This window comes from Pelecanus crispus, chromosome 8 (genome assembly GCF_030463565.1).
Source record: "Pelecanus crispus isolate bPelCri1 chromosome 8, bPelCri1.pri, whole genome shotgun sequence".
In the NCBI taxonomy this organism is placed as follows: domain Eukaryota; kingdom Metazoa; phylum Chordata; class Aves; order Pelecaniformes; family Pelecanidae; genus Pelecanus; species Pelecanus crispus.
In genome coordinates, this window is record NC_134650.1 from 2,556,456 (window position 1) to 2,698,504 (window position 142,049).

Consider the following 142,049-nt stretch of genomic DNA (forward strand, 5'->3'; position numbering starts at 1 on the left):
AAGTCCCATGTGGAACAGGAACAGCCTCTCGGGGGCTCTCCTGATATAAAGCACAGTACAAAACAATGAGAAAACTGTAACATCAAGTCGCTTGAATACTCAGACTGTCAGTGGCTTCCTTCTGCTGAACAGGGTCCTAAATATTTATGTCTATTTTAATAGCTGCTGTTTGTCGCACCAGCGCGTACCAGCATGGAGCTGTGCCTGCTAGATCTTCTTTGCTAGGACAGTGAAAGCACACTTATTTTCTCTCTTAAACTGGAATCCACTGTAGACTTTTGAAGCTAAAAGTTTAAATTTTTAATCTAAATGATCTCTTATTTTCCCTCTGAAATTCCATTGCATGCTTCAGAATGAAATGAATTGAATTTAATGAGTTAGCGTTACGCAAAGACTGATTTATTGCAGGAATTTCAGAACAAAATGATACAAAGGAAACTGTATCAGCTAACATAATCACTCACATAAAGAACATGGCGATTTATCAAATGCGAAAGTATTTGTCTGAATCCCTTTTTGCGCCTGATTCCTCATCTGATTCCAGTGCAATGACTCATATCGGTCCAAAGCAAATAAGAAATACCGCTGCTGTGATCTGAGGGTACTGTACATTCATTTTTCACCAACGTACGCAGCAACAGCATCCCTGGGAAATTTGCGTCTGCCATGTCTACAGAGGATAGGAATTACTGTAGAAAACCTGCCTCTCTAGGTCAAGTCATAAAGGATTTTCATCTCTGTGGAGTCTAGTTCATCTCCTTTTTGTATCAGCCAAAAGACAGTCATTACATACGCGAGCTTCAAAGCAATGAAGAATTAGATTCAGTACAATTTCCTGTCTGTTTTAATGCGACACAGTTTTAAAGTTAAAAAAAAAAGTAACTAGTCATCTAAATAAGTACAGAAAAGCTATTTTCCACTGACCTTTTTCTACCACATGAATTTAATTTACTTTTCTCCTCAGATGATTTCAGTTTACCAGACTTTTCTAGAGAACTAAACTCTGACTTTGTATAAGTATAGAAGATCCCAATATGAGTTTATTTACGGCTTAGATGGCTGTTATTTTTACATATATAGTGCTGAATAATATATCTGTATTCTTCTTTTGGTATTTGATGCAAAATGTCAGATGCACGAGAGCCAAAGATATGAACGCCAAAAGAGTAAGAAAGAAAAAATACAGACTTGGCCGCACTAGGATGATGCAAAATTTGGGAGAAATTGTGTTGTCACACCAAAAGCATGAATACTTTCAGAACTTGTGAAAAGCTGTATAAATAAACTAAAAGCTCTCTTTAATACTTTCTTACGTAATCAGATTTTCCTCTGCAGGCCACTCTCTCTCACCGTAATCATAACAATGTTGTAAGAGATTTAAACTTGAAAAGAATACACGTGTAATGCGTGAGCTAGGCACAAACACGCTTCTCTTCAAATTCCAGGAATGTTTGTTTTGCACTGAGCTTTCTTAAACCGAAATACTTCTTGTTACCACCAAGAAAAAATCCCCAGGGCTGTCCAATAACGAGCTGGGTTTTTTTTCTTCCCCAAGATAATTAATGACAAAATTAATTTCTAATATTCATCTTATTGAAAGAGTTGAGACTCAAGTGCCATCGCGTAAGTGGCAGTGCAAGCTACCCTTCTCTGTCAAGAGCCCTGCTCTTGATGGCTTCAGGATGACTGGGTTTAACCAACCACTGTCATCTGGGGGATCACTCCGCAATCAATTCATGAGAAAACACAGCAAGCCCCCTGACGTGAGCGCAGCTCCGGTCTGCCATTGCAGGTGGGATCAGCGCCGGGCAGAGTCGGGCCCCTGCGACGGGGCCGTTCCTCGGCGTCGCAAAAGCACCGTTGCCTCCAGCAGCCAAGTGAGACAAGGCAGTTTTGCACCCTCTCCTCCGAAGGCTTACGCTACAGTCTGTGCTGCATTCCCGGACGTTTTAAATACGGGAGGTTCTTCCTGGGCCTGCTGCTGTGCCTGTGAAATCCCTGGAAGACTGTCTCCAGTGCTCATATATAAAAACCAGAGTAAAAGACATTTTCCCAGGCAGAGAATATCGCTTAGTTATATATTTCGGATGTTCTTTGCTCAATATATCGCACAGAGAAAATGCCGTTCTGCCATGGAAAATGTCAGAGAGACACACAAGTGTGAGCAGAAGCCCAACCAGACAGTCTTAACCCCACGTTGGCAGGAAATACACAGCATTATTCTGTCCCAAAAGGAACGTTTGCAGGTTAAAATGGTTGATACGCATCAGGTGAGAGAGATGGTGAGTTGTTTATTGAAGAAAGTACTACTTTGCAATCTGTCATCACTGTTAGTAAGCATATATCGGCATCAGTAAAGTCCGGTGTCATTTTTGCCATGAATATGAAATTCTTGCATATAACAGAAAATAATCTTACTTAATCTTCTGGAATGAAACAAATTAACTATAGATTTTATTATTATTATTATTATTATTTTCCATGTGTTAAAAGCACAAACTGGTGATCTATATGTAAATAAACTGCTACAAGATGAATGTAAACTGGGAAAGAATATACTATTTTTGCATGGTAACAGATTACTTAAAGACCTCTCGATGCCTTACAGAAAATTTGGAAAAGCATTTTATTTAGAGGCAATTCTATCTGTGTACTTTTTGTATCTTTAGCTCACTTCGGTTTTGTTTGTGGGGAAAAAAAAAAAAGATATCAGAATTAGATCTTTGTTTCTTCTTGGAATTAACAATTCTTCGGTACTTTGCACATTCAATGGTTTCTACACCACCTTTACTCCTGTTAAACGATGAAGCTGATGCTGTGCTTTTTGGAGGAGAAATCTGGATGCTCGTAGTCTCGAGGGAAAAAAGTTTTAGATCCCTGGAATTGTTCCAAAATAAAATGTTTTCTGAGGCATCTAGAGCCCCTTTAAGCCCTTCACTTCACTTCAGCTTTTTGTTATGTATTTTAGCAAAGTACAAGCAGTGAACAAATGAGGCATTTTTGTAAGTGTTGACTGTTCTATTTTCAACTGAAAGTGAAGGGGTTAAACGATAACATAAACATTTGTGTAAAAAAAAAATTCTTAACTGTAATTAAAGATTTTTCAGTTTCGGTATGTTAGCACGTACATCAAAAAGTCATCTATGGAAACTTTTGTAAAGAACTGTCACATCTCTCAAAACTGCTCATAAGATTTTCTCGTGGACTGACACACAATAAAAGCTCTTTTATAAACCCCGTTGTTACTCCAGCACTCTGTCCTCACAGCCAGTGTGACGTCATTCAGAATGCGTGCCTATACTAAACGTGTTGTAAAAAAAGAATTATACATAAAATAACGACCAAAGGAATATTGGAACCTGAGATTGATTTTAGCAATCTTCTACGAAAAAAATTGTTGCAAAGTTCTCCGAAGATGCAGCAGTCTTTCTGTAATGGTTTCATTTCTTATTTTAAATCAGTAATAATATAACCAAAAGTCTATGCTTGTTTAATAGGAATTGACAATCGGGAATGCGTAGTATTTTTTCAGACTGTGTGTCTAAAACAATAAAGTTTAAAAGCGTTCAGTCTCTATTCCAGTTTTTGCGTGTACTTGCATCTCTCCCTTCACTTGGAAATCCAGTAATGCCAAAGAATTATCCCAATTTTTCAATGTTAACGAAGCAATGAGACTCCTCTGCTCTATCAACTGGAACAGGGGGGCTGATCAGTAAAAGGAATGTAATTTACACAATTTCAGATGCGAGATGTAGCGGTGTAAAAACAAATCTATCGGCATTATTAGCCAAAACCAGTGAAAGGGAGCAGCAGCATCCACAACACCCCCGCACAGGCCAGCAGCAGGGGAACAGAGCAGGACCAGGTGGGATTATTCACAGGCAATGACACACTTTAATTTTGCATCAGAAACGGGTGGCTGGCGCTTGAATCATAGAATCGTTTAGGTTGGAAAAGACCTTTAAGATCATCGAGTCCAACTGTTAACTTAGCACTGCCAAGTCCACCACTAAACCATGTCCCTAAGCACCACGTCTACACGTCTTTTAAATATCCCCAGGGATGGGGACTCCACCACTTCCTTGGGCAGCCTGTTCCAATGCTTGATAACTCTTTCGGTGAAGAAATTTCTCCTAATACCCAATCTAAAGCTCCCCTGGCGCAACATGAGGCCATCTCCTCTCATCCTATCGCTTGTTCCTTGGGAGAAGCTTCAAGGACACCGGGGAGGCCTGAGTGCGACCTGGCAGTGCTGAGAGGGGCTGCAGGAAGGGGGGGGGCAAGCTTTTAGCAAGGCCTGTTGGGACAGGACAAGGAGTGATGGATTTAAACTAAAGGAGAATAGATTTAGACTGGCTATAAGGAAGAAATGTTTTACAGCGAGGGTGGTGAGGCGCTGGCACAGGTTGCCCAGAGAGGCGGTGGAGGCCCCATCCCCAGAACCATCCCAGGCCAGGCTGGACGGGGCTCTGAGCACCCTGGGCTGGTTAAAGCTGTCCCTGGCACTGCAGGGCTGGGCTGGGGGGGCTCTGAAGGGCCCTGCCCACCCAAACCATTCCAGGATTCCGTGATTCTAAGGGAAAGGCTGCCTGCCATCATCTTGCAGGTTTCTTTGCTCCGGGCCCCGCTCTCTCCTCACTCTCCATTTCTCTCGACCAGGTTCATAACCGCCCTCAATATTAATTTACACTCGTTCAGCATAAAACTCCTCAGCCCAGACGCCTGCTGACAACGCGCCCAGGAGGAAACATAAAACCCCCTCTCCCCCCGTTCCCCCGCCCCCGCCGCTGCGCTGCCTGCGGGGCACAGAGCCCTCCCTCCCCAGGGCCCGAGGGCGCCAGGCCGAACCGAACCCTGTGCAGAGGTGGCACTTGGGGCCACGGTTTAGCGGGCATGGGGGTGTTGGGTTGACGTTGGGCTGATGGTCTCAGAGGGCCTTTCCAAGCTTAGTGATTCCTGGTTTTATGGTCATTAAAAAATAATCCAGCCAGCGAGCCAGGAGACATGCAATTATGACTCTGCCCTTAGCTGGTGTGGCGGTGGAGTTGGCAGTGCCAGGCTAATGGTCGCACCGGGTGACCTTCAGGCTCTTTTCCCAGCCCCACGACCCGACGGTTCCCTGGCTCCCGCCGCCCGCCTCAGGGCCGGGCGCCGCGGGCCGGTAGCGCCCCCTGCCGGCGGTGCCGCGGCGCCGCAGGGCCCGGGCGGGCCGGGGCCGTGGGGGCGGGCGGAGGCAGCCGTGGGGGCGGGCCGGGGCCGTGGGGGCGGGCGGAGGCAGCCGTGGGGGCGGGCGGAGGCAGCCGTGGGGGCGGGCCGGGGCCGTGGGGGCGGGCGGAGGCAGCCGTGGGGGCGGGCGGAGGCAGCCGTGGGGGCGGGCCGGGGCCGTGGGGGCGGGCGGAGGCAGCCGTGGGGGCGGGCCGGGGCCGTGGGGGCGGGCGGAGGCAGCCGTGGGGGCGGGCCGGGGCCGTGGGGGCGGGCGGAGGCAGCCGTGGGGGCGGGCCGGGGCCGTGGGGGCGGGCCGGGGGCGGGCGGAGGCAGCCGTGGGGGCGGGCCGGGGGCGGGCGGCCTCGGCGCCGGTCCAACGGCGGGGGCGGGCGGTTGGGGCCGCCTGAGGGGCCGCGGTTGTCCCCGGCGGGCCCCCTGAGCTCGGTTCCCCCCCCCGCCCGCGCCTCCCCGGTGCTGCTGAGGGGACGCGGCCCGACATGGAGCGCTGCGGCTGGCGGAGCGCTGCCCGCGGCGGGAAGGCCCCGCGGAAGAAGCGCCGCTCCTCCCCGCTGCCGGGGGCGGCCGCTCCCCCGGGCAGGGCCGGCAGCCGGGCCGGTGCCTCCCAGCCGTGCCGCCGGCGCCTCTTCGGGAGCGCGGGGCCCCGCGGGCCGCAGCCCGGCCGTAAGCGCTGCTCCTCCCCTCGCCCAGCCCGGGGCGGGCAGGGCCGGGCCGGGCCGCCCCGGGAGGCCGCGTCGCGGCTGGGCCGGGGGTGCCGGGGGTGCAGGCGGGAGGGGGCCCCGTGCCGGGCCTTGCGCGGTGCCTGCGCCGTCGTGGCGAGCCGAGGGGCGGGTACGGGCGAGTGGCCCTCCGGGGCAGGTTCTTACGGAGCCGTCTGCTAAATGTTGTGGGGCTTGGGCGTACCGAAGGGCTCTCGCCCTGTGGGTCGAGGCGAGCGGGCTCTTTGGGAGGCTGGGGAGCGGTTTGTTGTTATCCATGTCCCTTACGGCGTGGGGAAGGCGGGCAGCTGAGCTGGGAACAGGGCCGTTTCCTCTGGTTTAGCTGTTAGTAATAAAAAGGGGGTTTTCCTTTTGTAAGGTACCCCCCCCCCCCAATAATCTCCTTTAGAAATTCTAAGACAAAACCCCTGTCCACCTTTGAGAAGATACTTGAAAAAATTGCTTAAAGTTGTCCCTCAGAAAACAGCCTTAGTGTTGAATACAGTTTAGCAGATCACAGAATCCTGGAATGGTTTGGGTGGGCAGGGCCCTTCAGAGCCCACCCAGCCCAGCCCTGCAGTGCCAGGGACAGCTTTAACCAGCCCAGGGTGCTCAGAGCCCCGTCCAGCCTGGCCTGGGATGGTTCTGGGGATGGGGCCTCCACCGCCTCTCTGGGCAACCTGTGCCAGTGCCTCACCACCCTCGCTGTAAAACATTTCTTCCCTATATCCAGTCTAAATCTATTCTTCTTTAGTTTAAATCCATCACTCCTTGTCCTGTCACAACAGGCCTTATTAAAAAGATTCTCCCCATCTTTCCTGTAGGCCCCCTTTAAATATTGGAAGGTCGCAATAAGGTCTCCTCGCAGCCTTCTCTTCTCCGGGCTGAACAACCCCAACTCTCTCAGCCTGGCCTCACAGGAGAGGTGCTCCAGCCCTCGGATCATTTTTGTGGCCCTCCTCTGGACCCGCTCCAGCAGGTCCATGTCCTTCTTGTGCTGAGGGCCCCAGAGCTGGACGCAGTACTCCAGGTGAGGTCTTACCAGAGCAGAGCAGAGGGGCAGAATCACCTGTTAAGAACTGGAGACCTTAAAAAAGTGGAGTCTGAGGGGAAGGTATGGGATTCAAGTAAAGGCTGACAGTAATAGTGTCACTTGGTGAAGTAAGTGGGGAAGACCAGTATGGGATGCCTTGGTCCCACACTGATCTTGATAACTGAAAGGTAAGGCTTTAAATGACTGCTATGGGGTATAAGGAACATTAGTTCCTGTCTTGATCCTGCTCTGCTGGCTCGTGCTCTCGTAGGCGTTCAGTACTCTTGCGTACCTGACTGGGTCCAACTAGCAGCCTTGAGGTCTGTTTGCTCTTCATCCTTGCAAATACAAATAAGAAAGATGGAAAGGGATGAGTCCTGGGTTGAGTCCTGCTCGTACATTGTCCTGTCCTGAACTTCCCAGGGAGTTTCAGCTAAAGGGCTCTGTGCCGTGCTGGGGGTGCAGTACTTCAGACCAGTTTCTTAGCGTGGGGATGGATGCTTTTTTGACTTGCTGTCGTAAAAGTGTAACTCTGGAAAGTTTGGCTGTTTCTAGCTCCTGGCTACTGAAAATAAAACACAAAGCTAAACAAGTTATGAAATTGGTTTTGGGAGAGGAAAATATGTCTCTGAAGTTTGCTGGTTCCTAAGTAACTGTGTCATCATGGCCTTTGGGATTATATACAGTTAGGACCAGTTTCTGTAGAAATTCTTACGATACTCCTAATAAACCCCATTTAAAACTGATTTAGACTCAAACTACTTTGAACCTAGGTAAAGGTCACTTCCAAAGTGGCTTTTTCTCTTTTAATCAAGAGGTTCCTAAACCACCTGAACTATTTCTTGAAGTCTGCTATTTTTTTCTGGTCTTGTTGCTAAGCTGATTAAAAAAGCTTGGGTAGAAATAATAAAGCATATTCAGACTTTACAGTGTTTGCGATAATAGCGTCAAAAATTGTTATGGGCATGGAAGAGGGGGAGCAGCTAAAGGTGCCCTATTGGAAATGATAATCTGAATTCTAATATTAAAACTAAAATCACTGAACTAAATATTTGTTCTTCCCTAGGCCTGATGGGCAAGTCCAGTGTGAAAACCCTACCAAAAATTAAAGAAAATCTTGAAGTCACCAGAGCGAGGCATTTATCCAACCAAAGGTCTGTTGGAACTCATTCAAATACACCGTTATTAACAATAGCTAATTGTTTATATTGTTTTGCCTGCATAAGGTGTCTCTTGGAGACACGCTGTTTGAATTCTTGGTAAACAGATGTTTGTCAGACTCTTTGCTGGCACCTCATAAAGACATTTTGTAGTTTTTGTCACCTTCCTCTAGAACAGTGTAGCTCTGTGCGTTGAGCTTAGCTCTGTTCTTCAACTGCAGGGATCAAGTGAATGTCAAAGAAGCAGCAGACGTGGAAAAAAATGAAGAGAAAATAGAAGAAAGCACCGTAGTGCTGAAGGTGAGAATGCTGTCTTGCTCTTTACCTACTAGTAATGTATGGAGGCCAAATCAAAGAAATGTGACACGTTAAATTCTTTCTCTAATCAAGTAGAATTTCCCATGAGTTATGTGTGTGTGTGCACGCACAGGCTTTTCAGGCTGAACTTGGTCCTGTATTTTGGTCACATTTTCCTGTGTCTTTGGCCAGTATAAAAGCTGTTGGAGCTATTGGTAGCATGGGAAGATGTCAATACTAATTGTCCTTAACGAGGAAAGGCTGTAGCGATTGTGTTGGGTGGCAGATACCTCATTAGAGTGTGGTTCCAGAGAACTGCTCGCTTCAAGTTCAGACCTAGACCTTTGGCAAGTCGCTGTTGCACTCTTCCTCATGTTAGTGCAACTGGAACATATTTGGAGACAACTGAGCAGAAGTTTACAGGACAGTTAATACTGCAGTGGCAAGAAAATACTTCATCAGGTGCGTTTGACCTGAAATCTGCTACAGCAAAGGGCTTGAGTGATATTGGTGTAGAACTATTTTTCTTTAAAATGTTAGCTCTTATTTAGAGTCCACCAATTATTTACATTTCCTGCAAATGCTTAGTTTCATAGAATAGACTACTTACACAACATAGTCGTTTGTGTTTATAGGAGCAATCTAGGTATCTGAAAGTGAGCAGCATGAATTGTACCTCTAAAGAAAGAAAGAAAAAAAAAAGATGACAGGGAAATTAATTACTCCACTGCTGTCTTATGCATACCTTCAGTTGATATCAGTATGCCTTCACTGGAAGTCTCATCCAGCAAAGACTGTATTTTTCTAAATTCATTATTTTATGATTCTAAATGAATTAATTATGAATTTTAGAACTATAAGTCAGATTGCAGACTTGTTAATGATGCATGAAAAACCCTGGTACAAATTACACTGAATAGCAAGTTTAAGTGGTGAAGTACCAGGCAGTAAGTTTCTAAGCATCTACTAAGGTAGGAATACTTTTAATTGCATTTCTTTGTCTACATGCAGTTTTCTCACGTTGTTTGTATTGGCCATTTAATTTTAGGAATCCCTGATAATCAGCTCTGAAAGTAAAGACAGTTTGAAAAGTGCTGAAGTGACTTCAAGTGAGTATAATGGCAATACGCTATATTTTCAAATGTATTTTTATATCTGTATAAAACTAAATGTAAAATTATAAAAATTATAAGTAATCCAGCCAGCAAGCCAGGAGACATGAAATTGCTACTCTGCCCTTAATTGGTTTAGTGGTGGACTTGGTAGTGTAGGTTAACAGTTGGACTGGATGATCTTAAAGGTCTTTTCCAACCTAAACGATTCGATGATTCTATGATTTTATAAAATTAATTATATAATTTTAATTATATTCCTATAAAAGTACCCGTGTGCTGTTCTTGTACTGGTTCTGACTGATAGTAGAAAGTAAAGGTTTTGAGACCACTGGCTGGACTTCTGCCTCTGGCTTGGTTCACGTGAATTGATTGCAGGCAGCACCAACAGGACGGGAGCCCCGCAAGACCTGCAACAGTCTTGAGCCCAGCCTGTTGAAAACCACAGGTTTCACCATTGACAGAACTAGTTGTTGACATGAGTTCTTCAGTTTACTCAAACCTGCGCTTTTGAAAGCTTGTGCCTAAATAGTTCGTCCTTCTGAAAACAAACCTGACTAAGAATTACCTTATCAGAGGCTAAATTCTTCAAGTATTTCTAGCGAGCCTTGGGCAAAGGTGTCTTCTGTTACTTTATGGTAAATTGCGCTTCAGGGTGCCCTTTGTTTATTTGTTTCTTTAACTGTATATTTGTTTCTTTAACTGTATATTTGTTTCTTTAACTGTATATTTGTTTCTTTATACTTAATCAGTATAAGGTACTGACTTGACAATATTTAGCTCATCACAGGAATGAAACTTAAATAAGGAAATCCTGATGGTATGTACAAGATGATACTTTTTTTTTTTCTTCCCTTTTTTGCCTCTTTCTCTAGGTACAGGAATGACTCTTCCCACAGGTGTTTCAACCTTTCTCCTAGAATGTTTAGATGTAAATTCAACTGCAGAGTATAACACAGGTGCTAGTGACAGCCTAAACAGCTGCCCATCTCCTGAAACATTCAGAGATAATGGTTCAGGTGAGACTTCTGGTTTTGAGCTTTATTTGATGTAGAAAATGTGGGGGGACTATCTACAATAGACAGACCAGTGGCCTCTTGGTGTGACTCACCAGGTCAGATCTTTGCTATAAGCTAACCTGTGCTTAATGTGGCATTTGTATATCTGGCTCTCCAGTCCAGAATGAATCGGGTCCTGGTGTAATTTGAATCATACTGTAAACTATTATTATAGTATTCACTATTGACACAAACTGTTTATTGGGGATGACCAACAAATCTGCTTTGCGTCAAATTCCTCCCAAACCTTTCTGCCACTGTTTGAGCCAAGACAATGCCTTTTCACTGTGCTTTAAAGTTCCTGTCTTGCAAATGGGATTGCTTTCAGTTTCATCACAAATTTAATAACTCAATGAATTTCAGCATAAGAAGCTTGCACTTACATCTTTTATGTCCAGAAAGAAGTAATTTTTACTCTGAGGACGCTGGCAAATACAAGAACTCTACTCTCCTGGACTCCAGCAAGGCAGTGACCATAGATAAGATACCACAGATCTCAAATCTTTCAGCAATATTAGGTAATTCTTTTCTGTGCTACTTAAGAATGTATACATAAACAAATTTCACTCTAGTGCGAGGACCCCGTATAAAATATGTAATGATCGTGTCTGCATAATTGGGAACAGCTCCCTGTTAGCAGTCTGTGTTTGCTTCCAATATTTTGCTTTATAATTTAGTGTGTGCTAAGACATTGTCTGCTTAGCTCTTTCTTTTCAAGTTTAGCTTTTATGTTTTTTAGAACCTGTACTGGAGGATTTTCAAGACCGATACCCTAGAAGGTAATCTGCAAAGCAGACTCTTTGACACACCTAAATGTTCAGGTTTTTCTCTTTTGAATGATATTTAAAAGAAAGGCTGATATGAATAAGCCTGTGATCCTGCAAACACCTCTGTTGGAGTTTCAGCTACCTGTGTCCTCACTAACTTTGAAACTGGTGCATTAAGTCAGGTAAGAGTTTGCCTTATAGACTTTTGTTTTGATCTTGCCAGCTGTAGGGAAATCGATGTAAGAAAACTCCATGAAGGATTTTATGGCAGGGGAAGGTGACGTTTATTTACAAAATCCCTAAATAAATTGCTGTTACCCAATTGCACTTTTTCTGTCCCATTTCATTCGGTCTCGGGCAGCAAGATGTGCATGCCTGGGTGGTCTGGCCAGGGCTGCCTGTGCGGTACAGGGCACGAGGGGCATACTGTTGTCAAGCCCTCACTAAGTCTCTGGCGTTCTGTGCTTGCCTGGGACAAACCTAGGTTTTGGGCAGATCTTTTATGTTCTTTAGAAATCATCAGCTTATATGGGGCACTCCTTTGCTTCAGAATCTTGCTGACTTCAGCCTTCATAAATCTTGGGCCAGGTTGCTGCCCGTTGTCAGTTTTTTCTTGTTTGGAATACATGTCTACCAGGAAGCGGAACGGTGTCTGTGGCATGCTGGAGCCCTCTTGCCACCCTCCTGTTGTTGGGAGGCCAGGTTTTCTGTCGACAACTCATCTGTGCTGTGGTTTTATCACAACGCAGGGTTTTCACTGCATCTTCTGTACTTGGCCTTGTTGCAGTGTCAGCCACCTTCAGGTCCTGACATAAAAATCTGAGTAATGCGAGTGTTTTTTGAGGAACAGTATCCTTTCTTTTGACCCTTGTGCTGCTGTTTCCAGGCTTACGTGCAGACATTTCCATTCGTAACTCATTTGTACCAATCTTACAGTGTTACAGATCTCTACACAATTCAATCTGAGTTTTCTTGTGAACCTAATTTTCCCCTCCATCCTCCTTAAATATGTTCTGCCCTAGTATGCTTCAGTGCTTCACATTTAGTGAATGTCTTCTGCGGGTCTTAAATTGCAAGTATCTTCAGAATAAGCTGTGTGACTTGATGATAAACTATCAAATAACTGTAAAGTGTGATGAAGTAACTCAATATTTTTAAAAATAAGCTTTATTCCTTTTCACTCAGTCTATATTTTCCTATGATTTCCTTATACATGGGGTTTTTTTGAACATTAACATTCATTCAGAATAGTTGTTCACTTTTTTTTCCTCCTTCTCTCCTAGAAAGAAGCCATCAAATTGCAGTTCTTCAGCATTAAGTGTTTCAACTACTCTGGCAGGTAAAATATGACCTGAAGTAGTTGTGCTAGCTGCGAGACAACAGAATATTCTACCCAAACTTAAATGATGGCAAAATAGCAGAACCAGGCTTCCACTGGGTCATTTGTCCCCCTGGCACAGGCTAAGCTCAATTGCATCTAGAAGCGAAAGTGTGACTTGAAAAATCTTCCCTGTAAATAAGACTTGGTTCTAATTAACGTGTTAGGAGAAGAACAAAAAAAACCCCAAGCCCCCAAACCCTGCATTTTTCCATTTAATCACCCGTGCAATGAAAATTAGCGTTTCTTATTTAACTTATCCAGGAACAGAACTGTTTGAGTCATGCTCCTTACTTGAACTTAGCTCATATCAGCTTCAGAAATACTGTTAGGCGTCCCCTGTGTAACTACAGTTCTGAACTGTGACTGACGCAATTCTGGCTGGGGCCCAGGTACCACATAATTTTTCCCCTGCTTAATTTGGACTGTAATAGCAGCAGAAGTTGCCACTGGCAAAGACTGCTGTGATTATGCAATTCCTCTGCTCCCACAGCATGTGCGTCTAGCAGTAAATAGCCGGGTGAACGTAAGAGTAATAAGCAACCTCGTTTCCTCAAGGGAAGGGAGAGGGGTAAAGCAGCCCTGTTGGTGGGAAGAGGGAGATGAGGGTGATATTGAAGGGAGGAAGTGTGTTTACATGGGTGGCTTTGGAATGATCCCTCTTTGAAAAGCATCCTGTAAGACATGGGTTGGAGAGTAGCTGTGGTTTTTTGTCTCAAAGTTAATCAATTTGTTGGAAATTTATCACAGGAAAAAAAGTCTGTAAAATTAGACCTGCAAGAGAGAGAACTCCAGACCTAAAAACTGGTATGCGCTGTCCTTCACCATTAGGACCGGAAAGAAAGGTGAAAGATCCTTAATAAATCAGCCAGGTTGTAACATGGATGACTCGCTCCTTCCTTGTATAGGTGGAAGACTCCGCCTAGCAGTGTAATAGTTCCCTTGAAAGGGGTGCCTGCGGGCAGTGGCACAGAGGGAAGATGTAGCTTGCCTCTGCCTCTGGATAGCAGTAATAGTCATGGGTGCCCCCTAAGCTCACCGGTTTTCAGACTGACTGTGTTAGCGGTACCGAATCGGTCGTGTAGAGCTCAAGTATGACAGTGGGACTCTTTGTTAGTGCTTACCACGCTATCCAGATTGACTGTATAACACAAGATGTAATTGTTTCACCCTCTAGCCTGACAATCAAACTGCTAAACCCAAAACGCTGAAGTGTAAGAAAAAAGAAAAAAATTGTAATACGTTAGAAGAAGGTACATCGTCATTTAGGCAGCGGGATGCCGCAGGAAACACTTCAGCCAAATCGGCGGGGTTGCCAGCAGAAGTACTGCCATCCAAATGGACAGATGCTGTGGTGGTAAGTATTCCCGCTGTGCCCTGCTGATCAGCAAAGGCATAAAATTGAGGTGAGAGTGTTGAATCATGACAAAAGTTACAATTAATTATGAGAAGTGCTAGGGAGTGCTTTATCCCCTAGTTGTGAAGGGGACCTGAAATGTGTGTGTTCTGTGCTGCAGTAAACTGATTTTTTGTCTTAATTTTGGAGAGCATATGACCAAAAAAAAGTGAATGACAGGAATTCAGTAATTAAACCCTAAGAACTATTAGTAATTCTATAATGGTGGTGTTATAAATAGTACTGTGTACTGGGGGAATACTGTAGGACTAATAATAAACAGCAAAGAATTGGAAACTGATACTGAGTTCTTTTCTGGTTTTGTTTAGCAAATTAGTTCTACCGTGCTGATCGTGGATGAAAGTAAAGGCCTAAAAAATCTTGGTTATGCTCAGCCTGCAGAGCTAAATGTGAGTGTCTATCCTCATACTTTTTTTTGATGAATAAAACCAAACAAATCGTTCTTCATGGCACAGTCCAATTCTGGCTAAGATACAAATTGCACAACAAACTACACGTTAAATTCAGTCAGCTGGAGAGTTAAAAAACTACAAGAAAAAAACTAGGTATCTGTTTTGTATTTGTCCTGGGTTTTTTGCACCATCTTCTAACATAAAACTAGCACCTAGTAGCCTTACTTGCATTACTCCTTTGATACAAAGTTGATATTTAAATGCCAGTTTGAATTCTCTGTCAGTAAAGGTAGCACTCTGCAGGAACAGAAGTGACGTCTCTGTTGCTTTCATGCCATAGCTCCCAACCAAATCAGCAAACTGTACGTTTTTTTTAGAAAAAGGGAAACAGTTACAATAGAAAGAGTGCTTAATTTTGCACCGGATTATTTGGCAGGAAAACATATTGGGCTTTCCTAGCGTTGTTGCAAGCATGCTTGAGTTTCTGGATACTTGATTAACAAAAGGAGAACATCAGGGTCTTGCTGGAGGCTAAAGACGGGAATCACTGGAGTCCTAAGTCGTCTTTTTGAAGCAACAGAACACCTTTTGCATGAGCCAACAAGTGTTGGCCAATTTCAATTGTTGTCTATTATTTAATTGGGTGGTTATTGCTGTATGTTTTGTATTTTGACGGAGCTGTAGCTTAGCTTGTCGCCAGTGTGCAAAGCCTCACCTGGGGAAGACCTATTCCTGAATACCACAGGTCCATATGTAAGTTCAGAAGAAATTGTTCCTGCATCTCTGAGCTCAGAAAAAGGAATTATTCCTCAAAGTCCAGAAGAAAAGAATATTTTTCAGGTTCTAATTTTATTGCACTCCTTAAATCCAGTTTTGGCATGCTAGTATGTAATGTACTGTGTATTAAAGCCTCACAGTATTACAAACAGCTGAAGAAAATGTTTAAGTTTTGAGGCTTTCTATCGCCCTTTCCAATAGCATGTTAAGCGTACACAAGTAGTCTTAAATGTTTTCTAATGGCATCCCTTGAAAGCTGCATGTCATCTCTAATTTCCCTAGAAGAAAGCTAGAAGGCTGTTTCTTCAATGGAAATAGTTGTGTGAATGAAATGTCATTAATCTTTTCAGCCTCTGTGTGGCAGACAAGAAATCTGCTCCATTGTCAGAACGTCACCCTGCCAGAGGCCTTCCAGGCTTCACCAAATTCCAGTTAACACAAAAGCGTTCTGCCTTCCCGAAGGAGTGCCTGAAGGTAATAGAATATAGAATTGGTTCACTGTGCAGATGGTAACTGGCTATTGGAGTGTTTAAAGGTGGTGGGTTCTTTTTTTTTTTAAAGTTTGAATATTTGGAAAAATCACAAGGCTAAAGAGTAAAAGACGCTGAAAGCTTCGAACTTCTGACTTAACGGCGTTCTCATGCAACAGTACTTCACTAACAAACTAGACTAACGTTTTGTCCTCCAAGGATCCTTAGTGTAGGAATTAATACACTCGAGGCGTTTCATGGGCGAGATCATTAAGGCCAGAAGGTGCTACTAAGTAACTCTGCGAATATCTGCACCTCTTCAAGTTACTCCTAAACACAACTTTGAGCTTCACTGCTGGTATGGAGACTCCCAAGAAAAGATACCAGCTTTTTTAGTAAATTATCCTGTGCCTTATTTCTCGGGTGACTATGTCTGACTTCAGCTTTCAGCCATTTATATCTTTCTCAGCTAAGCTGAGCTCTTTAACATCCACTGTTTTGTTTTGGGTTTTTTTTCCCCCCTGAAAGTAGTTCTTGTTTTCCTTTAAAAATTGTCAGCTTTTCTCTAAAGATTTCTATTCTTTTTTCCTGAGACCCTTAACATAGGGGAAGCTCCTTTCTTCACTTCCTAGATTTTTGTTAAACAAAAATGAGAAATCTCTCTCATCACTACCATGGAGGTAAAATCCCCTCCCTTTCCAATCTCTCTTGAAGTTTCTCAGTGCGCCACTGGATGGCATATGTCTTCCTAAGTTTAAAGTAGTTCTTTACAATGCCTGCAAGTTTTCTGCAAGTTGTATTTGTCACTTATGCCGTTTTAATTTAATACGGAGATACTCTGTAAGCATAATAGCTTTCAAAAATACTGAATATACACAAATTTCCAATGGAATTGCAGTTTCCTAGGTGCAAATACTCTCCTACTCTAATTACGGATTGAGTACAGACAGCACCTAGAATGCAGGGACGTGCTTTTAAGTGTGTGTTAATTAATGACAACCATGTGATGCTTCTGTACAGATCAAAGAACAAGGATGACAAGGATGTTAAGTCATGTGCCCAAGAGAACTGTGGTAATACAGAACACAGGTTGTACCTGGTAGGCAAGTGGATCTCGGAACTCAGGAAGTGGTGTTGTCAGAACAAAAGTTTGGTTCTGTTACCAGAACTGTTAATCAGGAATTAGACTGCCTAAAGGTGGCAGTGGGGTGTTTTTATGCTGGATGTTTTCATCTCTGCTCAAGGGAGACTTTCAGATGATGCTCTTTGTCATGAGGAATGTACGTACACTCAAAACTCTTGTTCTCTTCTCGCTTGCAATTGACCTACAAGATTCAGATTCCTCCAAACACATGATAGCATAGTTATCTATTGAGCATCTGAACAGCTTGTCAGATCAATGAGCTTTCTCTTACACTTGAGAATGTGCCACTTTACTGATAGTATTTAACTTATCGCTTCTTCCCCAGATACTATTACGAGTACCAAAAACTGGATCTACTGTAAACACAGATGAGATTTCTGGGTTTCAGCAGGAGTCAACAGAAGAAGTAACTGTCTTGCTACTGTGGCAGGGAGGTGAAACAGAACTACTAACCAGTAATTAATGGACCTTTTTTTGTTTTGGCATATAAATTGTTTGAAATTTAGTATAATGTTTTGCAGTAAGCTTGTAAATACTCAAGTGCTTAATATTAAATTATTTTGTAGAAGCAACTAGATCTTATTCTGGGTATTGTTCTGTAAGGACTTGATAATGATTTTGTATTCACTTTATAATTTCTTCAGTTAATTTGGGTTTTCAAAAACTGTGACTCAAGAACAGCAGACCAAATTGTGTTAATAGAATTATTTTTGGCTCTTGCTGGGCCAAGATTTCTAGATTTTTCTAGTAGCATTAGCATCTAAAGATGCGGTCGCTACTTGAGTTAAGAAGGGTTAACGCTGTTTATAAAGGTAACTGCATGTCCTGAAAATGGGTCTGTAAAGCATTCGCGTACTTTCAGAAGTCAACAGTATGTTACCGTTAAACTATGTGAATGCTTGGGTCTGCAGAACTTTGGAGGTACGGGACTCTGTGTGCCGCTGTAAATTGATTTCCAGGCATGAATGTAAGTGGCCTTCACCCTACCATCGCTGCAGTACAGCTAGTTTTTTACGATCAGCACCGTCACCATTCTAGGCACATCCACTGCCCAACCACTGTCATCTCAGAGACCTTCCCGTTTCATCTCGGTTATTTTATAATATCACCTATCTCAGTCATTGTTTCTTCTAGTGGCTTCAGACTTGTGCAGAGGAAGTAGGTGCCTTACATGAACTCAAGGGTGGAAAAAAACCCCTTTTCTAGCTGAACTGTCTCAAGAGCTGATACTGGCATTCGGGGTTTTCAGGTTACTGCTCATGCTACCTGGCATATAGGTTAGATTCCCATTGCTTCCAGTTCAGCTTGTGGATCGTTCATCCGTAAATGTTCTTCAGCAGTGTGCCGAATGCCTCAGAAAACACTGACAAGAGCACAGTATTTCTCCAGTTGCATTCACTGCAGGCTAAAGTAATTTGGATCCATACAGCATTCTCACTACAACACGCCTCACTCAGACTCTTTTGTAGATATAAAGGAAGTTTTTCAATGTTTTAAAATGGTAGCATGGCTTTCCAAACCTCTTGAGGTCTGAGTTTGTTTCTCAGTATTATCACCCAGAATATTCATGCCCTGGAAAATAGTTCCGTCTTTCCAAAAAGAGTGTGTCAAGGAGACATATAAAATCCACAACTTTAATTAGTTTGACTACGTTTGAAAATACTTGTGAAAGTTCAGACCCTGGGCCTCTTCCCATTGCTCTGGGGTAGAAGGAAGCACAAATAAATGCTGCTAGATTAGTCTATGAACAAGTATTGTATAAACATAACTATATGGCTCAAGGTTAAAAACGATGCCATTAAGTTATTTTTCCTTTAAGCGTTAGTAGAATGAGTTCTGCCAATAACTCCTTGGACTCCTTTCCGGTATGCTTCTAATTATCAATATCCTTGTTCTTGCACATACTAAGCCACTGCTAATTATGCAAGAATCTAGAGCCCCTAGGGGAGAGAGGTGAGCTCCTTGGTGTAGCTTTAAGCAAAATTGAAAGTTATATATGCAGGAAGTTGTGATTATGATGATGGTTCAAGTAAAGGATGGTCCAGAATGAGAGGGGTGTTGATCATCAGGGTATTCTAGGAGTCCTAGGAAAAAGCACACACTTTGCCCCAAACTATTTTTTAGTGTCTATACAAGAAACAGTCTAATACTGACAAACTAACTGGAGAGTATGAGAGAAGAAAATACGGCATGTAACTGGAGTTGGCTGTAGCAGCCTGAAAATTGCCGAGTTTTGTTTTTTCTTGACGTGATGAGGCTATATAGGAGGACAGAAATATCATGAACCGCAATCTCTCTTGTCCTTCCCTTTGGTTACGAAAGCGCTGCTTCTTATTTTCATCTTTTGTCTGACTCTTGGAGAAAGTGTAATTAATTACCAGGCTAGCTCTCTGCCCCAGGGAAGGAAATTTTACTCATTTTGAGGCTGCAACAATATCTACTCTTGTTCTGCTTTTCTCAAAGGGAAGGCATTTTCCCATGTTTTGATTTTAAACTGAAGAATGACCACATAAAATTTCATTCAAAGTGGAAACCGGCTCTTCCATATTAGTGGATAAAGGTTATGGGTCACCGTCAGTTAATGGCTAATACAGAAAAGCTTATTTGTGCAGTGATTCAGGGGAGAAATCCGCTCCGTGTCAATAGGGCTGCTCTGTCATGTCCTAGACATGATGAAGTCCTAATGGCTTGAATGGAATCGCTTACAGTTGAGTCAGTCCATGCAAGAACTCTGATAATACTTTCTCCCGAGGAATTGTGCATTGGAGATGCATCTTTGGTAGATGTATTATACATTTATGTAGAAGAGGTTTTTCATTAATGCTTTTCAGTCATTTTTGTTATCTGAAGTGTACTTCTAGGAGACTTTGGCTTAAAGTGCTCGGAGATGATGAAAGATGTTTGCTTCTTGCTCCGGAGCGCTACAGGGGTACGTCTGCTGGCTGTTGGAGGGTAAAGACCTTACATGCAGATGGTGCTGGTTTGGTTCATAGTCTCTAAACACAGAAAGGACAGGTTCAGGGCCCAGACAATGCACGCTGAATGGACGCAAAAGTTGAAATTCATGTTCTTTGTGTAGGTACGAAGATTTGCCTACAGGGAGGTTTTTCACGGAAAATGGATGTTTAATCTTGTATTTATCCCTTTTTCTCTTACTGTCCATCCTCCACTCCCTTGATTGAAGTATGTCAATCAAGCCTACCGGAATGAGTTGCTATTAATTTAGGAGTTTTGGAACAGGTTAATTTTTACTTCTAAAGGGACTCTGTCAGTTTGAATTGTAATGCACTTGAGATTAGCGAAATCTGCAGTGCTGTAATTTCTGAAACTACTGAAGGCTGGGTTGTATATCCTGGCCAAAAATTCTATTATTTTGTAGTGTCACCTGAGGACTTTTTATGTTTGAGATTCTATTTACATGCCCATCTTGAAGCGAGGAGGTTTTCACCCGATGAAAGGATGTAAAGATCGGTCGTGTGTAAATCTATGGCAGGCAGGTGTATGTATCTTCCATATGGAACAAGGAGGAAAAGAGGCATCTAAACATTAATTCCTATTTTCTGTTGGAATTGTCTTCAACTTCTAGTAGATGAAAAACAAAGTTCCTACAGATGGCTGACTGTGAGGAATCATTATACAGATATGTGACACATGCATTAAATTATGCCTTTTAAAAATAATCTGCTTAATTTAATCTTGCATCATACACTGTTTTAGTTTAATTCCATTTTCTAGGGAAAGCAGATGAGTCAGTTTTGTCAGTTCTTAATTAAACTTCTAGTAGCGTTGTATCTGAACAGTGAGACATTGAAGGAGACTGTTAACTGTAACCCATGCTTCCATTTCATTTAAACACTAATAAAAAGTTTTGCAAAATTCCGCAGATCCTTTTGATTTTATAAAAATCTATCACTTTTGCTTACGTATTTGTTCCGGATTCACCTGCTGGGTATTTACATCCTAAATACTGCTTTGTAGATGGATGTTTTATTTGTAAGGATGGCTTCCTCGGCGTGCAGGTACACGCAGTCCACCTTCCGCGTCGGTTTTGAATCGAGCGCATCGGAGCTGTGCTATTTCTGTTGCCGCCGTGGGACAACCGCTTCGTGTATGTGGAAGAAAAGGGGGCGGCAGCTGGATTTTTTTTTTTTTAGGTTTAGGGGTAAAAAGTCACCTGTCTCTGCTGCACCCCTGGCACGGGAAGCCCCTGAAGTGCTGGGTACGGCACCGAGGATTTGACGCCTAGGTTTTGACCTCTTTTTGCCTTTCTGGCGCTTCTAAAAGGAAGGAAAACAAGACAGCGGCGTGTCACCCCCACCGCCCAGCCCTCGGGGCAACACCCCGCTCCCGGACCGGCACCCGCGGCGGGCGGGCGGCCGCCTTCCCCCCCTCACCGCCGGCCTCAGCCGCTGCCCGGGCCGGCGGGGCTGCAGGGAGCCCCGGCCCGGCGCTCATGGCGGGGGGCCCGGCTGCCGCTCCCCGCCCCGGCCCGCCCCGGCCCGCCCCGGCGGCCCTCCCCTCCTGGCAGCGGCGGGTGACTAATGTCTGTCATATGACTGTGACACCGAATGGAGTCGGGCGGGCGGAACTAGCTGCGGCGGCGAGGGGACGGCGCTGCGCGGAGCCCAGCGCCTCGGCGGCGGGGGGCCAAGCGACGGCGCCCCAAAATGCCGCCCACCCTGTTCCAGAAGCTCTTCAACAAGAAGCACGGGCTCATCTCCCCGGCCAGGGACGCCAGGGACGACTGTGTCTTCAGGTAACAGGAACGGGGGGCCGCCCTCCTCCCCTGCCCCAAACTTCGGCGCCGAGTTCCCCGCCGCCTGCCCTGCCCCGGAGGAGGGCGGGCGGCAGCCCCCTTCCCTTCCCTTCCTTCCCTTCCTCCCTCCCTTCCTTCCCGGCCGCAGCCCCCTTCCCGCTCGGCAGCCGCCAGTGCTGCAGCGGGGCCGCCTGCCGCTCTCCTCCGCCCCGGCCGCACCGCCGGCCCCGGGGCCCGGCCCCCGCCCTGCCGCGGGAGCTCCGGGGGCGGCTGCGGTGCCCCGGCCCGGGCCCCTCAGGCGGGCGCTGGGCGGGAGCCCCCCGGGGCCGCCACGTCGGGGCCGCCGCGCTGCCTCCCCTCAGGGCTTGTCCCCCTCACGGCTGCCTCCCCTCAGGGCTTGTCCCCCTCACGGCTGCCTCCCCCCACTGGCCGCCCCTCCTCAGGGCTTGTCCCCCTCACGGCCGCCTCCCCCCCGCTGGCCGCCTCCCCTCAGGGCTTGTCCCCCTCAGGGTTGACTCCCCTCAGGGCTTGTCCCCCTCACGGCTGCCTCACCTCAGGGCTTGTTCCCCTCACGGCTGCCTCCCCCCCGCTGGCCGCCCCTCCTCAGGGCTTGTCCCCCTCACGGCCGCCTCCCCCCTGCTGGCCGCCTCCCCTCAGGGCTTGTCCCCCTCAGGGTTGACTCCCCTCAGGGCTTGTCCCCCTCACGGCTGCCTCCCCTCAGGGCTTGTCCCCCTCACGGCTGCCTCCCCTCACGGCTGCCTCCCCTCAGGGCTTGTTCCCCTCACGGCTGCCTCCCCCCCGCTGGCCGCCCCTCCTCAGGGCTGGGTCTCGCCTCCCGGCCCCGGGCTGCCTCCCCCTCAGCTCGGCCCCCTCACCAGCTCGGCCCCCCGGCCCCGGGCAGCCCCGCAGCGGAGCGGGGCTCAGCCCCATGTCGGCCCGTCGCCGCCTTCCTGTCGGTTTCGCCCGGTGGCGATCGGCGGTGGCTCCCTCCCGCCGCCCCCGGGGCGGGTGTGGGGCCCCGGCCCCCCGCGGCTCCCTCCGGGGATGCTGCAGGCCGGGGAGGGGGGGAAGACGCCATTCGGCGTGAGGCGGCTGGCGATCCCCAGGGAGCCACCTCAGAAACGTGGAGGAAAGGCGGGGAGGGGGGGGGAGAAGAAGAAAACGTGAAGTTTTGGTCGCTGCCAAGAAAGGCGTAGGGTTTCTCGTGAAATTTGTCATGCTCTAACCGCAACAAAACTGGATCCGCCGAGAGGTGCCAAGCACAACACGGGGAGGCAGGGAAGGCAGCCCTGCTCCAGGACACCTTTCCTTGCCCCCTCGGCTCCTGGGCCGCTGGAGCTGGCCGGCTTTGGGGTCACGAAACCCCTCGGCGGGGTCTCGGCGGCGGCTCCGCTTCGCCGTCCTGCGTGGGGACTTGGTGCGGGGAGAGGCTTCGCTCGGGCTTCGGCGTCGGGGCCTAGAAATGACCCGGGGCCTCCTCGGGGGTTCCTTACAGCTCGGAAACAGGTAGTTTTTGCGGCTGTGAAATAAGTTACCCACGAGTGCATAATGATCGCGCTCGAAAGCGATGCAGTCCTAGTCCTGGCTGGCGTAGCGAAGAGGTAACCTGCAAAATCGTTTTAAAGCGCGGAGTTTGCGACTTGGATGTAAATATGCTTCGTTAGTAAGAGCTACGCGCTTCTTGAAACGCTTCTCACAGTGTGGTAAAGCTCTCCTCCCACCCACTGCCTTTAAATTTATTACCTACAAATGATCAGCCCTTGGGTTGCTCTGTAAAGGGAGATCTCTGACTGATGGGCTTAGTGTTAGGTGGTGGGATATTCCTTTTAACTGCGGCAATACAATTTAGCAATTTAGGAATTGAGAGTGCATCTGCAGTAATTTAAGCGTCAGGGTTTTCACAGAATATTGACGGGTCTTTTTGTGTCCTTATAGAGTCAGGACACACTCCTGGACGCTACCTGAAGTCCAGCGCTTTCGCTGCTGGCACGCATCTTTTACAGACGCTGATCACAGCTGCTCGCACACCTCTCTGCTCTCTACTGCGAAGGTGGTTCCTTTTTTTTAAATGATCTTTTTTAAGAGACGAAACGTTTTAATGGTGTCTGTGTCGTCTTATTTTCTAAATCAGCTTAATACTGGGGTCAGACCCCCGGGTGGGGAAGAGGCGCGAGGACTGCTCTGTATAATTGCCTTGCCTTTTCCCCCCTTTTAAGACATTTGTTAGTGATGGATGTGTATAGAGACCGGTGGTTAATTCGCCAGCTGCTGTGCAGAAATGTGGGGATCACGCCCCTGCTGAAAGGAGCGTGAGCAAGTACTCGGGCAAGGTCTCTTCCCTCTTCACCTGCATCGATCTGTGCCAAACTGGACGTGAAATTTCAAAAAGATGTGTCGCTCGGTCTGCTCTTACCCTCCTCCGTTTATGTAGTGCTCTTTCACTTTGTGATGTGAACTGTCAAGCGGTAACTAGTGAATTTGCAGTTAGGGTTGGTTTTTTTTTTTTGGTGGACCCACAGGTATAAAATCCCGGGAGGAGGCTGACGGCTCTTCTGACTAAGGCTCTGGGCTCACAGGAGACCCATCTCTTACTTAGGAGAGCCAAGTAGTATTTTTTCTGAAGACTAATAGGGATACCCTCTAGGCATGTTGCCTCATAGCTGCTTTCATTTTGCAAATGGGGATAAGTCTTTAGTTAATCCTCACTAGGCATGGTCTTATCAGTTATTGGTGAAACTTTTGGATAATACACAAAATAAAGACCGCTGTTGATTACAGCTGGAACTTCAGAGACTGGAAAGAAGCAGTCTGGAGTTTTAGACTGTTGCTGGTTCCAGTAAACCTGAAGGCAACAGCCTCACCAATTTCATTGGGGCAAGGTTATGTTTATGCATTGATACATTGTATCTGTTTATATTCTAAATAACACCATATTTTCCAAATATGCTGAGCGCTGTTATTTCTGTCTTCACTTTGAAAGCTTGGTCCTTTTCCTGAGGAGATTGTGTAGAACAGCCATAAAAGCCACATAAATGCTATTAATATATTTTGTGAATAATATGTACTTAGAGAGAAAAGCCCAACTACTCTGGCAATGACATTGCTATGGCAGAATATTTAAGGATGATTTTGATGCTCATTCTTTTTTTGACTATGGATATATTTTGCGTTCTGTCAGGCTTATTGTTAAAATTTACCAGGACATAAATTCTACTTAATCTGAGCTTATACTGTTTCAAAAATAAAATAATACTTTTCAGGGGAAATGTATTTTGTTTAGTTGTTGGTTTGTTTGGGGGTTTTGTTGTTGTTGTTGTTTTGGGTTTGTTTTTTTTTTTTTTTACTTGCCCAGAATATCTTTCTTTGCTGTGGGTGTGTGAAATTTTATGAGTCTGGGTCTAGCCAAACTGTCTAAAATCCTTCAGAACTAGGTGCTGGAGAGGTTAACAGTTCTAGTGATGTGACCAGTAAGTTACCACCTGTAAAGTATTTGCTGATGTACCAGTTTGCCTCTTTTTTTATTTTTTAATCTATGTTATAAGCAGTTTATTTTACAGAAGAAAGCTCAGGAAATCACAGCAGATCCACTATATGTTAGTATTTTAGCGCTTCAGTTTAACTGAGGGCAACTGGCAGGCTTGGCCCTTAGACTGAAATCTCTCAGTACAGCTCGACATTCACATGGTCAGCAAGAATACTCAAAATTTTGGTGGTAAAATCTGTTTACAAGAAGCAGAGAAACACCTGCAAGTATTCTAGAGAAGAGACAACCCCTTAAGCTCCAAGGTGTAGAGCACCCGCTGCCTATTGCAAATAATACTCGCGTGAGTGGATTTTCCCCAAGGGTAACTTCTACTATAAATAGGAGCTCTTGGCCATATTGTAGCATCTGGCACTGGCGGCTGCTGGTGACAGGAGAGCTCAGCCCAGGCTTGGGCTGTTACGGTCATTAGGAATATGAGATTTCAGGTATGTTGTTCTCTCGAATTTTAGAATCAAAGTATTCCTGGTGTAAATATGCATAAAGCTGTTCACCTGAGTTGTGTGCTAAATGTATAGACACTTTTAAATAGCAATTAAATGAACCCTCTTCCAGAGTTTTCTGATCAGTTTCCCCGGTTAAATGGCAACAATCTTACAAAAACTTCCTTAAACTAAGCAGAAGCAGCCACACGTTTCTGCTAAATACTGTATGGGCACACAAAAGTATTCCACTGCACATTTACATTACTGACTGCCACAGATACCCATTTTGAGCTACTATTTCTTTTTCTGGCTTTCTAGGGGTCTGCTTCAGTGCCTTGGAGAAGAGGGTGCTGCTAAACTACCGATAACTCAACCAGCTTTTTGTTCTCCAAAATGGGCTCAGTAAATTACAGAGAGGTCTCAGGCTTTATATCTTTGTTGTTAAGATAAGTGGGCAGTATTTCCAATGGTAAATACAGCTGTAAAGGGCTGCAGTAGTTTTTGCAGGAGAGCGCATCTGTTGAGATAGTAATTGGGCTTGGAGCACTATTAACCTATTGCAGAGGGAGAGGGGTGGTCCTGTAATACCGAATTATGGAACTGGTACGTTTTGGGGTTGTATGTAGGAGGGAAACTTGGTGTTTCTTTCTTTCCATCTTATGTATAAAGTTCAAATACTTGTTCCCTTGTATCTCTAGACATCCTTCCCACCTAGCTGGGGGACAGAGGGATTATTAATTAGGAGTTCTTTTTACACTACAGCTCAATAAAAGTTTCAGTGTCTCTCCCCCCCCCCCCCCCCTTTTTTTTTTTTTTAATCTAAGGAGCTCTAAAGAACCATCTCACCCCGAGGGGCATTCCACCCATGTTTGCAAACTCTGTTTTGCTCTTGTTAAAGCACCTGTTGTAGAGGTACAGCTGTGTGGTAATTGTTCAAGCTTGAAAGAACCCCTTCCAGTTTCGAGTCTTACCAATGGTGTGGACTGTCTTCAGGCACATTCTTCCTTTAGGGGTTTGCTTTGGTTATTTGGGTATTTCTGAGGACGAGTGCAGTTTTCCCAGTGGGAAGGTACAGGAATAAATAACTTTAAATGTTCTTTTCTTTATCTATGGAGAAGGCCATTTCCGGTCATCCTGGAAACGTGCTTTCTTGGGGTCTTTCTGTAACGTGTGCTGCTCCTTTACTGAGAGAATAGTTTGCCAGGTTCCTGAGGCTGGCTGCAGAGTAGCATTTCCTGAAATCTGTCTAGGCAAGTATCCCCCATCAGCCCAGACTTTCTGTTCTCCGTGGCAGTGACTTTAAATGGTATCCTGAGATTTGTTTCCTTTCACATAATTTTTGGCAGCGGCATTCATCAAGGGAATTGCAATAAACCTAGAGTTGGAAATGGGTAGCATGATACAAAGATGCTTCAGAGCCAGTTCCTCTACAGAGCTATTGTTCTTGCACAGTAAAAATGCTATATGCTTTCTTGCAAAGGCATAATTGCCTCTTGAACCAGGAGCTAATTTCTTGAAATAAACTGCAAAGAGACTCGGAGACATCTGATGATGTCTGGTGGGGGACTTTTTAAAGTGGAGGCTGGAGTAAGGTGAAGGAGGAACATGAAAGTTGTCTTTACATTGATTTTTCCAGTCAAAGTTTTACTCACAAAACTTCTTAGTAAGTTTTTGTATTACTTCTGAAGGTGGCTAGCACTGGTGACGTAAATTATGTGGTACTGTTACAGGGACTGTTTTGTGTTTGTTCCTCCTGTGCTCAGAGCAGGAGTAACCACCACAGATCGCCATGCTGCTTTCCATTTTTAAGGTACGGCTTCATGAGATGCCAAAGGAGTTCAGAGCCAGCGGTGTCTGGACGCTGTAGTATCATCAAACAATTGAACAGATAAAACCACTGCCAAAATTCTTACTGAGTTTACCTTCCACAGCAAACAAGGTATCCCACTCCACCCAGTCAAAGGCTTTTCTGTCAACAGCAGGTAACTTTGCGTACAGCCTGCCTGAGCCCAGGGAAGTGAATCTCTTACCCAAGTGTGTCAGTCCTTGTGAGCAATGTAGCTAGTGAATTCGTTACCCTAACAGCACCGCACAAGGCTTCTTAAAGCTGTTCCTCAACAGTGCCGTCAATGCGTCAAGCCAGTCTGACCAAAACCTGCTATTAATGAAATACTGTGTTTTGATATTTGTTCACTTCTAGCATTCTGCAAGTCTTCCACCAATAGTTGTAAAATTCCTGGAATTTCACCACCTCAAAGTCTATCTTCAAAAAGAGCTTTAGCTGGACTTCATTTTGTAATAGCTCCAGCTTTCCCTTATTTCCAGTTATCTGATGAATTTAAAAGCTTTTGTCCCATAAGTTTCTAAGACTATTTGAATTCTTAAACATCCGAAATGTTCTTGTCCTTTTATTAAGCTCATTTCTGCCCTTTAATGTCCCTTAAGTTTTGTTTTCTATGAAAAAAAATCCATCTCTTCTGTAATATCTCTGCAAGAGTTTTTGGCTTTTTGGTTGGATTCATTAGCTTGAGTGTAGCAGGTTTTAATAAATATTTCACTTTGATTTATGCGCAGTTTTCTCTATTGCTACGAGGACCTTGGCCTGTATTTTGAAATATATTGCTGTTTTCTAAAGTACTTCTTTTTGCCAAATTCTGTTTTGCATTTCCTGTCATCTGAGCTTTTATGTACCTTCCAGTGCTTTACATCAACTTTCATCTTGGAAGCCGAGACGTACAAATTAATGGGTTCCAGTAAGCACCTCTGGAGCATGGAGAAAGTTTTGACAATTTCTGCTGAAGGGGCTGCTCTCCAAGCCCTCCTTGACACCACTCTGTAGGTCTCCAAGTGCTTCTCCAGGTAGGCGTGCGTGTTGCTGCTAAAAGATCCTGCATGTCCTCGAAAATTACATGCCAGCTCTGAATAAGGCAATGCTGCAAGCTGGGTCTGTACAGTGCCTGAAGGAGCTGCAAATCGCAGTGGTCGGTCCAGCCGGTGATTGCTATTTACTCGTATTATTGTCAGATCCAAGGGAATTAACTTGGGTCAGTACCCCCATCGTGCTAGGTGCATGCAAACACGGAGAATGACCAAATACTCTGAAAATTGTTGGGGTGCTTGTGCCTGCCTGACTTTGTGCCTTAGAAAACTTTCCTCTGCCCTGGTGGGAACACACCTTGCCTAGGATTACGGCTTCGCTTCAGCTTCTTCCTGTCGCCCGTGGAACAGGGAACACGAACAGTGGAGTGGAAAAACCCTCTGCTTACTTTTCCCTCTATTTTTTCAGAAGGAGGTAAAGATACAAAATGAGCTAATGCACAGGTTAAGGGTCACCCTTATTGCCTTTTGTACTGGTGTCTCCGGCGGTGGTTGGGATCTTGCGGTGACTTGAGAGCTTGGCATCAGGAGGTCACGCGGCCCTTAGTGGATGGACATCACGAGGTCGGTGCCATCAGCGGGCGCTTGGCTTCCTCTCAGCCTGCAACATCGCTTCTTCCCCCTGGGATGGCACGGGTTGTCTGAGGATGGCCTGTGGTCTCTTGCCTCGCTAAGCTGCCCTTGGAACAGTCATTTTCTTGGTTCCCCTTCCAGCTTTTCAACTCCTTCCTCTAAGTTAGAAATCTTTTTGAGGAGAGGTTGTAGTGAGTGATTCACATGGTGCCTTTTTACCACTGGGACAGGCCTTCAGCCCTGGTACTTGTTTGGATCTTGCCAGCTGATCAGCTGGATCCTTTGATTTTACTTCGAGTTTTTCTTGGCTTTGCAAGGCTACGTGCCAGACGAGTGAGTGTGGCAGTTTTCCCTCTGGAAGGCATGGATGTAGGCTGTCCTCCTCCCTGCGGGTTTGACCCAACAGGGCCAAGACAGACCCTGCTTCTGTGCTTGTTCTGTGGAGACAGGGTGAGCTGGCCCATCATCGCCACTGTGGGAGAAAGAGTGTGTTGACTTCTTGCCATGGTTTCTGTGTGTCTGAAAATGTAGGTATACTAGAGTAAAAGCGCTTCCTTATGCTTGGGTTACGCTGGCAAGTGTTGTAAGAAGGTGTCTGCAACCTTAGGGGTGCTGGTTTTGCCCTCCTTCTTCAGGTGAGGTCGTAGGGGTGTGAAGATGTGCCAAGAGCATGGGGTGTATGTACCTATTTGTCCACTGTCTTCTCCTTTTCTGAAATAATTCCATCCTTTGTTTTCTGGTGACTGAAGGGGTGTTTACCTGGCTCGGGTTGTAAACCGTGCTTTCTTGGGATGATCAGCTCCTGTGGTTGACCGATAGATTGTCTTTGTGTTTTCAAAGGGGTTCATCCTTTGTGGTGTGTATGCTGAGTTAGCGTATGCTCATGGTGACAGCTTGGATGAATTCAGGCTTCTGTTCTGGAATAAACTGGTCCAGTGTGACTTGGAGCCTGAAACTTGTGTTGTAATTTTGGCTGAATGCTGGAGGTGACCGCTTTAGAAGTGTATTTTACAAGTGGAAAGTAACGCGCACGGTGGTTTCATGCTCAGAGGCTGTGTTCCCTCCTATTGCTACATCTGGAGCAGAATGTCTGCAAGATCACATGTTTGTGAGTAATGTTAGGAAAAATGCAGAGCTCAGTTGCACCAGCAAATCCACAGCGTGGTTGTGCTGGGCTTCTAGAATTGGCTGAGAGCAAAATTCGTCTCCGAGGACTTGAGAAAAAATTGAGTTTGTGGTAGAGATAGAGAACGTTATTCTATAAAATATCTGCTGGAGGGAAAAAAAGTTATGCCCATTAAAAACAGGAAGTAAATTTAGTCATCTGTAAATAACTTGCTAATGCGCCAGCTACTCCACCTTACACTGAGTAGTAACAATTCATATGAGGGAAATATTCCTTTGAAAAAACTCATTTGCACAAAATACACATGCGATGCTGCTGCACCTAAGGAATGCGACCGTAACGATTGCATTCAAAAGGGGCAGTCCTCTCTGCAGGATTAATCACTTATTTCTAAAAATACATGCCCAAATGGGGTCTGCTCTGTATAAGTGTGAACAGTTATTATGTAGTCTTTGTATCAAAAAGGATTGTTTTATTTTTACAACAATGCGTTGTGCTGTTGCTTAGTGCTCAATCGAAGCTTTTAATTGAGGTAGTTCTGCACATTTGCGTAAGAAGTACGACTTTTTTCTTTTCTGAAACAGATAGGTTCTGTAGATACTATTATTCAGAATACAATACGCTATGGAGAAACTTGTTGAAACATGTGAATTGCAGCACAAAATACTGCACAAACTACATATAGAACATTAAGAGTGTGTGCATATAGCACGCATCCACGAGTACAAAGTCTTCTGTCTCTTCTGAAAAAGTAACTTCATAGCCCTTACCAAGTGATTAAACTTTTGGACTTAAGCAGTTTGACTACATGTAAAAGCTCTTTATTTTAAACAGTCTTGCCTGATGCTTTTGGGGTGATAATCTGGGTATCCTCCAGCTTTTCTGCATTATCTATCTTTGAAACTATGGCCTAGAAAGAAACCCCCATTTTGTACAGGTGAAGGACTCTTTGCAGTGATGCCAGTGCCGCTCAGTAACAAGCAGCTCGGCTGTAGACGCTCCCTGTCCACTTCAGCCTGGACAACCCGATACTGCGTGATCGGCTGCAGCCCAAGGGCAGACCTGGGGGGCAGCCTGTGCTGAACGTAGTGATCTTGAAGCGTGGAAATGATCTATCATGCACCACTGATCCTGCTCTGTTTCTCCACAACGTCGTCAGCAGTGATTTTGGCCTAAAATGAGTAAAATACCTCACAGAAACAATCGCATTGCCTTTAATATAGGTACCGTTCGTGCCTTGCGTGTTCACGGTATTTGATACTCCTCCAGATCTGCGTGTGCCTCGTTAGCAGCGTCTTCAGATGTCTTTCCCTCGCTCCAGCCAAAATGTCAACAAAACATAAAACTTCTAATAGCGCCACAAACCCTCTACCCTTTCAGTTTGTGTGATATATAACTGGAAAGAAACAGGAGCCAAATTACAGTTCTCTGCCATATGTTTTAGTTGATAAATGAAGAAACTTTGAGCTCAGTTCAGCCCTGACTTAGGGTCCTGGCGTTGTGCCTATTTAAGCCAGAGCAGTATCTTCTCCCCAGTTCCTGTGTCATTTTCCACTTTAAGAGAGAGGAGGTATACTGTTTGTTTGAGCATCGCCCACAGGAGCAATTGCTTTGCTACATGCTTGCTTTGTTTTTTATTTTAGCCTCGGTACCTGTGGAAATGGTGGCTCACGCAGTGCTGCGCTCGGTCTCGCGCTCCCCTCTTAGTAATTTCTAAACCTTTTGATCGACTTCAGTCGTGTGGTGGAGAATGCGAGAACAGAAGTCCAAGCAAGCTGAGTTTCTGTAACTTTAGTGAAAATCCTGCACGTGCTGTTGGGTGCCTCATGCCCATTAGTAGCCGTGAAGCTCTGAGTTGGCTACCCCTCATCCTGTTGCTCTTTCCAGTGGGCATGTCAGAAGAGACATGGGGGCAGCCAGAGCATGGACATATTGGAAGCAGACAGTAGACATGTGGCTTCACAGTTTGCTCAGGGAACAGCTATAGTGTGACCACAAGAAAGGCCAGTCCTGGACTACTGTGAATAACCAGAATATCAAAATCTCTGTTTGCTGAATTATTCTGCTTTCTAGCTAGTCCTGAAATACACACCGTTTACTGCATACCCACATTTCTCTTGCTTCATGCATTCCTTGCACAGCTTTGTCCCAAGTCAAAAACAGGTCTCCAAAGACTGTGGACTCAGCACTTGGTTTGCTGTGTTTGGGGGTAATTATGGAAGAGGACGGTCAGCAGGAAGCATGTGTGAGCAGTTAGCTGAGGAATGAACTATCAAACGGGAATGAGATTCTTGTCCGGTTTTTTTGCACCCCCCCACCCCAAAGACTTACCTAGAAAATGGTCTTGCCATTTGGAGAGTTGGCTGAATGGCTTGTTTCCTTCTTTTCATGAAACTTGATACCAGAAATTAGTAGAAAAAAAATGGCGTTAGTTCAGGTGTTAATGAAAAATGGGTGCAGATGGTAAGTGGTGTGGCTGTGCGTGCAGGGAACAGAGGCTGCAAAACATGGGGGGAGCGTTCTCTCCTCCTCAGAAGCTTGTTCTAGTTGAATGACATTATCTGAACATCTGAGAAGCTGTTAAGGAAGAAGCCTGCCAGAATTTTCTTGTTCCTACAGGAAAAGTAACAGTATTACCCCCAAAGACAGAGTTAAAGAAATGCCTCAAATGTTAGGACAGTGAATTGGCTTACAGTGCTAACTGCCTTTCTATTTAAAGGCAGCCCAAACTCTGACATGTAACTTAAATAGTCAGACAGAAAAAGGTGGTTGGTTTTTTTCAGTACTTAAACATATTTCAGCTGCTGTGAGTTACTGGAAATTACTTTCTTAGTAGAAAAGGAAATTGTTCTACTGACAGCATGGAGGGCTAAGAAGCTGTGAAAATGAGCATGTTGTTTTCTTAACGACATGTATTTTCTAGTCATACAAGAGATGCTAATCATGAACTCATGACCTCTTTTTTTCCAGACCAGATATAATTAAAAAGTACAGAATTAAAAAAAAAAAATCAAAGCAACTTAAAATAAATTCTTACGAGACTGTAGCAGAGCTATATATAAACAGAAATGTTTATCAAACTTTCTTTTTCAGATAAGAAAAAATACCACTTTGATATAAGACTGATTTAATTTACTATATATTCTAGTGGTTTTTTTAATAGCCTCTTATGTGCAGTTATCTTCAAATGAATTATTCTGGTTAGTCTGAAAATGTTTCTATTTTAAAAGGTGTCATCAGATTTTCTTTTTCCATTGAAGAATGCTCACAGAACTGCTAGATAGCTTGTGTTTGTGTGTTGTGTGAGAGTTTTTTTCACATTGGGGTCAGAAGGTAAGACACCAGGTTTTTTGTTTGGGGTTTGGTTTTGGGTGTTTGGTTCCACCCCCCCTCCCCACACACACACACACCTGGATTTGGTACATATTCATTTAAAGACTGGTCTTTTATGTTAGTAGCTAGCAGGACAAATCAGCTGAATTACACTCAGGAGATGGTATTAGTCTACACCCACATTGGAGAAAAAACTGTGCAAGATAAATTTCACTAATGGCAATTGTTCTCATCTGTATGAATAGAGAAAACAGAAGAAAAGAAAATGTACAGGGAACAGGGAGTTTGACAAGAGATTGTTCCTACATAAAGTTAAAAAAAAAAAAGGGAAACTTAGAAATGAAGGCAAATACAAAGTGGCGCTGTCCTGTGGAGTCCTGAGCATCCTCAGCATAACTCAGTGGGGTTCGAAGGCTTTCAGTGCCGCAGCCTTGAGCTTTGCTAAAGACATTTATGCTGGAAGAAGAGAGATCCTAAGAGCAAGAAAGACCCTACTCTCAGATCTCTGTCTCCTGTATACATATGTGTGTGTCTGTATGCATATACACGTGTATTTCAAAGTATAACCAGGTGCCTCCATTTGCTGTCCTGGCTCCGAGTGTATGTGCACCTATATAAACTTACAATAACCAGAAGACCATACAGCAAAACCCTGCCTCCCTCGTTCAGCAGTGCTTGACTGCTGTCTTTGTAGTAAGGTCTTTTGTGTTTCCCCCAGCAGCGAGATAGGTAAATCCAGTATATGTGTACACTGTGTAGACAGGCCTAGGCTGTTATAATATAACGCTGGACAGACTCGTTTGCTTCTCAGATCAGAACCGTAGTTCTAAGATTTTTGTGTTAGGATTTAGGGGGGGTCATAGGTGCTGTATAAATATAAGCTAAAAGATATTAGCAACAAAAGAGATGGAGAGACTTCTGAAAACTATCATCTTTACTTTCTTTCACTTTTTCTTGTCCGCAAGACCAGAAGAGATTGTTCTTTGCATTTATCAGCGCAGTGCTTGCAGCCCTAGGCGCAGCTGGAGACCACCACTTATATATCTTAAGGGAGAGAAGGGCCAGGGCTGCAGGGTGGGCCGGCTCCACCTTCTGCGTAGCAGCAGTGAAGCAGGGGGGAGAGGGGTGCAATGGGCTTTTATTTGGAAGGTATAACGTGAACAGTGACAGCTGCTAAGTACAAAAGATAAAACTCAGGCTGGAAATGCTGGGGATGAAGTGAGTGCAATGAGTATAAAGTGGTAGCATTTTGGAGTTGCTCGGTGTTCATCAAGATCCAAAGATAACGTGGGCAAGGGTAGATGGAAGCAGTTGGATGGCGCTGCCGTGATTGAATGCATGCATTTTGCAGGATTCTTTCTGCTTGGCATTCCCTGAGCCTCGTAATGTTCTCCCTCATCACCACTGTCCCTTTTGTTTGGTGCTGTGCTTTGGAAACTAGTATTTACACACACGCACGCACAGAGAGGAAGAAAAGAGTTAAAACCCAGCTCACTTTCCCTTCCATTTTTCTGTTCTCTTCTTAGTTTTGTCCTGTCTGAGACCTGCAGGGCTGCCTCTCCTTTCTGAAGGTTTCCCCTGGGTGCTGTAGCATCCCCTCCTCCTCCTGCCGCAAGCAGTAGGGTGCATCCTGTTTGGGGTTACTGCTGTGACACTTGAAATGACATGCGCTAGCATGAGCAGGGGAAAGGGAAAGGAAGAGCCAAGTGAGCGATTACTTTGCCAACAGCTCCTCTCAAAAAAAAAAAAAAAAAAAGTAAAAAAAAAAAGTTCCAACAAAACAACCCAGTCCAAAATGTCCTGGTGGCATTGACAGCTATTGCTGTCCAGCACGTGAGCCTTTCTTTCCTTTTGATGCAGCAGAATAAATAGCCTCATGTGGTGCTGTTACTGGTTCACAGCGGGGTACCTGCAGCGCTAGGCTTCTTTGAGTTCCCACATCTTACAGATGCTCGTGTGGACGGACTGAACAGGGAGAAAAGAGATGAGGCAAGAAAATACTTTTGAATGAGAAAGCAAAGCTGAGTCTGCCACTCCGTAGCAATGAGAGGAAGCAATAAATGGGGTTTTTTTGTTCCTGTCAGACTGTGGTAAGTGAACTACAGAAGGTGCAAGAGCTGATGCTGAGCTGATCAGAGGTAGTTGGAAAACGGCTCATTCTGCTGCGACCGCAGGAGAGTCCAGCTAGGAGGCAGGCAGGAGTTGCCCCAGCCACATCTGTTGGGGGGCTGGGAGTGTCTGGAACTACGTTCTCATCAAATCCACTACTACTGGCAAAAATGGGTTTATTGAACATCCGCTAAATATATGTATCTTGATTAAGTACAACCTCTCCCAGTGGAACAATGTAGGTTTTATCAAGTGTTTCTGTTGATTCCGTGAGCTGTGAGGCAGAGCTAGTTTGGAGCGTGTGTTCCAGCTCAGTCCTGTGATAAGGAAGGTCTGTGTTCGGAGTGAGTTTCGGTGCTGATGTCCAGGGAAGGCATGCCAAGCTGAACCTGCAAGTTCGTTATCACAGACCAAGCTTTTAAAAGTAAGAAAAGCTGTGTGGACACACAGGGGCTGCTTTCAACAGATGCTCAGAGTTTGCACGTATCTGTCTTGTGGAGTTTTCAGTAAGACTTGACTAGTTCAATGGGAAATCCCTCTAGATGGATAGTTGTGTTGAAAAGCTTATTTTGTTTAATCATCACAGGGCAATGGCCAGTCCTAGACTGTATTTTCCATTCCTACCATTCTTAGAACCCCAAGATGGTGAGCACGTCGTGACACCTTGAAAACCAAAGGGGACGGCAGAAAATGTGAGAGTCCAGAGTTCGGTATGGCAGTGGGCAAAGCACTCTATTGCAAACCCAGCAGAGCACTTTGTTAAGCTTGGTTTAAAGATTGAGCAGCTCCTTTACAATCAGAGGGACCGCTAGCTGGCTGACAGCTAAAAGCATGCTTAAGTGCTCTGCTGCTTTGGGGAACGAAAGTATTCAGGACCTCACAGTTTTAGTGCATTTGTTTGTTAGGTGTCAGGCTGTTCCATTATTCTGGCAGTCTGGTTTGGGTTGGTTTTTTTTCCGGATATTAGATGAAATTGTATGGTCATGTGGCTTGTTTAAGCATCTGATTTTTCTTTGTCCTCATGTCCTTATGAGTTACATAAAAGTGAAGTCAAGCAATGCCTTTAGTGTCTGCTCTATATAGATCTACCTGAAATAGTTTCAGGTCACCTTTGCATGCTTAATTTGGAAAACAGTTGAGCAGCATGACTCTTGCCTTGGAGAATTGAGCAGTCTAGGCTCCTCACAGGAGTCTTGGGGCTCTTGCAATATCTAGGCAAATCAAGATCTCATCCCTTCCACAAATTAAGCAGGGGCCCGTTCAACTGGTAGAGCCAGTAAGGGAGGGATGTTCAGTCCACAGGTTGGAGCCAAGTTAGAAGAGTCTTCCTTCCTGAAAAGCAGCAGTAGGATAGCTCCAGTCCACCTCGATACTCATTAATGTTACTTGGCAGATCTGTGAAAGTGTTCCTAATTGTTTCTGGTTCAGAGCCTGGTAGTAGTCTTGAAATGCAGTGAACCTCCTGGTTAGTAGTTTTGAGGGTTAACTAAGGGGGTTGGTTAAAGGCTGCCAGCCGCAGAGCTGTCACGGAAGCAAGTAACCACTCTGTGTGCAGAAAGGTTGCAGAATTGGGCTAAGCATCACATCAGACTTTCGAAGGTTTTGGAGGAGGATGCTTAGATGGGAAGTGACAAACACTTGGTGTCAGACAGTTGTTGATTCACGGGGAGTATCTATCATTAGCACTCGTGGGATATTGGTATAAATGAGCATCACATACAGATGGGCCAGACTGGGGTTTCATGCCATAGATATTAATTTGTTATACTTGTTTATACAGTCATCCCCTGTCTTTAGTTTGCAGTTGTTCCTGTGTAACCGAGATGGGGTTTTTGGTGAAATCTGAGGGGGGAATAAGACTGAGTCAGCACTCTACTTAAGCCATGTGCTTTACTTTAAGTATGTAAGTAGTTTCATTGCTCCCAATGAAACTGCTCATGTGCTTAGCATTAGGCATGTGTTTTAAATAAGTTGCTGATCCAGAGTCTAATTTTTTTTTTTTTTTGAGTAAAATCTACACAAATGAGAAGGGTAAGACTACAAATACACAATGTTTAAAATGTTACAAATCAAAGATCTAAGATAGTAGTATTTGAGAAAAAAGCTTTTGGCATTTCATGCTCTTTAGTGACATACTGAGCTTAAATGTCACCTTTGTTGGAAAAATGATCATCATCTGTTAATTTTATGTGACTTTTGATAAGTGACCTGGTAACATAGCAAGCTCAAGTTCACTGTAGTCCTCTACACCACCAGGCTTTAGACTGAAAGCAGCATTTTGGGATTATCCCTACATCAAGCCTCAGTTGAACCGAGTACATATAAATAATTGTCCGCCAGCTTTTCCTATTACAAATATACACAGTTTGTGAAATTGGTTTACTGTGTGCTGAAAATTTCTTTGATATTTTTAAAAGCCTGTTGCTATGACAACCAGACCCCATAACAGAAAAGCTTTTTGGTAATAAGAAGGCTAAGAAATTCTGTTAACATTCAAGAATAAAGCCATAGCAAAATAGCTCGTATTCTTTTTTTCAAAAGCAAACAAACCAACCCCAGAAGAAAGCGTGATATCCCAAAGCAGCTCGGACCTGGATTACCAGATGGAAGGGCACACCCTGCTCACAGGGCTTGCAGAGCTCGGCCGGGGAGCTCACGCTGCAAATGCTCAAGCTGGTCTCAGCTCTTACGGTGGAGAATCATCAGGGAGTTCACAAGCATTTTGCTTGGAAATCATCAAGATATCTTTTTTTTTTTTTTTTCCCCTCATACGGAAAGGTTGGAGTGATTTGATGGTTTGGCTTATGGGCAAGGAAACATGAGTTTTGCTTCTCAGAACTGGATGTCCCCTTTGTGCTTTGCTAATACAGAAACTGGCAGAACAGGCATTACTTTTTCTTTGACGTTAGGGCTTGCAGCCCTGTTTCCTTGTGTCTCATGACTGAGTGAATCAACACCTAATTAAACAGTCACATGAGGGACAGAGTAAAATGCTGCTCAGGCACTGATCATTGTGAATCTTTGGAGAATAACTACTCACATCTGTCTTCCTCCTTCTCCAAGAAACCCTGAACAGCTGCAGCTTTTCTTTTTTTTTTTTCTCCCCCCCAGGGGAAAAAGGATCACGTAAACTTCAGCTAAAGTAATGCCATCTGGGCAGATAAATGAGACCTGGGGTAGGGGGAAGAGAAGACTTGGAAGTACTGGACAAAATCTTGAGAAATTGGAATGATTTGAGTTTGTGCTGGGGATGACTTAGCTGAAAGCTTGAAGCTGTAGTCCTTGTGCATTTGACGCTCTCAGTAATTTAACTGAAAATGTGAATGTTGCGCAAGGAAGTACAGTAAGCTCTTTGGACTGGTCTGGGGGGATCCTTGATATTTTTAATATTAGTTGTAATTCTTTCGCGCGCAGCACGTTACAAAGGGTCCATAACAATTTCTTTCCACCTCTGAGTGGCAAATGCTTGTGGGGAGATTTATTGGGCTCTCAATTATCACTCAGTCACAAGCGCAGCCACCTTAATCAATTACATGGCCGTGGCCTACAGCCAAGGAATGCTCAAATCCCCACGCTGCCTGCTCGCGCTCTATGACTTTCACCACCAAGGCAATATTTTTTTTTCCCCTTATAAAACTCACGAAACAAGTATTACAGGATGTTTTAATCGGCGTAAGCAGATGGCTACCTCCACCCTGGCACGGCGGTGGGCTCCCAGGTAGCGCGTGGGACGCGCTGGGCTGCGCAGCAGATGCCTGGGTCTGTAGCGGGCGGTTTTCTTGCCGTCGTGCCCTGGCACCGGAGGAAGCGGTGGTGTGGGTGCTCCGTGGTGCGGTATTTCCAGGCTGAAGATACCCACCGGGGCTCATCCTGGCCTGCCTGCTGCGAGGCCGGTGGGTTTTGGGGCTGCGCTCAGCCCAGGAGAGAGCAGGGTCTTGGGTGGCTGCCCCGGCAGGGACCCGCTGCCTCCTGCGACCCTGGGCACCCCGGCACAGCTCACGGGTTGAAAAGCATGGTGTAAAAAAATGCAGCTGTTTGCTTTCTAGTCTTTTAGCCTTTAAAAACTCATTTATTTCTTGATATATCTATCTGATTTAAAAAACCAAAATGCTTATTTAGATGTGTTTATTCAGTGTTGGTGCAGGAATCACATGGCATGTCAGGCATAGCTGGAGTACACGAGCAATTTGTTTATGCACCTTGCAGTTTTTTATTTATATCTCCTGAAGTAATGTATTGAGAATCTCGGTTTTCACTTGTGTAAAAAGAAGAAAAGAAAACCGCCATAGTCCTTACAGTTGCTGGGAAAAGCATGAAAATAAAAGCCTTAAGGACTCTTTAAGCTGAAGATAAATACAGGGAATTCAATGTTTGTCTATTAAAAAATGAAAATGTCAGGATTCCTCAACCAGAGTACTCTTGTTACATCAGGAGTCGTTGAAGGTTTATTATTAATATTAGAATTGATAGCACTAGTGGAGCAACAGCGATCCCTCCAAGATCTCTTCATTTTCATGGCAGCCCAGTTCTTGCAGTCAACCTTGACTCTAATGTATCGTCTTTTCTCTCCATTGTATCATCTATTAATATCTGTGATCTCCAAAATAAAAAGCAGCAATTCACCATTAAGCTACTAAGTGATACACTCTACGGTTGATACATCTAAGCCTGTGAGCTTGGTTTTGCTCTGTCTAGTGCTGTGAAACAGTCACTTTTTTAATCATATTAGTAATTCCCAACAGTGGTAGCTCAGATGCAACATAGATGCTGGTTCTCAGGGGCCAAGTTTGCTTGAATATCTTCTGGAAACTCTCATGTATCAGGCAAAGATACATGCTGCTTGTCACCGAGCGTCGTATTGCCATTCACTTTTTGAAGAGGGGATGGAGAACAGAAGTTAGCTTTATGTGCGGATGTAAGGATTGAAGAATCTATCTAGACATCACCAGGATTACACAACATAAAGGGGGAAAAAAGAGACTTCCCCCCCATAGCCCTCTTCTGCTACACTAGATAATTCTGTGTGACTTCAGACAACTCTTTATTTCCACCAACTGTTTATGTGCACCAAAAGCAATTTGTATTGGAACTTTTTTTTCTTCCCAACTTTTCACTAAACACGTACAATACTGAACTATTTACACTTTATTTTTAATAGCTACAGCAAAAGATTATTCTGCTCTGCACACCCGAGAGTGCACAATAAAATAACTGTTTGGCAGGGGGAAAAAATGCCCTGTTGTCTTGCAGTACCAGTTGGTATTATGGAGGTTTGTTCGGTGTCTTATTTATAGTAGATTGCAATTGGAAATGTGATACAAAACAAACACCGATGTTCCAGTAGCTTAACCATGCATCAGATTTTTACTTTGGTAGTTATTTTTATTTTAAGCATCTTTTATCATTACTTGAAAAATTACAGCAGTGCAGGGACAGTCAATCTGCTGAGGTCTCAGCATCCACATTCTTAAAAGAAAGATAATGTTCCATGTCGCACCCTCCAGGAATGCTCGCAGGCAGATTCGTATTTATGCTGATGCTCCTCTACACCGCCTGTAGAGACAGTTTATTCCAGTCATGAGACCTCTTGCTGCTAGTGAGAATCCTGTGTATGCAGAGTTTATAAACTTTTGTTCTCTGTTGATTATCTTTTTTTTTTTTTTTTTTTTTTTGGTATTGCATACGAAAAGCACTTTTTCCAGTATTTAAAAATCTGGTTTCCTTTAAGGAAAATGGGGCCTAGGCTTTGAAAAACGTGTGGACTGCTTGCAGTGATCTTTCTCATCGTTTTGGCTCTCGCTGACCTTTGGCTGGGCTTATGTTTGTGCGTGCATATCTATGGTGCGTGCAGGTATGTGTATGTGCTCCAGTTGTATACGCAGGGTTTATGCTTTCATACTGTCTACTCTTCCTCTCCAGCAGTGAGGAATTCAGTGGAATTTTTTTGCAGGGATACAAAAATGCACAGAAAGCACATTTTTTTAAAAGTCTAGCTCAGTGGTAATCCTACTAAGGCGAGTATTTTGTAGGGAAATGGTATCCAAGTATTTCTAGTCAGATTTCAAATAAAATCCTAATTGGTTTTCTCTCTTTTTGTCTAGTGCGGCTTCCAGCCCCTACCTTCGTGCATTACTAAGCAATAAACATTTCTTGGCTTGCTTACTGGCTCTTTGTTGTGTGCGTTTACAACATGTGTGAGGGAAGCCTTCTTTCAGGAGAAAGACTAAAAAAACTCGTTAAGGCAGTGGAGAACAAAAATGAATCCTTTCATTACTTTTTTAGCTTGTGGTTGCAGCAAACTGTTGTCTCCTCAGTTGAAAATCAGATGATTTATACCCAAAAGGTGCGTATGAGCCTTTCCAGTAATTCTAAATGTTTTCAGGAATGCTTTTGGATAAAATGAAGAAGGTAACTCTTTTAAGTGCTCTTGTTTTGAGGATTTTTTTTTTTTTTTTTTCACTTATGTCTGTTTTAAGAATGAGCCACAGCCCCAGTCTGGCATCGGGGTCTGCATGGAACCCTTGGATGGGATATTACACTTCATCCTCTTGGCTGTTCGATGAGGCTGGACACCACCACCCGCATCTTGCCCGTCTGCGGGCAGGTGGGCGGGCATGGATACTGAAGTGCCCTCCCAGCAGCTCTCTGGAAGGTGATGGGCTAAGGCAGGAGATTTTGATCACTTTAGTTTTTGTACTTGCTAAGTGTTTTTCTGAAGCTCGATAATATTATCAGATTTGTTTTCCAAGTTCAAATTTACACACACACACACAAAAAAAAAAAAGCCTTCACCCTTCCAAAGAGATGGAGAGTATCATGTTCCCTGCCAAAGCCAAATACTGCTTAGGTGGGGAACAAGGGACCTTTTTGGGAACTGGGGCGGGGGAGCTGCCTTTCCAGAGATGTCTTTCAACGATAGATGCCGTAGGCCTGTTGCAAACCCCATAAAGCTTTCACAGAATAGGTGAACACAAGTTACCGTAACTGGAATACAACCAATATTGTAATTATAGCTTTTTTTTACTAACCAACGGCCCATTTTGGGGGGTTTATTTTTATTTTTCCTCCCTAGAAACAGTGCAGATAAGCAGCAAGGAGGAGCGGCCGAGGGGCTGTGCCGTGCCCCTCTGCGCTGCAAGCTGCTGTCAGTCGAGCGGGGTGGGTTACGGTTCTGCGCGCCCGCCTTGCGCTCCCCCATCCCTGCGTAGCCTGAACCTTCTCAGCGCACGGCTTCGTGTCTGCAGTTGGCAGCCAGTGGGTTTGGATTTGAGTGTGGGCTTGGACCCAGGTTTAAAATACCATAGGTACATACTGGTATGACCAGAACATCTCACTGTCCTCAGAAATTTAGAGTCAGATGTTGTTTTTGAAAACTTAACTCCTCTGTTCCAGATCAGTAAATAGGATGCTCGCTGTGCCTGGAGATAGACCTAGAGGAGAGGATGGTGCGTGTTTAATATTAAAGAGGCCTGAGTATTTTCTTGGATGTGGGAATGGTGAGAGTGTGTTTGAACCAACATTGAGTATCTGAAGTCCTTCCTCAAGCAATAAAATACTCACTGACCTGGCTAAAACACTGTTTACTCTCTGTATACTTTAAGTCCATCTCTATTTGAAGGGAAATTCCTTCCAGTATTTTTCCTGGTCAGTTGTTGGATGGAGGCAGGGTCTGCTTTCAAAGCACTTGTCTTTAATACGTGTCAGGTTACCCTGAGGTAAAATGGAAACCTTAGATGTTACTCCCGTAAATAAATGTTTACATAATACATTGCACTGAACGTTTCACCATTGCATGCCTAAGAAAAAAAGGTCACTTTTGACATCAGTAACCTTTAGAGAGAGAGATGCGTTTGCCACACAGGTAAAGAAAGTTACTGTGCACAGCACATTCCTTTCACTAGATGAAGAAGGTAGGAGAGGTCAGATGTTACTGCTTACAGCTCCCAAGGCTTGGCATTGTAAGCTTTAAGGGCAGGATTTGGTTTTAAGGCATGGGTCCTGTAAACAGCACCTGCCCAATTTTGCTCACGTGAGCAATTGCATTGAACTCCTTCGCACTAGTCACATACGAAAAGCTGAGCCTATAGCGTATGTCTGTGTGGGGTCAGGACCTCAACTCTTCATTTCTAAATGAGAAATTTCCTATAAAACATTCACGGTCACAGAAGATAGTGGGTTTGGATTTGGAACCAAGTAAGTATCTATCTCTTGGTCTTACTGTTTGTGTGTCGAATCGCTTGCCCAGCACCAAACACAAAAATACTGCCTTCCTGTAAGTCAGCAGCAAAACTGCTGTTGTGTCAGTATGTTAAGGATTTCTCCCTGAACTTCATCCAACAGATGTGTAGCAGAAGAGGGAGCTTGGTGTTCTCTGGTGGAATCCATCCTGGGTGGCAAAACATCATCCGGGCTGTTGGGATTCTTGGGTCTTGGGACCAGAGCCCATGAACGAGTGTGTCCGCTCACCCATGCTGCGATATAGGGGGATCATCGATGGCACTAAACTCTGCGTTGTGGGATGCACTGGAAGAGGAGATCCTGCTGATAAATTAATTTTTGCTGCCTTTGTATTTGAAATACTGGCAAAACCTGTAGGTTTTCAGACGCTGAAAAAAACTGAAGTAGGAGCTATGATGTCTCCTGCCTTTATATATTTCTTGATCTTTGTCCAAAGATAATACAAAATTAATAGTATGAATGATTAGCCCCACGTATGCCTGCGACAGTACTTGATGGCTTTTAATGTGCATTGCTTTTTTGGATGCCCGGTTCCTTCTTCCCTTCCCTGTCCATCTCTCTCGCTCCTCCCACACAATTTAGAGGAAAAAAAAAAAAGTTCTTTAAATAGCAAGCTCTTTGCTTTTGTGATGTACTGGGCAGCCTTCCTAGCATGGCTGCGGTTACCACAAGAACAATCATGAAACCTTGCGTACATCTATCAGGTTGGTCAGGATTTCTTTGTGGGCATTATTTCACATATTACCCCCCCTCCAAAAAAAAAAAAAAGCCCAAACCCTATATATCGCCATGCAGTTGTCTTGCACATTCCTGATGTTTCACTTGTAATATTAATGAGCCCTTAGAGGGTATACAGTGCTTTCTTTGTTCTTATAGGAGCCGACGGGGAGGGGGAGCGGGTGCTGCTGCGATACACGGAACAGAGCTGGCGTTGCTCAGCCCGCAGACACGCCGGGGAGCGCAGAACCGGCGACGCGGAGGCAGGCAGCACGCATCGCTGGCCCTAGGCACCTCTTCCCCGTTCCCGGCACGCACGCAGACGAGACCCCGTCTAGTTAAAACATTTGAAAGGCCTTTATTTTCACGGTGAAGCGGTGCGCAGGGGTCGGCGGCGGCGCTGGGATTGGTGGCGGCGGATGGCGGCTCCAGGTGGCACGGGCTGACAGCTGGGTCACATGATGGCTGTCAGCGCTCGCTTTTCCAACCCTCTGCCTCCGCTCTCCTGGGCTCCAGCACAAGCATCCCGTCGCTTCCAGGAATGTAAAGGCTGGGGGGGGGGGGGGTGCAGTCTGGAAGGAGGCCGCGTTGCTTTGCCCCCCGCCTCGCCGGTTCTCGTCCAAGCAGGCTGAATTCCCGACGGCCGCGGCTCGTGGAGGTGCAGGACGGCAGCCACAGTTGCCAGGGGACTTGGGTCATGAGACTCAACTCCGATCGCGTTCGCTAGAGGAGGAGGATAGATGGGACTGACATGTACGCTCCGGCAGCTGCCAAAGCAGCACTTAAGCTTTCCGATGAATTAGATTGATCTTCTCCGCAGCGATATGCTGGAAGAGACAAAGGAGCGGGGAAGACGGGCGATATTTACTTGAGCAGAAATCCCGGGCTGTGCAACAGAATGGAGGGGCAGGATTTGGGTTATGAAACTCCAGGGCAGTGCAAACGCAGCCTGGTGCAAACGCCTATATTGCGCTTCAGCGAACTGCTTTCTTTAAGGTGGTTTTTGTGATCCTGTTGCTAGGATGAAGCCTTTTGCATTGCAGCATGGGGAGTCTTTTGTTTGAGTTAAATTCAGACCTCTTGATATGTCACCTGACAGTCTTGTGGTTTTGGATGAATATGGCTCATTGCTATTATTAACCTGAGTTGGCAGCCGGGCACAACAGGAGTTTATAGGGATTTTGAAAAGTGGAGCTGCTCGGGGGACAAAGATGCTTCCCAGGTACGGTCGCTGCACAGTTCTTGAGATTATTTTAATTATTTGAAAGCTTAATATTTTCACTGTGATTAAAGTGTTTCTCTTCCAGACATGTGAAGCTTTTAAAAATTTCATTTTTTTACGATTCTTCTTATATGCTAAATGGCACAAATATATTTCTTTCTTCCCTGAATTGCTTCTATCAGTTGTAATTTTGCAAAGGGAAGTGTGGTCTGCTTGAATAATGTAAAACATTGTGTTCAGTGCTAGTGAATTTAACTGCAAGGAACTGTGTCTTGTTTGTGTGTGGTTTTTATTAAAACAGGTATTTCAAAAGAGCACAGAGCTTCTGTGTGTGTGCGTGCGTGCATGTCCATATGTTTGCATGCATATATGTGCTTAAATCAGCTAAAAGCTGAACAGGTACTTTATGAAAGGACATAAGTGAAGTAGACCCAAAAATATTCTGTGAAATTACTAATACTAATTGTAAATTCTGAAGCCGTGTAAACTGCAAAGTTAGCATGCTACACATCTTTAACAAAACCTTCCAACCTACTTATTTTCAATATCACACTTCAGGGTATGATTAATGTGTTGACTAGACTGCACCTAACCTGTATATATTATGTCTTTTTGCTTGTGGAAAGGCATCTGGCTCATGTATTGGACTTTACAGTATAAATTAGGTACCTTAATGAGAACCAAGTGACTTGGTAGAAGGGCGAAAAAAATGAAAACAAACTAAAGTCAGCTTCATATACAGTTTAAAGAATTGGACAGAGCCAAAGACCTTGGAAGCCAATTGAAGTTTAGTTCCAAGTTTATTATACTGAGTGTGAAATATCTGGCTAACTGAATATGTGCCTAGTGGACAATACGTGCTTAGTATAAGCAGCAGAAGTTTCCTGGAGCTCAAGTAGTGCAGCTATTCAAGGTGAGGATTGCTAAGCTGGTAAATGAACGAGACAGATTTATAGGTGTAGCATGGAGCTGACCTCTACGGTGCTGCAGTGCCTGTGGATGTGTCACCCTCCTTCAAGAAATGAAAAGGGGGTGGCTTAGATATTTTTTTTTTAAAAGAAACATTATTTCCTTGTGATAAACCTTCAAAATGTAACTGCTGCAAGCAGTTGTCCGTCGTGAGTGGTTGTCCCTGAGATGATCCACCGTCTATCAGTTCTTCCAAGCCACCCAGAGTACAGGTCCGTTGACTTTTGTGAAACCCCAACTGAGGTCGAAGTGACAGAGGGCAGCGTCGCCCAAAGTGATGGGTAAACTCCTTCACAATCGATCATCACGGGCTTCCTCCGTGGCCTTGGTCAAATCACAAATGCCGCTTTTCTCTGCAGAATCAGCAGGCGTTCACCACAACAGTCATGCAACCCTGAAGTGACCTCAACTCTTGTAAAGACAATTATCTTGCAAAATTTTTCTAAGTATAGGCCCCGTGGTTTCTAGTTTAGGGATCTTCTTCCTCCTCACAGCCTTATGGTCATGTTATGTCACCGGCATTTAGATGGAATCTCTTGCTGAAAATGCCAACTTTGCAAATTGGTAATGCAGTCAGGATCATCCTTATCATGCGAATCCTGATAAAGTTCTTTTGTATTTCAGGTGTTACTATTAAAAAAATAAATAACCTGCCCGTGCCTCTTTAATAAATGCTAATGGATGTTCTTCCAAAGCTGGAAGCATCGTTAACATGCCATACATGGCTGTTTTCATTGCTTCCAGATTAGTTGTGCTCTTTCAGAAAGGCCTGCACAGCTGTCTTTGTACAGTAGTGGTCAAATAATAAGGGAATTATTGAATTGCAGTAAGAAGGTATTAAAATACATAGAATACTCTCCCCTTGTGTCCTATGTACTCAACTTTTGTTCTACCTTCTCAAAGCCAAAAGAAAAAAACCCAGTAGCAGATAACAGAAACGTGCAGAGGAATTGGGGCAGGAGAAGGGAATCCCTTGCTGGAAAAAGCATCTCGGTCAGGGGTGAGAGGTGTTTGATATGATGGTTGGGCTAGGCAAGGACCATTTGCCTTCTGCTTCTGATCACCCTTCCCTATAAGAAAGCAACCGCAGGATCCTGGGCTGTATACGTACAGGTGAGCATGCTTCGATGTGAATGTACATCTCCGTGGAACGTGGAGATAATCTGCATCTGAAATATCCCAATGCAGCCAGTGGAACGGTCTCATACTTACAACCTAAGCTCTTGAGGACAGGGACAGTCTCTGTCCAGCGCTTGTGTAGAAGCTGGCTGGGTCTAAGCACCACCGTAACAACAATAGGACATGAAGATCATCTGGAGGAGTTGGAGATAAGCCCTGGGGATCCCTATGCCTCTCTTCTGATGTTCATCTTAACAGGAGTAAAGCGAGACGCTTCCTTCCATGCGGAGCCCTGTGAGGAGGGCATGGGGCAAGGTGGACCTGCCGTCTGCTCTGCTTGGCTGTTCCTGTCAGCCTTTTAAAAGGTGCTAACATGAAAAACACGCAGAACAGATAAGCTAGCATAAACTATAAATATCATTTGCGTAGATGCATTTAAAAATAGTTGGAAGTGATTCATCACCAGGCAGTTTTTATAACTATGGGTAACATGATGTAGGAAAACAATAGTTTGACTGATAGTTTCAACTTACTTTTTCAATGATTAGTCGTATTCTGGTTTTGTGCAACTTTACTTTTTAGCAAACTCTTTTACAATTCCTGCCTGCTTACTATCTCGGTCAGTTTGCTTCAGCTGCCTTTCTTTAAGACTTCTAAAATATCCGTGTTAATTATTAAAAAAGTAATTGGATACTACCTAAGCTGTGTTAGTATGAAATTGTTTGAAAAGTAAAGTCTGAGGCAGGAGGAAAAACAGTATTAAACTAAATCCTTAATGTAACGAAGAATCGCTGTTCGTGTTGTAGTGGAAACAAGGAGGAAGGAATGTACTTGCTTTCAGTTGCAGGGGGAAATCTTGTATTTTAATTGGTGGAGGGGTAACGAAGGATTTCTGTGTCTGTCGTTTCATCTATTAAAACTTGTGCACAGTGTAATAATACCAATTTAAAGCCATTCAGTTGCCTCTTGCTGAGAAACATCTATGGCAGTAAGAAACTCCAGGAATTAGATACATGAGAAAATCCATTCTTGGAGAGAATTTGGAGTTCTGGATTGCCATGCAACTCACAGTAGAGATGTCAGGAAGCATGGAGCAGATCTGTAAATGTAAACTACAAAGAATACTCCTGGTGGTTCAATGTGAAAAAGGCAGGAAAACAAAATGGGTGAAAGAGCAAGAGCTGAACGATAGTAGCGCTTAAGTGTGAACATGCATTAAAATACCATTTTTCAGGCCTTGTTAGTTTCTAATAATTTCATCATCATGCATGTGGAAGTTTGCCTCTCCGTCCCCAAGAATTCCTTTCCCTTTGTGCTTTCTACCTGCATTAGCATCTGTGCAGGGGGCTTGGACCAGATGACCTCCAGAGGTCCCTACCAACCTCACCCAGTCTGTGATTGTGTGAGATCTGGCTTGATGTGATTTGTTTCTGAAATATCCCACGCCGCTTCTATACATCAATGGATTTCTACCCCATTCCATTCATATAGGTGTTTCTGAACATCTTATTCTAGAAGGATCATTATTTGTGTGGTGGAGATCTCCACAGGACTGGTGTCCTGCTCAGAAATAATTTGTTGATCGCCATCGCTTCTCTTGCTCGACGTGTGAACTCACAGCACCGTGTGGCAAAGTCACAAACGCTTCCGCTGTGAAAAGATTGTCGGGGTTTTCTTGGTGGAGATTTTTATGTTTTGTTTGTTTTCTCTGGGTTTGGTTTTGATTTTTGTTTTTTTCTTTAAATATAATCCGTTTCAAAGAAAGATCAAAGAGTGGTAGATAGGTCATGCAGGAAAAAGTCCTCATCAGAGGCCCGTCATTTCTAGAACAGCGTGGGAGATGGAGACTCGACTTTCATTAACATTACGAGAACGTTTGATTCTACATCTCCTGGTTTTCCTATAAGAATCTCAAGAAAACATCAGTTAAATGTCAAAGTTAGTTTCCATTTATAAACAGAACTAATATATTCAGAAGATCTAGGTCAGTTTTCATATACCTGAAGAGTAGCGGCTGGGATATTGCCCTGTTACGTTTGTGTTGAGAACACGCCCTGCGTATTGCACGCAGGAATTTGTACATTTCTGGGGATAATCTATCCAGATATCAAGCTTAATGGTATTGCTAACTGCTAACAAGAACAGCAAAGCTACTCCGTGTCCCGCTTCCTCCAGAAAAATGTGCCTCGCTGGGAGGTGGTGGGGATGAGGCAGAGGTGCCAGCCTGCCTCTGTTTACTGTCTGTCTAAGTGAACTTTCCCCCAGCTCTCTTAAAGTTTCTTCTGGTTTGGGAAGTGGCCCGCTATTGCCAGGGAATGTTTTTGCAAGGCTGAAGTGTGCTTAAGGACTCTATTATGTAACAGAGATAACGCTTATTTGGAGTTATCACAAATTATGATGGATAATACCTACTAAATGCTTGTCTAGAGAAAGTTAAAATGTCATGTGAAGAAGATGAGAAGTAAACAAGCTCTTGTTACCTTGATCAAATATGTTTCCGAATACAGCAAGAGTTTTATATTTAGCTTTCTCTCCTCTTAGTGTGTAATCTGCTCTTGGAGCTTTTTATAAGTAGACTTTCCTAAGATCTGGAACAGCTACTGCCCTTCTTTGCCAGTAATTTCAAAGTCAAATATCAAAAGTACTAGGTAATGGAAGACATGCTTTTGTCTGAGCGTGAAGGAAATTCAGATGCGTTGCAAGGGTGGAGCAAGCGATAGCACCTTTTTGGCAAGCAATTCGTTGTTATTGTCACATACTGTTTCTCTATAGGAGCCTCAGTGGCCTATCTGGAAACAAAATGAGTTTCCAGACTGCCACTGATTTCACTTAAATATAAGGAGAAGGTTCCTCCAGGAAACCAGTTTAGCCAGCGGTCTCACTTGCCTCCCCACCTCTAGCCCAGGTCAGGCTCCTACAAGTAACCGTCCCCATCTCTAGTGCCTTTGAGCCTCTTGGTTGATAACACTCCAAATATGCATCAAACAGTAGTGATTTTGTTTTCTTACATTTTCTGAAATGCAGGATGGGGCTTATTAGCAGAGCCCCCGGTAAATGTAAGCTCTGCTCTGAGTTTGTCACCGTGCTTGGGTTTTGGTACAGAATTTGCTCCGTTCGCAGTCTGCTCTTCGTGTGGGCATGTCCCTCTGTGGACAATGGGCTTTAGGTGCCCAGAGAGGGTGTGTGGCTCTTTGCCGCCAAATCTAGACATCAAGTTATTTCAGTTTCAAGTTGCTCAAGCTTTTTTCCTTGTAATAAGTTGCACACTATCTTCTCTGCAGCTTCTGTTTTTCTCTCCTGTTGCTAAACGGTGGGGCTGAACAGATCAGGAAATGGATTTCCTCTCTCAAGAGACCGAGTAACTGCATGTCTTGGTGCTTAGTTTCATCTCGCTGGGACTGCATTAGCTGTAAAGCCTGTGAATCTGTATTGGACAGTCTTAAAAACTTCGGATAGGCAACCATGGCTTTGGTGATCAAATTGATTCTCTGCTGTGACCTATTATAGAAATTGTTGGGTTACAAATCGTCATTAGCATACTGATCACATAAATCACAGGCGCAGAGGAGGAAACCTCTTGGTTGGTGAATTAGAGGGATGGAGGACAGGAAAATAGACCATAGTCTTGCAGTCTAGCACGCCAGGTTTACTTTAATCCATATTATCACTTATGGGTGTCTTTTTGCTGAAATAAATGTGCAGCTCCTTCTTGTAAACTGGAAGCCTGTATCTTTCATTAATGGCTGGAAAGTTCCAGGGCCTCGTTTCTCACTTCTTGGGGTTTCATGCTAATGCTGCTTGCCTAAAAGCCAGGGATAAGGAAGATAGAATTTCACTTGCTCTAGGAAATGGCTTGTAACTAGCTGAAAGATGATTCCTGTTGGTTTCATGGATAGAGCAGGCGCCTTGCCTCCTATCTGCCAAGAACTGAGAAGGTATCAGTGAAAATGGATTCCCAAGCCCATGGGCAACAGTGCTTGCTGGGCTTTAAAATGATGGCTGGCTTTTTAAAACGGAAATTTAAGATCATGGCTACATAGCACCCTTAAAGGCAAGATTATGTGATGGTATTCAAGCCTGAGCCCTGCAAGCTCTCCCTTCGCAGAGCTCCCCTGAAGTCAGTGGCACCAGGGAAGGCAGAGGCTCAGGAGAGCGCCTTCCCTTGTTACTGACTGCAAAACCAGTTTGGGAATAGGTGTGTTAGAAGAGGACTGCTGTGTGTGTTTTGCTGACCCATGCAGCAGCATGGCCTGGAATCACAGTGGCTTAAGTGGAGATTATTTCTTAGTCTGAACGTAGCGAGGACCTGAGTATATAGTCAGGACCGAGCTACACGTGGCTGGCTGTTCCCCAGCATCACCCGCAGATAGATAAGTATGAATGTTGCAGTTTATAATACCGCAGTTAGTTCTATACACGTATGTTCCTACAGTGTTTGTGAAACCTGAAGAAGGGTAGAAAAGGTACTTTGCATTTTTTCAGCAGTGGAGTTCAGTGCTTTGCCAACCCATGAGGCTGAAAACCCATGACTGCAAATGCAGAAATTCATTACTTAAGGGAGAGGCCAGTGTGAATACATACCTTTTTTTCTTTTTGCTTTTGAATTGTGAATGCTTTCAAGCTGGTGCTTGCAATGATGAGGGACCTTTTTTGTTGTCGTTGTCTTTAAACACAAAAGCCGAGTTCTTCTATGACTGATTTCGAAAAGCTGGAACTTGAAGAAAACATTAAATATCACAAGACAGAGCACAAGAGCTACTAATGCTGCGCACATCATTGTATATGGTTGCAGTGGATTGGTGCCGTTTATGCCAGTGTAATTTGGCAAGTGTAGGGGAAAGAAAAAACCAAAAGGCATAGGTCTGGCTACAGGATCGAAGGGTTTGATGAAAGAGCATTGCATTTGCTCGACTTTATGTTTTAATAAAGTTGTATATACAGATAATGTAGAAAGAACAGTGTAATGAAGAGTTGTGGTAATTGATCCTTCTGCTCTTTTATTTTTTAATTAAAGCTGGCCTTTGCCGGAGTTTGACCCAAGTCAGATCCGACTGATTGTGTATCAGGACTGCGAAAGAAGAGGACGGAATGTCTTATTTGACTCCAGTGCTAAAAGAAAAATAGAGGATGTTTCAGTGTCGGTGAGTATTTTACTAATTTACATGGTTATAGTCTATATTTTTTTTAAATGGCAAGATTGATAAATCACAAACGTTGTGGTTTATTCACATTAACATTAAACGTCGGTTATGTGCAGGGCTATATTTAAATGCCTGGTAAGTTGCAAATTATTCAGGCTTCGGTGATTTCACTTGCAACAGCTTTAAATACTATAGTGATCTCTTTATTCCTGGGCTCGTCTACTTTCTGCTCTTTCAGAGAGAAGGATTCCTTCCTGGGGCTGCAGCAGGCAATGCTGGGGGGCTGAGGCAGGGCGTAAACTGATATTTATGGATGTGCTTTTATGCCATGGTGGGGTCTGCATTCTTAACCAGAAGGTCCTCCCAGTCCTGCGTCCTCTTGTGTCCTGTTTGTTTAGCTTTTGCCAATCGTTGTTTCCATGCTTTGCTGACAGTTTTTTTCCACACAAAGTTACTTGAAAACTTTTCCTCTGTTTTTCCTTTTGGCATGGTCTGCATGGTAATCTATTAATTGCAACTGTAATGGGTGCAGTCAGATGAGGATACTTCCTTCTAAGGGCTCTGGCCAGATTAATTTCTAGCCGCAGTGCTATTGTAAGTGGTTGCGTGAGGTTGGACAACTTCTTTCACTGCTTTGAACTTCCTTTTCACCATCTCTAAAAACGTTTGCAAACCATTTTAAGCTCAGCAAGCAGAAAGCACTGTGTGAACTGAAATTTACGATCCCAGTTGCTTTTACCCGTAGGACCTACTGAGTTCTGTGAGCAGGAGTACACAAAATAACATGTTACCCCCAAGCCCTGGTTTTTGTGTTGGGTACTGGAGTACAGCCAGAGGATTCTTCATCCAGCTTTGTAAACTCTTCCGGCCTGTTGCTGAACGCTGCCAGCCTGATGCTTCTCATCCCGGTCCTGAGTGCTTCCTACATCCACATATCCTAACCTCTGGGAGTCAGTTTGTGTCTCATCAGGCACTAACTTCCAGGCTTATCCCGTTGCTTACTCTAGTGCTTTTACAGCCATGAATCAAGATCACAATTTCCTAGTTCTTTGTGAGAATTTGTGAAGTAAAGCAAGTTTCACAAATGTTGAACAAACTGCATCTTTCTTTTCAATTTTAACTCATTAGAATGGCTTTATAACTTAAAAGTCCCTGTTCTTCTAAGTGTTCTTGCCAGGAGAACAGGTTTTTAAAGACAAGAGATCTTTAGAAGTGGTTTATTGGTATAAATTCCTGGCTATGCTTATTACTATAACTTCATTAATTATAAAGTATTACTTCATCAATAAAAAGGATGTTGTACAGTATAAATCCTCTTGCCATATTTCAATTGATTTCTTGAAAGCCTAAAACCTCTTTAAGATAGATCTGTACTTGCACAGTGAACTTGCAAACTTCACTGTTTTGGTTTATTTCAGAAAGATCATTGACTGTGGCAGCTCAACAGCAACAAAATAAACGGCTGATAATGAAGCTAACACAGTGCCATATGAATCTCTCCTTTATTTTTCTTTGCTAAGGGGGAGGGAAATAGCTGTGTCCACCATCTCTATGAAATGAGTATGGGGGACTGGTGGAGGAAGACTGTTCCCAGGGTGTTTGAAATGCCCAGTACTCATCTCTAATAACTTGATATATTTCTTCTTTTTTGTGGTATTAGGAGACTTTAAAAGAGAATATATTGAAACACTTGCTTACCCTGATATCTGCCTTCTGCATCACTCGGATAATGTCAGGTCAGGCAAAACTTTCCTCGTAAAACAAAACTTTGCAATAGCAGAAACATTATGCAGGTAAAAACGTGCAGAAGAGTCCTCGGCACGGCTTGCTGCGAGCTTAGTACAGGCTTGTACAGTTAGCAGTACGTACTGGCCATTTTCAAGGAATTGCATTGTTTATTTTTCTCACTCTTTATCATGATTTTCATTAACAAAGACACACCCTGCCTATACAAAGCCAGATCTTGGCTCTAAGCACATTCCAAGGCACTCTTGCCCTTTTGCAGCAAGACGTGTGTGGGCTGGGCACTCTCCCTTCTGAAAGGGTATCTGTTCACCACCCCAGAAAAGCCAATGCTTTCTGCATCACGCCCCCCCCCATTTCCTAACGTGATTTATACCTCTGGATTTACAAATAACACTGGGGGGAGATTTGCAAGAGTGCCTAGCAGTGGCCAGACTGTTCTGACTGAAGTCTAATTAGTCTAATGCAGAGAACCAAGAGGCTTTCAGTTTGCTTTATGTTGCTGTGCTCTTCAGTTCCCGTTTTCTGTTGCTTATGGGACGTGAAAGCAATTATAATTCAAGAGTTGTATGCCTGCAGCAAGGTGAGATATACTTTGCTCTATATTATATATCTAATCTCTACATGTGTCAAGAGTTGTGTGTGGTGGACCAAGGTTGAACGTGGCTCAGTCATTTGAAGGTGTGGTTATAAAATGTAAGCATCAGAGCAAACTTTTCCAGACACAGATGTTTCAATAAATAAAACAGTAGGCTCTGACTTTTTGATGAGTGAAAACTGCAGAGTTTGTGCTCACACGAAGCTGGGCTCTAATTACTAAAGCATCACTAGGTTCATATTATCCGTGAGGGAAATGTAACTATAACACAAATACGGATTTTGTGTTTTCATTGGATATTAAATCGGCCTCTTCATGTCTTCAATAAAGCTAAATATTAGGTAAACAAGAATTTTGGGAGGGTATTGCACAGAGACAGACAGAAGGCAGCTGAGAGTTTGCAGTATGGCCATTAAAATATTTTAATTGCGCAGGAGAAGCGATGTTTTCCCCGGGTCTCGCTGGAGTTAAACTTGGCGAGCAAAGCCGAGCAGCAGTCTGGTGACTCGGAGGGCTGGCAGCCGCCGCACCGGGAATGTTGGCCGAAGGCTGTGCCAGGCGTTTCCACCGAGGCCAGGCAGAGATCCGCCTTAGGCAGCTGTGGGCACTTGGCATGGGGGGGAGGCAGAGAGATCCCCTTTGTGAGTCCTATACCTTTTTTGGTGCTAAGCAGGAGAGGTTCTTCCCTGGCTTTCCAGAGGATGGGCTATTGATCAGCCAGGCTCTGTAAGCAGAGCCAAAAGGCTGCTGCCTCATGAGCATCAGAAAATTGGGTAATTCCCCCGTCTGAGTTCTGCTGGGGTATCCCAGAAGAGAGCGGCTGTCCTTTCCAGCCCTGTGACACTAGGTCATGAGCAAATGTCTCAGAACAGGCATTTGCATATTGACTATACCAGGGCAGCGTGTGATAGGAGAAGTAGACATTGCTGATGCCTTCACTAAAGAGCCTCGGTCCACACCCAAACATCCACATCCCTTGGATTTTGGGGTATGAAAGTACTTCTACGGGCAAGCACGTGGGTTTGATCTGCTCTCTCCTCTAGAGAGTTACTTCAGAGTTTGTTCCTCATACTAGTAAGTGTCTCGTTTCTAATGCGACTGTATTACTTGATTTGCAGGTGATAGTGTTATGACCTACGACTGATTTCTCCTAGTAGACTCATTTCTGCGCTTGTCGGCTCCTTGTCCTCTAACCCCTCCCCGCCTGCCTTCCGCACACGCGTACCACCAGCCCCACTCGCCTCCCTGCGCGCTGCCTCGGCTCTGCGAGGTCCCGCACGCATCCACCCCCTTGGGTTGTCCCGAGTGTCCAAGCCAGGAGCTGCATAGGAACACAGGTATACTCCTCCAAGAGCTGTGATACCAGGTTTGAATTTCAAATCAAGCACGGCAAGCAGCTCCTTTTCCTTTTTAAGGTGCAGAGGCCAGGTGGCCCGGCCAGTGCTGAGCTTTCAGCCTTGGCTCTGCCTTTCCTGACCCCTGAGTGCTTGGCTTCTCAACCCTGACGCTGCATTCACGCTAACCTTAGGCGAAGGCTGTGTTGTATTTTACTGTGCCGCTGCTGTTGTGCGGCACATGAATTATGTCGCCGTAAATGTCAGTGTGCAAAGGCCAGCTGAAGTATGAGGAGTTTTCCTCCAAGGGCCGGCAGTTGACTGGGATAAGGATGCCACGGAAATGGTGCCATGAGGGAGAAGTGGGGAGTAAACCAAAGAAGGAGCTGGGAAGGGGGGAATGTCTTGTCAGGGCTTTCTTTGGAGCAGCCTGAATGAGTTCAGGGCCGGGGGTTAGCTGCCTCGTTTAACTGCTCGTTTTCCTTCTCATGTTGTCCACTGGTGACTTACGGCAAGATGGCAGTTACCATCCGGGATGTGACTGAAGAGAGGTGCTGATGGGCGTGTAAGAAGCTAAGAGATTTCCTAAGTCTAAAGATCAGCCTAGAGGAAGGTGTGGAGTCAAGGGACTGTGAGGAAGAGGAGGGAGGAAAGAAAGCAAGAGCCAAGCTGTGCACTGTGCTGAGCGGGGATCCGGAGTTTGGGTGGTTTGGCTGGGAGGGGAGGAAGACAAGGAATTGGACAAGGGCAGTGGCTTGTTCCCAGGATGCAGAGTCAGAAGAGGGTTTTCCGAAGTGGGGTTTGGTTTCATTTTTTGAAGAAATGAAAGAGAAAGAGTGGGCCGGGGTGCAGAATTTGAGATCTGGAAGTGCAACAGTGGACTTGGATTTGGGGAGCGAAAAGTTCACTTTTGCCATGTAACCTAGTTGTCTTTGTCTTTGGGATATTTTAACTGAGAGGTCATACTATATTTGATCTCCTACTGCTGCAATTTCATTCACTCCAAATGTCATATTTATCCCAAAGTAGAAAAATGGTACGCTGTTTTAAACAAGCCAGGATTAGCCACGTGTTCTAATACACTTCAGCACTGGATAAATGTTGAGCAGCAAATTGCTTTGAGGGATTAGTAATTGGATAGTGAGCCTTTTACTTTTAGGTGAGTTGTGTGAAGCGGAGACTCTGGTCTCTATCTGGCTCTCAGTGGACAGGTTTGCAGTGAGCCAGGCTGAAGAGACGGAGAAAGCTGTAAGCACACAGAGTCCCACCTCCTTAGCGCTGCTTGTACTCTCTACACAGAAGGGGAAGAATACTAGTGGAGTGGGGGAGCATAGGGTTGTCTTTACTTCTTTCACTGACCTCTGAGTAATAGAGGAACTTGACAACTCTGGAAATAAAGGGAGAATGTAGCACTTGACAGCTGCATTTTAAGAAAGATAACTGGATTTTTACAGCAGCACTCGAAGGGAAGGAATGAATGCCTCTTCAGGTTACTCTTATGTCCTAGGTGGATGCATACATTTAATTACACCTTCAGACCAACATGCATTAATAAAGCAAAAGAGCTAATTTACCTATTTTGGAATAATTTTTCAGCTTTGCTTAAAAACCTGTTCTAGAAATGAGGCACAGAGCTCTTGAAGAGTGGCAGCCTTGCTTGGAAATACAAATTTCTCTATCACTACCACCACAGTGGTATTTGAGCACCTGCTGTTGCAGAGAGGTAGAAAAGACTAAACCATATGATGACATTTCTTTTTCCTTCTGTCACTCACAGCCCTAAAACACATGCACACAGCCTGGATTTAGTTCAGCGCACCAGGCTCCTTTCAAGTTTCTTCTTATCCCCGAACCCAAACTTGCCCAGCAGAAATTCCTTTTCCCGTGCACAGCACTGCATATGTTCTTTCCCCTTGCTGAGGAATTCATAGACCTCGTGGCAAAGAGTTAAAGGTCTTTGCTGATAGAGGCGGAGAAAAGAGATTCCACAAGCAGAACTGTAGGAGAAAACTACTTTGTACCCTGTTGCACTATAAAGACATTTTACTCCAAGTTATCTTCAGTACTACCTGATAGGTTTAAGACTTTCAGCAAATGATGACCTCTAATGTAAGAACTGTGACTGCCAGGAAGTCTTTGGAGCTGGGCGGTATCTGCAGCGAGTTGGCAGAGAAAGAACAAAGAGTGTGACCACAGCGGGGAGAGCAGCGTGGCAGCCAGGAGTGGCAGCTGCCCGCGGCATCCTTCCAGCAGATGTTCTGCTCTCCAGCAAAAGTGAGTGTTTAGGAGGACTCCCGCAGCACTTCGCCTAGGGCTCTGATTTGTTGCAACTATGTCTGTTTGGAAAGAAAATCCACAACTTTGAAACTTTCCCCTGCACACTCCTTAAATAATTAGGTTACCTTTTTATTTTTGGAAAACCAGCTTGAATATCTTTGGAATATTGATTGGAATGCAAGTAATCCCACTCCTTTGATGCATAATATCTTGAGATATGTAGCATCTAAAATTTCATTGACATTTGGAGTCAGAAACTGCAGAGGGGAGGGGCATTGCAGGTGCTCGATCTCATTGTCCAACAGGTTATTCGTAAGCACATGCTAAGTGTGTAAAAGAGCAAACACCAAAATTCATCAGTGATCTGCATTTTAGGAGGGGTTTACTGTTCACAAGGTTCTGAAAAATGGTATCTGAAAGGTCCTGACCTCCTTTACAGACTTCTTGCAGGAGTCTTGGTTCATTAAACTCCACTGCAAAGACCAAACAGCCATTTTCCTGGTTTGCTATTTAAATTAGGCAGCTATTACTTCAAGATACCAGACTCCCCAATGGATCTGGGGAAAGCTGCTGTGCAGAAAAATGCAGTGATAATGAGAAGAAATGACTTAAAAGTAAGTAATTTGCAAACTCAGCCTATTTTTTTTTAATGCACAGAAAATTTTTTCACCTGTGCATTTACTGGCTTTACAGTTTCAAGGAAGCTTAGTTATAATTGTAACTTTTTAGAAGGAACTTTCAACATCTGATGGAAAATGCAAGCTGAAATGTGGTTTGCCTGCAAAAGCTTCTGTAACCCTGTGGATTTTATGTGGTTTTATCACATGATGCTTGCCTAGCCTAGGACATTGTTGTTTGTGTCAGAGATAAAATGCAATTCTAGTTCACGAGTTCCTACTGAAGTCATATGATGATCATTCACATGTTCCAGCCATTGTGTACTGTGCTCAAACCGCAGATACTAGCCATTAGCAAATCTACATATTGCATGAATTCAACGTACTCGCCACGATGTTGTAATGAGAGGATACTACTATGGGAGGCCATACATGTCACTAAAGCACAGGACTCGGCGGCGAATGAATGCTTCCTTCCCCTCTGCCACAGAATTACTGATTTGTCTGCACATTTTTCCTTAAGGCTTTCTGTGGCAGCAGCTCTCTAATGGGACCAGCAGTGCAGACTGCTGCATGGAGCTCGATAATCCCTGACATTTCCTGCTGTTTTGCTAAATCTCACCCACAGTTAGGCCCAAATAAAAGTCACCTGTCCCTAACTGTGGGTGAGATTTAGCAGGGGGGGGAAAAAAACCCCAAAGTAACCTGCACAGCCTAGGACAGAGGCGTGGGATTCCCATCTTGTCCCTCCTCAAAATCCCTCCACAGCAGTAAGGGCAGTTGTCTTTTTGTGTAGTTCTTGCCGATTTTTGAGCAGAGTCATGAAGTTACCACCCTGTGCCTTGGGTATTTCACACTTTTCTTTATGCCTGTTCCTTTTTTCCCATAGCTATTAAATATTGAGACATACTTATGTTTTTGAATGAAGAAGGAGCTTGTGATGTGGATCTGTGAGTCTGGAGATGAAGCTGTGACGTACAACAGCACTCTGTATTTCCATCTGTCCCTTGAACCTGGCTTCCAGTAGGGTTTGCTTCCAGCTTGCTGTTACTGGTTTGGTGATTGTATAGGAAATGCTAATTAAGAAAGTTTTAGGGCAGAGTTAGTACGTAATTTTGAGCAGTGTAGACTATTTCTGTCTCTTGGTGCTGCCCACTAGCAAATGTAAATAATGCCAGCCTTACGTGGGTGTGTTGAAGTGTAATGAATATATGTAAAATACATCGAGATCTTTAGGTGAAGAGGATTGCCTAATGTTAGTGCAAATGGCATTAACTAACGTGCATGCTGATTCTGCTTGGGCTGCTGAGATTCGCAGGGGAGACGGTGAATGTTTTTAAATAGTGAACGAAACAGTAGTGGAACATCTCCCGTGCCAGTGATTGATAATACTGCGTGTGTCGAGTGGACACAGATCCTGCCCAGGCTCTATGTCAGTTCCAGCTCCATCTGAGCCCTCCTAACTCCCTTTTTGCTATGCTTTCTGTCTGAATCTCTATCAGAAATCACCCCTTGGACCATTTCTCCATCGTTTTGTGAAACTTTTCTGGCCTCTCTGTAACACCGACTGTGTTTTTCAGCTTTGTCCATTTTCAGCCTCACAATTCCCTCGTACTGAAAACAAGAGGAACATCTTCCAACCCAAAGCATTCTATGATTCTGTGATTCTATGTCACCTCTGTGCCGCTCTTTAAAAAGATTAGGGGACTTGGACACAGCTAGGGAGAGATCTATAAACCCAGTCTCTTTTCTCTCCATTTACCTTTGTAACATGAACCTCTCTTGAATTCTCTGTTGTCCTTGCTCGATTATTCCTAATCAGTGTGTTTTCCTGTACATTGTGAACTGCTCCTTGTTGTGATCTGGCCGGCGTTGTTGCTCTGGAGGGCTGTGCCCATCGCGTGCTGTGTCACCTCCACCCCAGTGGGCACAGGCAGCAAGAGGAAGACAGCTGGAGCCTATTGTTGCCATCCTTCCTTTAAACGCTGTGGTACCATCCTTTCTGCTAATCCTGGGTCTAAAAAAGTCATTTGTAAAGCTTCAGAGACGGATGGCTACTTAGGAAAATGGAGGTGGAGTGACCTGTTAGCTCCTGGCTGATTGGAAGTAAAACAGCTCAGCTTGCTTTCATACAGCCAGGCTGCAAGAGATGCTAATAAATATTCTGGTAACTGTTTTCCTGGGGCATAGGCCTTTCAGCTGTTAAATATCTTACCTAAAGAGGTAAGTACAGGGCTGCTAAACAGTGATTTCAGGTCGTGGGTCACATATGTTGTCTGTATTTCAGAAACTCTGCAGCGATGCTCAGGTGAGAGTTTTTGGGAAATGCTGCCAACTGAAGCCTGGAGGAGACAGCTCTTCTTCCTTGGATAGTTCAATCAATTCATCCTCCTCGTTCTCTGATCCGAAAGAACAATGCCCAAAATACCAGGTGAGTCACTCTTCCTTTTTTTTGCATAACCTGTGTCAAATACTAACAGCAGGTGAGGCACTGAATGTTTTGCAGTGCTTGAAATTAAAGGCTGGCGGTGGAGAGCAGTTTTCAGTCAAAATCAGACTTTGGTTCTGACTCAGTAATGTTTAATTCTGTAGCTTTGGGTTTGAACAAGTGTAAAACCAACCAGCTGTTTCTCTCGAGATGTGTCTTGAATGGCAGCGATTTCTCCAGGGCATTTGTTCTGTTTTACGACCCAGGTGATAACACTTGTTCGGTACAATCGGACTTGGCACAAATATCTTATCTTGGTATAGATGAGGTAGTTTAGTTTATTGCTGAATGCTAGGGAAATAACAGAGAAATGTGGTATCTGTAGGGATAGTCTGCGTAACAGCTTTTTAACAAGGGATTCAGTGCACTTGAGTTACATTTTACATAAGAGATTTTGGCCATGAGAGTAGCTAGAGTCATCTGACACGGATATATTTCTGTCATCTCTCCTTCCATGGATCACAAGTGTTTTATATTAAGCCACCCTAAAATAGAACTAAGCCCTTCCACTCTTTGTAATGAAGTAATTGTGTGTTTGAGGGAAGCTGCTATCTCCACAACCTGTTCTGAAGTACAGTACTACTGATGTCTTAATCTACTGTAGATACAAATGAAGAACCTTTCGGTGCTGACTTTCCCACTGTCGTGTTAGCTCTTGCTATATTTGGCGAGCTGTGTATTCTTGTTTTCTCTTTCTCATCACACTCTTTTCTGCAGCTTTAGTAAGGTGGCTGAAGATCTGTTTTCCATTCCTCCCTTCCTGGAAGGGCATTCAGCTGCGGTTACGAAAGGAAGAGACATTTCTGTCAGCGGCTTCCTTCCAGCACAAAATAACCTCCTTGTGCATTGTGTGACCAAGAAAAACGATGCTCCCCACTACCCAGAAATTGTCTCTCCTACTGGGCAGGCTCTGTGCAAACAATGGTCAATGTTATTAAAGGAAATTAATTTTAGTGGTTGGCATGACAGTGTATTTTAAAGCTGTGGAAAGTTTTCCCTTTTAAGTCCCCGTTTCCTCATGCGTATCACTTAGTCGAAACCTTACTGAGTTGAACTGAAATGATGTGTGGCTATGTAACTGGCCCAGAAAGTCTGTGAGAAACTTGCAGCTTAAGTTGGTCTTCCACAGCATATTTATTGTAAACTATCTACTGTGTTCCCCGTACTCCTTCCAGGCTTCCCCAGCAAGCGAGCAGAGAGACATAAACACAAGAGTTCTTTACTGCACAATAAAATTTTGTATCATGTGTTGCAGAAGGGCCAGAGTACATTTGTCCAGATGTCAGGCAGCCTGGCATTTCCTATCTTCTAACTGCTGTGTCTGGGAACCTCAGAAGTTACTTAATGTATTTGCAGTATTTACATGTTCTTTTGTTTGGGGTTTTTTTTTGTTTTTTTTTAAAGCTACAGAATGGAAGTCCAAATAATACAATGCTATAGGACTTTTAAAATAGTTCTTTACGTTTCCTTGTTTAAAAACACTTTGACTATATATGAGCAACTTTAACTGCAAGGTGAAATGCAGGGTTTTGTTCCAGGCTTCCGTATTTTTAATTATGTCCTATCCAGATCCCTCACAAATGCAATTAGAATTCATTAAGATGAAGCTGAATACGGTTCTAAGCTTGCCCACAATTATTTGCACATTATGACACTAGTGTTACCTCTGTACCTGCTTGTCAGTGTAGTCAGGACTGAAAGTCTTCCTGATTTGTTGATCGTGAAATTTGACATTTATTTCTGTGCTGCGTTTTTAATTTACATATGCACTTAGTTATTGATAGGACAATATGTACAGTAAGTGGAATATTAAATGCTATAAATATATTCAGAAATGTAATTTCCAAATCATGCAAATTTTACTGCCTCTAATATGCTAATGTGCAATAACAAACACTTGTGGGTATTTTATGATCAATTTTTATGTGAGGTCGTAAATGTGACCTAGGGAGTTGGTTTGTGTCCAGGCTGTCAGTGCCGGAGGCTGTGCCCTTTTTGCCAGATGCTCCTTGGCTATTTTTTTGTTTGAGTTTTTAATATTTAACCCCTTTCCTCAGTTGATTGCACTCCACTTTGGTCTTGAGTGACCTTTATTTTGCAGCATTAAAGGCCCAAAGAGTTGAGCTGTAGCAGTGTTTCCATATTAAATGCATTAAATATGTGCATCTTCTGTTATGCACGGTAAAATTATTGTTATTAAGTGTAGATGAAATGCCAGATTGAAACAGGCCATGGGTGCATCTTACCGTGCTCTTTGCCTTCAGCGTGGCTTGTCTCTGTTTTTCAGAGGAAAGGGAAACCCCTGTAATTAAATTTGAAAGCAGCTGATTTTCACTTGCTTTTTTAAATTCGGTTGCTTGACAAAGAAAGTCAATACTTTAAGATAAAGTATTTTTCCTCAGCTTTAGAATTAGATTTTCACAACAGCAGAAAGTTGAAACCAAAACCAACCATCAAGGGCTTGACATTTATTCAAAAGGAGTCCTTCAATTGGAGATCTGCAGCAGATTTAAAAATAACAATCTAACATTTGACTGTAGTAATTTGCAGTGTTCTACTTCAAGATTTCATGATGCTGGCAAGACCTATCATTTCCTAGAGCCATTAACATCTATGTTTATATTTCCTTGGAGCTGCTGGGTCATACTGAGTGATTTTAAAGTCTGGTTTTTCCAGTGCTGCCTACAGTGCACCTAGGCACTATGATATCCTGGGAGGTAAAGATGGAAATTTCTCCGAGACGCAGCTAATGATCAGATCTTGCCCTGTCATGTGAACCCTAACAAACCTTGCATTATATCCTCATTTTTGTAACTGTGGTTGCTACTTCTTGTCATCCCCTATCTTTCTTGCACTGAGAGCAGATTTCAGAGGTTAATAGTATGTGTGTTAAAGTGCCATCATCTTAATTGAGAGTGCTTGAGAAGAGCTAAAAATTGAGAAGTGTTGTAAGTGTGTTGCCTTTTGGCTGATTAGCATTTCCTTGTCCTGCCCTTGTTCTGCGGGCTAGCGTGAGCAGAAACATTGAGTGGTCATTTTCATATCACTCCTTACTGCTGGTAGGAATCCGTGGTGTGGACACCCTGCCCTTGGTTGTGCTCTGAGCCCGCTGTCTGGCGCTGGGCAAAATATTTAGATATATTCCAAGCCTGTATAGGAATCTGGGTGAGGATCCTGGTTGTTCAGAGCTTGGATAAGGGATATGGAGATATGGCACTTAGCACTTTCCAAGCACAAGGTTATTTCTGTGACTGGTTTTAGGGACCTTTTGGAAGGATTACTCCAAGGAAGTGTTATTAGTCATCATGCACCTCAAAGGAGATGTATAGCTCTCTTGCACAGTAGCAAAGTACCTCACTTATGAACTGCCTGAGCTCTGTGAGCGAGTGATCACAATATTTTAAATTATTCAGGGCAAGGCACAAATGGAGAGCCAGCACAAATATTCTGCTAGCCTAGAGATGAAACAGCCCTGGATAAAGGGACAGTAATCTCAGTCACTGAAAGTATACAAATAAGATGACTGTCAGCTGAGCAGTCGTCTCCAGTTGATTGCTCTGAGTAACTTTTTAATTTTAGGTTTTTGTTTGCAGTATTTGATCTAGCCTGTGATGCGGCATGGTGATGTTCCTCCTTTGTTTTTAGCCAATATGCCTTACGGCAAGCTCTCACCAACCGAGAAGCAGGAATTGCACAACTTAAGCCTGGCATCATGATGCTACAGCTCTTTGCTGGTGCCATCACAGGAGCACCAGGGAAAGATGCATCAAATCTAAAACACCATCCGTGGATAAATTATGAATCAGTCTTTATCGAGAAAGCACTGGTCCAACTTGGTTCCAATGCTCAGTCTGTATAAGATCTCCAGTGAACTTGTGAACTTGTGATTCTTGTCAAACGGCCAGAAGGTTTAGGCTCGATGGTTCTTACTCAGTAAAGTGTGTTACCACACTCTTAAAACTTTTCAGTCTCCTGACTCAGCACAGTTTGAATCTACTTCCCCTCACCCCCTGTAGACGGGTTAGGTTTGTTGGGTGATTTTAGTGGTTTAGCTCACAGCCAATGTGAAGATCACTTTCTATGCTAGCATTATCTTTATTGAACTGTCCAACTTGGTGTGTTCAACAGTGTTACAGTGAGATATTTTGCATGTTTGTCTTTCAAATAAAGAATATTTTCCTTAGTTGTGTGTTGCCTTAATAGAGGCGTGCTTCTAAAATGCTTAAAAACAAATGTTGGTGGGGTTTTTTTGCAGGGTTCTCGGTGCTCCTCAGATGCTAACATGCTTGGAGAGATGATGTTTGGCTCTGTGGCCATGAGCTACAAGGGCTCCACGTTGAAAATTCACCAAATTCGGTAAGCTGAATTTTTTACTGCTCATCTTTTCAGAAGACTTACTCCTTAGTGCTAATATGTAATGAATTGAATGACACAAGTGGAGAGTAAAAGGAATTTCTGGGTTTGCTTTAAAGTTGTTCTGATGTCACTTTTGACACAAAAGGCTGTTAGGTCACGTTTAGGTCTATAAAATCTGGAGGGCTGTGAAATGGAAAGCAAAGCCTGTCTTGGCGCTGTGTTTCTGACTGACATCTTCCTTTTTGTCCTCTAGCTCACCTCCTCAGCTCATGCTCAGCAAGGTTTTCACAGCTCGCACTGGAAGCAGCATCTATGGAAGTCTGAATACGTGAGTCCGTTACAAATTGTATCTACTGCACATAAGCAGATGAATTTAAGAACACAGAAGACTTTTTTTGGACACTCCAGATTCCTTCTCTAGAAAAATAACTTCTTGTTCCCTGTTCTGTTACATCCTGTCACTAGTGTCCTCACCTTCCCATTGCAGTTGTCTTCACCTCAGTTTGCTTTAGGCAAATGAATGAACCATTCCTTTAATGCTGCTATGGTGAAGCTTGATATTGTAAGGTACAAAAGCACCTGCAACCACCAAAGGAGAAAGGATGAGGACAGAACACTAGAGGTGGGGAATTTGGTCCAAGATGAAGAAAAAAGGTGTTAGAAAAACATCTGGCTTCAGAAGGTGCAATGTTTCATTTTCCATGTATTAATTGACCTACCTGAGAACGTGGCCTAGGCTATGAAAGCTTTTTCTAGTGGAAGCCTGCATTCTTATCTTGTCCATTCCATTCAGACTATAATGAAATAACACTACACTCTACTGAAATGCAAATCACTGTTTTTGTTGTATGTTTTATGTTTGTTACAGGTTGCAGGACAGTCTTGAGTTCATTAATCAAGACAGCAATACATTAAAGCCTGACCACAGTACAATTATGAATGGACTTCTTGGGAATATAGGTAATTACAAACAGATTTTATTTCCTGGTACCTTTAACTGAGTAATAATAGATTCTAGAATATGAAAATCTTCTAAACAGAATCAAATTAAAAAAAAAAAAAAAGCAAGCTAAAGACATAATAGAAAATTAATATTGGTGGGGTTTGGAGGAGAATAGATCGGACAGTTCAAGGAATTAGCAGTGGTTCAATATATACAGCTGTGTATGTGCATATAGAATACATAATAGAAATATTTAGATATACTTAGGTTCAAATACAGAAAATGCTGGAAAATAACAGTCTGTAGAACTTGCTAAGCAGCGTATTTCAGATCAGGCAGGATTGATTCTGCCTGACTCGGTTCCCCAGTTTTGTTTTCGTTAATAATTTTCATTCTGTTCTGTACTCTGGCCACCTGAGCACATGTGGCCATGTGTTCTGTACTAGTTTAAGTTAACCTTGCACACTTGCAGTGGCGTTTTTGATTGGATTAGACAGAATATCTTTTTGTTCTCTCTTCTTTCTCTCTCTGACTGTGGAAGCTAAGCAGCCTTGAAAAAGCCATTTGGCACCTTTGGTTCTCAGCCTTCGTGGAAGTGCTGTGGGTGAAGGCTGCGTGAACATTAGATTACAGAAAGAGGGGAAGGTCTTGGCTTTTCCCCATGTGAATGGTAGAGCTGAGAGTAATGATATCGTACTTTAGGGCTTGGTTGTCCAGTATAGCAGCCCGATGAGCTCTTCAGCACATCCTCCCTTTCCCTTGGTTTAGATTGTTGACTTGCCAAGCAAATGTCTGTTGCAGTAGGTGGAATAAGGGGCTTCTTTTTACGTTTGCTTTCCAGAATATTGCTGTATGTAAAATACACTTTTCTAGGGTTGGAAGTAAGGAGTGAATTTGTTGGCTTTGTTACTGTACTTGGGTTTCTGGCTTTGTTTGACATGGGCCTAATTCTTGTTGGGTGTGTTTACTTCTCTCCTTCACACTGACTTTGCTAAGACTACTCCTAAGCTTGGGCTTAAATGCTTTTCAGGCTCAAAAGCTTAAAATCATTCCCAATAGTCCATTTATGAGGGAAGCTAATTAAAGCTGTAAGAATTTAATATTATCTATTAAATGCTTCCTGAATTTACTAAGTCAGGAAAGTTAAAAAGGTGCATTTTTCTTATGCAGTATTCCTTTCAGACTTCAGTCGTGATTTTTCACAGCGCGTGAGTGAGCAAGATGCCGGATCTAAGAGAGAGGAACTCGCTTCATCTACTTTTAGGCTTTTGTTGTGGTTTGTGCTTGGCAAAAGTTTGCTGTATCACCAGTGTAATCTAAACTGCAAGTTCAAATTCAGATAATGCAACTGTTAGGCGTGGACTCAATATGATTTCGGTGTAGCCAGTGCCACATGTTCATCTGTGTCCGGCTCTGCAGCGAGGGTGGCTCTTCCCCACCGAGCAGAAAGGGTGGCTGCCCCGAGAGCTGGCCTGGAGGTGTAGGCACCTCGGTGCAAGGGCGTGCAACAAGAAGTGACGAGACTGCCTCCTAGAAGAGGATGCTGAAACTTTCTTTGAGCTGCACGAGTTTTCAGTCGGTTCGACAGTGTTTGTTTACAGTTCCCGTTTCAGCGCGGGGGAACCATGGGTAAAGTAGGTAAAGAAGTTAATGGGTAACTGCAGCATTTCTAACAGCTGGGTTCAATAGCGAAGACTGCTCCTGACTCACCGCCTCTCGCCAGCCTGTGATAGGAGAAGGGTCTATGTGTTTTGGCTGGGAACTATTTACGAACTGCTTTTTTTTAGATATGCTGTTTGTTTTTTTTTTTTTTAAAAAAAAAAAGCAGCACTGGTCATGTCCTTTCCTGTAATGAGTAAAGACCTAAGAGAATGGAAGGGAGCTTTGTTGAGGTGCAGCCTTCATGTTTTGTATAATCAGAAAACTTTGAGTGACAAGTAGCTTCAAATTTAGGAGAGGATTTTGGCAATTAACTCATTAAAAACACCCATGCATTTTTCCTGGCTCCATGTACAGTAAATACACTCTTTCCCTGGTATAGCTACAATCCAGTATTACTTTTAAAGTGGACTGCTGAGACTGCTAACATTTATTTTCTATATGGTCATTTCACTAAACTGATGTACTGACTGTTCTCAGAACAACTGCTTCAGCCTATAATATTCTGTTGGTTCTACTAAGGCGAATTTCTGCCTCCCTCCTCCCCCTTCCTCCCCATCATCTTCAGCAACAGCGTTCATCGCCCACCCCACCAGTGTGGATGTTAAAACAAACATTGTACTCCATCATGAATCTCCTGTTTGTGATCAAGTTAGGCTTTGAGCCTGCATAAATTAATCATTTTTCAACTTAAAAAAAAAAAAAAGCCCTTGGAGAGAAACCCCATCCTTGTATGGGAGACAGTGTAAAGCTGGGTCTATTATTTTAATTCTATAAATACTGTATAGTTCAACTGTAAGCCATATCCCTGAATCAACGTTCTTGTTAAGCGTAAGAGCTGTTCTCCTGCATACTGTTAGTCTGCATTTATGTTGGCTTTTATCTTCTCCCTGCCCTGGCCCCCTCCCTACAGACTGTGCTGCTTTACTAACCTCATTCTTTCATGTGTATTTTACGTTTTGCCGTGTAGGTCTTTCACAGCTTTGCAGCCCTAGGCGGGCATTCTCAGAGCAAGGTCCGCTCCGCCTGATCCGGAGCGCCTCTTTCTTTGCAGGTTTGCAGTGTGCTGTGTGCTGTGCTGTGTGGCTAGTCTAGCTGGTGTGACAAAACTCTGTGGATTTGTAGTTTAGCCCTGGAAATAAGTTTTTTTGTTTTTTTTTTTTTTTTTTTTTTTTAAATACAAGACGGACAGTGATGTCTGCTCTCTTACCTTTTTGGATACATGCTTTAATTCCCCAGAGGACAACAGGCATTTTAATAGTCCTCTTTGGGGTTGGTTGGTTGTGTTGCTTTGTTTTGGAAACTTATATATTTAATGGTGGATTTCATATTTCTGGAAATAATATTTCACAACCGTGTCAAGCTATTTTGATCTGGACTTGTTTCAACCAAACTGTTAAAACTAAAGCCAACCTAGGTTCATTTAAAATGGACATTTCTTGCTTTTAGTGGCTGGGTCTTATTTCCATGGCTGAGTAGCTTTGATTTCACACACATATTTGTAAAATATATCACATTTAAAGACTATTGAGCCTGAGACACTTTTGATCTTGTCTATATGCAGACTGTGAATCTGGACAGTTTACAGCTTAGTTGAACAACCAATGCACTGCTCACAATTTAAAAGTGTTTATTTTCTTCAAGACAGCATTATAAAATCCTGTCAAAATTATATATAATACCTGAGAAAGCTGGTATATGAATGAAGTCATGTTTACATTGGGTTTTGGTGGTTTTTTGCCTATACACCGAGTGCTACCAATGTGACCAACGTCCTTTTGGTATGTTAAAATTTAATTGAAAAATATCTGTGTAAAGATACACAGTGTACTAGTTGTAGTTTGTACTAAAATAGGTGTATGGACTTCAGAAAAATACATAGAAGCTTTTCGGTTAAGTGTTTTGGTTTGTTCAGCTAAGCAGCCTTTCTTGGTGATGGCCTTGTGTAGTGCTGTTGATCTGAATTAATGAGCATGTTTTTGTTTCATTAATTACATGGAGGTCTGCAAACAAGAAAGGAACTGTATATTCCCCTGCTAATTGGTATTCCTTGTTTTACAGTTCATAGCAACCCTATGGATATGCCTGGGAGGGAGCAGAATGAGGACAGAGACAGCGGTATAGCACGATCTGGTAATGTCAGTTCCATGTGTTAACCCTGTAGACTCCAAAAAAATTCAGTAATACTCGTCACTGAGATGTCTAGACATCATCAGATAGTTCTTCCTGTGCTGAAATGCGATTGTTCTGTTTTGTTATACGTAAGCATTAATGCATACATATACGTATACTTACAAATCTTGTAGGCGTCAAGGGTATTGCATTAGGAACCTCACAGAGGTAATCTGAACAGCAGTGCAATTTATTAAAGCACGCTGCAAATAAGCAAGCCAAATTAAATACTGAAATGAGTTTGCAGCATTTCTAAGCGATACTTGCTGCATCTCCTTTCCAAATTGAGGAGGACGGTACTGTTAAAAGATGAATTTGCCTCCACAACACCCCCCTCCTCCCCCCAGATTCGGGGTATTGGGCCTTAAGGTTAGGATTGGAAAGGCTGTTAAAGGATGTGATTAAGGTTACTCCTTTCCACAAAGAATTTATTTCCCAATATTCAGGGTTGATGAGCAAGGCGCAGCTTCTGTGTTGCCTATTATGTAAAGCTGCAGGACTGTCCCACCCTCGTAGTGCTTGTATATCTTGTTAATGTTATTATAAACTGGTTATTTTTAGATAAGGAACATAGATAAGCAAAAGAGAAGGCACTTGAGCAGCAGCACCAGTTTATCTTGAGGGGCTTCATTGAGTTGCTGGTATTTTTTTCCAAATGCTCTTTCTTCTGGAGAGATTTTTATTTATTCCTCTTATTATTGCAGCATCTCTTAGCAGTTTGCTCATCACTCCGTTTCCATCTCCGGGCTCTTCGTTTAACAAAAGCTGTGCTAGCAGTTACCAGCGGCGTTGGCGTCGCAGTCAGACTACCAGCTTGGAGAATGGGGTCTTCCCTCGATGGTGAGCTGGGAATGAAAATGCTGGTTGCTGCCCATAAATTTTCCACCATTGTCAGCTTGATTCTGCTCTTGCATATGTACATCTGCTCTTGCTGTTGCTTTCTGTGGGGTATTTACAGAGGTGTAAGTCAGGCTGCACTTCAACGTCTGATCCTTTTTAGTATCTGTTTTCTTCACAGCATTCATTGTTTTGCACTAACTAGAAAGCCTTCGGCAAAATGTAAACCTGTAGGCTGTACTTTTGAGGATAAGAAGCCCTAAAATCCTACTCAAAACACAAATTCTTGGCAGAGATGAGAGAGAACTAGAATACGGTATTCTGATCCCACCAACACTTTGAATCCGGTTCCAGCTTTTGTGATTGCAGGACAAATTAATGGTTGCTTGTAAAAAATTGCAAAGTGGATGTTATCAAAGGTGATGATTTGACAACACATGCGAACAAAAGGTGTTTATTGAAGTTAAATGTTCAAGAATGGAATTACACAGGAAACCAAGGTACAACTTTAAGCAGTAGATTACATTAACTTTCTATTTTTTTCATGCTTCAAGGTCCATGGATGAAAGCTTTAACTTGTCAGATGACAGCTCTGGTCCTAGCCCAGGAATTGTTAGGAAGAAAAAAATAGCAATTGGAGTTATTTTTTCACTCTCAAGAGATGAAGATGAAAACAACAAATTTAATGAGTTCTTCTTCTCACACTTTCCTCTTTTTGAGAGTCACATGAACAAACTGAAGAGTGCAATAGAACAGGTAAACACCATCTCCTTTGATTCTTGCACTTGTGTTGCTGTATGTTCCCCCCAGCCCTGTCAGATTTAATTCCTAACTCTTGTTACTAGTTTACAAAAGTGGGATCAACTTGCTGTTGGGGATTGGCATTGCACCAGAGAAGAGCTTTGCTCCACAGCATCTTTGATGATGTTTCTTATTGCTAGCAAAAGCACAACACAGGCTGAGGACCGAGCATGCTGCATTACGCTACAGGGCTTGCTGAAAGCTGAACAGTCACTGCAGGCTGTGCAAGCTCCCAGCCGGCCCTGGATCAGCCAAGGGGGAAAGGTGCTTTTAAGGCCACCTCTATCTCCCTGCTTCGGCTGTATCTGAGTCTAGTGGATCGCAGGGTCAGAACCTCTCTAGGCTATTCCAGGCTGTAAAGAAATATTGCGCTTTATTTCCTTCTCTTTTTTTTAACCCCCTGATTTTGATGTGTAGGAAATTTTCAAAGATGGAAGTTTCAAATGTGTGGTTAGATTTGCTTCAAACCTCTCTTCTAGGAAATACTTAGTGGTTACTTCGCCACTGCGATGAAAACTTTGACCCCTTTTATGCCTTGAACGATGAAAAGCACAGAAGCAGCAGAGGCTGCAAATGCATGTGCCTCACCTATCTTTCCTCAGATATGAAAGTTGGCACTTGTACCATCGTTTTATCACTTAAAAAAAATTATTTGCATGACTAGTTGCATGAAAGATAAAGTCAAACACATGACTTTGTTTTCCATTTTCTGTGCTTCTCTAGCTATGTGTTACTTATCTGTTTAATGATTGTTTTCAAGGCTATGAAAATGAGTCGTAGATCAGCTGATGCCAGTCAGCGGAGTTTGGCATATAACAGAATTGTTGATGCCCTTAATGAATTCAGGTGAGCAGTTTGTCTCCTATCTTTTGTGTCTGTTTCTTCAAAAGCACTCAAGTTTGGTTTAGAAGGATCTTCTTAGTGCAGGATAAGTAACTTATAATGTCTACAAGTCTCCTGCAAAAGTAAGTACAGTAAAGGTATTGGTGGTAGCAAGCTATTATAATCTGTTTGTGGTTTTAGATTTTGCCAAATGTCTGTATCCATCAGGGCTCGGTGTGAACAGGACATAAAACACAGAAAACCTTGATCATCTAAGTAGTAATGAAGCTCCCAGCAACCTTTTAAATTACCTTTTACGGCCCATTGAGGGGGGGAAAGAATTGCAAAGCCGTGTTAGGGAAATCCTCCTCTAGTGTGTATTTTCCTGATGTGTGAGCAAAGCAAGACCTTTGCCCTGCTCTAAATTCTGCTCTAAAGGCGTTTCAGATAACCAGCTAGTAAGAAGGAGGAGTATCTTTTTCACACAGTAAAATGCAGGACTGTAATCTTTTGCTATCAGTACCTGCAGAGCGTCTCTATTCAACAGTTAATATACAAAGCAATGCAGATAAGCACATCCCTGGCATTTAAGTGTATTTTCTTAAGTCATGGGGAGGGAATTAAGATGAAATCCGTCTGTTTCAAGTGATTCATCTCCTCTCAGATGGGAGTGGCAGGGTGCTTCCTTTTACAACCAGCACAGAGCTACTTTTTAAAGACATTATAGAAGGCAGTGCTCTGATGTTGTAAAAAGAAAATCCTGACATCAGGGTGTATTTTACCGAGCAGTGAAGGATCACGAGGGCTCGCTCATTTTTCTACAATTCCACTTACCACCTGAATGCCATGAATTAGGTCATGTTGCAGGATGAAGGCACGGTATATTTTTAATTTTTTTTTTATTTTTTAGAACCTCACCTCTGGGCGGTTGCGAGGGAGGGCAGAGGATATGTTCGGCAGGGACAGGAGGCAGGGAAGAGCGAGCACGTGGTCCTGCGGTAAGAGGTGGATGGAATAAGCAGTGCCAAGAGAAGGAGCAGAGGGAGCTCGTGACTGCTGGGAGCTGCCGATCCTGCCCAGGGGCCCGAGACAAGTTCGACAACTCTGAGCAGCCACGGTGGTTCCTCCGCTCCCCCCAGCTCTGCTCTGCCTCTCCTCCCCGCTCTCACCCAGAGCCATTTCTCTGCATTCCTGCCCCCTGATAACACCACCTCCCCAGCTGTTTTCCCAAAACTTCCCCCAAAACATTCCCCCTCAAGATACATTCAGCAGACCTTGCCCATTCTCCTTTGTCCTTCCAAGTTAAACAGTTCCAGAGTGGTGGGGAGGGGCACGGATCCCGAGTCAAATGTAGGAAAAATAACCCTGAAAACGCAAGCCAAATCCCCCTGGCTAGCTTCTTCCTCCTTGGAGGGAAGCTCGGTGGCGCTGAGCTGGGGTGGGATGAGGAAGGCTGCTCTTGTCAGGCTGAGGAGGGAAATAATGTCCCACCGGACATCAGAGGATTGGCACTCTCCGGAGCCGCTGTAAGACGCGATCATTCACATGACACAGCCATTGCGTAACCGGCACTGGGAGCATGAGCCCAACTACCAGTTTTATGCAGAGGTTTCCATGGTGATATAAATATTACTCTTTAATAGTGTAACGAGGTAAATTAAATCCAGTTTAATTTCTTATAAATGAATTTCCTGGGGCAGCAGACTTTGGCAATTCTGGCGTTTGGGGGGTTTCTTGGGGTTTTTTTGTTTCTTTTTTTCTTTTAAGCCAGTGCACTCCGAGGCACGCACCAGCCAGTGCCCCCAGCCCGAGTCGGTCCTGCAGGCAGGCGAGGTCCTCGTGCCTCCGCGGTATCTCAGGGTGGCTCTGTGCACTGCCATCAAGAAAAGCGTTTTGTAACATGCAAGAACCACTTGCTTTTCAAAGCAATGCAATATGTGTCTGGTAAGAGAAAAAAAAAAAAAAAAGGCATATTTAAATACTGAAGGCTGGATGCAAAGATGCTTTGGCACAGGTTCAGCAAACCCATTTAGGCCATTATTATCTCTTTAGGCGTCTGCTTTCCCACTGAAGTCACGGGGAAGTCAGGAGCCCGAGTCCTTTGGTGAACCTGAGACTTGCGTTGATTCCTGCCCTCTTAGCAAATTGTGCTGGAGGGAAGAAGGGTGCTGACTTCAGTGGGTTGGTGTTTCTAAAACGTAATCCCGTGCTGATTTAACTCATTGCAGTCTTTTTTTTTTTTTTTTTTTTGAAGGAGAATTTTTTTTTTTTTAAAAAAAAACAGACTTTCAGAGGCTTCTCAAGTGTAGCTGCTGTGCACTCCTCTGGTGATGAGAATAACCTCAAATCACTGGGGCATGGGGGACCGGCTACAGCTGCCGTGCTGATCAGAGAAGGGAGTGTGATGGTTGTTACCGTAGCCTCCTGCCACCCAAAAGTCCCCGTCGGCGGGGAAGGTGCTGTGGCTGTGGGTCAGCCCGCTAGCCTGCAAGCAGGGTTATTGCAAGGAGCTGGTTGCAGGGTCAGCCAGGCATTTACAGGCATTTACTTGCTGGTACTGGAGGATGGAGGGGGAGAAAAGAAGCTAGCAAACCGGACCCCTTGCTTTGCTCTTGTTGTCTCATCCAGGGAAAAACAAAGCTGCCTTCTCTGAAAGGGCTAGGCTGCTCCTGCAAATTGATGCTATTGATAAATTTGCCATCAGTTTGGTGCCCAGCTCCAGGCCTACCCTTGCATCATTATTCACTTCACAGCAATTTTTAATTTTCTAAAGCACTGATGGGTTTAGCTATTAACACTTGACTTAGAGGCTTAAACCTCTCTTTGGATGTCAGCTGTGCAGATACATGACTTATGAAATAAGCTGCTGTACTTGCATAAACATTTCAACTCCCCCAGTCCCTGAGGCCAATGCAGCACATCGATAATACCGCTCATGCGTCTGACTAATACCTGTGTGGCAAATACGCAGACTGGCAAGGAAACACGGAGCGCAAGGCCTAGGGAAACACCTTGCTCTGCTTTCTGGCAGCCAAATTAGATCCTATTTTATACCAGCGATTTTTAAGCAGCTTATGCTGCTGTGAACCAAATGGTGTGTTTTGCTCCGTGGCGCAAGCTGGCCCCGTGCATGGGCACGGGAGTCGCATGGGCTCCCCGCACGGGGCAGCCACGCTCCAGCACTCGTTGCAGCAATTATTGCCTTTGTTTTCTTTTCCGTGAGTGCAGCAATTATTACCTTCGTTTTCCCTTTTCAAGGTAAAATCATCTTTGGAAGGAAGGAATGAGGATAGGGAGCAAACGCTTGTGAATTAAGTTTTATAAACCACTGATGGTTTTTTTTCTTTTTTGCAACAATCCCTGAAGAGATGCTAAGCTTCGCCATTATATGGCAGCTCTTGACTAGCAGAGCAGCTCTCGCAGCACAGCGCTGAGGGTCCCAAGCGTTCCCCTTAGGGAGGACGGGCGCTGCGCAGGGATGCTCTCAGCCGCGAGGAACCATCCGGCTCCTTCGGTTTGTACGGCACCGGGGGGAAGATGTCTCGGGCTGGTACTAAACTCCAGGACAAAGGCTGGGGAGGTTTGCGGGTGTGTTTGGCTGAGGGTGAAGCAGGAAGCGGAGAGCAGCACAGTACCTGACCGCGGCCGTGCTGTGCGGCTGCCGCGGCCCCGCAACCGCCGTCGTGTCTGCAAGCAGCAGGGCCGCTCGCCTCGGTGCCGGCTGCGCCTGCAGAGCAGGCAAACCCCACAGGGTTTGCAGGAGGGGTTCTGCTCAGGTCCTCGTTTTCCTTTCGCGGGCCTTCCTGGGCTGTGCTTTGTTTGGTTTCAAGGCGCGCTGTTAGACGCGAAGGTGTTTTCCTGTGCAGCTCCCCCAGCCCCTGCGCCTGCTGCACCCGTCGCCGGTGCCGAGGTGCCCGTAAGCTCCAGGCTGGAGTGCAGTCTCCCAGAAGCATTTCCAAATATAAACCATTTTAAATGCACTGGAACCCTCAAAAGAACAAAGTCTCTCAGTAACTGAACTTTCCCTTGCGTGCCGCTGTGCGATGCTGGTGTGCGGGGGGGACGGCGAGCGGAGGGGAGGGGGCTGCTCGCTGCAGATGGCCGAGAGGGCTCCATTTGATTTTTAATGCTTGTTATTTTTTAAATCCGGTTAACTTTCCCTGTAGTGTTTTGGTTCTTTTCTGTTGTGTGTGGGGTTTTTTTTTTTTGTTTGTTTGTTTGTTGTTTTTGTTCTTTAATAAATGGAAGGAGAGCCTTTCCCTCTGTGTTTGCAGAGCTGGAAAGCAGTTAATCCTTGCCCTTGGTTTCTGTGCCATTGCTGCCTGCGCTGGCATGGAGGGTTCCCTGCACTGCAGTCACATGCCTGCTGGCCGCCGGCCAGGGCAATCTGATCTCTCTCTGAGGAAACACTATCAGTTGCAGATGCAGCCAGGGTTACCAGAATAGTAAATAACGAATCACAAGACTGGGTCTATCTTTTTCAACGAAAACAAATATTTTAATATGTCGGTTTTAGTATAGAAGTAGTTTCTTTTTTCAAAACAACCGAGCTGCAAGAGGCTTGGCTTGGGTTAGTTTGCATATGAAGGAGAAATAAGCTGTATTTTAAGTTAAGTTGTGCGATTTATCTTCAGCTTCTAAGGTCAGCTGTGTCTGGGGGGTGCAAGTTTCACTACTTGTTTTGAGCTTTGAAACAGGTCGAGCTTTGAAGTCCCTGGACTTGGGGTTTCACCCTTTCTTTGGGCCTCTTTAACATCCACTCCAGTTAATGGGCTGTGAACAGAAAGCTTTCCCTTAATAATCCCACCTCTAGTCCCACCTTGCTACTGCCCAGGCATGGAATCCCGGTGCCCCAGGAGCGCTGCGCTGCCGGAGACCCTCCGGTTCCCCCGACGGTGCCTGTGTCCGCCGGCTGCCTGCCCCGCTCGCGTCTCACCTGGCAGGACTGTCGTGCCCGGGTCTGCCATCAGTCTGTGCTTGCCTCCCAGGAGAGGACCAGCAGCAGAGGGTTAACGTAGAGCAGCTCCGAGGCTGCTCTAAACTGACCCAGGGAACAGCAAGCCCTCTGGGTGCCGCTGGGTCTGGTAACTTGACTTTCCCCCTCTCCAGCCCGCTGACTGTTTTCTGGCTTTGCCATCGTGCCTGTGGCAGTGGAGCGTCTGAAAATCTAACCTCTGAGGAAGGCGGGATAGATTTTGGCTATTGTGAACACACAGGATGGCTTTTGTATTTCATGAAAACTGGTAGAAAAAATAAGGCAGAAAATGCCACTGCCCCCCTCACCCCCTTCCTTCTTGAGCGGTCCCGGTGACTTTGGCACGGCGCACGTTTGCCACCCTTTGGGGAGCTGCTCTGGGGGTCTTGTCACCGCACAGCTGCTTTCTTCTCTGCTGAACAACCGGGGAATAACTCCTCCTTCCTCCCCCGAGTGCCCCTCGTACCGGCGGCGTTGCGTGCTGCTCCGCTGCTGACGTGCCAGGCTCTCACTTCCTAGGGAGTTTCACTTTAAACACTAAACCACGGAAGATTTGGCAGCTGCTGCCCGAGTGCGTTTGCCTGCCTGACGTGCACAGCCATCGCTTCACTTCTGGAAGTGTCTATAAATTTTTAGGCCAGAGAAGATCTTTACGAATCAGGGGTGGTACTAGGGATAATGGGATAATGTAAATCTTTCTCGTGTAAAACACAAAGATCTCTTCTAGAAAAAACAGTGCATTAGGTGGGGAGAAACCTGAATTGATCAGTCATTTCCTTTGTTATTTTGGGTTTTTTTCAGGCTTACATTTTTACTGTGATGAAAATACAGGTTCCCATAGTGTCATAACGTAGGCGTTGTACTTAAAACTATAATTTGGTTTAGATTTTAGAGGAGTTTAACAGTAATCTGAGGGGTTTGAATCTGGTGTTTTACTGCAGAGCCAAAGTTTTAATCATACATTTACTGTCCTCTGTAGAGTCAAAAAGGATGTGGGTAGGTGCGTAGTCCTTGCAACCGTGGGGTAACTTTGAGACTCATACGCTTTATTTAAAGGTAAAGTAGTAACCTGGTCCCCTTCTCTACAAATCCACACTCTGGTGGGGTTGGCCTGGAGATACATTGATTTTTTTAAAGCAAGGAGGACGGTTAAGGTATTTTTATAAGTCAGATACACATAAACTTGCCCTAGTCATAAATCTAGCAGAACTATGGGGGATATACATGTTTTGGATGAAATGGAGAGAAAGCAGGGAGATAACAACAAGAAAAAATAATTCATTTCTTCTCTATGCGGAACAGGGCAGCTCTTGACTTTTGACAGTGAGTGTTAACTGTGCTTGGGATCAGTTCAGGTACATGCACGAAGAACCTTAACTCTCCGAGGTGGAAGGGTGAATTCATACTATTTAATGAACAACGTGGTTTGGGTAGTGGTTGATGAGAGACATTTTGTTTCTGATAGAAATGACAGCTGGAACTGAACATTGCAGTAAACTCTTTGAGTAGAGATCTCAGCCTTTTGTTGTTTTGTTCAGTCTTCCGGATTTTTTGTTTTCTAGAACGACTATTTGCAATCTCTACACGATGCCACGGATTGGGGAGCCTGTCTGGCTTACTATGATGTCGGGGACACCAGAGAAGAACCAGCTTTGCCATCGCTTCATGAAGGAATTCACTTTCTTGATGGAAAATGCTTCTAAAAACCAGTATGGTGGATTTAAGTTTTTAAATTACATATGTGTTTATGCCTTTGTATTTCAAACCAATTTTTTAATCTGTTTTTAAAATGTGGGTAATCAAAGAATCAAAAGACCATTCAGAAATATCTTCTCTCTAAAACAAAAAAGAAATAAGAAAGTTTCTCATTAAATGCCTGCTTCCCCACAATTCTCTCAATCTTGGTAGAGGCTAAACATTTGAAACATGTCCATAGGAAGCGCGTGATGGGTGTGTATGTCTGGAAGGGGGTGAACATACCTTATGAAATGCATTAATCTACCTTTCAAAATCAGTTATCATATGATGAGCAAGGTTAGACATTCAGTAAGAGCCGTGTCTGTAATACTGTCTGACCGCAAATTGCTTTTAAACCTGACTTCTGTAAAATGCCACTAAAGAAATTGTGTGCTTCATTAGTGCTCACCTTTCTGCCCTCAGGACAAAGCCGTGAGCGGTTGTTAAAAATTGAGAAAGAGAATGTTCTTGATAAACTTGGGAGAATCTGATAAATTTACTCTTTTGTCAACACTTCATCCTCTTTCCCCGGGGCATGAATAGGGGAAGTTTTTAAAGTGTTTGGCTCCATTTAAGTCCTAAAACGAGCACAAACATGTGAAGTTTGAGTGGGAATGGCACTGAAAGACCAGCTGTTAGCTCCGGGGAAACTGCTCTCTGCAGGGTGGGGAAGGGGCTGCTGCTCACCATCTTCCAGCTTTACCACCACCTTCGTCATCTTTGCTCTCCCCCAGATGGGAGGGTGATAATTAGTGGTCAGCGTGGTCCACCTTCTCCTGCCTCAGTGCAATGGGAGAGACCGTAGGGAGTTGTGAGGGGTTCAAATGTATTTTCTTAAAATCGGTTCCCGCTGCTTTTCCTGAAAGAAGCTTTTTCCTGGCGTTTCCTGGCGTTAGTCCCTTTGGTCCCTGCCATTCTGAGCCCTATACATCTCGGTTACATTTAAATGGTCATTCATTTGGGTTTGTTTGCTTGCTTTATTTTAAATATAGTAAGATTTACACCGATGGAAGCAAGAGGGAAAATCAAGCCCCATATCCTTTTCAATCCAGTTTTAAATCTCTTTTCCTCCTTTGGCTGTCTCCAGTGAGGAAATGGGGCTAAATTTAGGGTTCCTGATGCTTGTAAACTATTCAAATAGCATTATTTTGAGGCTCAGTGGCATTTGACTGTTTTCCTCCCTGGGCGCCCGAGCCGCTGCAGCGGCCGCCAGCACCATCTGTCGGCATGCGGGAGGCTCTTGGGCTGCGCTTCTGCACGCTCCTCCTGCCAGGAAAGGGGACTGGGAAAGAAAGTCTTCCCTCCGTGGAGCAGAAACCACGCTTTATCGTTACAATAAATCAGATAGTTAGCATTTTTCAGAAAGGCTTTTTGCCTTACTTGCTTAGCTAGTGAAAAATGTTTTACCAGTGTAAGGACACGGCCTTTCTGGCTGAGCTACAGAATTTTGGGGGGTTTTATTTTTGAAAAGGAGCAGCCATATGTGCTGAAGTTGCATAACAGTTAGATGAAAGGCTACAGCAACGAGTTTATCTTACAGGTTTGGTAGCAGTAGCCTTCCTTCTCATCGATAGTCAGAGATCTTAAGGGCTTGGGATCCCCTTCTGGGAGTACAGAGGCCACACACTCCATCTGTTTTCTTACAGCGAACGCAGTAAGTTGGTTTTGAGATGTTTTACAACATAAAGGTTGCAAAATAGGAAGTCTCACAATTATTGCCAAACAGAGGAACCGAGATGCCACAAGTTTAAAATATTTCATTTTACTTCAAATGCGTGTTCTAAAAACGAGCTTTGCAGGGGTGGGAGGGAGGGTACAGCCCTCCCTTCTCTCCCCAAAGAACCAGGACCGAAGGGATGATCTCTGCCGACTTTGTTAGGTTGTTTCTGCAATCCTTGATCCATATAGACTGTAGAACTGCTGTCAGTTTAACATCCTGAGTGTACACCTGGAAAAAAAAGATGTTGACCATTTTGCTTTCAGGTTCTTACCAGCTTTACTGACTGCAGTCCTGACTAACCACTTGGCCTGGGTCCCCACCGTCATGCCGAATGGCCAGCCGCCTATAAGAATCTTCCTGGAAAAGCATTCTTCGCAGAGCGTGGACATGCTGGCCAAAACTCATCCATACAACCCACTGTGGGCACAGCTTGGTATGTGGCAAACATCTCTAAACCATCCAACAGCTCTACATCAATGGGTGTGCGTGTGGTGGTTTTTATGGATGCTTGTTACTTCCCCTTCAAGCTGAATTTTTTTTTTTATTCAAAATGAGACAAAAGTGGGTATTTCAAGCTTAGAGGTGGTCACTGTATTTTTTTATATGTGCTGTAATTTCTTAAGGCATTATCAATTATAAAATGGCAGCCAAAAAGTAAAGCCCTCTTTAGTCATCTATGGCAGGTCTTTTAAGGTCACTTGCCCTGGTGATGTGGAGGATAAGGGAAGAGCAACTGACATCATCTGCCTGGACTTGTGCAAAGCATTTGACACTTTCCCGCACGACATCCTTGTCTCTAAATTGGAGACACACGGATTTGATGGATTGACCACTCGGTGGATAAGAAATTGGCTAGATGGTTGCACTCAGAGTTGCGGTCAATGGCTCAATGTCCAAGTGGAGACCAGTGACGAGTGGCGTTCCTCAGGGGTTGGTATTGGGACTGGTGCTGTTTAACATCTTTGTCAGCAACATAGACGGGGGATTGAGCCCACCCTCAGCAGGTTTGCCAATGACACCAAGCCATGTGGTGCAGTCAACACACTTGGAGGAAAGGAATGCCATCCAGGGGGACCCTGACAGGCTTGAGAGGGCGGCCCGTGTGAACCTCATGAAGTTCAACAAGGCCACATGCAAGGTCCTGCACATGGGTCGGGGCAATCCCAAGCACAAATACAGGCTGGGCAGAGAATGGATTGAGAGCAGCCCTGAGGAGAAGGAGTTGGGGGTGTTGGTTGATGAGAAGCTCAACATGACCTGGCAATGTGTGCTTGCAGCCCAGAAAGCAAAACACATCCTGGGCCGCATCAAAAGCAGCGTGACCAGTAGGCCGAGGGAGGTGACTCTCCCCCTCTACTCCACTCTCATGAGACCCCACCTGGAGTCCTGCATCCAGCTCTGGGGCCCCCAGCATGAGAAGGACGTGGACCTGTTGGAATGAGTCCAGAGGAGGCCACGAAGATGATCCGAGGGCTGGAGCACCTCTGCTACGAGGCCAGGCTGAGAGAGTTGGGGTTGTTCAGCCTGGAGAAGAGAAGGCTGCGGGGAGACCTTCTTGCAGCCTTCCAGTACCCGAAGGGGGCCTACAAGACAGCTGGAGAGGGACTTTTTGCAAGGGCAGGTAGTGATAGGACAAGGGGTAATGGCTTTAAACTGAAAGAGGGTAGATTGCGATGAGATATAAGGAAGAAATTCTTCACTGTGAGGGTGGTGAGGCACTGGCACAGGTTGCCCAGAGAAGCTGTGGATGCCCCATCCCTGGAATTGTTGGAGGGGGCTTTGAGCAGCCTGGTCTAGTGGAAGGTGTCTGTGCCCATGGCGGGGGGGTTGGAACAAGATGATCTTTAAGGTCCCTTCCAACCCAAACCATTCTATGATTCCTCTGGTCCTCCCTGTAGAAGGAAAATCCAATTTTTATTTTTTGGGATGCTGCTATCAATAAGCCTGGTTCTGGAAAGACCAAGCCAAGGAAATCCATCTTTTGATAAGAAATGAACATACTCTCAGTACAACAGGCAAAGAAGCGACACAGTACAGGAAATCATGGCTAGGCACCCCCTGGGTAAGGTCTCAAAGCATAGTTGATTGGGTAGCTAGTCATGCTGTCTTCTAATTGCTCTGTTGAGAAGAGGAGATGAACTTCCTACTCTCTGGTCAGATTGTCCTGCTCTGCACACACACTCTCATGGAATTTGGTTAGGGGAGGGAAAGGAAAGGAGAGTTTTGCAAGGTTGCCCTATTCTGGTATAGGTGGGAATGGCTAGGGACTTGGCAAGAAGGCTTGATTTCTGAGCTCATGGGCCTCGGGGGATCCACTGTGGTTCGGTTGGCCTTTGAGGCCTCTTGGATCCCTTGTCCCCTGAGTCCCTGCATTCATGCAGTGCTCTAATACCTCCAGAACAACACATGCACAGGCACTTCCCCAGGTGAAGCTGGAGTACAGTCAAAACAACCCATCCAACACATAGTAGAGCTCAAGGGGAAGGAAGAGAAGAAGGTTGGCTTCAGCTATGCACCCACCACTGTCACTTTTTGCCCTCATTCTTGGCATAGGTTTGTTTCTCCTTACAGCTTTCTCTTGGTGGGTAAAAGTTCAGCCCAGTTTCCAGACTATCCAGGGTAATTCAGAGCAGATGCCTCCTCTCTCCCATGGCTATATAAGGAACCCAGGAGATGGGCCTCCAAAGCTAGGCACTGAAGTTAGGTGGTGCGAATACTCCCTAATATGTGAGATCAGATGTCTCCCTGACCAGCGTGTCACCTTACATACGATACCAACAGCATCTTTGGGATTCTCTGTATTGAAAGCAAAATGCCAGCATAGCTGTCCTCGCTCTTCTGCTTTAGTATTTTTCTGTTGTAGACCTGGCCTTTGAAAACCAGCCACAGCAATTGTCTGTTAGAGGAGTAATTTGTTTTAAAGATGCAAAATAATTGTCTGTTTTATTTCCTATTCTAGGTGACCTGTATGGGGCTATTGGATCACCTGTGAGATTAGCAAAAACAGTGGTGGTTGGCAAAAGGCATGACCTGGTACAGAGATTGCTTTATTTCCTTACTTACTTCATCAGATGCTCTGAACTTCAAGAGACGCATCTTCTAGAAAATGGGGAAGATGAAGCCATTGTCATGCCTGGAACTGTTATAACTACCACACTGGAGAAAGGAGAAGTAGAAGAATCTGAGTATGTGCTTGTCACAATGCACAAGAACAGGGGCAACTTGCTGCCGATGGAGTCTGAAGAAATGAGAACTCCTAACTGTAGCTGTAAATATTGCAAATGTCCCATTTCCCTTGCACAAAACATAGAAGGTGTTTCACAGCAAGAGAGAGAAGACGCGCAAAACACTCCTAAGGTAGAGCTGGAAACTTCTTCAGATGAGAACAGAACTATTGTTCCTGACGATTGCCAGGAAGATGCTGTTGATGTTAAGCCACCGAGACCCTGCCTAGACACAAAACTAGAGACCGTGGTGTGCACAGGGTCAGCTTCACCAGAAAAACGTGTGGTGACGGAATCTGATCTGGAGCCAACAGCAAACATGTGGAGGAACGAAGACTCTCTGGAATCGGGCAACCAGGCGGTCAGCGTAACAAGGTCACCTGGTATTGCTGTGGAAAAGAAGCCGCCGGATAAGCTCTTCTGCGATGCGTTTCCTTGCAGTGCTGCTGAAGCTCAGACAAAGGTGACTTTCCTCATCGGAGATTCCATGTCACCCGATTCAGACATCGAACTCAGAAGTCAGGCAGTAGTGGAACAAATCGCTAGGCATCACAGCCCGCCAGCAACGGAGGAAGGAGTGTCTGCTGATCAGAACTGTGAAGCTAAACAAACTGTCGAGGACCAAAATAGAGACTGTGGGACAGCTGAACCCTTTCCTCAAGTTGCTAGTGAGCATCAGAGCTGGAATCCAAATCCATACAACGCTGAGAGCATGAGTCTGTTTGATGAATATTTTACTGATGACAGTTCAATTGAAACCCGGACTATTGATGATATTCCAGGGCAAGCAGCTACAGACCTTCTTGCTCACAACAGTAGTTTAGGGTTTTCTAAAAAGCTGTGTACAAAGACTAGCAAACCACCTAGTGAGTTTTGTAAATTTATGGACTCTGTTCGACAAGAGACCTACAAAAACTGCTTTAATGAGCAGGACCAAAGAGAGAAAATCTCTATTCGCGTCCCCCATGGGGACAGAGAAAACGTAGAGAAAAAAGTCGCCCCGGGAATTGATTGGGACATTCCAAGAAATGAGAGTTCAGATAGTGCCCTGGGTGACAGTGAAAGTGAGGATACAGGTCATGATCTAACTAGACCAAGCGGTAACTATTATGGAGGAGAGCAGGAAGATTGGGCAGAAGAATATGAGATTCCCTTTCCTGGGTAAGTACTATTCAGCAGTAATGGAGCCTAAAAAAGATAGAGCCTCTTCTCATGTCACATGTTTGGAGGAATGTAGCCTAACTTGGCATCAGTGGTTAGAAAAGTGTCTCTTGAGCTTGCTGGTTGTAAAAGAATACAGAGAGGTCAGCGGTCTGGAAAAAAAATATTAATTGTGCATTGCGATCTTGGCTCGTATCTTTTTCTTCCACAATGGGCTGACTGCAAAAGCTCTCTTTAAACTCTTTCTTTTTAAAAAGTGCTGGAACGGAAGTTAGAAGAGATATGATAAATGTGAAAATGCAACCTCTCTGTAAGCTGAATTTGTTGCTTCCTATTGTACATCTCTTTGATATGCCTTTCTTGCAGGTCAAAATTAGTTGAAGTGAACTCTGTCCAGCCCAGTATTGCCAATTTTGGAAGATCCTTACTAGGTGGCTACTGTTCGTCTTATGTCCCTGACTTTGTTTTGCAAGGAATAGGAAGTGATGAAAAGCTGAGGCACTGTTTGGTGTCAGATTTGTCTCATGCTGTGCAGGTAATTAAGCTATATTTGGTAAATGTATTTGTCACAGTAGGGAAAGGCAAATGTTTTGAATGTACAAACCTGCTGGAAGTGGAAATATTTACTGTTGCAGCTCTCTTCAGATTTCTCCGGTCCCAGGTCACCAATTTTTTCTCCTCTCTCAATTCACGTATCTGAAAAACGTGGCTATTTCACTGCAAATCTGGAGCACAAAAACTCAGACTCCCACTGAAGCCAGCTGAGAGGCTCGTGCCCTTGGGAAGACGGATCTCTGTGCTAAGCCGTAGAGAAATCATCGTCTCCTGTAGGCCGGGCAGCCTGCTGATGGTCGCACGCCCGCAGGATGCAATGATGTTAGATGAGACCAAACGCTGAGGTCCCTGCGCATCTCTTCCCGGGCACGGAGTCTTGCCGCGGCGGTTGTGCGGAAGCTCCCTTTGCTCCCTCCTCTTTCCGTGCACTCTAACCAACGTGCTGCTGCTTGTGGGGTCGGAACTGTGTGTTCTCTGCGGTGAAGCCATCAAGAATGCTCAGTATTTTGGGGACGTTACTCCTTCTTTAGGATTGTGGTCAAAGCGTCCAATAGTGCAGGCTTGGTTGGAAAAGGAGAAAGCAATGTAAAGATAATTGTCCTAAGGGACACTTCTCATGTGTGCTGGAAATCATCGCTTCTCCACAGAAGCTTTTGCCTAGATGAACTGGGGCATGACTGGGAAGCGTGGTATTTCCTACCCGTTTACAGTCACCAGGAGAGGAGTGGAAAGCAGGCTGTCACTGACGAGCGTGATTCTGCTCCCCTCTAGTTTATTCCCAAGGGAGTGGGGTAAGACCCGCGCGCAGACTGGTGAGCAGGCAGCCTGCTTCTCCGAGCGCTCCCTGGGAGCCTCCGAAATGTCCCCTTCTTCCCCACCTCTCGAGTTAACGACGTGCATCACACCTTACGCAGATGGCACGGCTACCCCTCCTGCAGCCGTGCCCTGTGTTACTGTCCCCTTTCCCTGTGCCCAACCCTGCGGGGGGGAGTTCTGCTCCCCTTTCTAGGCGCTGTTTTAAGCCATTGTGTTTTAGGCCCAATGTTTAAGCCATTTGTGAAGTGTAACTGAACTTCAGGGAATAGAGGCAGCAGCCTGAGGTAGCTGTTGCTAAATGAAATGGGTTTATCTGAAATACAACCTAATAGCGGCGCACATCCATCAGCAGACTTAAACTTCAGTTGTGAAAGTCAAAGATTGAGAGGATACGAGAGGACCGAGCAAGGTTTTATATGCTTATCTTCAAGTAAAATAATAACTGCATCCTCGCCCTGTGTGAAGTCCCTGTGGGAATCTTTGGAAAGAGGTGCTTCCTAACACTCCAGCCCCAAAAATATATTTGGGGAAGGACAGTGGGGTTCCAAATACTCCCTTTTTAAAAGCTCCATGGCTTTAGAGAGGTGAAATGCTACTTGGAAGGAATGGAGGAGCTGGGCGCAGGCTTGGTTCCTGACTCCCTCTGCTGGCCCTCCCATAAAGGAAACCGGTGACAACTGGGAATAAAACCTCATTAACACCGCCGTGTTGAACAGCAAGGTGGTACTTTCAGTACTTTCAGTTTTAGGGGTTTAAAATATACTTTGGATATGTCAGAACCCTTTATGTCAAATATCAAAAGATTTAATTGTCGGCCAGTGACACGCTTACACGCCTGGAAGAAAATGTAAAATAGCTACTATCCTTCTAAGACTGTGCCTTGCTTACAATAAAGCTCTGTTTTTAATGGATGGGATGCAATGTTGGCACATGTTACTGTATTTTAGATGAAGCAGTGTCTGGGATGCCATCCCTGCTATCCAGGATGGTGACGTTTTGTGAAAAGACCGTTGTCGTTTGTCATCCTCAGGGTTCTGCTATTCCTTTTTTGTTTCTAGCATCCTGTTCTGGATGAACCGATTGCAGAAGCCGTCTGCATTATTGCAGACACGGACAAATGGACGGTGCAAGTGGCCAGTAGCCAGAGGCGAATGATTGATAATAAGCTGGGAAAAGAAGTGTTAGTCTCGAGTCTCGTCTCCAACCTGCTTCATTCCACTCTTCAGCTTTACAAGCATAATTTATCTCCAAACTTCGTAAGTATGAATGACAATCGAGAGGGCGATGTTTTTAAAGCATCCTTTCACTTCATAGGCGAAAGAGGTTGTAAGGTTCTGCCTAGTGTATTTATCCATAGCTGCAATTTTAGTAGCCATTGCACCCTGACGTAGCTGTTCGAGCTGTCTGTTTAAATGCGACTCTGTAATCAAGACAACTGTCTCATTAATTCTGATTTAACATGCAATCAAAAGCTTCTGCTCGAAAGTAAGAGTCTTGCCAGTGAATATCTTACTAATTATTCACCTAGGCACGGCCACGGAAAAGGCAGTAGATGTACGGGGTCTGTGCTGTTTTGCTCTGAGGCTGGGTGTGGTTTGGACGTAGCGCTGTCTTCTCCCTGACACAACTCCCTTTGCTTTCTAGTGTGTTATGCACCTGGAAGATCGGCTGCAGGAGCTCTATTTCAAAAGCAAGATGCTGTCCGAGTATCTCAAGGGCCAGATGAGAGTTCACGTCAAGGAGCTGGGCATGGTGCTGGGGTACGATCACAAACTTCCTCCGAGCAGTGCTGCCCTGGGTTTCCTGGTGCCAAATCCTCCGCCTGGGCTTGTTCTAAGCACAGCGAAATGGATTCCTAAATGGGACTGGAACCGTAGTGTGGCATAAATCACCCATGGCCGCAGGCTTCTCCTTAGTCACTGCTTGATCCCGAGGATCCCCCGGCCTTTCTCTCTTCCCTCCGGGCAGGAAGATGGGCTCAGCACTCCAGAGCTTATCAGACTCCTTCCTTAGTTGGTCAGTCACCACTGAACAACGTGGGGCACCTGATTCCTCCAGGTTGACTTTCCCTACATGGCAGAAAACACCCTCTGTGTCATGTAAGGCACATAATGCCTCTCTGTGGGTGTGGGGCACAGGCAGAGAAGCTATTTAAGGGGTGTTTATAGGAAGGCTCTGAATATCTTTTTATGCAGAGGAGTACAGGAAGGCACACGGAGCATGTGTGGAGCTGGAGGAGCAGCTGCAGCGGGGTGAGGTGCCAGGGCTTCCTTGGTGTAGCTGCAGAAGTAGTTTAGCCCAGTCCTCTCCTCCTGCGCTGTGCCCCCCAACTCTTGCTCCCTTTACTTTGAGGGTAGGAAGGAATCTGCTGGTCCCTCCATTTGCTTTCTCGCCAGTTTGTTGGCTCTGTGGAAAAAGAAAAAAAAAACCAACAAACCAGGCGGGTAGGAGCTAAGGCAGCGTTGAGAGTGCAGAGCTGTGGCACATCTGGAGGGGAGGTTAGAAACGATCTGGTGGCTGGAGGGGTGCGTAACCCAGCCGGCAGTGCCGCGTCAGGGGAGAAGCGCAATCGGCTTCAATTTTCCTTGCAGAACGTCCTGCCACTCGGAGCTGGGCTTGAGCAGGCAATGTGGTTACTAACGCACGTGTTCAGCCCAGCTACGTTTCACGTTAGATTAAATGTGACTCTTCTGCTTCCTTCTAGGATTGAATCCAGCGACCTCCCTTTACTGGCAGCTGTAGCAAGCACTCACTCTCCATACGTTGCCCAGATACTTCTTTAAAATGCCAGAGGCCACAGACGTTGACTTTTTTTCCCCTCTGGAAACAAAGTGGAAGACAACTGGTTCTGGCTCCTTTCTCTCTGAAGCAACTCAAACAAACTGCTCGTTGAGCTGCAGCACCTCCATATATGACTGCACGTTATGCAAACAGTTGGAGACTTTTCCTCTCCCACTCGGTCATTTACAAAAAAGGATAAAGAAAGGAAAAAAGCAAAATGAGTAAGCCCGAGATTTCAACCACGGAAAAGCAAAGATTTTAGCAAAAGCTGAAGATCTGCATTTTTTTTTTTTTATCAGTTTCTGCCACAGTGGCTAACTGTAATTTATACTGGGGAATGTGAGGAAGAGCTGCTTTGAGAAATACATGATGCTATCGCCAATTATAAACTTAACAAGAGAACGCAGCAGCTGTCTTCAGACTGGCTTCTACTGATTAGGATCTCGTTAAGATCGGCAATTCTCAAGCTGCAATGATTTGTAAACAACTTCTTATTTTTTCATGTCATCGTCAAATTCTGGATACTTCCCAGAGGAAGAACAGGGGTTGCGGGAGCTGGTTTGTTTTGTAAAAAGCTTAGTAATGACACTCAGCTCCAAAATTTATTTATGATCTTTCTCCTGGGGAGAGGGCATAGCGGGGGGGACGGGGAGGAGGGAGGAAGAGGCCAACAGACGAATGAGCGATGGAGATTCTCTTTCTTGGCCGGATGTTGTAACCAGTATTAAATGTTTATAATGTTTAAATGTTGCTTTATATTAAGTGATGCTTTTCTTCCACAACGTAATCAAACTGTTTTAAAAAAAAAAAAAAGCTAAAGAGAACGTTGGCTGAAATTTCCCCATGGGGTCCCCAGAATGACATGACTATTACCTCTAACTTTTTTACGGTCTGTAATGTTCTTGCAACATCCTATTCTTTTTACAGCAGTCAGTCAGCTATTGAAATAATGAACTAGAAATAATTGTACCAAAGCATCGGGGGAAGAAACGAATAGACTATTACCCTTAATTGCTCAGGTAACTAATTGATATATTTTTTAAAACGATTCTACAAAAAATTGAGTATTGATTACACCATAGTATAGTAATATCAAAATTATTTTTTTGACAAATACACCCTTGGTGCAGATGGCTCTAATCCCTTTTCTACTCACTTGTGTAATTACCAGCAGGAGCTGTTGTTTATTTTATTCTCAGCGTTTCTCCTTGACTCAGCCATCTCTGTTTTGTCATTGTATATACAATAGTTGTACGAATAGCCGATGGACCCAACCTGGTGTACGTAATGTAAATATACAGTGGTAGGTGGATTATGTTTTCAAAGGCTCTACTACCTCAGTTTAACTGGACACTTCATTATAGGCTTTTCTTTGCGTAGTTGTCCTAGCAGCCAATTAATGTTGCTGATTTTTAGGTTCTGTTTTCATCGATTACGGTTGGCATATTGAAATTCGTGGGTTATCCACAGAAGCAGGAGATACGTGTTCGCTTGGTCGCTAAACTCTATGAACAGTTCTATAAATATGTCATTCTGTAATCATCTTTTCAATAGCATAGCACGCCTGCTATTGTTGTTCGCAGAGTTATTTTAAATACAAATCTATTTTAACCATTTGATAAACTTGAAAACAATAGGAGTGATCCCTGCCCCGCCGCTGTCAACGACAAAACTCTCCTCCCTTCCTTCGCTGGGGCCAGGATCTCACCCGGAGTGTTTTTTCAGTAATATTTAAAATCTGTGGCTTAAGACTCTGTTCCCGGGAAGATCTACATGGCAAACCCCCAGCCCTTTCCACGTAGGACTGAGTCTACGTTAGTGAGTAAACCAAACGTTAATGTAGGCAGTGTCATTTGAAACCCTCTTGTATATAAAATCTAACGCTGACTGCTGCAGGGAAGAAATGTGTGTTTAATACGCGATCTAGGGATATGTTTCTCCCCTGTTCTTCAAACGTCCTTTCTTCCACCATGCAATTTTATTACATCTGGCTTTTGGAATGAGCACAAAACGTAGGGGCCCAGTTGTGTAAACACATTTTTAATGAAATATAGGATTGAGCTCAGAATATGAGTTTTTAACTCTTTGCTATAATACATTATATAGCCAATAGTTACGATTCTGAACATTGTACATAGATTTGCAGTTGTAACCTGATGGCGTTGTGGTCCTGGTTGAGGAACCCCGAGGATGTGCCCCTGCCTCCGGGGAGGATCCGTACGCAGGTTCATCCGTAGCACGTGCCCGAATGGCCGGGGCGCGCCGCGCCGTCATCCTGGCACCTCCCAGGACTGTGCTTAGAATGCATCCTTACAGGAAAATACTGTGTTCTCCTCCGTTTAACCATTATTAGGCGAATTGCAGGTATTGCTTTGAAACGGATTTGGCTCTCGAGAAAGGCCCTTGCACAGCTTGAAACGAGTATTAACTCGAGAAGGAGAAAAGGGTGGTGGTTCGGCGGCACCTTCTCTGCTGTCTTCTTCCCAACACAACCCGTTAACGTCGTGGTAACGATGATTTCCATCAGTCCCAGGCGAAAGCGGCCACGCATGCGGCTTCCTCGTCGCCCGCCCGCTGCGCCGGTCTCCGCAGAGCCCCCGGGGCCGAGCGGCCGCACCCTCTCGAGCAGTATCGTAAGTCGAAACACAGCCAAAACCCTCGTGCGATGGGAAGTTATTCTGTGAGTTAACTTTTAGGGTACGTGAACAACGTGGTACGTATGTCTATTTGTTAAATAATACAAAAAGGGATCTTTTACAGGACTAGAGCATCGACTTTTAAAAAGTGTATCGCGATTTGTTTTATGTGACTAGAAAACTAATGTTTGATTTCTTTTTTCCACTATTACCAATCTCCATTAACATGTCTTAATTTTCCGGCTGAAAACTAAGTGTACTAGGCACGCAAATTGGCAAATTTGGTTTCGTTGCAATTGGCAAACACTGGGCTGCTAAGAACAAAAAAAATATTTAAAAGAAAGGATTTTACACCTTGCATACGTTTTCCTTATTAGTTGTTATAGATGTTTTATGACAATTTTTTGCTTTCTCTAAATTATTTAGATGGTGGTACTTGTAAAATGCTGGGTAAAAATGTACATACTTGTTCTCTCTTCTGTTTTTGTATATATTTCCCAAGATGTGCACTTGTATTATTATAACCATTCCCAGTTTTAGGGGAAATTTGTGCAATAAATACAGTATGACAGGTTACTTCTGGTACATTTTTCTGTCCCTTTTTTTAAATACTTGTAGTACGAGAGTGTTGGCGAGTGTATAAACGATAGCGGTCTCAAGCTTGACATCTGCCCGTCTCCTGTCACACATCCCTTTCGGGGCACGCTTCCTAGTACTTGGAGGTGCTGCAGCCATTTCGTTTGGGGTCTCTTAAGGAATTTATCATTCCCAATAGGAATTTGAACTCGTTGTCCCTTCAGCTGGGAATGTCGTTGGCCCAAAAAGCGATAGTAAGACGGGAAGGCTGGTCCTGACCGTCTGTGCTGATGCTGGACTTTGCACGAGGAGACCAGACGTAAGCATAAAGCCGCGGTCTTCGCCCCGGTCCGTACGTTCATCCCTAACGGCACCCGCGGAGCAGTCTGTCGCGCTAGTCGAGTGTGTGTAATTCCTCTCCTCCCGGTTACCACGTTTGTGCCCATCTGCCCTGTTGCAATCCCTTTTCTGTCTCCCTGGGCTGCTGCACAGGCGTAAAGGTTATTGAGAAGTCTTGGTCAGGTTTTATTAACTGTAAGATCAAATTACGATACAAATTACGAGCTGTCAAGAAAAGCGAAGTAATAATCATACAACAGGGAAAAGAATTAACTTGGGGAGATGTAGCAGAGTGTACGTACGACGGATTTTAGAGCGTTCCAATTAATCATAGAATCATAGAATCGTTTAGGTTGGAAAAGACCTTTAAGATCATCCAGTCCAACCATTAACCTACACTACCAAGTCTACTCTAAGCCAATCAAGGGTAGACTAGACTAATCCATGTCCCCAAGTGCCACATCTACCTGTTTTTTGAACACTTCCAGGGATGGGGACTCCCCCACCTCTCTGGGCAGCCTGTTCCAATGCTTGACCACCCTTTCCGTAAAGTAATTTTTCCTAATTTCCAACCTAAACCTCCCCTGGCGCAGCTTAAGCCCATTTCCTCTCGTCCTATCGCTAACTAATAATATGGGTCCTGTATTCTTGAAAAGGGGATAAATAACAAGCAAAAGCTGGAGACCTTGCTTCGCCTGAAGTAGCTGCACCTGCTATTTTTGAGAAGCGTTCTCGTGGTTTGCTCTCCCGGAACGCACCTTCGCCCGGCGCCCTTGCAGCGCCCGAGGTGCGGGAGCGGGACGGGGATGAGCCGAGCGCAAGCAGAGGAGCGTGGCAGGAGGCTCCGCGGATCCCGCGTTCAGCACGGCAAGGCTCAGCAGGCTGGAGCTTTCTAGGATTTCCACTTGCACCCGCTGCGTCCTGTCCTGTAAAAAGATACCTGTTACCAGACGTATTTTCCTTTCCAGGAGGAATGCGAGCCGTAACGGCAGACTCGCGGGTGTTTCAGCTGGTCCTGTAAGACCACCCCGAGGTTCCCCTACAAGCAGGGAACGGAGGAATCGCTCAGACTGCGCGTGCTGGGTTCCCAAGTAGCGTGATACCGACCGGCTTCATGCTCCGCGTGGGTGGGGCGATGTCAAAACGATCGATAGAGAATCCATTGCCTTTTAACAATCGTAACGTAAGGGGTTTATGGCTCGGCCTAGTGTTCCTGTGCCGTGATGCCTTCGAAAGGCAGAGCCTGTGATCCCGCAGCAGCGCCGAGTCTGACTCCAGCAGGATCTGCGGCAGGAGATGCTCGGAGGAGAGGCGGGCGGCAGCGTGTGCGGTGCTGGTGCTGCGCGCTCCTGCGCCGCTGCTTTAACGCGCTGGCAGGACTCCGGCGGGGTTTCCCGGGCTGGGACTCAGCTGGCTGAGGGCACCTAAGGGAGGACGGGGAATTTTGGGTTCCAGCGTGGGTGGTCACGAGGTGTCCTGCTGATGGGGTGTGCACGAGGCGAGCCGGCGGTCGCATGTCTGTGCAGGTCTTTGGTGAGCTTATGTTAGCGTAATCACTGCAGCACCCAGAAAACACCGGTATTAATGCCCAGAATTGATTTCCTTTTTAACTCTCCAGCAAGACTGGGATATAGCACTTGCTAGCCAGTATTTTTAATGTCATAGAATCACAGAATCATGGAATCATGGAATGCTTTGGGTGGGAAGGGCCCTTCAGAGCCCACCCAGCCCAGCCCCTGCAGTGCCAGGGACAGCTTTAACCAGCCCAGGGTGCTCAGAGCCCCGTCCAGCCTGTCCTGGAATATTTCCAGGGACTTTCAATGTCTTGTTACTCCTTTTCTGTAATTCCCTTAATTTTCCTGAAACAAAGGGGAAAGCTAATTCACTTTTGCCTGGGCAAAGGCAGGGAAGCAAGCCGTAGGCATCGGAGTACCACAGCGTCTTTCATCCCTTGCGTGATTACCGGGGGGGCTGCAGAAGAGAATCATCGAATCGTTTAAGTTGGAAAAGAGCTTTAAGATCATCCAGTCCAATCATTAACCTGCCCCTGCCGAGTCCACCACTAAACCAATTAAGGGGAGAGTAGCAATTTCATGTTTCCTGGCTTGCTGGCTGGATTATTTAATGAAAGTAAAAACTAGGAATCATTAAGGTTGGAAAGGCCCTCTAAGACCATCAGTCCAACCATCAACCCAACACCCCCATGCCCACTAAACCATGTCCCCAGGTGCCACCTCTGCCCGTTTTTTGAACCCCTTCAGTGACGGGGACTCCTCACCTCTCTGGGCAGCCTGTTCCAACGCTTGACCTCTCAAGAGGAGATGATTGCTTTCTGTGCAGCTTCGTGCACAGTAACCACAGGATGATTCCTGGACCCACGGGGCAGGAAGCAGCTCACCGCGTCGCTGTTGGCTGCACAAAGGCACAGAGCTCCTCAACAGCTCACCGCTGAGCCCCCGTTGCTTTCTTTGCTCTCTGCAAATGCGACGTAAACATTTGTCATTTAAAAAATAGCAGCCTTGTAGCTGGAGTTAAAAATGAGCAGACACCCTGGAGATACGCACGTCTCCCGAGGCTGTCCCTGTGCTGGCAGTCACGCCTCGCTTTATGTGCTGCAGCGTGCGCGTTCTGTTCCAGCCACCCCCTTGGGTTTTTTCCATGGGCTACGGGAGCATCGCAGGCTTCGCACGCCGACTGCGCGCCCTTCTTGTCTTGCCCGTGAACAGTACCATCACCTTTGCTATTGCTACAGGCAAATCTAAATACACCGCTGCTCGGGTTTTTGGAAAGCGTTGCTGGTGCTCGCTGGAGGTGCTGCTTCACTGGAATCAGCGCGTTTCAGGCTTTGGCAGTCGAAGAACCTCAAGTTCAAATCCTGGTGGGATCTATCCAGGCTTTTAGGGCAGAACCTGGCTCCCCGGTCTGGGCTTTGCTTCCAGACCTCTCCTGGCAGAGGAGCTGGAAGGTGAATTGGCTTCGGTGTCTGCCCCGAGGGGGTGGCTCATCCTCCCCCTCCCTGGGGGACAGAGGGAAGGGCCAGGGGCGTCCCCGGTCGGGCCCCCAGCGCAGGGCAGGGTCCCGCTGCCTTCTGGGGGGAACAGGAGGAGAAATGCCAGCGGCGTCTGGATGCGGTGAGGCCAGAGGCACGGTGCCTACCGGCAGCGCGGGGCTGAGCTGCTGACCCAGGGCGTGCGCCTTACGCTGCCCCTCGCACAAAAACATTATTTTAAATACATTCCCCGCAGGTTTCTGCCGTGCTGTGCCAGCTTTGTCAGCGTCGTTGCAGGACACGCAGCTCGCTCGGCGCCAGCGTACGGCGGTGTGAGGTCCTGCCCCGACCGGCACAGAAAGTGCCAATGCGGAGCTTCCCGCGGAGCCGTGGATCCCCACGGGAATTGGCTGAGGAGCCGGCACGAGGGGCCGCAAATCGGAGAGGTGCTGTGGCTCTCTTTTCCCCCGAGGGACTGCAGCGTTTTCTGCCAGGGCAATGTCCGCCGGCTGTCCGGCAAGGCTGGACGCGTCGTGTGGCCTCTGGAAACGAACAGCTTCGTGAGAGCCGTCACCCTCGCGCCACCCACGCGGGTCTTGCGCAGCTCCTCTGCTCTCTTACAGCCCGTCACTTCCTAGGAAGCAGAGTAGCAGGAGGAAGCACGTTACTCCCATCTCTTTGTTTATTTTCATTACCAAAAGTATTTGTACAGCAGCAGAATTTGATTTCTAAACGCCTGCCTCTTCCAGCTGCTTGTTCCCAGCTGGAGCTGAAGGCATCTGCTCCGAGGGTGGGGAGTCACCGCCTGAGCTCCTGCCTTCAGCCGCGCTCCCGAGGAGCCAGCCGCAGCAGGCACGGCGAGCTCTCAACGCCAAGCACCGGCAATTACGGCGCAGAAGAGAAAGATGTAGAAGTCAGACAGGTGACAGCAAGCAGCTGGTCCTGTGGTTTGAGACGTTACTGCTGAAGGGAAGGCGACCTGAAGAACATCAGGAGCGCTTCGTGGCGAGGCACCCGGCAGCACCTCCTGTGCTGCCGGCGGAGGGGGAGGCCCTGCGCGGCCGCCTCTGCCGCAAGATGCAATCTGAACGAGCTCGGAGCCGCAGCACGGCGTCGCGGGCTCCTTCCCTGCGCCGTGACGTTAATGCACGTCAGCCGCACGCCAGCGCGTGGTCGCTTCCTCTGCCCGGTACCTGTTGCTCAAAGCTCCTGTGGGTTTGAGCAATGCCCATCGCGGCCGGTCTGCGGGCAGGGCAGCTTGTGCACGCAGATCCGGCCCATCGGCACCCACAGGAGCCCCGCGAGCCGGGCTGCGGCGGGCGCTGGGGCTGAATAACCGGCTCCGGTGGTTTGCAGGGTGGGCCCGGTCATGCGGCTTCTTCACGCTGGGGCTCGGGGGCTCCGGTCCTGCCGCAGAGGCTCACTGTTGTTTCAAGGCCGGATTTCCACCAAATTTCCACCAAATTTCCACCAAGGCTCCATAGCGGAGCCTTGCAATACCATCTGGCCGGCTGTTTGGGTGCTCAAACACCACCGAGGGCGAGGAACCGTCACTCCTGGGCAGAGCTGGGAAGCGCGGCGCAGCTCCGTGCGCTGATGAGGCATCCCAGGCCAGCCGGCGGGTCCGTATCGCCGCATCCCAAAGGAAGTATTTGGGCTGTAGGTTGGTCCCGGATTTCCAAAGTGGCACAGGAGATAAGCAGATGCCTGTTTCTTGTGACACAGCGGCTCTGCCTGTGCCCATCTCCGGGCAGCGATGGGAGCCCCGGTGCGGGTGCTGGGGGGGGTCCTGGGGTGATCCACCCCTCGCTCCCCGAATGCCTTCGTGCTTTCTGTTCGCTCTTGTTTCCCTTAAGGCCCTGCAACCCGGCTCCTTGGGTGACAGTTTTTCCGTAGATACGTCTTCCCAGAGATGAAGTTACAGACCAAGAGAAGTCTTCAACTTCTGTTATCTTGGGGTCGGGGTGGCAGGAGGGAAGCGTCCTGCCCTGCCTCATCATTTTTCCCGTTACCAAAGCAGAGCCTTGCGTGAGCAAGACGGAGCCGCTTCCTCCGAGGCGGGGGGGGGGGGGGGGGGGGGGGGGGGGGGCTCATGCCCCGGGGAGCACGGGGAGCCCCTGCGGTGCCGCAGACGCCGGAGGTGGGGCCCGTCCCTGGGCCCACCGGGTTTTAGCCCATAAAGTCATTGTTCAACGCTGGCATTTTATTGTTTCAAGATTTCATCCGTCCTGCGATTTCTAAACTGCTGAGAGAGAGGAACTTTCTCTGACCGCCGTGCCTTTGGCTGCTCCCGTCGTTCAGTGTCTAACCACCGTAACCAGAGCGTCTGTTTAATCTGGAACTTGCTGCTTCTTCTTCGTTAACTCCTTAGCGTGAGTTTTTGTGCCACTGGTGGGACAGACTCAGCTTTTTTTTTTTTAAAGGAAAACCACTAAGGAGGTGCGGGATGCGGCAGTGACGTCCCGCCTGGCTCTGCTGCGTTGCAGCCATGGCGGGAAGCGAGGTGCGGGGCTGCTCTCCTTAGCTCCTTCTCGAGCAGGACGGGCTGAAGTCGCGGCTCTGAGACACACGTACGCGTCGCTCGTGGCATCGCTGGGGCCGGGCGGGAGAGCTGAAGGTGGAGTTTGTCCCAGCCTGTTAACGGAAAACAAATGTTTTCCTTGAGCGGCGTAGAAAATGAAGCCAGCGCTTCTTATGGAAGTGCACGTAGTCGGGCTGAAAAAGATGGGTGAGAGCATTTCCCTGAGAGATGAGCATCTTATTTCCTAAAGGCAAATTATTTTAGTTTCCTTGGCTAATAGAATGAATTTCTAGAATGTTTCCACTGATGTCACCAAAAGAAAAGTGGTTTCGGTGAGAGCGCCCGGAGGCAAAGCCCGAGTCTGTACAGGGGCGATCACGGCAAGCGCGGAGCGCTCGGCTCCCGGCGCTGATACCAGACCCCTGGAACCGATGCTTCGAAGGCGTGGGACCGCTCCTGAGCAAACACCCTCGCTTACAGGCGCTGGCGTGGGGATCGCGCAGGGTCGTTGCGCTACCACGGCGTTTATGAACAGTGGCGCTGGGGAAGAGGGTGCAAATGGGTTTGTGTGCTTGATTTTTTTCCTGCCAGAGATGCTTTTCACGTTGGAGAACTTCGATGCGTTTGAAAAGACTACATTCAGCGATTCTTCTATAATTACTTCAAAATTACAGCCACGAGCAATTATACTTTTCAATAGCTTATTGAGTGCGCTGAATCCTAAGGAATTAACTACCAAATTTTCAAGGAGTAGATTTATTAATAGCAGCTGTAACTAGAAATCTTGTCTAATTTCGATCACTACCGAAAGAGCAGAAAGAATAAGGGCTCCTGTTTCCATGTATTAACAATATGACTGATAAAATTTGCGGGAGACATTCTCGGCGAACAAGATAATTACAGCTGTGCTGCTCGTGCCGCAATAATTAATGATCGGGCGCTTTATTCTCCAGGCTTGTTTTTCTTGTGCAGCTCCAACAGTTTAAGTAAAGGTCTCGATCTCTGCCATTTCACGTGACGTTGTTCTGAGGCTGGTTAGGCTGCAACAGCCATCAGCCTGGAGGCAAAATTATTTTTCGAAATACAGTTTAAATCTGCGAACCATTTCTTAAATTATAGGTTAGTGAAAAGCAGGCCCTTCCCATGGAAACAGATACATTTTTTTTAAGAACCGTAGGCTTGAACTGATTGAGGATTAAAATCAAGGGCCCTGTCCTGGGCTAGTGAGAAGACCCGCTGCTCCTGGCAATCGCAGCTCTTCACAGCTACTCCCATTTTTAGGGGGAAAAGAATCTTTAACCTAAATACAGCTTTTCAGATGCGTTGTAGTTTGCTGTCACATCCTCGTCTGCTTTTCCCCAGGCTTGCTCGCTGGGAAGCCGCTGACCCCGTTGGATCACCCTCCGGTCTGCGAAAGCATCACCGGCTCCGGCAGCGCTCGGCAGGAGCCCGCGCGGGATCTCTCCAGTGCCAAGACATCAGGCACATGAGAAATACGGGGTGAATTCCCTCTTTCTCAGAACGCGTGCAACAGAGGCAGTTTTAGGGGAAATGTCTTCCAACAGCAGCATCCGTCCTCCGCCTTCATCACTTACGGTCGAAGCATGAGAGCTCGTTAAGCATTTCTAATTAATTTGTGAGTCGGTTATTTCCTGTTCAGACCGTCAACTAAAGAGGCAGCTGAGCATCATTACTGGAGCACGCGGCGGTCTCGCTGTCTCAGCGAGGAAATGCCTTTTGCCAACAGAACTGTAACCCCCTCCTTGCCCACGGTGTTACCAACCGTTCCATCTGCTGGCCACCGTCACTGGTGGGCTGGGCAACTCACCGCGCCTTCACGTTGGTGGTGTCTCTGGCACCCGTCTCCGCTCACGGTCAATGGGTGCCAGCTACCGGCCAGGTCCCTGGAGATGCCTGCAACTGCTGGTGATTCCCATCCTGGACACAGGCTTCTGCTGAGCTCTGCTCTCCTAGTTTCTTGTTGTAATACTCTTCCTGCCATTTTTGGTTGCAGATTCTTTACCGTTTGTCTGCACGCCCTTCTTTTAGACCACAACTGGAAAAAACTCTGAGGTGGTTCCTGCTACCTCAAGGTCTCCTTAACTGCAAGCCCACAAACTGTTGCCATTTCCCTCGGTACCTTCTTTATAAAGTGCAGCAGATTTGTAATACCCTCCTGGAGACAGGCTCAATTAGCAGTTCACAAAATAGCAACTGCTACAGCAATTGTTTATAGAAAACACTTCTACTGCAAAGGCAATTTTGCCTTGGATCAAGAGAGCAATGAAACCCAACTGTTGAAATGCAATGCAGGCTTCTATGGAATGAATCTGCCCACTGGCCAAAGCTCTGAGAAAAATATTAAGCACTAAAACAGTTCGAAGAACTCTGAGGTTGAGATATCTGCTGGTGCCATCCATGGCTTACACCGGTACAGCACTGAGCGTATTCCTAATGGCATCGAGGGGAGCTAGGGCACTTGGAGGGAGCTTACCTGCGACATGTCGAAATACAGCGACCCTGTTCAGCTTGCCAGAAAAGTCAAAGTTTGCTGGTTCAAGTTGCGCAGTCATTTTAGACGCAGTTCTTAAAAATCATATTTCCTTAACAAGATTGTTCTTGGTGTCATGGTGTTTCTGGGAGTCAGTGTGCTTCCTACAGGCCATTCTGCATGACTTTCATTGTGTTCCTCCTTCTAACGGCAATAACAAATACATTTCCAGACACAGCTCTGCCCATACCCCGACAGCAGCCTCCATCACCTCTTCAGTATTTCAGACCGGGGAATGCTTGCATCTCAGCTTTCACCTAGGTGGAATGAAATGCCTAAAAATCTAAAGAAATTGCTTCTGCCTCAATATCATCACTGTTGTCCTACCTGGTAAATCTTTTCCTGATTTTTTCAATTCGCAATATCATAGTAAGAAACCAAAAAAAAAAAAAAAAAAAAAGCAGCCCATTCTGCTCTGAGCAAGAGAAATCACTTCCATGTGGGGTAAGTGCTTGTAGGTAAGTGATATTTGTGTACTTAGGTGGCATCTGGTTTTATTGGGTGGTGCACTGAGCCGCACGCTCGATAACTTGCATCACCGTATGATTCATATGATCATCTGACCTTCATCTAGCTGCTGTTCTGCTTTTATTTCCTTTGCTCCCTACAAGTTACAGTAAAGGAAATTCTTCCTGTGTTTCATACACAATGCTTCCTTTCATTCAAGGAAGACCGCGGATGCTTGTACTTGTAGCATTTAAAAACCCAACCAGTACAATCATCTACTTGAAAAGCACAGGATGGAGCGACGCTTCCCTCTCCCCTCACATTCCCCCCCCACACCATACGCACCCCAGGAGCTGCTGTTGGGCAGTCACAGCCTCCCCTCCTGGGTGAAATCCCTGCTAGGAGACGCTGCAGACCCTTGGGGTGGGATGACGGGGTTGGCAGTCAGGGTCCCTCCCCATTTTGTGTGCCGAAAGGAGAAGCGAGCCGGTCTTCCAGGAGGAGCCTGACTCTGCGTGCTGGCTCTTGCTGGTGCTGTGCCTTGCTGGCGCTGTACCTTCAGCTCCTGCTCTGCACCTAGCGAGGCTGTTCCTCCTGCGTCTGCGCTCGTGTCTCTCCCCTGCAACTGAGGAAGGACGGCTGGCGTCCCTGGATGTCTTGGCTTTTTGCTGCGTGAAGATAAAAGAGAGTCTGGTGGTGTCTCAGCAGGAGCATCTCAGCTGTCTGCTGCAGGAGAGCTTCTGGGCTGTGGGAAGAGGCCACCACAGGCTCTGGGACGCTGGGATCAATATCCCCTGCCATCACATCTACCGTGATACAGGATTACTGTGTGACATTACCAAGGCTGTGGCTTCTGGAAGGAGGGGAGGAAGGGAGGAAAATGACACCGAGTGGAAGAAGAGTCATCTGCAGATCATAGAATCACAGAATGGTTTGGGTTGGAAGGGACCTTAAAGATCATCTCGTTCCAACCCCCCCGCCATGGGCAGGGACACCTTCCACTAGACCAGGCTGCTCAAAGCCCCATCCAACCTGGCCTCCAACAATTCCAGGGATGGGGCATCCACAGCTTCTCTGGGCAACCTATGCCAGTGCCTCACCACCCTCACAGTGAAGAATTTCTTCCTTATATCTCATCGCAATCTACCCTCTTTCAGTTTAAAGCCATTACCCCTTGTCCTATCACTACCTGCCCTTGCAAAAAGTCCCTCTCCAGCTGTCTTGTAGGCCCCCTTCGGGTACTGGAAGGCTGCAAGAAGGTCTCCCCGCAGCCTTCTCTTCTCCAGGCTGAACAACCCCAACTCTCTCAGCCTGGCCTCGTAGCAGAGGTGCTCCAGCCCTTGGATCATCTTCGTGGCCTCCTCTGGACTCACTCCAACAGGTCCACGTCCTTCTCATGCTGGGGGCCCCAGAGCTGGATGCAGGATCCCAGGTGGAGCAGAGGGGAAGAGTCACCTCCCTCGACCTGCTGGTCACGCTGCTTTTCATGCAGCCCAGGATACGGTTGGCTTTCTGCAATCTTTTCAAAATTAAAAATAGATAAGATTTTGTCTGCAAAAGACAGTTTGTTCTGTTATGCTGCTGACATCATGTGAGCATGCCGTATGCTTCTGCATTTGAAGACTGACACGCTGAAAACAGGAACTTTCTGGATATTCTGCATGCCTGAGATTTAATGGTTTCAGCGAGCCACCTGATACCATCTCATCCATATGCTTGTGCTTGGGTGGGGGAACTAAACATCTCATTAGCTCTGTAGGGTCATTAAAAGCCGGAGAACAGATCATAAGGAATAATAAGGATGTATGTCATCCTGCGAAGACAGATGATAAAAGCAACCGCCTCTGACACCGAGTGCTTCGATGCGAGGGGACCCAATTTGCCAGTGTGGAGGAGCTGAGTGCTTGCTCACTCACTAATGTCAGCAGGAGCTGTTTATACTCTCTTCATCAGAAAAAATCAGACCGACAGCATCGAAATGTGACTAAAACCAGAGGATGATACAGGGAATTTTGGCCTACATAACTTTGCAATGAGTTCACTGAGCATTCCTGGCTCCCAGGCCTGAACTGAGTCTACTGAACTGTGCAACATTTCTTCATAATCAAATTATAGTTTATACACACACGCAGAAACACAAACACACAGACACGTATCTTCCTACAAACATACAAAATACATACATACAGTGGAAAGCTGATGTAATGCTTTAATGGTTGGACTTGATGATGTTGAAGGTCTTTTCCAACCTAAATGATTCGATGATTCTGTGCTGGCTGAATTGCTGCCCTGGTCTCAGCCGTGATAGCAATGCCCGTGGTTGCAAAGCACCCTGACACTGACACCAGCAGCAAGAAAATGGTAAGAACTGCAAGTCTTCCCAAGCCTTGGTCTTAATTCAAATGCTGTAATAGTTCTCACAGGATTTCACAAATAAGTAGCATGTATTTGATTGCATAAAGCAAAGAAATAGCATGGCAGGCATTTATTCACAATTTCTTAATCTAGTTGATTGCCAGTTAAGAAAAAGTCTAGACTGTTGGCCTGTTATTTGGCAGCAGCGAGGTTGTTTATTATTTTTCCACATGCTCAGAGAATTACTCCATTTACTTAAAAAGCGGGGAGGACTGAAATCCTATTTACTCTAATCTTTATCATATTTAAACTGGCTCCTCTCCGTAGACATGCCCTGTTCTTTTACTAGCTCAACATCGTCAGCCAAAGCGTTGTCCACTCACAAATGTCACAGATACGCAGAATGGTAATACTGAGTTATGCAAGTGTTTGGCTTTTTGCCTCTGTAAATAAGTACTCAGTAGAAAAATACAAATACCATTGCATGTTCTCTCTGGGTTATAACAGGTCATCGTCACAAAATCCCCACTGTTTGTGAAATCTTCTTGCAACTTATAGTTGTCCAGCTTTAAGCGACCCCCCCCAAAATTAATGAGAGAGATGTTAAATTTTTGGAATAAGATATGTTGAATTGGCTACCGATGTCAGATTACTGGTGGGGAGTTTACCATGGTAAGTGTTCTTTCTTTTGTTTTTTTGGGGTTTTTTTGTTGTTGTTGTTGCTGTTGGTTTTGGGTTTTTTTTTTTAAAGTGTTCATCTATCTGCGCCCAGCCCATTCTCTTATCCACCCTCCCCTTTCTAATGGTTTTTGGCATGAGGTTTCCTATGGACAAATGAAGAAAATCTTTCAGCTAAAGTTTTAAGCTGATTATAACAACAAAGCAAATGCAAATGGGGTAGTCACTAGACTCCAGATTGCCTCCTGTCAGGGCAGGTTTTCCCCCGCCACCCCCATCTTTAATTTTTTCAGGCTAGAGCTTGGACATCTGTATACTGTTGCTGGATACCTCCAATATCTAGACAGGTCCATATGCTCTTTTAGCTTTTGCCAACAAAGTGCTGGGGCTGGAATCAAATATCTGTAGGTTGTGCGTAGTAGGAGTAAAACGGCAGAAGACAGACAAACCATTTGATAAAAGATCCTGTTTCAGACAGAAAGACAGAGCTCTTCCATTGCGGAGTGTGTGTCTGTTTGGGGCAAGAACCTTTTTATTTGAGATGGTATTTTATAACAGTTTTGAATGTTTTTGTCAGTTCTTACTGTGTTTTATCAGACACTTCCGATAAGGCTGCACACTCTACCATGCCTGGGGCAGATTGGATGCTCTGCTGACTTGGCAGGAGTCCCTTCACTCCTGATCCCACTCACTCGCATTCAACGGAGCCTGGTAATTCAGCAGCGGGGTGGCGGCAGGCGCGGGGCGGGCAGACAGCCATTCCTCACTTCAGCTGCACCTTTCCAGTCCCTCAGCAGCCGGCAAGGGAGAGGAACGCTCTTCGTGACACGTGTCTTTTCACATTTGCCCACAGAGGGGAAGCGAGGTAGATGAGAATATACATGTAAGCATCACGGGACAGCCAGTGCTGTTTCAATATAAATAGCTTTCACTGTCCTCACTGGCAACTTTCAGGGAGTCCGTATCAATGCACGTCTTTGTTTTCGTAGAAACCTTTGTAAATGAATAGCAAATAACCTAATTCACTGTTTGCTTTAGCAGATTGCTCCTAACTTGGGAACTAGGACTCCAGAGGCGGTCCGGCGCGTGACTGGCCGGGCATTACCTGACACGATGGCCAGGGTGCGACGTTCCTCACCCGCTATGCATCCTCAAGCATGAAATACTTGTTATTTCAGAATTTCCACCTGTCCTCCCTGTAGCTTTTCCCGTGGACATCCCATAAAGCGGCCTCAGTTGAGAGGAGACGTTCCCTTCAGTCAGGAGCTAAGACGTAGGAAATGGTTAATCTCTCCAGCTGGAGCTATGGTTCAGTCTGCTCCGGGGAGCAGCTGGGGCTTGTCATCCCCCTCTCTTTGCATGTTAATATAGTCTTAAGACCTTTCAGTCTTAAGGCTCACAGTATTCACAGTACATTCACACCAGCACTCAGCACATTAGAGACCATCAAAGACGTGTGACAGGGAACAGCAAAAGCAAGGCAAATTGCGGCTGAAGGTAAAGCCTGAGTAGAGAAAGGGTTGTATCCCCGCATTTAGAAGTCGTTAGGCTTCCCATTTGTTTCAGTCTTGTTGATTAAGGCTGAAAAATAAGGGTTTGACTGTCAGGATGACCTCCGTAATTGCTGATGTGTACGTGGCTTTCTAGTTTCACCCTTCAGGAAAAATCTGTACGTGGAAGGAAAGCCATGCTAGTCTTGAGTTGAAGAGAAGAAAAGAGATGGGTTTTTAGTCTTAAAAATTTTATTACGATACAGCAGAAAGATAGCGATCTCACTATTCTCATGCTTCATTTCTACATTTTAGCGTTATCCTTTGCACTGAAGCTCTAGGAATATGCACAGCGGGGAACTTTGCCTCAGAAGGAGCAAAATTAGTGGTAGAATGCAAAATGACCATTTCATTCTCGCTTTTGATTTTGCACAAATAATTTGGTACTTCACACTTTCTGGGACATAATTTCAGAGATTGAAAGTTTGAGCTGCAACATGCCGTTTTAGACAGATCAATGTTCTTATCCGAGTACCTGATCAGTGTTGTGCCATTTGCAAAAACGTAACTTTCCCCTCAAAAGGTGCACTTGCACAAAATTGCTAATTATCCCTTTGCCTCCCTGATTTCACACTCTTCCACTGAACCATCACAAACACGTTCTGCTCGGGAAGTTAATCATCAGAATACGCATATATGGTAAAACAGCCTGAAGAGATTCTTCCCATTGGGGGATCCCAGAACATTTTGTTTTCCTCCAGTCAGGCAGAGAATTAGTTTGTATGTCTTCCTTGTGGCGTGTTAGCCACATACTTAGCTAGTAGTCGTTGCCAATGATGTGAATGAACCTCGAAAGGGGAATTTTGTTTTCCAAAGCTAAGAAATCAAAAACAATAGCCTAAGAGCCGTATTGGAGAACGAGAGGAAGGAAATTGCCAGACAGGCTGTAATAAAACTCACGGGAAGAAGAAATATATAGAATACATAAAAACACAAGTAAAAAATATTTCAGTGTATGATGATCGTGTATCTTTCCCACTGGGAGAGGTGAGGAAGTTGAGTTTTACCCTGAAGAATCCGGGATGTGCACACGGTGGTGAAAGGCGTGAGATTAAAAGACATGGCTGGGAGTGTCAGTGAACGCGAACAATTGAAGGAACATACCAGGAGGAGGAGATGTGCTTCGTAATTTAGCTGATCTTCTCAAATTCACGGATGTTTGAAGCAGAAACATTTAACCTCCTGAGACTGCAACTCATCTGTATAAATAGCAAGACACCTTCAGGTCTTGTACGTAAGACTACAGATATTGTTATTTTTCAATAAATAAAAAACAACGCGATAAGTAATGATGCTTTATTTGGGCAGAGTGATTGATACAATCCAAACAAAAGGGAAGCGAATTTTCCCCTCCGCACAGACCACAGGCATCCTGCTTGGCCACATCCTTTAATCCCAGCCCTGAAATTACTCACTTGTGAAAGCTTCTTAATTGTGTTTAACTACGTAGGCTTTACCGTGTGGAGACATCGGCTGTAACGCCGGCAAGCAGTTAGGATCATGACACTCATTTCCATTGTTCTCCAGATATTTGGGAAAACAAACCTGACAGCTAAAACAACCCCTGGAATAATTGCAGCTATTAGAGCCATTACCTACCCAAATTCAGGTATTTTTGGAGCGAGGAAAGTCTTGTTTCACGGGTCAGTTGAGCCAAGCAATTAAATTGGAATAGCAGTTCCTATTGAGTACCTCCGTCTACCTTACTGCTCGATGTGTGTCTGTGGGCTGAAGTAAGAGAATGTGTGCAAAAGAAAACGGAATTCTTAGGCTACTAATTTTATTTTATTATTTATTTATTATTTTGATTGCAGGAATGCTGAACAGCTAGAATGAATTACCTTCTAAAAACCGAGATTAGGATTTAAATTATTACAGGTCCGTGAGAACTGTCATAGCACAGATTGCAGTTAGGCTTTTTATTCTAGTCTTCCGTTAAGTTTTCTTCCAGCCACCTGCACTTGGGGAGCGTCAACTTAATGGTTTACATGATCTTTAACTATAAACTGAGCTGATAAAGAAAAATTACTTGATTCGCTATTAAAAGAAAAAAGAAAACATGAAGGCAAAAATAAGAAAAAAAGACTCTCTTAATAAAGGATTCACGCTTCAGTTCTTTTCTACTTGCTTCTCTTCAGTTACTCGGGAGAACTTTTTATCTGCAGCTTTTCGATTTGGGTTGCTGGCAGGGAATCTCAGAAGATTCCCACACTAGTGGAAATAATATTTTACGTACTGAAGTCGAAAAAGGATAGCATGTTCTGCCAAATAACTAGTACAAACTTCTGACCTTTGGAACAATAATAGACATGATATTTGGAAATGTTAATTTTACCACGGAAGTTCAAAATGAAGTTAAAAAAAAAAAAAATCGGTCTTGATAAGACTTTACGGGACTGAAACCGTGTCCTTACCTGATTGTCCTTTTTGAGAGCATCTTATACTGTGTCTCTAGTGACAGCAGCGTCATGACTTTGTGATGTTAAGGACAGTTGCTTTCAAGATGCGGGCGTCCATTCCACCGTTGCTGTGCCTGCAGTGGTACTAGGCACAGCACCAAAGAAGCTTACAGTTGAGGAAATGTCAAATTTCCTCAGATTTTTCTTTGAAGGAAACACTAGAAATATTATAAAACAACTTGGAATGGCCAATGCAGTCCTTCAGTACAACAAAGACAATTGTGCCATAAAGGGCAAGTGGTAAAGAGAACGGGAAGGAATAGCTGGAGAAAGGGAAGAAACAAAAACGCTCTTGTTTATTAGGAAGGAAAGAGAAAAAAGAAAAAGGACAAACACAAGTTGTGCGCCTGCACAGCTTTGATCTCACAAATTTACAAAATTGGACTTGGTGTAAGGAAGGAAATCTTCCGAGGCACGATTGATACATGACTGCTTCCTTGTGTCCCCGAGCAGCCATCGGCACTGGAAATGCAGCTCTTGGGAGGACTTGGGAACCAGCCCGCTTCGTAGAATCCCCACAAGCCTTCTGAGCCGTGCAACTGCTTTTGATTTAAGGACGAGCTCCAAATTCGGCAGGTCGGTCTTTCCACCCTCGCGCTGGGCACCGGCGCCGGCCAGGCCTCGGCGGGCAAAGCCGGGACGGGGTCACGCGCCCGGGGACTCCGAACCGCACGGCTCCGGGCCCGAAGCCGGGGACTTTCAGAAGCTCAAGAATCAAGAAGGTAAATATTGTGAGACCTGTAACTGAGAGGGAAAGGTGGGAACGCAGGCAAAGCACGGGAATAGCGGTGGAGAGGCGATGTCCCGACGTTTACGGTTGTGACAAGACAGTTATCCCTGCCCGTGGAAACTCGAGTCGGAGAGGCACGTCCCATCTGACGTCGAAACGCAAGCAGCGCGGAAAATGAGTTATTTGGGGCGCGAAGGTGGAGCAGTAACTAGTGATAGGATGAGAGGAAATGGCCTCAAGCTGCGCCAGGGGAGGTTTAGGTTGGATATTAGGAAAAATTTCTTCATGGAAAGAGTGGTCAAGCATTGGAACAGGCTGCCCAGAGAGGTGGGGGAGTCCCCATCCCTGGAGGGGTTCAAAAAACGGGGAGAGGTGGCACTTGGGGACATGGTTTAGTGGGCATGGGGGTGTTGGGCTGATGTTGGACTGACGATCTTAGAGGGCCTTTCCAACCTTGGTGATTCCTGGTTTTACTTTCATTAAAAATAATCCAGCCAGCGAGCCAGGAACATGAAATGAATGATGACTCTGCCCTTAACTGGTTAGTGTGGACTTGGCAGTGCAGGTTAATGGCTGGACTGGATGGTGCCAGAGGCCTTTCCCAGCCTCAACGATCCGCTAACACCTCTGCTCTGTGATTTAGGAAAACCCCACCGTGCTCCCCCCCCCCCCAGCGCGCATGCGCCCAGCCCCTCCCAACCCTCGCGAGCCTTCCCTGGCCCCGCCCCTCCCCACCCCGCGGCCCGCGGGGGGCGGAGCTCGCCTCAGCCCCGCCCTCCCCGCGCCCCGCCCCTCGCCCTTCTTGCTGATTCTCTGGGTTAAAGAGCCCGCTCTCGCGCTTTTCTGTCCGGGGGAGGGGGGTGGAATGCGTGGTGGGTGAGGGCGGCCGGGACGGCGGCGGCGGGCGGCTGCCGGCGGCCTGAGGGGAGGAGCGGGCCAGGCTGCGGGGCGCGGCGAAGGAACCGCTGGCGCCGCGTCGCGAAACTCCTCACCCGCCCGCGTCGCTTTGTGGGCTTGCGGCGGGCGGAGCCGCTCGGCGTAAGGGCCGAGCGCGCGGGGAGCCCCGCTCCGGCCGGTAACTTCCCGCAGCCCGCCCCGACTTCTCCTCACGGCGGGGCCGCGCCGCCGCCGCCGGGGCCCGCACGATGGGGAGCGGCGCCGGCCGCCGGGGAACCGCGGCGGCGGGAGCCGGCGCCGCCTGCCCCGCGCCTCGCTGCTGAGCGCCGGCAGCCGGAGGCGCCCCGAGCGCCGCGGAGGAGCCGCCCGCCTGGTGAGCAGCCGGCCCGGCGGCGGGCACCGCGCCCGGCCCGCGGCCTGCCCTCCCCCCGCGGCCCGCTCCCGCCTCGGCCTTCGCCTCGCCGCTCCCCGCCCGGGCCGCGGCCTCCCCCGGGGCCCCCGGCGCAGGGGGGGCGGGGGGGGGGGAAGTTTCGGGGCGCGTCCCCGCCCCGCCACGGGGCAGCGGCGGGAGGGGGCCGGGCCGCGCTCCGCTCCGCGCCGGGGCCGCGGCCGCGCCGGCGGGCGGGGGCCTGGGCTGAGCGCCTTGCCGTGTTGTGTTCGCGGGTCCCGTCGCCCCCGCCAGCTGCTGTGAGGCGTCCCGGACCCGGAGGAGCAGAGCAATAGAATGAGCTCTCCTGTGGACCCCAAGATTAAACAGGCTTTGCGAAAGAAACCATCAGAAAGGACTCCGGAGGTAAGGCAACTGCGGCTCCTTCCCCGCTGGGTCTTTGAATTTCTGTTTTATTTTATTTTTTTTTCCCCTTGGCGTAAATCTGTCGCCCCGCAGGCTTTGCTCCGTGCGTGGTCCGTGGCGTTTGGTGCTGCACATGACCGGGCTGGCGCTCCCGAGCTCCTTCTCTGTAGAGCTTCCTTATTTATTTCTGCTTTCCAAAGTTTTCCCAAAGTCTCGAGACCCAGCAGCGTTCGAACCATCCATTAACACGCTGGGTATAGACGTAAGGTGCTTTATGAGCTGCTTCAGGTGAGCTGTAGGATGAAGAGGTAGATCACCGAAAAGTAAAATTATGCATATTTCAGTGATGCAAAACTTCTGGGAAAAGTTCGGTGGCTGAAAGCCTTTGCTTACCTGTACGGTGATGCAGATTTAAACAAAATCAAACTAGTTATGCTCCACAGACCTCATAAAGAGATGTTTCTCCAGCGAGTGGGAGTGTAGAAATGCGCGAGGCTGGTTAGCTACAATAAAACACGTTTTCCAATTAACTGCCTTCTCTGGCCCTTCTCCACAAGCTAGCCTCTAATCAGCCGCGTATTTTGGGGAATGGTAATGTCATGGAGTGTTAATTTAATAATGAAATATGTTGGATAGCATTTGCATTTCACTGAAGGGCTGACTGGAGTTTGCTTGCCTTCGCCTTTTTTTATTTGTTTCCCTTGCTGTGATTTCCCCCCCCCCCCCCCTTCTTCAAATGCGCTCAAGAATTAGCGGCATGAAACGATACGCTCTTGAGTTTGTCCCTTTGAGACCGGGAAACATCTGTTCTCCCTTGATACTTCACGGAGAGCAGAATGTCCTGCCTGGTCTTCCTTATAAGTTAATTATGAAAAGGCTTCTCGGGGAGAACTGCGGCAGAGACTGCTTCGGAGGACTTCCTAGCAGGACACGGACCCCAATTCCCCTTCGAGTCGGTCTTGTGAGCGCAGTACACATGTTCACTCCCAATGTTTACTTGCCTTGGGATATCTGATGCATTCCCCCTCGTGTCTCTGCTCCCTAAATTAATCATGAGGCAGTCCCTCTGTTCTTTCTGTTTCCTTAAGTTTATCGCTCCCCTCTTGCTTCAGACCTTTCTTTCTTTCTCTTCAGCTGCAGTCTGCAGTTAGGAAAATTCCTTTGCTAGTGTGGTTTGTAGTGTTGGGCAACTGGGTTCATCACAGAAGTGTCATTCATGAGCTAGCATACCGGGCTGGCTCGTCATGGGTTTGACTTTGGGCAACAGGTAATCTGGCCTGGCCCGAAACATCTGCCCGCTCCTGCTTCTTGCCACACCGACGTCTCGCAGCTGTGTAGGGCGCTTTGTTCCTTTTTTTTTTTTTTTGGTGGTGTTTGTGTTGTGTGTTTTGGGGTTTTTTTTTTTTTTTTTTTAAGGCATCGTCAATTTTCCCCGCAGCAATGATCATGGAATTCTTTAGGATTGTCACCTTATTTTGGCTAAAACTGCCTTAAGATAAATACTTTGCTTAACCTTGTAGTGTTGTCAGATACCATGATGTCCAGCTGCACTGGACCATGCTTCCGAGTTCATGTGGATCTGTGTAGATTCCCACTGTGACTGATGTCGGGGTTGTGTGCAGGTTTGAATGTGTCTCGATTGTGGGACCCCCCCGTAATCTTTGTTAATCTAACTAATAGCACCTCTAAAATGATTTTTTTTTTTTTTTTTTTTTTTTTAAATCTTAATTCCCTTGTTAATCTGGCCCTTTTCTGGCAGGCATTTAGGGACACTGCACAGTGAGAGTACTTGCGATTAAAGTTAAACACGTACTTCAAACTTGGCAGGATTGGGGCCTCTGTTCTTGTTGCCTGTTGCCACGTGGATAATTAACAGTCAAATCACTTTTGGTTTTTGGGGTACTTTTGTTTATAGACATTGAGAAACTAACCTGATTTCAAGAAAAGCACTTCCCTATTTCTGTAGCCTGGGGTGTCCGGGGGTCCCCTTTCTGGATCCGTGCTACCTGTTCAGATAAAAGCAAAAAATTTGAAGCTCCCCAGCGCGGCCGTGCTCTGCCAGATTTCCCAAGCGTGTGCTCCGAGATGTGATGACAGATGGATATAGGGTGATAAGAGAACCGGAAGAAACAATTGCAATGTCTGCCTTTTTTGTGGGGTTTTTTTTTTTTTTTTTTTTTAAATTTTAAAATCATGCTAAGCATCCTGACTTGTCAGCTTTCTTCTGTAGGCAGCAAGACTTAGGTGAGGGAAGTCGAAGCCCGTGTAGCACGGCCGTTAGGGTCAGAGCCCGGTTTTGGGTGTCCCCGCGCCGGGTGTGCGAGCTGGTGACTCCTGTCTTAAAGCATCCAGTTGTTCACAGAGGAAAAGCGTGGCTTCATTTTTCCCCTCCTACTCCGGTAGAAAGGTATCATCAGCTCCTCCCACGCTGCAGCCAGCTGCGTGGGGCTGCTCGTGCCCTTCGCCTGCGTTTTGAAGCAGGAAACCCCCCCACGTTCCCCAAACCCGGGCTGGGGTTTGGTGGTGAGCCAAAGCGGCTCGGCCGCCTGCGTTGCAGTGCCTCTCGGTCCCTTTCGGCCCCCGCTCTCTTTCTGATGCTGCAGTTTGTATGAGCAGTTTACCTGCGTGTTGCAAATTACAGGCTTGGGGCTGCGCTGATTAGTAGCATGGCCCGGTGCTTCATAACTATCGTCTGTACAGCAGGCTCTGGAAAAATACGGATAAATAATCCAGATGTCAAATTCTGCTTATGAGTATCCATATGATTTTGATTTTTAGGACTTTTTCTTGACAAAGTGGTTTAATTTGTAAGACCTGAGGAACTAAGCAGGGAGATACTAAAATATTTTTGTAATTTACTTATTTTGGGGAATGATCGCGATGGCTTGCTCAAGTCTAGTCTAGTCCAGTCTACCCTTGATTGGCTTAGAGTAGACTTGGTAGTGTAGGTTAATGGTTGGACTGGATGATCTTAAAGGTCTTTTCCAACCTAAACGATTCTATGATTCTAAGTAAAAATTTTAGTTCTTGATGCTACAAATATTTTTGTTTGGAAAAATCTCTGTTAGGGCAAGTTTTCAGTGTTGTGGTAGCATTCCAATGTTTGCTAATTGTTAAAGTGTGTAAGTTATGCATATTAGACATGTACACACTTGATTTTTTTTGGTGGTTGTTGCTCAGATATTTCATGTATTATAATCTTTAATTTATTTGGCGGGGGGAATTATTTTGATGAACTCCTAGAGATCGTAGCTAACACTTAATGATGTGTATACATTTTTATGTAATTGCCGTTCTGTTACTCCATTTAGAAACTTTCTTCGGTACTACCCGAGTCTGGGGAATCTTTTGAATTTTTTTTCATCCTTCCCTCTGCCCTGATGCATCATAAAATTGTCCAGATACGTGATGCAAGCTGGCCTTTCTTGTGGGAAGTCTTTCAAAATGTTTGCTCGTGGACTGGTACCCGTGTGTGTGGCAGATTGCCGCTCCAGGACGCGAATCCCGCTTCTGTAAAATGTAAGAGTCGTTGGTTACATAGCGACTGTGAGCGTGTACCGATGCTGCCTGTAAGTCTGTCTGTCCCTCGGGTTCAGCCTGAAAGTGCAGAATTTGCAAGGGTTCTGTCAGATGTTAGTTTAATTCCAACAAATCATCTCTTCTGTGCGCAGTGTCTTGTCAGATAGAGGAAACCTTTGCCGAAATAGGACACTTAATCACTTTAAAAAAAAAAAAATCATACCTATATTTAAACTGTAGGAATTCATACACTTGTTTAATATTTGAATATCTGCATTTGTCTTCCAGGGTTATGCTGATGTCTGTGTGGTGTTAAATGTGTGGGTATTTATACATGCAGATCCTCCAGTTCTTGCAGGTTGGGAATACGGGATTTACGTACTTCCGTGCAGTGTTGCAGCCTTGTCTTGCACATCATCCTGCCTGTTTCTTGTGTCACAGGTGGGGGTATTAAATTAGGAATTTGGGAGTATTTTAATAGAAGGAAATCGTTTGTTCAGAGCAGCAGGAGGGAAGGACCGATGTTTATGCCCCTGTGTATGCGCTCTCATTAAAGGTTTAATTTTTTGAGGCCCGGAATTCCTTATCAGATCCATACAAAGGCTGTGATGTTAGTCTTTTGGGGAGTGGTTTAATGCCTACCGCAGATAAGGTCTTGGTGGCTGACAGGGCAAAATAGCAAATGATTACGCTCCTTTTTCTTTCTCTTTCCTTCTTTCCCTGCCTCCTGTGAACATGCTCTCTTCCATTTTTAATGGGTCCTTTTCCCAGCGTGGTCTCCTTTTAGTTCTCTGTGACTTTGTTCTAGACAGTATTTCCTCTCCTTTCCTTCAGAAAGCTTCCCCTGTATTAGACTTCAAAGAGTCGGAGTTTATTTTTATACTCTAAGCTCTTGTATCTTCCTAACTTTGTCTTGTTTCAGTAATTCTCGATTAATGTTAATTCGACTTTATTTGGCAATACTAACTCCTCCTTCTCTTCCTGTTCCCTTTTTATTAATACAGTGGAAAGAGGAAAAAAACCTAATTTGCACAACTGTGTCATAACAGGGTCTGCTCTTTGGAGTGTGCATGTGATGCTTCTCGACGGCTTTATATATAGAGAGATAGATCTGCATGAATCTAAATCATGCACAAATAGTACATTGATGGGCATTATAAAATGGCTGTAATAAATAAAATAAATTATTGCTGACAGCATAACAAAGGCACTCTTGTACTGTAGCACAGCTGAGCCAAACAGAGGAGAACATCTGCTTCTTGTTTCCAGAAATAACTGGTATTTTGAAGTGGGTTTTTTTCACCCTTTTAATAATTTTCTGTAAACTCAGTAGGTGAAACAGGGGATTAGCCTTTGTTAAAATCTATTCTTTCTGCAGTTCAGTGAGCTTTTAGCAGCGTTCATGTAACAGTGGTGTTGGTTTTGGGTCGCCATTTAACGTAATCAGAATTGTAGAATCGCTACAGAAATCTAGATGCTTGCCGTTATCTTGAAGCTGAAAAGAAATTTGTATTAAATGAAGTTGCAGATGCTGGTTTGTGTTTAATAAAAATTCCTTACTGTTAGTATGTGGGCCTCCAAAACAGGGAAAGAGGAGTGATGGAAACCTGACTCCTGCCATAATTTTCTCCTACCTAACCTCTGTCTTACACTTTCATTCCCATTTTTTTGTTAGCGATGTATGTTTTCATAGCTGATGCTTTCTAAGACTTTGCCATGTGAGTAACAGTTCCGGAGCTCAAACTGAAGACGCCCAGCAGTTACCTGGTGTAAAATACTCAAGGTTGTTCTGTAGCTCTGTGCTTCGGTATCTCTGCCAGAGGGCCTCCCCAAACGGTGTATCGAGACGAACTGACCAAAAAGCTACGTAACTTTTATCCCTTACGCTGCAGAGTCTCGGTTCCGTCTGTGCACGTCACTGTGCTTGGAAGTTGGACGAGACCTTTAAAGTTGGTGTATTGGTTATCGCTGGGCGATAACCACAGTGATTGCGAACACGTACTGACGTGCCTGCAATGTACTGCTAATAAATTCCTGGCTCGTCACTGTGGACCTTATGCAGATTGCCTTTCTGTACCCATAGGACGGCCATTATTACTTAACAGTTACAAGAGCACAGAACCTGGTAATACAATTATGAATACTTTCTAAGCAGTCCTGTGGAGGCGAGAGATACGGTTTTATTTTTGTTCTGTATGACTGAAAAATCAAATGCAGAAAAATCGGTTGTTTTAGTAGCAAAAATGTCGAATAACTGCAGCTTTGGAGAAAGACTTGAGAGTGCATGCACTTCCTCGTTGCCACCATCTTTCTAAGACTAGAAAAGACCTAGAATTGTGAGGTTTTCTTAAATATTAGATTGGTCTCTTTAAGTAAAATGTGTTGTAAAGCTTTTTTCTTTTTACAGCCGTCTAGTAAAATTAAAGTTCAGAACAGGAGTGCCTGAGGAGTGACATGGTGGATATCATATTGGTGGCTGGCAGCTCTTAAGATTGTTTGAGTCTTATTCACAAGCAGAATATAGTTTCTTTATTAATGAAGCAGGTCCTGAAATTCTTTATTACTTTTAATGAAACAGTAATAAACCTTCTCTCTTCTTCCTGCGCTTCCCTGCCACATAGCTTTCAGCTGAAGGTAAAAGAAAAACATATTTTTTTTTTTCCCAAGCTGCTCATTAAATTAATATATTTAAGCTCATGATAAATACAGTGTTGACAGTCCTGGAGGATTGTCCGACAAGCCTCGGAGCTTTGGGAGAGCTGCGTCTCTTCAGCTGCCAGCTTGATGAGTTAGGAAGTTTTTAGTGCTTACATTTTCCCCCTATTTTGTCTTGTAAGAGTGCTTTGGGTGGGTAGTTGTCTCTTATTATTCTATTTCTTAATACAGCGTAGTATTGTGAGTCTTCATCTCAATTAGACCTGTGGTTTTCCTGTAGTAAAAAAAGCCAAGCATGCAAACTCTTGCACTACCTCACTAAACTGCTTCTTGATAATTCATTTTCATAAACTTTGTATTTGTACCTTGTTTTCTGAGATAATAAAGGATGATGCTCTTTGATAGGCATGTCTCGATCTGTTTTTAATAAAAGTCAGCTGGAGACCAATCGATGCCTGTTTGCTGGCAGTCGATCAGTCTTACTAAGCATCCCGGGGAAACCGGTGCGGGTAAAATGTGGTGTCCCCCTCCCCGAGCCTGGGCAGGGTCAAATCTCTCTTCTGGATAATGAAAATTAACCTCCTTTTGCATTATTAATCTGTGGCTGATCACAGGCTCGACTTTGAATTCACAAAGTCTTACTGAAAATGAGTGCTATTTGGTTATCTCGCTACGGTTGCTCTCATTGCCGTGCGGACACGGCTCTGTGCTTGTGATGTGCAGTGGATTTGCCTCCTTGGCCAGAAGTACTCGACAACCTGGCATATGTTTCAGTACCCAGATAATTCACATTATCACTAGTTGGAACCTTAAGTACAACATACTTTCTGAAGCTGAAATCAGCCCTAAATTAGTTGCACTTAAAAAATAAAATCCATCTGCTGTTTCAAATGTACCAAAATACAATATTGGAGCATTTACCAGTTTTTGGAGCATTTACCAGTTTTTAGCCAAATGTTAATATATGTAAATATTCAGCTATAAGAGCTTCAACGTCTGTCTTAGGAGGGGTTTTTTGTTTGGTTTTGATCAGTGTTTTGAGCTTGTTTTTGTTGTGCTTTCAGCAGCAAGACTGAATGTGTTGCTCATATTAGTCTTTTGATTATTTATGTCTCGGAGACACAAATAAGGTTATGTTGAGCCTTGGACAAGGTACCGTGTTCACAAAGAAGGGCTTCTGGTTTGGCTGTTCTGCAGCTGTTGTCTGTCTGGAATACCTGCAAGGAAACTTTGCTAGTGGTTCACAGAAATAAATATTTTTTCCAGCTTTCTTAACAGTTAAGGCCTGTTGAGTTCAGTCAAATATAGATTCATGGTTCCAACCAAATAAATCGGGTTTCAGGGCACTGTTATAGCTCCGAGTACATATACTGGCTTTACTGAAGTGTCATTGACAAATAAATTTTTCTTAAATTTAGAATCTGTCTAACAAAGCTTCCTTGTTCAAAAAATTTAATATTAAACACGTAGAGAAAATAGCATGAATGTTGCTGGGCAGGTCCATCTGTGTCCGTATTAACCCGTATTGTGGGTGAGGATGTCCAAGACTGTCCTGGAAAGGAAAATTCAGGCAGGAGTGAAAGGAGTAAAAAAAACTCGGATGGAAGCAGGGAAACATTGTGACTCTTAAGGTGCCCTGAAGTAGGTGTATGCATTCTCCTGATTAATAATTTTTGCAAGAGCATTATGAACGAAAGCTATTTAAAAAAAAAAAATCAAAACCAAACCCACCAAAAAAACCCTCCCCAAAACCATTTTCTTTTTCAACTTTCAGGCTGGGTGAAATGCCAAAGAAAGTAAACTTGTAATAAAAACCCAGAAAAGTAAGTTAGACTGAGCATTTGTTATTCGTCACCTAAGGCAGTGCTAATAGCCTGGGAAGACGCTTGCAGTTCTTCCATCTAATGGCCGTGACTTTATGGTTTGCACCTGCAGCGGCCACTGGGACCTGCTTCCCTGAACTAAACGTCTCGGTGCCCGCCGGTATGAATCTCGGCAGACTTTGACCTTTACCTCTGCTGATACTGCGCTGTGGAGTTTCTTCACCTCTTTGGCCCTGTAAGAGCAAAGCGTACAGATGTTGCTTCTGTGACAAGTGTTGCGTTTTGGTTTTGTGTACAGAATTGGAAGGGTTATTATAAATTACCGTCCCTGGCCCTTTCCGCCGACCTGTCTTGCTCTGCTCAGTAGCCAGCTGGAACCAGCCGAGTTGATGCTTGGTTTTCGATTCCCAACTGCTGCTCTTGGGTCATGACTAATGCAAATTCTTTCAGTTAGTGTAAAGTCTGCTATACAGAACATGGATGTATTAAAGAGAAGATCAAATTACAGCGCGCTACTAACTGCGGACAATGGCTCATGTGTATTGGCATTGTTTGCAGAAAGTTCAGGGTTTATACTTGGTGAGTCACTACGTTACACATGACAAGGTGAAAAGCCGTTCCACCATCCTTGTTTGCCTACTGGATGTCATTTCCAATTCCGATTCATTAAAATGAAGCGGTGAGTAGGAACCTCTGTTACGGGATACATGTGAATGGATCTCTTCAAGCGTTGTCTTGGCCTTTTGAAACGTGTAGTGCTCCTGTCTCAAAGTGCTAGTCCAGCTTACCTGAAGAACAGAGCGTGCCGTTAGGTCTAGCCGAGACACAGCTCCGACTGAGCCGCGGGGAACTTGAGGAATGATATGAATGAAACTGAGGAGCACAGTTGCGTGCTGCCTGGCCTTGTGGCTCTGAGCACTTCTTGCGTCTAAAACTTGGTGGAATTGTTGAACCTGAACATCCTCATCAAGTGTAATGAGCGTTTGGTGTCTCTCTTATGTGTAGCTACACAAAAAATTTGGAGGCTGTCGTCTAATCTTACTTGTTCCCGCTTGTTGGGCTTCATTTGAAGGAAGCAGGGCCACCAGAAAAGCGGTAACAGAACTTCCTGGCTTTGCAATTTGTGTGTCAGTGTTGCTTGCTTTCTATGACCATTCTGCATCTGCGTATGTATGAGTGTCTACTGCACACCTTATGCGTATGACTTTTAGCTATCTTTTCTGGAAGATATATATAAAATAAGGATTTTAAAGGAAACTATATTCTAAGACACTCTTATATGTATGAATCTTGCATGGGAGGATAAAAGGTGATTGTGGTCTGCCCGTGTTGCTAGTTCTGCTGCGGAGCTTGGTAGATGAGAGGGACCTCTGCTCCCAGACCTGGGGGAGGACCTTGCCCTGGTTGGTGGTGGCAGGCGGCAATGTCTTCACTCGCCTTCCCTCTGCAAGAGCTGTCCTTGGCCTAGAAGAAATGCTCTTGAGTATTTTGTGCTCTAATGTGTCCAGAGTCTGGTATGTGTAGGAACAGCTTTGTCTGAAACCCCTGTTGCCGGGTGTGGTTTGATCACTTTTTATTGCTTTTTTTGTTTTGGTTTTTAAGCTTCTCATTCTGTTATATACCCAATACAGAGAGATACTCTAGCTCTGATTTCAGTAGCATTGTGCCTGTTGATACAGTGCTGGTTGTTGGTTAAAGGAATTTGAGAATCTGGTGTGGGTGTAGGTAAGAATATGTAATCAAACATCTCCAGAATACCTCAAGTTGCTAGTTTTCCTGTGAAATTATTCTCGGAGCACAAATTCTTCCCCAAGTCTCTTGCCCTTTGCTCCTCTGTCCTTCACCTCAGTTCAGAAAGTGCAACCAGGAGGTTTGGTGCTGCAGCCTGATCTCAGAAGGAAGGACCAGCTGGATTTGGAGAAGCATTTCCTTGCTGGTGCTGCTGCCCGCGAGGCACGGCGTGCGAACAGCTCTCGCTGCCTTGTGTGTTCCGTCTGTCTCGATGGCAGCCCCCAGGAAGAGCTCCCCCACCATGGCTCGCCTTGGCAGGGGGTTCTGGTGGTCAGCGGGGGACTTGTTCTCTAGGACTGGTCTTTGTGGTGGCCTCTGCTTTGACTTGGGCTGTAGCAGCACTGTTGGGTATCTGCCTTCGGATGCCTCGGTGTGCAGCCCCTTTCTCTGTAGCAGCAAGCTTTCAGGGGGCTATTGGGGTGTCCTGAAAGGGATGCACATCCTTCCCGTTCTTTTTATTTATTTCTTTGTTCCAAGAAGCTGGCTTTAGAAGATGCACTCAAGTGGTTCTAGGGTTTTCTGGCCTGACGATATAGTTGTCAGCAAGTATCTGGGAGTTTATTGTGAAACAGAAATGTGGTGTTTTCGCTACGTGGTTGTCAGAGCACGCTAGAAGCTTATACAGATAGTATTTACAGATCTTTTTCCAGCTGTTGGCCAAAGTAACAGTAAGTAAAGAACAGAGATCACAGCAGCTTGTTTTGTGATAATCTTCCCAGTCAATGCAGGATTTAGGGCTCAACAGATGTGCTTTTGCGGACTAGGTCATACATTATTATTGATCAAATATTTCGAGGCCTGGTTCTCTAAACTGTGGTGATAGGGTGGCAGTAAACTTAGCTTGTAGGAGGTTGAAAAATGACTCTTATTTTCTGAACATTGCTGCCACAGAAGACTGTAAGTGCTCCAGAACAGCTGTGGGGATCCTGCATGCCGCAGTAGTCGTCAGCAAGCAGATAGTGGCTGCAGCGTCTCCTTGTTTGTACTCCAGTCGGCGAAGGTCAAGCTGGTGACCAGGCAATCTAGTACCTGTAACTTCCCAGTATCAAGCTCTGCTTGGTTCTTTTCAGAAGGTGATACGGCTTCTGAACCTTAAACCTTGTTAAAGGAGCAAATGAAGTTCAAGTGAATCAAGGTGGCTGTTTCCCAGTGATCTTCCAGGCAGCGTGTGAAGTGTTGTTGCCCTAAGATTACTTTTCCTATCCTTGCTTCCAATTACTGTTCCTGAAAAACTGGTTTTTCATTTTAATGGCAGCTGTGACAGCTCTGAGAGTGAAACCAGAAATTATGATGGAGTCCTGGAATTCTTTATTGGAACTTATTTCCTGTAGTATATACCTTTCCTCATGCAGTGGGGTCATGCACTTAGTTTCATCTGCAGAGTGATAGTTTAACTAAAAGTTTTCAGTGATGAATTAAAATTTAAGTATGTAATGTGACAGTTTTCTAAAAACCAGTTTTCTATTGTATTATCTGAATTTAAACAGTGAATTTCAGGGACTTCTTAGGTAATAAGGGTGTGTTTTACAAAGCTTAATCTGAGCTAAAAGGCAAGCCCAGTGCCTTGTTACTGACCTTGCAATAAGAACTCCTTGGAGATACTAGAATAGTGAAGAAGGGCGAGAAAAGGGTGTGGAAGGAGGTGGGAGAGAACTGCAAGTACAATTGGCATTCAGAAAAGTTGCCAAATGGAAGAAAAATACATTTCTGCTTTTGTTCTCCAAAACTGCAAAGGGTGGAGGGCAAGCAGTCAAAGACGTGTAGGTGTTAAATTCCTTATAGAAAGAGTATTAAAGCCCCAAAATACCGCACTGAATAAATGTAGTCATAAAAAATGTAATAATTTTTAAAAGAAAATATCTTCAAGTAGTATACCAAAACTTTCTTTGTATAAGCTTTACGGAGGAGTCTTCCTGTAACGTTTAGTTTGACAAAACCGATTCTTGTGTCACTTTGTGTAAGGAGAACTGCGTGGCAGTTTATAGTGCAGATAAGAGTAAGAAAATAATACTCGGTCTTAAGAAACGTGCGTGTATGCTGTTGGAGGAGAAGTTGGTGCAGAAGTGCCCAGGTATTGCTCAGTTATGCCCAGGGACTGCTTCCGAGGAGGGGAAGGAAGAAAGCCACGTATCTTCAAGCAGTTGTCTAAGCATCCCTGGCATCCTGTTGTTCCAAGCACAGATGCAACGCTGCTGGCGTTTGCCCCATGACTGTGCTTATACTCCCATCATAAGAGTGTGAAGAGGTGGCAGTCTTGAGGTGGAAACGAGTCTCTTGGCATAAAAGGTGGCTTGTGGTGGTCTTGTCAATGCCAAAGAAGCTGCACACTTCTGAGGACCATGCATTCCAGATAAACTTCCAGTTTGCAGGGTTTGTCCCCCGCACACGTGCAAAAATTACGTTTCATTGACAAGTGTATTGGAGAACAGATCTGTAAAGGATGTCTGGAGCTCTGATGTCCTTTCTTGTAAGAGGCCTGCCATAAAATAGTTTTGCTCCTGCTAGTATTGCCAGACAAGCTATTTCTAAAACTAGAAGGTCTTCTGGTTCCAATGACCTCAGGCTTAAAATACAGAGGGTTTTCCTCTGTTTGATGAAACTGTGATACACCCTTCTTCCTCTTTTGATGATTTCAATACAGTATTTTGGAAATACCCTTAGTTCAGGGAAGCATGCACAAATTATTTAGCATTCTGCATCTGGTTTCTCTAGGTTCCTTAGCTCTGCTAATTATTGGTTATCTTTTAGCATGTTGAGAGAGTCTAGCAAATTCTTGCCGAATAGAACAAAAATAACTGCCTTAAGGGATTCTCTCTTTGTAATCTTTTTGTGCCTGATTAAAGCATTGACATTTAAGCCGTCCGACGTCCATAGACTGGTTAAAGAGCCTGAAATGTTGGTCCTTTTGGTCTGGAGGGAAAGAATTCTTGTCATGTGGTGTTGTGTTGCAGGCAGGTACAGTTTGGCCTTTTGGCCAAATACGAATTCCTACAAAGAGAGAGTTCCAGAGGTGGTGTAATGTTTTTCACCTTGACGATTTGCATTTGAAAGAGCTGGAGAGTGAGGTCTAACTTTGTGACCTGTATTGTGTATTTAGCATTAAAAGGCGATGGGATCGCTTCTGCTAGTGAACGTTGCTTCTGGGAGGTATTTTTTAGACTCTTGTCACAAAGGGTTGCGCTTGCCAGCGGCCACTAGAAACTGTAGGTTATCTAGGGAGGATTTTCTACTTAAAGCTGATTTACTTTACCCTGTGTTCTCAGGGTTCTGTGTAACGTTATCCAGCCTACAGTAGGCTGTGTTGGTTTGGCCAAGTAGAAGTGGTCGTTCCAACTGTTGCAGAAGGAGTTTCTGTTCCTGTTTCCCATTTGAAGTAGGAAGGAAACTGGCAGTCCTGTGTTTGACTACTGACCTCCTGTCAAATACATTTATTGCTTCCATTTGTGTTGGATGGTAACGCTTCCTTCAGCAAACTCTTCCATAGATGCTGTTATATGGGACTTAAAAGGTGCTCGGCGGAGCCTTCAGAATGTGCTGGTACCTCCTAACTGATGGGCAGTCTTAGTGCAGAAGTTAAGGGGAATAATCCAGCTGGTGTGATCATTAGGAAAGATCTCTTAGCTTGCGTGTCTGTGCTAGCCTACCATGTCAGCCTGACTTCTGTGCCATTGGGCTGCGCTTTTGGGTGGAGTTCCCAGCTCAAGAGAGGAACTGTGCTGTGTTTTGTTTCCCCCCCGTACGCATTAGCGTGATTAGTGGGGATTGTGGAGTATAGCAGACCTATAGTTAACAGATGCTGCATAACCAGTCAGAGTTGACCATAGCCATGCTTTTAAGAAAAGCTGAGAACTTCCCTTGCACTTAGTTTAGGTCTCTCAAATCCAACAAATCTGGCTACGTAGAGTTCAGAGGTTGTGGAGTTCAGCATTTAGTATCGCGAACAGTAATGTTGCTTTGATTTCCAACACCACCCCCCCCCCCCCCCCCCAAGCTCTAGTGAAACATTTCTTTTATGTATTTTTGTATTTTTATCTGAAATAATTATATAGCTCTTGCAGTCATGAGTGCTTATGTACTAAAGTGAGCGGCTTTAGGTACCAGGCCTTCCCTGCCTTCTGACGCTTGTACGGGGTGCACCTGGTAAGTACTGCAGTGGACCAGCTACTGGAACGAGAGGCTGATGCACTCTAAATGCGCTGCTTTTCAAGAAAACACACAGCAGAGGTGTCTTAACTTTCAGTATTATTGTGTAAAATGTCTGAACTGCAATACCGGATCCTTCCGTTTCTCCTGGCGGGGGGTGGGCTGGGATCTAGAACGCGTGTTCCTCATGTCTGTAGTCACAAGCATGACTGTCCAGAGACCGTGGTGTTGTAATCCTTGATTGCAGCATGCTGCTGCTGGGTCCAGACTTTGCCTTTCATCACCCTGCACGAACCTTCTCCTTTAATGTGAGCTGCTGAGTCAAAAGTCTGACTCTTAAATTAATGCATTGCATTGTTGTTTATAAACCTAAGTTTGATACTCAGATTCAGTTTAGTATGAGCTTTTTTTTAATCTTTTAGTGAATAATTGTATTCTGGCTCTCTCAAAGCCAAAGACATCTTTTTAGATGAAACACTGCATTGTTTAAGAGCAGGTTTATTATACCTCCGTAGAGGCTGTGGTTGGATAACACTGGAAGAGTGAGGTGTTGGAGGAATCTCTGGCGTGTTGCATTACAAATTAGTGTTGATCTAGGATTTTCACAGGAATGAGAAAGTCGAGATTGGCTCATTTTGGGGTTGTATTCAAAGCTAATTACAGCTTCTGAACTTTTGGGTGTCTCTAAGGATGGAATGGCTGGTTGGAGAAGAGGTTTCCATATCATTGCATATACTACAACCCAACCGAAGTAGCCCGTGTCTCACGTGTAATCAATTAGTACCTGCTTGATTTAGTAGGGAGGTGGAGAAGGCAGTTGCTCTGCATCGTCTGTAATTCTGTGCACGTGAGTCATGAAGTTTGTTGCCCTTTGGGAAGCTGGGTGCCTGGTGGGTAGGCTGCAGAAATTCCTGAGTAACAATATTATCTCGTGGTTGATTCAGTCCCTGACAGTACACTTGTCTGTTGTTTCTCCTAATGTTGAAGCTGTTAATTTGCTTAATTACAATTATTCCCTTCGTAACATTATGCATCAATGATCGGTTGCGGTTACGAGGGAAGCGCACAGGTATCTGTACCTCTGATACTCATGTTGATTTGATTTCAAACTTGAAACCTGTTAACCTAGATATATGAGTATGTATACATAGAATATAACTCCTCAGTTGGGATCCATAAGCTCCTTTGTGGTTTATGGCACAGGTCTTGTCGAGAAATACAAAAGCAGATCTTAAAGCAGTGGCAGAGTGTCAGTTTTTAGAGTTTTGCAGTGGTGGTTTGCATTCTAATGTAGCAGTAGGGTAAGTCTGGCTTATTTTTTTTCCTGTAAGTGAAGATGTTAAGAATTCCTGATTACACTGTTCTGTTTGGTGAGGGATATATGTATGTTTGCCAATGTATGGAGACACGCGTACAGGCATGTTAGCATTTCTCTGCATGTGAGAGGATATTGTAGCAGTTGTGGCAGTAGTAGGATTTAGTTGTGGGAAACTGCACTGAGATAACTTAAAACTCCACTAAGGGATATAGTCTCCTGTAAATTACAGTAAGGTTCTAGATTGCTCTCTTTGGTAGTGCTTGGGTACCCTAATACCAGGATGCAGGAGGAACTAGCAGTAAACATCACTGTTGTCCTCTACAGGAATTCCTTCGTAGTTCATAATGGCATTATTATGGGAATAAGGTAGCCGGAGCTTGATTTCTCTCTTTTCCTCCAGTGGTTTTATTGAAAAAGGTTGTAGGAGAGCTTTACTTTTGTGTGAGATTTTATTCTCCGATTATAATCTTCCCATTCTCATGTTTTTTCTAGCGTGCTGGTGCATGTCATCAATGTTGAGTGAAAACACAGAATATTTTAGTTGGAAGCAGTGTGGTGACTGTAATATTTTGCTGGTGCACCAAAATGTTTTGAGACAGTTTGTAGAGCTGTATTCTTCTCCATTACCTAGATACTGAATGGGTAACTTAAGTTACAATATTGATAAGAGATCTCATTTTGCCTTCACTATTATTTATTAAGCAGGACTTAATTTCCTGACAGACATGATCTTTGCTTGCTTGAATTTACAAGGAAATATGAAATTACATACTGCAAAATCATAAACGTGCCATTATAAAAATAACAATATTCTTACCCATTTGTGTAAAAATCGGACGATTAATATTGTGGAAACGAACTGCAGTGAAGTGTTATTCTGTTAGTCTTTCTCTGCTCGAGATACCTGTTGAACAGGAGCTGTAGTTACGGGACCTTGATAGTAACGTTCGCTGGCTGCAAAGGTACGTTGAGCAAAGCATGATGAAAATGGGTGAGGGAAATCCGTACGATGTAGAGCGTGCGTGTTAAACGTGAAACAGCAATTGCTTAGCGCTGTATTTGGCGGGGGGAAGCAGGCAGTAATGCACATTTTCGGAATAGCACATCTCCCAGCCTTTGTATGTATTATTATTAGCTGTCCATCCGTCTGCCTGTTTATCTGCCTGCCTATCTCGTCGGCATATGCAGCTCATTCTTCCTTGCCGTGTCCGTGGGACCAGTTTGGGTCTGGGTGGACAGCGTTGCCTCTGCGCCTTCCTGCGGCGCCTGTCCTGGAGCTAATCCTTTCGACCAGGACCTCGGTTCGGGTTAACAGGTTTACTTTTCAGCAAAAAAAGTACTTTGAATCTCCATTAGTAGCGTGGAGCTCTAGTCCAGGAGCGAGGACAGAGAACAAAACCGGGAGCATTCCCTGCGCTAAGAGGAAAGTCATAAATAGGTAACGAACTCGGACGCTCAACGTGACTAAGCTGCGTACAGGCATACTCCCAAGCTGTCATTACTGATAAGCATAGAACTGACCTTTGGATTTCATCCTCCACCTCTTCTCTCCTCATCCCCAGGTTTCTGTGCCAGATTTCGTATTTAATAAGAATATACCTTTTTTTCTTAGCGTTTCAGTGTTCTGACCTTTCCTACCGCGATTCCTCTTTTTTCTTAAAAGGAACTTTCAAATTTTGGTACTTTCTTGCCTGCTTCCCTTAAAAAGAGCAGGGAGTTCCTTTGTGCATCAGGCAAGCTGATGTTTTTGGAGTTACGACACAGGAGGTTTAACCGAAGTATTGCTGTGTGATGGCTGCGTGTCCTCTGGAAGGGAGATTGTTAATCTTGACAAGGAGTCAGCCGCTCGACTAGCCAAGTGTTGATTGAACTGGGAGCCTGAAATTGCCTGTTTTGCCTGTTGATTTTGGGTGACTTTTCAAGAGCCTGGCTAAGGAGGCTGCTTTATGGTCTTTGATCTCTTACTGAAAAATGTTTGGTATAAAATCCTGCTCTGTGATAGATATAAGCATTGAGATGAATTTTGGATATTCTGAGCTTCCCATCCTGTTGAACTCTAGGAGCTCAGTGTTTTCAAGGCAGCTTGCCTTTGGTTTTCTATTATCAGCATATAAGTCTGAAAGATATTTTAAAACTAAGTAATGAGTGTCTGGGAACTTTATGGTAATGTTTTACTTGAAGATACCTTTTCGTAGCTGTACTTTTGTTCTGAACCGTGATAAGGGCTGAACTGTGCTTCAGATATTCAGAGCTCTCCATAAGCTGCTCGCTTTGCAGCAATGACATTTGATGTTCCCATCTCTGCACTTCAGGGCCCTTGGTATTTCACTCTGCAAAATCAGCTTTTCCAAAGGAAGTTTTTTCTCTCTGGCAAAGTCAGGGTTCCAGAAATGCTGACTCAGTGTGATGAAACAGCAGTAAAAATAATACAAAATTTCCCCTCCCTCGTGCCTTTAAATGTTTTTCTTTCTACCAGAGTCTTATATCAACGTAGTCCAGGGTTCTTAGGTGGAAGGTGTTTATCTATATTGGGTGTGGGGAGCTATTGGTGAGTAGAGGAACTTTTTCTTTTATCTTCATGTAGAAATACTTTTGCTTTTTTTATTTTCGGAAGTATTCTGCTGAGTGGAGATACCCTGAGTCTATAATAAACCATAATAGTGGTTCTGGGGCCTCTGTTCTTAAACAAGATCTGGCTTTTCAAATTTTACTGAGGATACTTCTGTTCCTAGGATTGGAATGTAATTTTTAAGTCTGTGCCTTTAGCCCTATGTGCATGTTACAAGGAAATAGAAGGAAATAATATATAAAGAAACTGTATTAGCCCCATTGAGAGACCTGCTACTTTTGCAGGAAAAAAAAATAAAAATCCAAGTGTGCAAGTGTTACTTCTGACAGCCTGCAAAAACAAAAGCCAGGCTTTAGTTTCCTATTTGTGGCTATACAGTTATTAACTGATGCTGTCAATTGTAATTGCTTCCTGGATTTACAAGAGAGTGAAACGAAGTCCCTTTTAATCTCTTTTCTCCTGTATAAAGATACTATAATAACTGGAAATATGACATTTCCTCATTTGGAAAAAAAGGGTATCTGTCATCTGTATGGGTAAATGTAAAGTTTAGAGTTTAGGCAGGAGTCCCGTCTCCTGGCCATAATATGGTCCACAGCTGTCTGGTGGCCATACGCACCGGGAGGTTGCGGATATGCGAAAGACTGTAATTCCAAGAAACGAAGTTCTTGATCCTTCGAAGCTGTTCGGTGGATCAGGTGTAGTGATCCTGTGTTACAAAAGCGTAATAAATGAATTAGGATTTTTAGCAAGGTCCTAGTAAAAACTCCGCATTGCTCAAAATGCCTATAGCGAGTAGACTGGCAGTTGAGGCCGGAAAAGAGTCACCGGTTACCACAGACAAAAGGCTTCTTTATGGGATATATGCTGTTTTTTCTGAATAATAGAATATGGCTCTGAAGTGGCTGAACCAGTTTATTTTATACAAATGTTATTGGGTGCAGTCTCCGGCAGTGATTTAAGATCACGCAGGAGTCTGCTGCTAGTGCGTTTTATGAGAAGTGCTTTAATTAAGCTTTTTGCATTGGTGGTATTTCTTACGCGGCATGATGAAGCTCCATTCCTTATGAGTGCTACGTAAACTATGTCGTTCTCTGCAAAATATTTTGTTCTTTTGAGAGCACTTTCATTCATCTGACTGACTAATCCGTCCATTCTCCTCCCTAATAGTGCCTCAATGCTTGTATTTAATTTTTTTCTGTTTTAAAATGGCCTCCAGCTAAATAGGAGGATACTTTAAAGGGAATTGTTACCGTAAGTGAAGAGTCCCGAACTGATGTTCTTTTGCACCGCGCGCACTTCTATTGAAGTCAAATGTTTATGCCACTGAACAGGGAGAGTTAATTATTAAGATGGAGAAGTTGCCTTCTGGTTCATCTCATAACTTTGCGTTTAGTCAAGGGTCCGTACGCTCTGCTGCTCAAGTTTAAACGTAGTTGACCGCTGCTCCCGCTAATTCCAGGGGTAGCTGACGGTGTGTATCATCGGCTTCGGTGCGTGGGTTGGGCTCCTCCAACCAGCATCACCAAGGCTGGTGAATTTGCTGTATAGATATCTGAATATGTAAAACGTGGATCAGAGAACTTAAGCATGTTTCTGTATTTTCATTTCTGGTATTACATTATCAGGAAAGAATTTGGGAGTACTATTTTTACAATTGGCCTTAAACAGGGAATAAAGGGAACAGCGCGGATTCCAGCCTTCGATGAAGTAACAGGAAGGGAAGCAATGAAAACCGTAAACTGTGCTGAGTAACATTTCCTCTCTTCAGCTACACCCCCCTAAGGGTGACAAAGTCTTTATCGAGCCTGACGGGATTCCTAATAAAAGATGCATTCAGTCTGTATAAGGAGCCGGCTGAATCACTGTGAAGCAAGTAATGGCAGCGGGCTGGAGGAAAGCCTCCTATTTACAGCTTACGCAACCTGCTCTCCGTGCTCCAAGAATTACTTCTGTTTGCTGGACTGAAATCTGGGCGCGTTAAATAACGAATTGAATGCAGAGGAATTCAGCCACCGTCCAAGCGCGTGTGAAAATCCTTGTCCTGATACCAAGTGAGCGCTTGATTCTGCTGAAGTTTGTTTCCAGCCTTGTTTCCTGCTTGGTGCTTTCTGGCCAGAGCACTGAGGAGAGAGCAGCAGCTCTCTGTGACAAACAGATAGGGAGGTTGTGACAGCTTTCAACCATGCAACTTCCTTCCCTGGAAGATTTCGTACCCGATGGTGGTCTTGAATGTCAGTGGAATTTGGGAAGCTGTTACCATATGGCTTAACTGTTGTTTCAAAGGCAGAAATGTGTGTCTGTTTCTTTTAAAGTATATTATCTGTAATACAGCTGAATCTGTAACAGATCTTTAGCAGATACTAAGGTTTTTGTTTGCTCTGAAGCATATAAAATATGCATCCCAGCAGCTGTCTTGTCTTACCTTGGAAAAAGCACAAATGCCAAATCCCGTCAGCCCTTTGCGCTTCCGTAAGAAGCAGGTTCTCGTGTGTGAACCGGGGAATCCTGGGTGGCTTGGCAGCCCGCGTGGGTTGGGTGTGGGGAGCCTCGGGTGAGCCAAGCATATGTTCTTGCAACAGGAATTTAATGTGTTTGGGGTGGAATTGAGAGACAGGTTTTGCGTAGCTCTTCGGGACAGGTTTGCATGTGAGAGCAATCTGTCTGGAACTTGCTGACACAGCTGGTTCTTCTGTGCGGCTTTGAAGTGCTGTGCGAGTCTCTGCTCTTTTCTCATTCCCTCTGCAAAACTCTGGAGTGACAGAGGAATACCCGCTCGTCTGCGTTCTTTGAGACCCCGGGGTTACTGTTCAGTGTGGATCTAAGGCGTCTACGGAGTCCGAGCCCCTCGGGATCCGGGCTCCTGGATCGCCGAGTCCCGGCCCCACCGCGGCGAGCAGCTGTCCCACGGGCAGTGCGGTGCGGCCGTGGCTGGGTGCAGCTGTGGGGACCGCGCTGCCCCTTCGCTTTCATGCGACGCGAAGCACGTAGCGTACTGGGCAGCGCTAAAGGGAGTCTGCGGGGATTTATGGCTTCCTCAGCTTCCCCGATACCTCAGCGCAGTCACCGAGGATGGCTCTTTGTGAGATTTATCAGAATTTGCAACTATGAGGTCATTTCGGAACAATTTATGCTATTTTTCCTTAGAAATAGAACAGATTTCCTGCTTAGTGTTTTAAATAATCATGTGTTACTGGAACACCTGGCTGGGGTCATGGCAAGGAAAGCAGCAGTTTTCATTTTATGTTTATCAAGAGCAAAGCTGCCCTTGGTGCAATCATTTCATCCTCGTTCCAGAGCATTACGCTGCTTTTGTCCGCTTTTAACACTGCAGGGGAATTTGTCTCGGACCTTGTTGCGGACTTTGAGCACGTGAACGCGGTTCATGTGAATTACAGGTGTGCTGGCTGGAGTTGTGGGTTGGTTGGAAAACTTTGTGTTCAGAGCTCTGTACTGGAGATCACTGTTGTTCCATTGGATCCTTAATTCCAAGCTTTGTAAAGATGCTTCCTGGATTAAAGGCAAAAGATGGGGAGAGAAAAGAGTGAAGCAGAAGGAGATGATACAAACTCACAAACTTGAGTGAGCTCAGGTGATGGAGAGGCAGGGATAAACACTTTATTGAGGGTGGACATTGAATTGTTAAAAATTAACTCAAATAAACTTCAGAGGTGGCTGCGTAAATCACTTCAGCCTTAGGACACTAGTAATCTATGCTTCCCCAAGTTTCCTGGATTCCTAGGAGGGTCCACGGGCCGCCGTATTGCTTGGCGCGCCGCTGAAGCAGCGGTGGCCGTAGCGGGAGAGGATTGGTGCTTCTGCACCGTTGTGCTGCTTCGGAGGCATCCAGATCTTGGTCGTGTCTTAAAAAAAGATGCTGATAACGAAACTAAGGATGATCATCACTTCCCCAGCAATTTTGAGGTTTGATTAGGTTCTCGTGATGACTCTTTCGGCTGACTTCATTTATTTCTTTATTTTTGGAAGTTACATCTTGGCAACTAAGAAACTAGTATTTCGCCATCCTTGTAAAAAACAGAAGTAGCAAATTACTTTCAAACAAAAGTGTTTTGGGGTAAATGAGTGATGGTGGTAGTTACCCGGTTTGCTTGCATGTGCTGAGTTTTCAGTTGATGCTACTGGTCCTGCTTTTAGTTTTCCCTTACTCTACGGTTGTGGCATCTTGTAATGACCTGAGTTGGCATCTGGCAGGGAAAACGGGAAGTGGTCTGGTTATTCAAGGGGCTGGCTTCGTAGCGTGTTGGGATGAGGATGTTACGATAAATCAGCTTTCTTTTATGTAACATTATGTTGTTACTAAAATCTCCATGTTTTTCTGCCGCCTTTGGTTTAGCAGCTGGTTAAGCTTTTTGTCGGAGGGGGGTGTGTGTCGGGGATGATAAAAGCTGCTGCTGAACGGAGCCGGGGGCTCTGGCGTATCGGCGCTGGGCCGTGCTTTCCTTGTTGCCGGGTTTGGCGATAACGGTGCCGTCCGCAGAGCGATCCTTTGATTTCTGCGCTTCTGCTTGAACGGGCGCCGGTTTATACAGTGTATTCTTTCACGTGAAGACTGCGAAGAAACAGATGTCCTGTGCTTTTGAAACGGAGGGAGCAGCTGAGAACACCTCTGCTTGGAGCTCGGTGCCGTCAGAACTGCAGGCAAAGAAAATAAGGCATCGCGGGCAGCTTTGTGCAGGATCGCTGTACTCACAGTGTTCACGTTTTGGCTCTCTGTAGTCCAGAAAACCTCCTTCCTCGCAAGATTAACAACTCCTGCCTGCCTCCCTCTGCTCTTTGCCCAGTTCCCCTCCTTCCCTTGGCTCACCAGAGCTGCATTTTTAGCTAGTTGGGCAGAAAGTGTGAGTTAATTTCTCCTTAAATAACCTAGGCAAGGTAGTTGTTCTGTCAAAGATTGAGGAATATGTGTGGGCATACCATCTGAAGGTAGATACTGTGCTTTAGTGTCAGCTATTATTATCAGCTGATGAAAAGCCCTGAAGATAAAGATTACAAAAGAAAATAATTTTCACCTTGGTCCCTAGTTTAGAGCTTGCGGAGAAATTGTTTTCCATCAATAATCGTGTTTCGGTTGGATTTTGGCAGAAAGAAGTACGTGAAGAGATTACAGGGAAGGGTATGGAAGGGGTGTGTAACTTTGCAGCACATACTTTATGTTCCGCTGTTGTAGCGCTGACTGTTGCCCTTCGGCATCATCCTTTTATAGCCTGTCTTTTCGTAGTGGGTATCTCTGAAAAGAATCTCTGCCCTTTGTACTGGGCTTATGTGTTCGTCCGCGGCTTAGAAATGGTGTGGCAACGTAAATCTGTCTTTCAAAAGAACAGCTTCTCACCCTATTTTTGTTTTTAGAAACCTTGAATTCGAGCAACGAAGCTCCGCTCTCTGATGGAGGATTCCGGGGGTGCGCGGCGCAGCCGGGCTGGCGGCGTCTGTCCACGAGGTGGCCACAGCACCGGCCGCTCGCCGCCACTGCGGAATTAGAATTATGTTCCTCGCTTGCAAAAAATGTAAACCAAGCCTCTAAATGCAGCCTCTCAGGCCTGGTTTCAGCGCTATTATAAGCACTTACTCTTAAATGAGGTGGGAGTAACGGAGGAAACTTAGCAAGGTGCGACGGGTGTGAAATTTTCATGTTATCAGGAAAAACCGGGCTAGATTAGCTGCACGCAACCTGCCTTCTTAGACTTTGAAGTGGCATGTGAGGGAGAGGAGGAATTTCACCTGGCTGGCTGCAAAGCATCTATTTAAACAAACAAAAAAAAGCATTATTTCAACAAGATGTGTAAAACGCATTGGAGCGGTGCATCTGGCGCACCGGAGGAAAGAGGCAGCCCGCAGATCTTCCTGTGATCTCTTGAGTTAGCCTCTGTGCTCAGCGGCACCCGCAAAATCGCCTGCCCTGCTTAATTAGGAGAGATGATTGCTTTAAAAGTCAGTTATTTTTAGAGGGAGTGTTACAGAGCCCGATTTAAAAACACCTATAGAAGCTGCTGCGTGAGCAGCTGATATGTATAGCTTGTTGAAATGTTACCTGGCTGCGTAGCGAACAGTACGATGGTTCTTCCTTCATTTATCACGGTTAAAGCAGTAGTACCGTCAGCTGAAGTTAAATGCCCCCTGCTGCGATGAGGGAATAGGAAGCTTTGCTTCCCTTTGCTGTGCTGTGCTCTGGCTCGGCCGTTCTCTCGGCTGCTGCCCATCTCAACAGCCAAAGTCTGAGCTGAGCGATGCTTTCCAGGCCTGAATCCCCTTCAGCGAATGTTTATCTCTCTAATTTACCAACTGTTTATTTGTCAGGCTCCTAAATAAGCCTGGTGGGTCGGTCCAGTCATCCTGTTTGGTCAGTCTGGCTGCAGGTGCAGTGCAGGAGACAGCCCGTGCTGAATTAACCCGCTAAGGGGCTGCGCTGGAGTTGTAGACCGTAATTCTCAAGTAAGGATGTGGTCGTTTTTCCTACGTACAACTTTAAAAACTTTGTGGTGAAACAAGAACGTAAGCTTTTTGTTCTGCTCACAATTTTCTGTAGCTCGTGACAATAGAACTGCTAATCTAAAACGTATTTTGAAGACATTCTGTTATATCTTAGTCTCAAATATCTAGAAAAATACTGGAAAATGCAGGAAAGCATCTGTAGGTGCAGTGAGTTAGGAAGACTGAAGAACTTTAATTGTAACACCAAATACTAACTCTCCCCTGGCTGCCTGGTAGCCCAGCTTCAACAGGAGTTGAGAGTGTCCGCTGCTCATCCTTCCCTGCCTGCCCGAGTGCTCTCCTGCACGGGAGAGGAGGAAGAAGCCACCTCTTACAGGCTTTGCTGTTCAAGCTTGGTCACCGCAAGCAAGTGGCATGCTTGGAGTCTGATTCAGTACTCTTGGGCGTTGCGCTACGAAAATCGAGTTTGTGTCAGTTCGCAGCCGGAGGATTAAAAAGAGATTGGACTGCGTGAAACGGGTGCTTTATAAATACATGTGTTAAGCGTTCAGGCCTTCTGTTTAATTTTCATAGGTTTTGGTAATGACATTTAAAAAAAAAAAAAAATCAGAGTTTTATTGGTTTTACATGGCCTCCAATTACGTATGACCTTTCATTTGATGTAACAGTCTGTATCCATTATATTTCTAAACACTATTAAGCCAAAGAACTTTTCTAAAGTAAAGCCATGGTAAATTCTGAGGCTAGCGTTCATATTGATTTATCTTTTGTAAACACCGTATAAATGCAGCACTTGAAAATTCAGAACGTATTTTCTAAGGCCAGGCTGGAGAGACACTGCTCTGGGGTGTATATAATGATTTTGTTGTGCATGTATTTAATGTAACAGCCCACCTGTTCAGGACAGTAAATGAAATGATGAATAGTCCTAGTGAGCTTTCCCCTAGCATGTGGTCTGCCCCATCAGCACAGATATTTTTGTGACTGAAGAGGATTCTGTGTAGTGAGAAGTTTGAACAGCTGTATCTCCTAATTACAGCTTCTATGTAAAGTCCAAGTTTTAAAGTGAAATAATCCGCATGTTTTAATATTGTTGCTTCAAAAAAGTTGTTTGCTTCTGTGGTTGCTAAGGGATGGCACTGATGCGGTGCTGAGTCTTGGTAGCAGGAGGTGGGAGACAAATCTAAAACTCCGTTGTCTTCATCTTTGCCTAAGAGTATTTTGCAGTAACTTCTAATGTTACGCTCTGGTCAAGGACTGGACTGAGTTAGAGAGGCAGCAGGATGGAGCAGAGTGTGTAGTAGGGCTACCAGGTAGATCTGAGGTGGACATGAAATAGCTTTTTCTCTCTAAACATAACACTTTTACTATAAAAAGGTACTGTGGTTCTCTGCACCCTATATATAGTGGCTAGACGACATGGTTTTGCTAGGGTTCTTTGCTATTAGGAAACTAATTTTGCAAAATTTCCTCTTTAAAGAGGTGTTGTAAGGTGTCAACAATTTCTGACCTTGGACGAATAGGACCGTCCTGTTTGGCTTATTCCACATGTTGCTTGCTGCTGTATCCATGCATGTAAATAATATTTTCAGAGATACTTTTAATAAATCTTTTTCAGGTAAGCGTTTATGCATCAGTTGGACTTCACTCGTTTCACTTCCACAGCTTAAGTGTGGACAGGGTTCTTCAAGTCTGCCTCTGCCCTGACCTGTCTGCTTATTTGGGCTTTGGAGAATTATGTCTCTAAGTCTGTGTAACTTACCGCAGAATCTGAGAATATAATGCTGAAGTGATTAGATGTTGTGAATGAAGTTGCTCATGTCTTTTTTTTTTTTTTTTTTCTTTTTTCCTCTCTTTTTAGGACTTAAATACTATCTATTCTTTTCTTCATGGACTGGACATACTCTCACATTTCAGGGAACATCAGCTAAGGTAAAGTACTATGAAGCTAATTAGCGTTGCTTAGCACAACTGGTATCTATGACTGCGATTTTGTGGAGCTGAGCAAAGCTTTTGTCTGCCCGCACTTTGAGGTGGCAGAGCATCGGCCGCGTCCATTGCTGAGTTAAGTCATTGCAATAACGCGGCATGGAATCTAAACTACTTAGCTTTGCTAGCAGCGAAGGCAGAGCTTACTCCCGTTTGTCTGCAGAGGACTGTGTAGGCAGTGCCCTATGTTAACTCCAGATTACAAAAGCTTTTTAATGCTGCAGACATTCAGATGATCTCAGAATACATAAAACGGAAGGCCAACAAAGCACAAAAAGTGCGTTGGAAGTATTTTAGTTCCTTCAGTTCTGTTGCTATGGGTAATTCCAGTGTGTGGGAGTGATTTAAACACTTGGAGAACATGCTGTATGTTATCTATTTGGATAATGAACAACACCGTAATAACTTGAATTTTATGGTTAAGCACATCTTTTGTTTAGAACAAAAAAAAATAGCTGAATTTGAGTTGTATTTTAAGTCTTAGAGCCTTAAAGCGATTGTACTGAAATGTGGTGATTAATGGCTTATGATCTTTGAGGATTAAAACTGAAATTAAACTTCTCTTCCTCCCTCAGAATAATGTCATCAAGTGCCCGCTATGAGAGGTACAAGGGCAACCAAGTTCTCTTTTGGTAAGTACATATCGCTTGTCGGAGTTCTTCGGCAGAAGTGCAAACAAACACCGTTTTGCACGTTGTAATATATCGCTTGCTTTTTCAGTAATTGTAAATAGAAGGCTTTACAACATTTAAGCTGGGCCAGACTGGTTAAAAGCTCTGACAGGAGGTGGCTGTAACAGTAGCACGGTGTCGACATTTGAGAGGTGCCCATGAATTACCAGCACGGCCCCCACGCGTGACAGAGGCGTGTCTGTGCACACGCAAGGGCCCTCCAAAAGCAGGCAGCGTCACCGCTTGGCTTGGTGGCAGCGGTGGCGACAACTCAGTAGGTGGCACTCTTCCCCTGGAGCTGGCACTGGCTGCGCTGTCAGGAACCCACTGGCTTTGTAGGAGCGTCCCGAGGAGCGATGGAGCTCAAACGCAATCTCTTAAATTACTAGAATTAGTATTTCAGCATAGAGTTCTTCTTGGGTTCCTGCTGGGAGGCAAATATACTCCCCCCGCCCCATTTTAGCACTAGTTACGGTGTGTTTATCCTCTCACAGCTAATGCTAGCTTTCTGTAAGGCACGCCTTCCACTGCACAGTCTAAATCAATGAGATGCCACCTACGAGCTCGCGTGGTGGGCGCGTGTGACACGGACCCGTGCCAGTACCGGGTTGATGCATATGTGTGGGGTTGCATGCTGGAAGAGGACGGTGATGTTAGGCTGTAGCTGGGAGGCGTCAATGCAGCGCTCTTGGGAGAGGCAAAATCTACTGCAGTAAAGCACGGTGACTTGTGTGCAGCCCACGGGCCGTAGGTTAAACGTTGGCGGGTCGCCTCTCCGTCCCTCTGGGGTCGAGTGGCGCAGTGGGAGGCGATACTGTGCGTGCAGAGGTGGCGGAGTGCGAAGCAGGACTCGAATGCGCGAGTCTCGTATTTTATCCGTAAGGCTTGGCAAGTCCGTGTGATGTTACTGTCCGTGTTGAAGTGCTAATCAGCTTTAGCACGGAATAAAAACTTGCCTGTATTTGTGGTTTTATGTACGCTTTCATTGGAATGCAATGGTTTTACTGACTATTAATAATTTAATTTTAATAAAAGCAATTTTTAAGTTGAGTTAAAAGTCGAATTGTAAGGTATATGATACATTCTGGATGTAGACATTTTAAAAAAGTTAATTCTTGGTAGCGTTCTTAAGTTTCGTGTCCACATATCAAATTGGTAGGGTGGTAGGTCATTATTTTATTACAGTAACATTTTGTATAATATATTTTTGAGTTGCTGTAAGAAGAAAGTAGATACCAATGTTCTCTTTTCTTACAGCTCAGAAACTATTGCAAGATGCTGGTATATACTGCTTTCTGGATCTGTGCTCATGAAGGATTCCATGTTTTTACCACCTTGCAGGTATGTAAAGTTGTTGTTCTTACTATTTAAGGTAAGGCAAGATTTTTTTTTTTTAAATAAATGCTTTCTTACATGTTGATGTTACTGTAAATTTTTCATAATTTCAAAGTCATTCCTTCATTATTTTTTTTTTTCTAAAGTTGGATAGTGGAAAAAATGTTCTGCTAATTTCACTTAAATTCCCTTTCACTTTTCCTACCTGTTGAAATTTCTGTGTGAAATACTGCACTTGATCGGTTTTAAATCTCATTTTGGCTGGATTTTTAAGTTTTATAAGAGAATTTGTAGTTGGTTTGTTAACTTGAGGGCCCTGTGAATAATTGCTGTTAAGTGTTGTGTATAGAGTTCCTTGTCTCAAAAAATTCGACTGTAGATCACACAGCTGCTACCGTTTGGTTGGAGGCTGTATTTAATGGCATATATGATTTTTTTTTTTTTTTAATGCGAAGCAAGAGAATAGAGGCCAGCGGCATCGGCTGCAGAGGGTATATGACAGGAGTCTGACTGCACGTCATAGTTGAAGCACAGTGAACGCTGTGACGCTTTCACTGAAGCATGCTGTGTGACTTGAGCTCGACCTTGCTGCACTGTCATACTCCGCTTGACCTTGTACATCACTCGGAAATTTTACTTCGCTCTATCTTGAAGCTGCACGTTACTTATTTGTATTCAAGCTGCACTTCTAGGCTAGGCAGGGGTGGTTTTTAAAAAAAAAAAAAATTAAAAAAAAAAATAGACTTGCCTTGGTACCCAGTTTTTGGTAAGATTAACGGAAGTGCTGCTGCCCCTTGCCAAATGAAATGAAGGCTTTCCCCCTGCGCGGTGGCTCTGTGATGGCTCCATCTCCCGTGGGCAGCGGGGCGCTGGCTCGCTCCTGCAGCGACTGCCGCCGTGGTGCTCGCCGGCGTGGTCTCCTCCCGCTCCCGCGGCGCGCTGTCGCTGCGGGGCTGGAGTGGGGCTGCTCCCCTTCTAGCCCTAGCACGGCGCGATGAGATTAAGAGTGGATACCAGCTTAGCGTCTGCGTCTTTCCTTTCTTCGCTAACACGCCTGTGCCGAGGTGTTCATGAAACTTGGATTAATCAGCAGCGCTGTGCTCAGCATGAGTTGACCATGAGTTGATAGACTTAAAAATGTAAACTCCTAGCTCAAGTACGCTTCCTTATACTTGAATTTCATGGTAAGTACTAATAAGAACATACAGGACTGAATTTTCCAACTGTGTTCTTGGTTAGCTATAGGCTGTTAAACTCTTAATGTGCCTTGAATGATTGAAGTTCAACAGTGCCAGAAGTGAGGACATGGCAAGTTGATATTTGCAGAAAACCTAGACAAAATTGTTTTGCGAAATTGAGGAGTAAGTCACTTCATCACATCATCAAGGTTTTTTGTGCTTTTTTTTTTTTAAAAAAAAAAAAGGCAAAACAGATCTGTTGTTGCTAGTTCACAAGATTACAGCTAGTTTTACTATGGATATTGAGGAACAATAGCTGCTAGATGGGGAAAGGGTCACAGAGTTCTGTCAGATGAAACTGCTGGCAGGTTACAGCATACATGGTGTGGTTCTTGGGGT

The 142,049-nt window shown here is 45.1% G+C and overlaps 3 protein-coding genes across 7 annotated transcripts in view; all 3 read left to right on the forward strand.

Annotated features, from left to right (window-relative positions):
- The first annotated feature begins 5,672 nt into the window (after window positions 1-5,672).
- Window positions 5,673-17,591, forward strand: MEIKIN (meiotic kinetochore factor). Its single transcript, XM_075715431.1, has 14 exons — window positions 5,673-5,886; window positions 8,021-8,108; window positions 8,336-8,414; window positions 9,460-9,520; window positions 10,399-10,542; window positions 10,980-11,099; window positions 11,321-11,360; window positions 12,632-12,687; window positions 13,477-13,571; window positions 13,904-14,083; window positions 14,452-14,532; window positions 15,220-15,375; window positions 15,663-15,786; window positions 17,252-17,591. Exons 1-14 carry the CDS (start codon window positions 5,703-5,705, stop codon window positions 17,296-17,298), a joined length of 1,455 nt encoding a protein of 484 aa, XP_075571546.1. The 5' UTR covers window positions 5,673-5,702; the 3' UTR covers window positions 17,299-17,591.
- A 4,002-nt stretch (window positions 17,592-21,593) lies between these two features.
- FNIP1 (folliculin interacting protein 1) lies at window positions 21,594-93,220 on the forward strand. Of its 2 annotated transcripts, XM_075715306.1 has the most exons (18): window positions 21,594-21,682; window positions 52,946-53,072; window positions 61,929-62,072; window positions 66,385-66,485; window positions 66,739-66,813; window positions 67,354-67,445; window positions 70,058-70,141; window positions 71,149-71,220; window positions 71,964-72,099; window positions 72,651-72,852; window positions 73,658-73,743; window positions 80,257-80,403; window positions 82,415-82,584; window positions 85,111-86,536; window positions 86,903-87,071; window positions 88,966-89,163; window positions 89,552-89,667; window positions 90,612-93,220. In XM_075715306.1, the coding sequence occupies exons 1-18, from the start codon at window positions 21,594-21,596 to the stop codon at window positions 90,688-90,690; spliced, it is 3,513 nt and encodes a 1,170-aa protein (XP_075571421.1). In that variant the 3' UTR covers window positions 90,691-93,220. The 2 variants fall into 2 exon arrangements, with proteins under 2 accessions (XP_075571421.1, XP_075571422.1); XM_075715307.1 differs by lacking the exons at window positions 21,594-21,682; window positions 52,946-53,072; window positions 61,929-62,072; window positions 70,058-70,141 and having other exon boundaries at window positions 66,388-66,485.
- Window positions 93,221-112,095: 18,875 nt separating this feature from the next.
- RAPGEF6 (Rap guanine nucleotide exchange factor 6) overlaps window positions 112,096-142,049 on the forward strand; it is a 137,475-nt gene continuing 107,521 nt past the window's right edge. For all 4 annotated transcript variants that reach the window (XM_075715304.1, XM_075715301.1, XM_075715305.1 and 1 more), the window contains exons 1-4: window positions 112,096-112,209; window positions 138,339-138,409; window positions 139,042-139,098; window positions 140,395-140,478. In XM_075715304.1, the coding sequence (XP_075571419.1) occupies window positions 112,141-112,209; window positions 138,339-138,409; window positions 139,042-139,098; window positions 140,395-140,478 (281 nt within the window). In that variant the 5' untranslated portion in view covers window positions 112,096-112,140. The remainder of the gene's footprint in view (window positions 112,210-138,338; window positions 138,410-139,041; window positions 139,099-140,394; window positions 140,479-142,049) is intronic.

Excerpts from the sequence above, each read along its gene's own strand:
- MEIKIN (XM_075715431.1), top strand. The coding sequence starts at position 5,703 with ATGGAGCGCTGCGGCTGGCGGAGCGCTGCCCGCGGCGGGAAGGCCCCG. Across the intron at positions 11,100-11,320 it reads AAATCTTTCAGCAATATTAG|AACCTGTACTGGAGGATTTT; the intron begins GTAATTCTTTTC and ends TATGTTTTTTAG. Across the intron at positions 12,688-13,476 it reads TGTTTCAACTACTCTGGCAG|GAAAAAAAGTCTGTAAAATT; the intron begins GTAAAATATGAC and ends AATTTATCACAG.
- FNIP1 (XM_075715306.1), top strand. The coding sequence starts at position 21,594 with ATGCCGCCCACCCTGTTCCAGAAGCTCTTCAACAAGAAGCACGGGCTC. Across the intron at positions 80,404-82,414 it reads GAAAATGCTTCTAAAAACCA|GTTCTTACCAGCTTTACTGA; the intron begins GTATGGTGGATT and ends TTTTGCTTTCAG. Across the intron at positions 86,537-86,902 it reads TATGAGATTCCCTTTCCTGG|GTCAAAATTAGTTGAAGTGA; the intron begins GTAAGTACTATT and ends CCTTTCTTGCAG.